The following is a 144,179-nucleotide window of genomic DNA, read 5'->3' on the forward strand; positions in this document are numbered from 1 at the left end:
TATCATTAAAAAACCCCTCAAAACAAACAACAAAAAAGTCTTAGCCTTCCTTTTTTTTTTTTTTTTTTGCCAGTCCTGGGGCTTGAACTCAGGGCCTGGGCACTGTCCCTGAGCTTCTTTTGTTCAAGGCTAGCACTCTACTACTTGAGCCACAGCACTACTCTGGCTTTATCTGTATATGTGATACTGAGGAATTGAACCCAGGGCTTCATGCATGTTAGGCAAGCACTCTAACAGTAAGCCACATTCCCAGCCCTTAGCCTTATTCTTAAAACCCTCCTCCAGGGCTGCATGTGAGCAACACACCAGTAATTCCTCAGGAGGCTGGAGGGCTGGCCCCAGGCAAAAGCCTAAGACCCTATCTGATAAAGTAAAAAGAGCTGCCGGGGATGTGGGTCAAGTAGTGGAACTCTTGGCTAGCAACTGAGCCCCTGAATTCAAGCCTGAGTACAGAAAAAACATCTTCCTCCTACCCTCTTTGTCTTCCTATCTAAAGTGTCTCCACTAGAGTACAAAGGTGCTGTGTAGAGTCTGAATGTAGGTGCCCTGTGAGAAAGCTGGGAAGTCTTAGTCTAGGAAATATTTGCATTTGTGTCTGTCTGTGTATTTTCTTCACACTGTCCAGGTCAGAGGGTGTTCCTTACTGAGTACAGATTTTAACTTTCTGGAAAAGCAGCTCACACATTGGCTAGCCATGGTTTGGTTCATTTCATCCCACAAATGGCAGAGCAGAGCTCATCCTTTTTGACCAGCTCTCATTTGCAAGTTGCTGACACATTAGACTAGAACAACGGGGCGAGGAGACAGATGCAGTACATTACACAGCAAGCTAGACTTTCTCTCCTGCTTGCTGTTGGAAACTCTCCTGACTAGAGTTGTCTATACAATCCAGATCTTCCAAGTTAAAAAGCCTTGAGGCCCCTCAGGTGAGGTGTGCATAGTGGGAGGAGCAGGAAGTTGGCACAGCACACTTGGAGTCTGAATGTGTGTCACCTAAGCTGAGCAGGATGACCTGAAGACACCATCCAGAGCCCTATGGTCCTCCTCTCTTGAATGGAGATGACATGTTTTCTGTCCTTTGAAGTGCTTCCATTCATACTTCTCTTGTCCTCCAACACCAAGACAGTGATCTCTTTTAGCCAGAGCACTATAGAATTTTCCAGATGGATTATGCAGTCAGTCTAAAGCCCATCCATACCATGGTAGATATATGACTTCCTCAAATGTAGTCCTATGTCATTTTTTACACATCTAAGTTTTGTTTCCCCAGAGGGAGTTGAGGGGCTGACAGGTTAGACCCTGGGGACCTTGGAAATATTACTATACTCAGATGACCCCCTAACTCGAAAAGCAAAAGGAACATGCTTACTTACATGCTCAGGCCCCCGAGAGAGTATCCATCAGTTTCCATCATAGGTAGATTCTGAAGGGCCAGAGTGTTCCTGTGTCTTCATAGGGATATTTGTTTTGGAGGATATAAACTTATTCATAACTACTCTCATATTAGCTATGAAGAACTTGATACTCTCACTGAAGCCTTATAACTGCCCGGCAAGAAATCAGTAATCATGGAATTACTGATTAATAAATCAGTTCCAAGCTAGTCATAAAATGACAGGCAACTCCTCAATTCATTTTTCTTAGGAGAAAGTTGATGGGTTTTTTTTAACAGTATATTTGCAAAATAAATTTTGCCAATCTATTCAATTTTGAGATTACAGCATCTGTAATTTACCCAAAGCTATGCCTGATGAACAAGCTTAATAAGAGATATAAATGCATTGATACATTGAAATATTTCTAATGAACAATAATATTACTAGATACACAGCTCTAAGCCAAAGGATTTTGCACATAGAAAATGATCTTTGCATAACTGCTAGATTATGAAAAATGAACCTTGAGCTAAAAGCAGGGTAATAAAATAGTAATACTAGTAATAATGTCAGTTATACACATGTGTGCTTAGATAAGTTTCCCTAAACTCTCCTTGAGGAACACAGTGTGCAAAATGCCTCGAGTACTCTGTTAATAATCAGGGAATTAGAGTCATGCCCAGGATCATACAAGCTTAGTCCCTTTATTCTCTTTGTCTTTTCATTTAGAGAATATCATGCAAGAAGTACATGTGTGTTCTCTGTGTGGGCAAGAGTCTGTAGGGCCCAAGCTCCTTGAATGTCAGGTAGAAATCTAAAAACAAGTCTAGCCAGATGTGGTAGATTGTGTGTGTGTGTGTGTGTGTGTGTGTGTATACCATTTCTGAGGCTTGAACTCAGGGCCTGGGCATTTTTGCTCATTGCTAGTGCTCTACCATGTGAGCCATAGCTCCAATTCCAGCTTCTTTTGTGATTAATTGGAGATAAAAGTCTCACAGACTTGCCTGCCTGGACTCACTTTGAACCAGATCTCAGCCTCCTATGTAGTTAAGATTATGGACGTGAACTGCCAGCAAATACTCTATTTTAAACAAACAACTGTCCTGAACAACTAATTCTAAGCCAGGAGGGAATAAGGAGTAATCTGTCTGTGTGCTCTTGTGCGTATGTGCTAACTGACCCTCATTTTCTTCCTGGATCAGAGCACAGTTCACAATGAAGTTTTCAAAGGATCATGGTTCCAAAAAAGGAGCTGTTAAAGTGCTTCCAATAGTCATGAGGTTGGATATCAGGTGAATGTTTTCACTCAACACACCCTCCAGAGAATGATACCTTTGTTGAGGTTGGGTGTCTGTTACCATGGTAACAGTCCCTTCGAGCACACTTCTGAAAGAAGTTGGGCAATAGGCTGGAGCCAAAGGCCTCAGCTAGAGGACTGGCCATGTTTCCCAACCCAAGAAGGGGAAATCTTCCTCAGTCTGCAAAGATGGCTCACGGTTCATATCTGAGGCCTACACAGGTCAATGGTAAGTAGGCACAGGCTTCTTCTCATGGTTCCACATAGCACAGACCTTCAAGCAATGCTGTTATCCCCAATTATTTTGCAGGTAAAGAAATAGACACGGAGAGGTTAAATTCTGTGTCCAACGTAAGGAAGCCATTCTCCCCAGAGCCTGGCCCCAGGGGATTCTGGCCATCACCTGCCCAACTGTTTTCCCAGTTCGATGGCTGAGCTTCCTGTGGAGAGCCGCCCACTGGCCTGCCTGTGGGCTTGCACATAGTTCTCTGTCCCGCTGCACTGGCCCGGCCAGCCTCCATGGGAGACACAGTGGCTTTGTGTCCCCCTCCTTGGCACAAGATGAAATCAGGTGGTCCTTGTTCTTCCTATTCCATGGTGCCAAGTCCATCTGAACACATTTCCTGTGTACACAGCCAGCTCACCAATTATCTGCTCCAATTAAGGAGAGCGAGATGCAGTTGATTCTGTCCCTCTGGCAGGCTGACCAAGGCGAAAGGCAAGGTTGGCACTGCTGGCTGAAGGTCCTCTGATGGCCCTGGACAGGCTGTTTCCCTTGGCACAATTTCCCTGACCCCAGATGGCCAGTGCAGCTTCTCCTCTGCCCTTTTCCCACCTCTCCTTCCCTTTCAGAAATCCCATAGCCACAAAGTTCTAGCCCGCCTGTGTCCTGGATTGGAGCTGTGCTAGGCAGGATATGTTCATGGTCCATTGTGGGTTAGAACTTAACTCTCTCAGGATCAGCTCTCAAATGCTATTGTAGATGAGGCATCTTCTGTGTGTAGGACCAAATGTAGGTTTGCTGCATATCAGTGTAAAAAACACCCACTTGGTGGTGGGGGGGGGAGAGGTGTGGGGGAGCAGGGATGGGAAGGGGAAACAAAGGAGGAGGCAAATGATGCTTGATAAGAAATGTACTCATTATCTTGCCCATGTAATTGTAACCCCTCTGTATGGTATTTTCACAATAAAAAAATGGAAAACAAAACACCCACTTCACTTTAAAGTCAGTTCTGTCAGTCCTTTCTGCCTCCCAGCATGAAGACCATAAAACAGACAAAGGGCTGAGCATGCATCCATCTGTATGAGAACCATCAACACTATTGAGACCAATGCCCTCTCCCCCTAAATTTATGGAGGAACTATGACCCAGAGATGACATTTACATACTTACATACCTTCTTGAAACAGAATCACCAATGTGTCTTTCCTGGAAAGATACAAGGGAGAAATAAGTTAAGATGCATTTCACTATAGAAACGCCTGGGCCCAACTACCCTAGGAGACACCAGGAACAAGTCAAATTCTATACAAATCATACACTCACCATGAACAAGACAGAGATACACATGGGCTGATGCATTGTGTTACCTTGCATACAACTAGTATTGCCACGTGAATGGTGAACAAATCCTAATATAGTTCCAGAAGTACAGGATTTTCAGATTCTCATAAAAGTCAAATTCCTAGAGAATTAGGTATATTGGATACCAGGCCAAAAAAATGTTGTGTTTATACATAATAATTACGTTTAAGGAACAGTTTGCTTTACTGTCATTGTCCCAAATCTACAGGAACATCTGGGACAGGATATCTTAGGCTCTTGTCTATTAATACAATACATGTAGTACTATCATTCATTCCATGTGGCATCAACAATAAGCAAACCTTCCCTGGCCTCCAATACTCAGAGTGCTATGCCTTTCATCCCATTAAACAAAACAAAACATTCCAATTACTTTGGGCCACTACTGAGTCCTCAAGCAACCATAACTTAACCGAGATAGGCATTTTTTTTCTCACAAACAATACAAATTTGAGATTGGCAGTCTCTGGGGGGTTTGCCCAAGTATCCTATCTTTTCTATTCTGTCATTCCTAGCATTGATTTCTATACTCCAAGTTCATGACTATAAGACATGCTCTAGATAGGAAAAAGAAAAATGGAAGGAGGAAGAAGAACAAATCTATCTGGTAGATAAATCTATCTTTAGATGAATAAACTTCCTTTAGAAATAAACACTCTTAAAAGTCCTACTCAGAACTCTCTCTTTATCCCTATCTTCAAATTGGCCTGGAAGTGTTTTAGTGAGATGCACTGCTGTCTTCAGTGACATAGGGTTCTGTGGTGAAGAAGCAAGGGTAAAGAGATACTGGGTCAGTGCCGACCTCTGCCACAGGGCTTCAACCACTCACAATGTTTGGGACCTACTGAAGCCCAAATGCAGATTCCACATACAGGTCCAGATGGAGGTAGAGACAATCTTTGGGGTGCTTGGCCCAGGGTCTATGGGCTTTGATCTTGGCTGTTATTCCATGCAAGGGCGCAGAGGGAAACCAACTCCTGATGGTCTATTCTGACTAAATCCTGGGACTGAAGAAAGCTGGAGACAGATGGATAAGGATATGGGGCACAAAACCCCCAAAATATATTGTCTGAGTCTCCAGTGCAAGAAACCAAGATGGTGGTGCTTTGCTTTCTCATGTTAGCTTCTCATTAGTCCTTCCAATGTATAATTCCGAAGTTGGTGCCAACCCTTCTGGAGTTCTGCTAGGGATGATCCATTTCAAAACATGTATTTCACCTACAGTGTTTCTTGTGCTGAGTGCTAGGGATGTGAGATGAAGCCTACAAGGTCCCTGCTTGACCATCTGGGCATGGTGGTAGAGGTGGGTCACCACACCCTACAGTGGTCAGTGCAGTGCCAAGGAATGTGCTGTGTACTGCATTCCACCAGCCTGCACTGCATTCCACATACCCAGCAGATGCTCATGACCCACATAGATTCTGACTGGTAATTCTCTATGATGCCAAAGAAGAACCTGTTCTGTTCTGGGCAGAGCTCTTCTGGGCTGAAGAATTACTCACTGCTGCTTCTAGACTAAACGCTCTGTATCCCTTCCATTTCTTCCAGTCAACTGTGCCCTAGAATAAGTTCCTGAAACATGAAATATGTTTTTATTTTCAACATTGCAGAAATTCTCCTTGAACTAAAGCCAAGTGAAACTCTTGGAACTGGGAAAAATCCAGAGATATTCAAAAGATAATAAAAAAAAGTAACTCTATGCTTGGAATGTTTTCTTTTTACTCTCCAAATCCCACCAGAGGGCAATTTGGCAACTTCCAAGGTTTAATGAAATATTCAGACTCTGACCTAGCAATTGCTCTAGCAATAGTTTATATTAAGAAAAATAATTGAGAGTATGTAATGCACAAAAATGTAAAACTATGAATGCTTGAATGTTTGTTAGAGCTGGTTTATAATAACAAAAGGCTGGTTCGAACTTCTTTCACTTACGTATGGTTGTTGTCAATGTATTCTAACCCATAACAACAGATCAATTAATAAATGTGGTACATTCTACAGCACAACAGACTACACTACTGAAAAGGATTCATTAATAATTATTTGTTCTGTGCCAGCCTCGTTTTATACAGAAGGAAATATTAACAAAACAATAAGGAGGCCAGGTACTGGTGGCTCAAACCTGAAATCCTACCTACTCAGGAAGCTGAGAACTGAGAATCACAGTTTGAAGCTAGCCTGGGCAGACAAATCTGTCAGATTATTATTTCCGATTAATTAGCAAACAGTCTCAGCCAGACTCTTTTTGCTATTTTTAAGAAAAATTGGTCAAAGAACAAGAAAAGTTTGCTGATATTATTTTCCATTACTGTTGTTACATCTTTGGTACGTACATCTAGGGATCTCATTTCTCATAATACTAACAATCAACCATTCCCATCCAACTCTTAAACTTATTAGTTGTAGAAATTTCCAAATGAAGTACAATGATCCTATTTTGTTTTTTGTCTAGTAATTGATATAAGATAGCCTTTAAAAATCTGTGAAATAAGCCAAATTTATGAATCATTCCTTAATAACACTGAATTGCTCAGGGTTTTGTGGTGAGAAACAGAATACATTCTAATGGGCTTATCACAGAATACTTAATGCCTTAAAAATTACTGAGGAAAATGAAGAAACACAAAAAAATATCAGGAAGAATTCTGAGGATCATGGGTCAGAAATGAAGCACTGAAGTCTGGGCTCAGTGGTACAAGTGTGTAATTAGATGACAGTCCAAAGCCAGCAAGAACCTGTCTGAAAAATAACTAAAACCAAAAAAGTCTTCAAGAGTGGCTCAGCTGGTGGAGTACCTGCCTATCAATCTGGAAGCTCTGAACAATATAAAATAAAATTTAAAAAATGAATAGCTATTTTTTCTTGGGTTTCTAAAAAGGACTCAAGAATAGGAAAAGAAAGTGAATGCTATTATTGGTGTGATACATTGAAATGAATAAAATCTAAAATTATATACATTAAAGGGTAAGAACAGGAGATAGAGGAAAACTTTAATAGCCATATTTATTGAGCTAGATACTCATTTACTTATTTTTCTATCTTCCTGCCTATTCACCTGCCTTCATACGTATTTATAAAAGTGATCATCTTAGGTTTACCTCATACTCAGGATAATAATACAAATTCATATAAAGTACCTTCTTGGTTAATCTCATATCCTAAATATAACCTCCCAACAATTCCCCTTCCCCCCCCTCCCCGTGGTAAGGCTTGAATTCTGGACTTGAGTGTTGTCTTGAGCTCTTCAGCTTAAGACTATCACTCTACCACTTGAGCCACAGTGTCACTTCCCCAACAATTCTTATTATTCTGTAAATACTCACACATAAGCATGTTTGCTAAAATGATACTACACAAATACATAAGTGCTGCAGTTCTGTTCTATAATCTTTTGTTTTAATAGACTGTGAGTTTTGAAAATGTCAGTATTGTTCTACATCTTAATACTTTAATATAAATCTGTTAGGAATTTCATGATATTTCATTGTAATCAACATAATTTATCTTAATATTCACAACTAATGAATACTAAAGTTATTTCCAAATGTTCTCTTCTTTTACTCATATCCTATTATTTTGGGGGGAGAGAGATTCCTTAAAATAGAATTTCTCTGTTAAATGTGAACATTGAACGGACAGACATCCTCCCAGAACACTGGACCAACGTGTGCACCTGCCACCACCCAGCCAGTGGCAACCTGGCAAATGTTTGTCACTTGTTTTTTGTTTTATGAAAAAGGATTGTTCTGGAAGTTTTTAGAATTTTTTTCCTAAGTTGCTAGCAGGGCTTTTATAGCCTCTCTTCCTCAATAAACTCTCCTCCCCTTTCTCCCTCTCTTTAGAAAAAAGTTGAAACATGAAAGAAACTCTTTGTCCCTGGAACTGGACGAATTGAGACTGCTGTTCTGGGAAAGGAGATAAGCAGGGTTGTGATTATGGGCTATTTGTATTTGCACTTTTTCTATTACATTGCTCATTTCGTCTCAATGTTCAGATTTATAGCATCAAATGATCTATGTTCTTATAAGAAAACGTGTTATGCCAGACATTACACCTTTCTACCTTCTGGCTTTTCTCTTGTTTTAGAATGACACTTGTGACACAATTCTTCACTGTGCTTTACTAGCAACTTATGGTGCTCTTTATTAAGCCTATTAAGAAAAGGAAATTAGATTTTTCCTTTATCCTTTTGTTCTCTCTTTCATTCTATTTTGTTGTTACCTTCTTTCATTTATTGATCTTTCCATGGTTAGTGATAAAACTATTAAACTTGGTGAATTTTCCTGTCTTCATTCATGTCTAAATTGTCTATAGTTTGAGTTTTAATTTCCTCTTTGGTTAATTTGTTTGAAAATTTCAAAGTACTTTAATGCCTGCCATTTTTTTGTTGTTATGGCTGATGTTTTGTTTTTGTGGAGATTGGGATTTAACCCAGCTCTCAGCAAGCCCTCTACCAATGAGCTACATATTCCTAGTGACTGCTGCGTTCTCTTAATTTCTTGTGTTATTTTACTGTGATCAGAAAATGTGACAGTTTAATTTCTACCCTTTTCAAATGTCACTTAACAAGGATATATCTTTTCATTTACTTTTTACTTTTTTATTTTTTGTTCTAGTATTGGGCTTAAACTACAGGCCTCAAAACATTTGCTTGGCTTTTTCTGCTCATAGCTAGTGACATACCACTTGAACTACACATCCACTTCCAGCTTTTTGCTGGTTAATTGGAGATAAGAGTCTCTGGATTTGTCTGACTGAGCTGGCTTCAAATAAAGATCCTCAGATCTCAGCCTCTTGAGTAGCTAGTATTACAGGTGTAAGCCACCACTGCCCAACACAATATATCTTTGTTTAGATACACAATCTTATTTCTGAAGTAGATCTGAACTAGTTCCATTTTTCAGACTAATTAAAATTAAATGATACTAGATAAGGCATAGTGCACAGATCACGGAAATGACCTTCAATCTCTAGCTGATTACAATCTAAATTAGTCTCCACATTGCCTGATTTATTGGGAAACCAGGTTACCCATTTCACTAGATGAGTAAGTTGGTTAGTTCTTTGCATTTAGCCTCTTTGACTGCAGAATGAGCATTGCACTGTAAGGTTTCCGACAACTGTAGCATGTTGTGTAATTTGCCTCTTGGATCTCCTTCAAGGGAACACCATCTATTAATTAGCAAATTGAATAATTGATTCATGCAAGAGATGTGTGTGCTCCTTTTATGCCAGGCACACATGGTGACCACTGTCCTCTAGGAATTCACCGTACAGCGCTGCTAATTGGTTTACGAACTGGATAAAAACTAGTCAAGGTTTCTCTTGAGAAAAGTCATTACAGTGGGTAACTTATTAAGGGACAGAAAACTATTAGATCTTTTGAATTAACAACAACAACAAAAACAATGCTTAGTTCCATGAGAGAAAGGCTAAAAAATATTCCCTTCCCTCCCCCCGCTAGAAATACTATCCCAAACCCTTTAGATGAGGGGATTCTGAATTCTAATGGAAACACCAGTCTTCATCTGGGTCTGTACAACCCTGTGGTAAATCCCACAGTAATCTTGCAGAAAATTGCTACTGAGTACCAAACAAAGAACCATACCAGGTATGATGGCCCACGTCTATGATCCTAGCTACTCAGGCTGAGAAGAAGAGGATTTCAGTTTGTGGCTAGCCCAAGTAATAAGTTTAGGAGAACCCATTCTCAATCAATTAATTAACCTGTCATCCCAGCTACCCAAGAAGCATAAACAGAAGTCTCATTGTCCAGGCTGGCCCATGGGGGATAAAGTAAAATGTCATTTAGAAATAATGGGGGGGGGGGGTAAGCATGAATCAAGTGGTAGAGCACTGGGTAAGCAAGCCAAGTAAGTTCAAGGCTCTAAGTTCAAATCTCAGTTCTAAAGGACTTATTTACATGGCTCTCAATCCCCTTCCCATGAGCTTATGCAGCACCTTTGCACAAAGGAGTAAGTACCTGTTCTGGGCAGACAAATTATAAATGATTGTCCCAGCAGGGCAATGAGTTAAAGACACCTTCTCTAGACTGCTCACCCAGAAAGAGCCTGGTGAGTTCAGAAACGTCAGTCCATTCTGCTCCCTGGCCTTGTGCACAATGCACATCCATGAGATGGCTTAGTTGACTGAGAGTATAATTGAGTAACAATTCGAAAATACTGAGATCCTCATGTCAAACTGTGCCTTTGTGGAAAAGTGGTGGTAAAACTTTCTAATTTCACCAAGCTTTCCTAAGTGAGTAGTGGTTTCAGTTCTAGAAGGAAGCTCATTATTCCTATGAGGCCTTTGTCCAGAGATTACCACCTATTCAGCAACAAGAAGCCCGATATCACAGTGTGTGGGTGAAATGTTTTAAAATTCTCTTCTACCGGAGCCTGAACCTTGTTGCCTAGTGACTACTGCATTGCTTGCTGCTGTCACCATCTCCAGAGTTATCCTCTTCTCTCATAAGGAAGGTTATGATTGGACAAAGGTGACATCATAGCACATGAAGGAATGGCACCTCTGTCAAGACAGCACCAATAAGATGACTCAAGAATTGGGAGCAACGTGTGTTTTGAGTCCTTTGTGCTGCTTCTTAACAAATTGTAATGAACATTCTCCGGATTTCTTGTAAAGCTAATATTGCAGGTGTTAGTAGTAGATTTCTGCCCATAAAAATATTCCTTGACAGCATATGGATTATCCTCAGATTCATTTAATCAGTGCTAGCTCAGCCAAAGCTTTTCCCCCTACCAGGACCTTGGTCAGCACTTGACAGGCTGAACAGAACAGATCACAGGCAGAAAATGACTGCCTCGCAGCTCATTATCTCACTGTTGCTGGCTGAGTGGAATTTCACTTACAAGGCAGGTTCTTCTTGCTGCTTATCTGAAAAGTACCTAAAGTGGTTCCAAAGCATCAATTTCAAGGACAGCCTTATAATAAGACTCTGGGCACCTACAGGAGGCATCAAAAGAAGAGAAAAAATAATGATTAAAGTTGAAAGCATATCTACTTTCAAAAATCAAGTAGTTGGAGAAATCTCACACATTTTTGAAAATAAACAGAAGCTCTTTGATTACTTTTGAAATTGATATCACACACATGTATTGCTTTGAAAAACCGAGCCCGGTTGACTTTTTGATTTGATTTTTTTTTTAACTTACACTGTGGACTCTGAAATATTTCAGCCATTGAAGACATCCACAACACAATTGCAGTGTAGCTTGCACTCATTGTGGCCGAATGCTTGATTAAATCATCTGTTAAACGCTTTCTTTTCTTGGTAAATATTCAGTATACAGCACAGTCACAGCTGGTATAATTGGATAATTGCTTCCAATTAATACTCTGTTTCAAAAGCTCCAATTCCACACAAAGCTTATAGTAGAGCTGTAACAAAGGCAAACCCCCATGGGAAACATGAGAGCAAATTTCTTTCTGCAGTTCTACTAGAAAGCAATTACAGAGAGAACTAGTAAATTATATATGACTCTGCTTTTCCTTCTACCCATAAGAACCTGCAGGGTATCAGCTGAAAGATAGTGCCTGTCCCCAAAAGCTAGCTGCAAGTAGTTGAACTTGTCACTTCTTTGAGTAATCAGCCTTGTTCTTAAAGCGAATCAACACTGACCATACGCTTCTTGGGGAAGAGTGTTTATACAGAATCAAATTAGTCAGAATTATCACACGCTTTCATTCAAGGAAAAGCAAATTATATATAATAAAAATTATGCAAGTGAGTGGGATTTCTTTAAAATTACTTTTCCCCTGGTTGGGGGAACTCAGGACCTCATGCATAGGTAGGCAAGCCTTCTACCACTAAACTAAATCCCCAACCTTAAATGAAGTTTGACATGAGCCAAGGCAAAGTTTTATAAGATTATAAAATACTGTAATTTGATCAAGATTCAATTTCTTAGTTACTTTACCTATTAAAAAGTTGATACTTGAATATGATCATGAGAATGATTACTGAATGAAGTTGATCAGATAGGCAAACAAAAATTATTCTTCTAAAAGTATTCTTCTAATCCTTTAAAATTCTAAAAAACTTGGATAGCTAGTTTCAATTATGTCTAAAAAGTAACTTTTCAGTAACACAGGCTTTTAAACAAATGAGAATAGTTAAGCATTCACTCTTAAAACAACTCATTTAATAAAAATGTAATATATGCTCAGGACATATTTTCTTCTTTAACTTCCTGGGTTATACATTTTTTTTCATTTAGGAATTATTTTGAAGGGTAACCTTGACAGGTGTCTAGCCTATATTATTCTGTCAAAACTATTGGATTAATAATCTGTATTTACAAATGCAGTAGTAGTACTCACCTGACACTATATTGAAAATGAACTGTACAACTTGTGGGTGTGGATGGGAGCAAAAACCAGAGTGAGTAAACAGGTGACATTGTCCAAAAACAAATGTACTCTTTATCTGACTCATGAAACTGTAACCTCTGTGTACATCACCTTTATAATCATTTAAAAAAAATCTGCATTTAACATTTGATCCAAAGGCTTATATGGGGGGAGTTTTTCCTCCCCTTTTGGCAGCAGTGTGTTTTTGAACTTAGGGCCTTATAATTGCTCAGCTGGTAGTCCACTTTGCTGGTGCGCATTTCCAGCTCTGCCTTTTGCCAGTTGAGTTGGTGATGGGGTCTTGCAGTCTTTTCTTCTCATGCTGCCTCTGAACCTTGACTCTCCAGATCTCAGCCTCTTGAGTAGATTATAGGCATGAATTCTCATTACCTAGCAGAAAAGGAGAATTTCTTGAGTCTTGAAGTTTGAGGCCATTATGGGCAACGTATTATTGCCTCATCTGAAAAAATGTCTGATTATATTAAATATTTATTGAAATGAACTCCAGAAAATGGAGGGTTTTTCTTTGTTGTAAAAAAAAGGGGGGGGGGCTGGGTGGAGGGACACACACACATTGCTGTTAGCAATCTCAAATCTCAGCAACAGTGATCCTTTGAAATTTAATTTGGTTCCATTCCCATCCAATCCTAGTTTCCAAAATCTTCCCATGGTGCCTAAGTCTTTTGCATGGCACAACATGGTTCTTGAACCTACATGCTCCAGGTTTCTTCTTGTCAAGGCTTTCCTTAACACAACCTGGGAAGTGGTGCTGTGGCTCAAGTGGTAGAGTGCTCGCCTTGAGCTGAAGAGTGCAGGGACAGTGAAGTAAGCCAGGCCCAAAGAAACATAGGCCCCATGGTTTCCCTTATTTGCAATATCTAGTATATATATGAGTCAAGCAGAAAAGGTCAGATAATGTGATGTTAGGAAAATAAACCCTTAGATATGTATTTAAATGTTTTTTTTTCTTTCATGCATTTGTTTCTAACGCATTTATAAGATTATTTCTTGGTTGCTTTGTATGTCCTTCCTCCACAGTATAACCCCTGCTTTCACTATATTTGATGTCAGTATAACTTGTGGAGGAGATGGGGAAAAACAAGTCGTTTAAGGATACAGGTGGACCTGTTGCAACAATAAGAAGTACAAGTTGTCATGTCCAAAACGAGCTTTACAACGTCGGTGCGGGGGGGGGGGAAGGGGGGGGGAGGATTGGGATGGGGGGGCGGGGGGGGGGGGAAGGATTGGGATGTGGGGGGAGGCTGGGAAGGGATGTGAAGGGTAAACAAAGGAGGAGGCTGCAATGCTTGGTAAGAAATGTATGCATTATCCTGCCCATGTAATTGTAACCCCTCTGTACAGTATGTTCACAAATAAAATAAAATAAAATTAAAAAAAAAAAAAAACACAACCTGTCCTGCTGACCAGCGGTCTGTATTAGCCACTGTTCCTGCTTCTTGTGTCTTCCCTGGTCCCCATCTGGAAGAGTTGCACTCTGGGTACTTTCCCATTTCCAGCTTTCTAAAGTAACAACTATTGTCTCATTTCCACTTTCTCTTTCAAACCTTACTTCTCCCCACAGCATGTCACTTCTAATATATTGTTTCTGGTTCTTACTGTCAGTCATTTATTAGAAAGTAAGTGCCACAAGGACCAAGACTTTTGTCTGTTTTGTTCACTGACAAATGGCCAGGACCTAACACCATGGTGGACATCTAGTAAGTGCTTCATGAAGATGTGTTGAACAAATAACCAAGCATGTTCTTGTGCCCGATTTTTTTTGTACCTAGAGGCAGTAAACTGCTCATTAAGACACAGATTCAGGACTCAGACTTAATGACAGTCACCTTCCAGTGCTGAGAGGGAACTCAAGATCTTGCAAAGCTAGACACTTTACTGGCTACATCTCTCGGCCCTCAGATTTGATTTTGTTTAATGATTTTCTAGCTGTTGTTACGAAGGGCCATTTCTTTACATATAATTGATAGCATATACTTTAACTTCACAGAATTGCTGTGAGAATCAAATGCAATTAACATAAATGCATATTGCTTGCTATGCCCAGCAAGGGGAAAACAGTAAGGAATTCAATTTTCCAGATAAAACCATCATACATCATTTACTTACATTCACATAGTCCTTGTGTGTGTGTGTGTGTATGTGTGTATGTGTGTAAGCCATAGGATTCCCGGTCCGTCTCACCACCAAACTATCCTCAAAAGCATTTTAGTATTTCTTCTAATTCATTTCAGTCTACCAGGGAGCCAGTCACATGACTTGGAGGCTTTCTACTCAGTGATCAGCTCTGAAATAGAAACTGTTTAGTTTCAATTTCCTATAATGTTTTTCTTATTGCCCTTAATCTGTAAGTAGGAAAAATGTTTTAGAATGCTAGGAAGCTTTCCTCCCTTCTCTGTGTGTTTTTTTGCTCTCCCGGTCCATCCTCAAGCCCTGGCCCTAAGTAGTTACCCATCTACTTTCTCTAATAGAAGACTCAATTTGCCTCTTAGAAAATTCCATGCAAATAGAATCACAGACATTTAAAATTGGTTTCAGGTATGCTACATTCTTGTTTGGTTGTTTTGAGACAGTCTCACTACACAGCCCAGTCTAGCCTTTAATAATCTTCATACCTCAGCCTCCACGTACATTTTTATATCTTCATGTAATTATACATGAAGATGCACTAAAATGTCCTACTCACTTGCTAAAGAGATTTAGGATGTTTCCAGTATGGGAAACTAATCTTTTTAAGTCTACTAATTTAACTAAGAACAGTCTGCTTCAGTATTTACAAAGCTTTCAGGTCTCTTGGGTAAATACTGAAGTTGTTAGATGTTACGGTTGAATGTTTTGTTCCATCCCAAGGCCTTTGGGTTAAAATGAGGTCCTTAGGATAGGCCGAATATCATAGCTGTTATTAAAAAGAGATCTGAACATAAGAGACCTAGACATGCATACATGGAAGAATGGCCCAATGAAGCCTTATTTGTCAATCCTTTTAATTTTAGACATTCTATAATTGGGTATAGTGGTATTTCATTGTGGTTATTATTTGCATTTTCCTAATTTAGTGCTGATTTTTGTGTCTACTAATGTATTTTCAGTTAATGGTCTATCCAAATATTTTACCTGTTTTTTTTTTCCTAAACTAGGTTTAGGTCTCCTTAATATTGAATTATAGGAATTATATTATAAACAAAATCCTTTCTCAGGTATAAGGAATACTGTGACTATTATCTTCCAGTAACACCATTAAGAAAATACAATTTAAAAAACTTGGAAAAAATTATATTAAGTAAAGTAAGCCAGGCCCAAAGAAACATAGGTCCCATGGTTTCCCTTATTTGCAATAACTAGTATATGTCTGAGTCAAGCAGAAAAGGTCAGATAAGCTGATGTTAGGAAAATGAACCCTAAGATATGTATTCAAATGTTTTTTTTTTTCTTTCATGCTGTTTCTAACACATTTATAAGATTATTTCTTTGTTGCTTTGTATGTCCCTCCCCCACGGTATAACCCTTGCTTTCACTGTATTTGATGTTGTTATAATTTGTGGAGGGGAAGGGAAAAACCAAATTGCTTAAATAGGGATACAGGTGGACCCATTGCAACAATGAGACATACAAGTCATTATGTCGAAAACGAACTTTACAACTTTGGTGGGGGCGGGGAGGAGGGTTGGATGGGGGGACGGGGGAGGATGGGGTAGGAAGGGGAAACAAAGGAGGAGGCTACAATGCTTGATAAGAAATGTACTCATTATCTTGCCCATGTAATTGTAACCCCTCTGTACAGTATTTTCACAATAAAAAAATACAATTTAAACAATCAGTTCAGAAGTTCAAGGTTGAAAATTAGGATCAAAATATTGGTTATAGATTATTGCATCTCATAATAGATGTCTCACTTTTCAAACAGATGGTATCATGGGTATTTCTGAAGTTAACACTATTGTATTTACAAATAATCTTAATTTCATATTCTATCCCATTTTTCCTGTATTTCAAAATATATATCTTATGTATGTGGAAATAGAAAAAAAGCTCAGCTTTAGCAGGATAATTATTTAACAGCTTTACCTTTCAACAATTGAGATGATAAAGCAAGATCAGTTCAAAGATAGCTGGAACTATACAAGAACCTATTTCCAAAAAACCTAAATGCATACATACATACATACAACAGAGTAAAAAAAAAAGTTTTCATTTCTCTGACTCCAACTTTGTAATACAGGTATACCATCCCCACACAAAAGAACAGAGAAACACAGAAATGTTATAAAACAATGTTTATTCTGTAATACTTTATCATAATGAATTGCATTTCTTTGGTAAAAATAAACTTTATAAACATTTTAATAATCAGAGGTTAGATACAAAAACAACATTTGTAAGTTGTTTTAAATATGAGCAAAGACTGGCAAGTGAGAAATGGCTCACATGTGACTGGTCATCTACTGGCAGTTCAACTCAGGACAATTTATGCTACATCAGAAGAGAGAAAACAGTTTAATAACAAATTTCTTGAATCAGGAGCACTCATACTTTCATTTAAAAATAAATAAGTTACAATGAAATGGCAATTATACATTTTATACACTATATGATGGCAACATAATACTTTAAAATTAAGCATTTAGTTTAATAAAAATGTACAACAATTTTAAAAACAAGTTTGTTTTGACAATGGCACTGGCAGTTAGATGCAAAGAATGTACTTTAGGGAAAAGATGGCAGGTATAACATTAATACAACATTAAAATACTCTATCTTGCCTTTCAATAAATATTTTGACTACATCATTAACATTGAAGTAAACTCTGCTTAAATCAAAGTTTACACATTTCAAACTAACAAAAAACTATACAGTACATGTAAACCAGAAAGCCTCAGAGTTGTTTTTTTTTTTAATTAAATGCTATAATCTCCACAAAAGGATGTTAAGTTATTGTATTTAAGACAATAGTCTTTACAGCTTAGTGAAGTATTCACATCTGTTGCTTAAACTGTTGGGGAAGGCCTCCTGGTCTACCAAGACACACACGTTCCCTCCAGAACACTTTCTCAAGCTTTGAATCTATGCTAACATAAGTTTAACTGACCACCTAGTATGACCCTTTTCATAATGCTTCAGAAAGGAGCCAAAGAAAAATAGTATATATACATTACATCGTACAATATACAAAGGATTCTAAGGTAGAAGTCATGCTGGTTTTGAGGACAGAAAGACTCCAGAGTAGAAAAAGGTGATTCACTAACAGCTTTCTAGTAATATAGGCAATGTTTCTTTCCCTCAATTTAAAAAGTAAAATATTAACTAATTTGGTGATATTGCACAAATAAATGTCAAAAGTGTGTAGTCAAGAAACACTGATTCTACTGGGGATGCAAAAGATGAAGATTAATCGTGTTGAGATAAAACTTTTACTAGAGATGTATTACAAATGAACTGGCTGCAACAAAATTTATATTATTTTGATGTAAGGCAAATTATGTTAGCTTAAATCACAGTTTTAAAATATGTTGAAAAACATGTCATCTCTCTGGAGTTTCCAAGTTGTTTTCATTCCAGCAATATTTGTTAATTATTACTGGGAACACAAAATCCAGGCCGCAGTACTTAAGAGTGACTTTCTGTAATTGGATGGTTTCTATCTCAACATACCTGAGCAATGAGGTTAATATCCATGGAAGCCATAGTAAGGGAACCATAATTAAAAAAGTTCTTCCCCTTAAAGATAACTGCCGTAGTATATTAACAGATGGAAAGTGATATACTGAATTTTATGCAAGAATGCAAAATTTTGTAAATCCTGTGTATCTTCTCATCAGCTTTCTGTGCACATGTATTCACTGTTGTCTGGATGATGACTGTAGCTAAGTTTTTGAGAGGTGAACATTGAAGACTCAGAGGAAAAAGTGATAAATTTAATGTTATTGCTATATATAATAAGACAAGGATCTCTGAAGATCCCTATTAGGGTTGAGAATAACTTTTCCTCTTCCTTATCTTAGATCATTTTCATTTACTTACAAAGAGTAATTACCTAATGGACAGGAACCAGGAAGAATATCTGTGATAGAGAATTTCAGCTGAACAAAGTAAAGTGGAATAAATCACTGCAACACTGTTAACTGGGCAATGGTGAGGCTCAGGGACAGAGCACTTACCCAGCATGGATAGAGCCCCAAGCTCCATCCCCAGCATGGCAAGGAGAAACCAATTACCCAAACAAAAACACTGACTAAGACATATCCACAGGGTCATAATGAATAGCTTAAAAATAGTTATTAAATTGATTTCTGTAATATCTTTTATACTGTGGTAAAAACATTTTTTCTTTGTGTTTATTCATTGTCCACAGAAAAGGCTACTTTCATTTAGCCACTTTCTAGAGATATAGTATTTATGAGGAAGAAATTCCAAATACTTCACTATACATTACCTACCAAATTAAAATTTTATTATGCTTCAGAGCACCAATTCTATTAATATAGCTATCTAGACTCAATTATATTAATATGGAAAAAGGACAAAGAATGTTAATGCCGTTATCCTTGGCCTAAAGATTTATCAACTGAAAAAGATGCTCTTCTTATTATTCTCATTTGAGTTTTACCCAAATAAAAATTTAAGTTAAAATATAAACATTCATCTTTTAAAAAATCCATGAAATGCCTTTTAATCACAAAAATGACTGAAAGAAATTGACAATATGAATCCTTGACTGCATGTGTATATGTATCAATATAAATGCATATAAATTATATGAAAAACAAAAACAAGATCATTGTCTATAACAGAGGATGTATCATGAGATAAATTAAATAAGTTGCTCTCGCTGTTTTAAGAAACAATGAACTAATGGTATTAGCATCCATCGTTCTTTCTAAATAATATAGTCAAACTATGTAAGTGATATGAAAACTGTCTCATACAAGCAGATTTGTTCAATACTTAAATCACCTTGGTCAATGCACTTTTGGAATAGTAATAAAAAATCTTTTAGCATGGATTAATGGCACATATAGGTATTACACTGCCCCTTCAAAGAGTTTGGTGTAAGACCTAATTTTATATGAGTTTTTAAATCCCTGAAGGTATTTTATCTCTAGTTTTACTAAATCTTTTAAAAAGTAATTCAATATACAATTTTAATTCATACAAGGCTTGGAAAGAAGTTTCTACTCAATGACCTTACTTATGATGACATAAGTAGTAAGTATGTAAAATTATATTCCATTACTGTTAAAATGCTCTCAGAAAACAGTGTATTTAGGAAGGAAATTAGGACTGGGAGCATGGCTCAAGTGGTACAGTGCTTGTCTAGCAAGCATGAAAGGGCCCTGAGTTCAATCCCCAGTACTGGAAAAAAAGAGAGAGAGAAGAAAAAGAGGGAAAAAAAGCAAATGAAAGATTCTCTTATTGCAAAAGTATGTCAAAATTATGTTATCCCATTACATTCTCTATGGCTGTATTCACTCATTGAATAGTTTCTACTCAATAAAGACAGCTAGTGACTAAAATTTCAACAATTGATGCAAAGCACTTTGGGAAAGAATAAAAGGCCTGAATGAATGCTATGCATTATTTGTGAAGTAAAAACATTTCAAAAATACTACTATAATAGGAATTGGTCTTCTTAGATGAAATCACATCTCCAAATTACCTTTTCTATTACTTCTGTATCTAGAAGAATTTTGCAGATATTTAGGATCTTTTCAACAATGCATACTGGACTTCGTTCATGCCACAACAATAAAATAATTTAAGACAAAATAAAAATCATAGTCTTATCTATTATATTGGAGTCAGAAAAGGATTATATGAAGAAGATATCAGCAATTGATAGCAACTATAGCTAATTACAGATGGGAGAGAAAAACTAAAAAGTTATAGACTTGCCAAATCTTACATAGTGACACATTAAATAGAAGAGCTTTTCCTATAAGTTTAAGACAGTGGCTAGGGATTTTCTTATATTAAAATTTCTAAATCTTGAAAGCACTTATCACAGAAATTATGTTTTTAAGCATTTAGATCACATATTTATGGTTGGGCATGATCCTAACAGCAACTGTTTAATTTTTAAAAAAAAGAAAAAGCAACCAAAAATATTGTCAAAGAAACAATTGGCACCCCTCTCCCACCCTAAACCTAAAGAAGTCCATTATGGCTTTGATATCCCTTGTAAAGAATTAAGTAGAAGAGTATTGCCACACTATAAAATAATTTCACCTACTAAGTACTTCTATTTTTTCCATTGCTTTTGACTTTGTGTCTTTGCAGTACTTATTAGGGAACCTAGACATGTACGAATTCCAGCAAGGTGGAGCAGAGATCCAGCTGCTTCTTTGAGCTCCTCATCAATTTCTTGACATGACTGTTTTCGCATCTTTTTGCCTGGCTGCCCTTTTTGAGAGTTATCCGTACAAGCCTGTGGCGCATAGCCACTGTCTGCAAGGGGATCATCTTCATAATCAACATCTGTGTCTTCTTCACTATGAAATCCTTCACTGCCACCACTTCCCACATGGCTGCTCTTTGGGATAAATTCATATACCTCATCCACAGAAGACAGGGACGACACACTAGACCTGGATGCACAGCGCTGTGCTGCCATGCTACTTGCACTGTAATTGTGATCTTCTTTTGGATCAATGCTGGTGGCTAAAGAATCACTATCTTGTAATCGCACAGCACTGGGATGATTAAATGCATTGCTATAATTCCTCTTTTTTTGCAATGATGTTTTAAGAGGAAGAGGCTTCTCACCTGTAGAAAACATAACTATCAATAGGTCAAATGAATCTGATCACAAACACAGACCACTGAAAATTGTAACTCTGGAGCAGTAAGTGCTTCGTATTAATAATGTTTTTACAGGCTTCCCCCGCCTTTTACTCAAATCATATTCTGTAGGAATTAATCTGAAACATTTAAAAATCATTTAAAAATACATCTTTATCTTTCCACAAAACATAATTACTCTGAACTATTTGTCCAGATGTCTTGGCATGGATCTGCTGTTTAGCAAAACATTTGTTGCTACAATGTATATTCTTCTGGATGACTTTTTTTTCCTATACACACATATGCAATCATTTTCTAGGAAGGATACCAAGAAATAGAACAACTAAATAAAAGGAAATACAAATTGTCCTCTAAACGCTGAACCACTTAATGTCCAACAGTGTATGACAAAAACTATTCCCATATTTTCAATTATTTTAACTTTCTATAATATTCTAAGCAAAAAAAAAGACTATCTCAAAATTGTTTTCTTGTGTCTTTCCAATTTTTAGAGAAGTTACGTATCTTTCCACATGTGTGGCCATATGTATTTCTTCTGATCATACCTATTCATATATTTCGTTGATTTTCCTGTTGAACTCTTTATTTCTTACTTGTAGGATCCTTATAGGGAGATTCAATATTCACCCTTTACTTATGATATATAGCTAAAATAATTCTCCTAGCATTTTTTGTTCTTGCTACTTTTCCCTGATCCCTACTGCCCTCCCCGGCTTTTGTTGTGCAAGCACTGGGACTTAAACTCAGAGCCTTGCACTTTCACCTGACTTTTTGACCCATGGCTGATGCTCTACTCCTTGAGCCACCTCCAGTTCCTCTCCTCTGTTTCTGTCTCTCACTCTCTCTGTCTCTTGGAAGTGCAAATAATCAAATCCAGGGCCTCACGCTGAGCCTTGCCTAGTGCTTGCTACACTAGTAGAGTACTACTATTAAAACATACTCTCAGCTTCTCTACTTATTCAAAGTATCTGCTTCTTGTCAGACTCTAAAGTTTTGATGTTTTATTAAATTTACCCATTTTTTTCCTTTATGGATTTTGCATTTGTATCTTATGGAAACTTTTTTATTTTCCTATAAATTATAAATATGCTTTCCTATATTTTCTTATTGCTTTCTTTTTTTTTTTTTTTTTTTGGTCAATCACGGGGCTTGAACTCTGGGCCTGGGTGCTGTCCCTCAGCTCTTCAGCTCAAGATGAGTGCTCTACCACTTGAGCCACAGTGCCACTTCTAGTTTTCTAATTGTTAATTAGAGATAAGAGTCTCATGGACTTTTTCTTGCCTGGGCTGGCTTTGAACCGCAATCCTCAGATCTCAGCCCCCTGATTAGCTAGGATTACAGGTGTGAGCCACTGGCACCTGGCTTCAAGCTTATTTTTTAAATGTGCTGGGTTTTTTTTTCTCCATTTATATATATTATATTCTTTCACAGCATTAACTTTTCAACTGCCCAAATAAATTGGTGCAAATATAATGAAATATAAACTGAGTTATTGAGAGGAAAACACAATTTAGTGACAAAGAAATAATGGCACTTAAACATTTCATTCACAAAAACATAATTTAAAAAGAAAAGCATGATTGCTTACATTCTAAAATCCCTTGTTCTATGGAAGTATTTAAAAGTATCATTGCAGTGGCAGCATCAATATCAGATTCTGAAAAGGGAAAAAGTGGTAACATTAAAGTTTTTTGTAAGAGAAGCTTCTATAAATATTTGCACATGCTCGAATATGATCAGCATTGATGATGTGGTATATATTTTCCTACAATAGGCTCAGAAAGCCTCTGCTTCTTTCTAATTACCTGGTCCTCTGGTATCCAACTAAGCTTCTGTTACACATCAGAATGCCAAAGAGATTCCCAGCAAATGCCAGTCACCTTTTTATGGTTCTGCTTCCATCAACCCTACATTCTTGAAGGCCCAGTTCAAGCATCTCATTTCTATTATCTGCTTCTCAGCTGAACTGGCTTCTTACTGCTTTCCCCCTAGTGTACACTGCATAACTCTAGCCAACCTTCTTTGGTTAAGCTGTTGCCCTGGGACTTGAACTATGGGTCTGGGTGCTATCCCTGAGCTTTTGTGCTCAAGGCTAGTGCCACTACCACTTGAACCTTTTTTGGTGGTTAATTGTAGGTAAGAGTGTCATAGACTTTCCTGTCCAGGCTGGCTTTGAACTGTAATCCTTAGATCTCAGCCTCATAAGTAGCTAGGATTACATCATGAGCCACTGGCACCAGCTAAGGTGTACGTTTTTTAGAGCAGGGCCTATATAGTTCTCTAACTTCTTCATATCCCAAAGCAACTACTACAATGCCTGGCAAGATGTAGTAGACATAATAGATATTGGAATTTAGCCATACCTAACTGTAAAGAGACACATATTAACCACATAGTTAAGAGAAAAATGTAAAAGCAGAACATTATCTGAATCAATTTCCTATTCACTTAGCTACTTACTTGGTTCTCTAACGCTTTTTTGTTTGTTGGTCATGGGCCTGAGCACTGTCCTTCAGCTCTTCAGCTCAAGGCTAGTGCTCTACCACTTGAGCCACAGTGCCACTTCTGGCTTTTTTCTGCTTATGTTGTGCTGAGGGTGCCTCATGCATGCAAGGCAAGCACTCTACCACTGAGCCACCTTTCCAGCCCCTAAAGCTTTTTTTATATTTTTTCTCCTTTACTTATACAGACATCAACTTCTGAGAATCAGCACTGGTTCAGAACCAAAATGTTTCTGACAAAGACTTTAGTATAAGATTGTATAGTTTTTTTAAAGTCATGGAAACTCATCAAAGCAGCAATACTTGAAAAATCTACTTTAAATACTACTAATCTATTAACTATAAGCAGGAAAATTTTCACTAGTAATTTTTATTTGCTTAAAAATATAGAAAATCTAAAAAGGCTGATTTATTAGATTCTTAAATTAAAATCCCTTACATCTAACCTATAAAAGAACCATTTCAAAATATTTTGATGTAAGGAGTGGTAAACTTTGTTTCAGTGACGAGTTTGAAAGCATTTTATGCTTTGCAGGCCAGGAAGAAAAACCAAAGATATAAATGTAAGTATCTGTTGTAACTAATTAAATTCTACTATTGAAGCAAAGTTTTATGTCTCAAAATATAATTGTTGCTTTGTTTTTTCCCAGGAGTTTGTAAATATAAAGTGGTGTTTAGATCATGGGACCTATAAAATAAGGCAAAGATTATATTCAGATCACTCCCAAGAAATTAAGTGCTATTATCAAGGAAAAATATACATAACAAGTAATGAAGAGGAAGCATAAAACTGTATTGATGTATAAATCTATTTGTTAAAAAACATGTACATGTATTATGCATATATCTATACATGTATGTAAACATATCTACTTATACATGAAGCACAGTAAGTCATCAAAAATATTCTACAATATTAAAATAGAGTTATAGGGATTATGAGTACTATTTCTTTTATGAATGATTTTGTTTTCCAAGTCTATTACAGTTAACACATAATTTATAATAAAAAACAATTATTTTTAATCTTTATTTTTATCTGTCTTTTCCTGATTTAAAAGATCAGTATTCATACATACCTTTGAGGGTTCGCACTTGGTTCTGCTTGAGAACAGAGCTTAAGTACTGAGGTGATAAAGAACTACTGAAAAATAGAAAGATAAATGTGCTTATAAAAAAATCTTTATTTCACAAATGGGAGCTAACACATACAGCTTACACCAAAAAACGTGAACTAATTTTTATCTTGCTTTCTTTGTTAATAATACTCAGTTTAGGAGTATTTCTACCAAAGCAGAAAGTGCTCAAGGACCAAGATTAAATCATATATTTTTGGTCATTCTAGGCAAAAAATTAATCTATTCATTTCTTCATCTATAAAATAGAGCTAACTATATCTCTCATATGGGGTTGCTGGGCTAATTAAACAATAATAATGTTTCAAATGCCTGTAACAATAAGCAATATATAATAGTTGTTATTTGGCTTTGATAGATATTTGGATTTTTAGATATTTAAGTCTGATGTGATATTAAGAAAGTTATTACTATAGAAATCAAAGAATTTATCAAAACAAGTATTTAAAGAAGACTATATAGTAATAGTGGCAATAAACTTTAGTTCCTGATTTTGGTGTGTTTTGCCTTTTCAAGTAAGAAATTAAAACATTTAAGAAAAATTACTTTCATTCTTTGGAATCTGTGACATGGTAAAAGGAAATCTGTTTTGTTAATGCAATTAAAATTTTATTTCTGCCAAGTGCTGGTGGCTCACGCCTGTAATCCTAGCTACTAAGGAGGCTGAGATCTGAGGAGCACGATTCAAAGCCAGCCCAGGCAGGAAAGTCCTGAGCCTTTTATCTCTAACCACCAGAACTTGAGCTGAAGAACTCAGGGACAGCGCCCAGGCCCAGAGTTCAAGCCCCATGACCAACCAAAAAAAAATTATTTCCTAGAGCAGGTGTGACAGCATGCAGGTGGTGGAGGCAGACGGCTCACAGACTAATGCCGGCCATGTCAAAAGCATGGAACCACATTTGGAAAAAAAACAAAAACAAAAAAACTAAACTGCAAAAGAGACTGAGGTGTATGGCTCAAGTGATAAGATGCTTGCTTAACTAAAACAAAAGTTTAGTCCTCAAGTGCTACCAAAAAAGAAAAAGCGTCTTAAGAATGCTTTAAAATTCAAATAAACCACAGTATGAAATATTGTTATCAATGTAGCTTACATATCACTATGACATTCTCCTGCATGAGTCTGAAATTTTTTTTGGGGGGGGAGGGGGGTCCGGTCATGGGGCCTGAACTCTGGGCTTGGGCGCTGTCCCTCAGCTCTTCAGCTCAAAGCTAGCACTTTACCACTTGAGACACAGCGCCACTTCCAGCTTTTTTCTTTTTGCTTATGTGGTGCTGAGGAATCGAACCCAGGGCCTCAGGCATGCAAGGCAAGCGCTCTACCACTGAGCCACCTTCCCAGCCCCTAAAGAGTACATTTTTTTTTTTTGGTAGTGGTGGGTCATGGGGCTTGAACTTGGAGCCTGAGTGCTGTCCCTGAGCTCTTTTGTTCAAGGCTAGTGCTCTACCACTTTGAGCCACAGCTCCACTTCTGAGTCTGAAATGTTTCATTCATTGTAAGACCCGCTTTTTGCTTCCTTGTCCCCCTTGGGCAGCCTCCTCTTCTGCCCTGTGTTCTCACCACTGTGATGTTCTAAATGTCTTTTTATATGTTATTTTTTAAACTCTTTTATATGTTATTCAAAAAGACCCTTTAGATTATTAAAACAAACTAGGTGCCACTGATAACCTTTACAAGTATCTTAATAAAACGTGACATTTTCGACTCAAATGAAGGTACATTATAGAATTTTTTTAAAGACACTTAAGACTTCTTTAGGAAAAGAAAAGAAAACCAGACTTAAGTTCATATTGTTTTCCAAATGTAACTTAAAATGAGGAAGATAAAAATATCAAACAAAAGTCAAGGAAGTTGTAAAGAAACATTATAACATTTATAAGAAAAAATATGTTCACAACATTAATTTACTTGCCAAACATTTAAAATTTTACACCTGAACTTCATTTTTATTTTTTTTTAATTTATTTTTTTTTTATTATTTTTTTTTTTTGTCGGTCATGGGGCTTGAACTCTGGGCCTGGGCGCTGTCCCTCAGCTCTTCAGCTCAAGGCGAGCGCTCTACCACTTGAGCTACAGTACCACTTCCGGTTTTCTAGTGGTTTATTGGAGATAGGAGTCTCACGGTCTTTCCTGCCCGGGCTGGCTTTGAACCGCGATTCTCAGATCTCAGCCTCCTGAGTAGCTAGGATTACAGGCGTGAGCCACCGGCGCCCAGCTCTGAACTTCATTTTTCAATATTAAAAGTGCTATTAAGCTGGGTGATATGGGAGATGTAGCTCAGTGAGAGGCCCTGAGTTCAATACCAGCACTGAAAAGAGCCATGTTATGACAAAGAAAACACTTAATTGAAATGGATAAAACATTACAATGACAAACTTAATCATTACATTTAAAAAAAAAAATTGGGGGGAGGGGGTCCAATTGTGGGCCTGAACTCTGGGCCTGGGCACTGTCCCTCAGCTCTTCAGCTCAAGGCTAGCGCTCTACCACTTGAGCCACAGCGCTTCTTCCGGCTTTTTTTTTTTTTCTGCTTATGTGGCACTGAGGAATCGAACCCAGGGCCTCATGCATGCAAGGCAAGCGCTCTACCACTGAGCCACCTTCCTGGCCCTACATTTTAAAATTTTTAACATACTTTTAATTTCCCATTTCGTGGTCCATTTTAGTATTGTAAACAATTAAAATTCAAGTCAATTCAATTACATTCTTGTTTGGCTCTACCATTTGAGCCACTCGGGAAATAAGACTTTGCTGCATAGGCTGGCTTTCAATGTCTATCTTTTTTTTTTTTTTTGGGTCCGGTTATGGGCCTGAACTCTGAGCCTGGGTGCTGTCCCTCAGCACTTCAGCAAGGCTAACGCTACTACCAGTTAAGACACAGCACCACTTCCGGCTTTTTTTCTTTTTGCTTATGTGGTGCTGGGGAATCAAACCCAGGGACTCATGCATGCAAGGCAAACGCTTTACCACTGAGCCACCTTCCCAGCCCCACCAATGGATATCTTATAGGTCTCAACCTCCTGAGTAGCTGAATTACAGACAGGCATGAACCACTAGCATCCAGCTTATATGACAACCTTTTGATAACTGAAATTATACATTTTGTTTATAGCTCAGTTACATTATAGTGACTTCATTTCTGAGAATTCTCAACTACTCATTTTCTCAACTACGTATTTTCCAGAAACACAAGTTAAAGCATGAACAAGACTGTCTTTGGTTAATGTTATCCATAAATCTCTATACAAAAAAAAAAATTCATACTTGTCTAGTTTCTCCATTTCACACAGTAAATCTTCTAAATCTTCACTAACAGTTACATGGCAGACTCTTACCTTTGTAAAGAGGAGGGTTGCTTCTTCAGTGCCTGCATAAGATTGGGTTTGTATTCTGGATCAACACACCATAAGGAACCTTTTCCATTTACCTAGAATAAAATGCACAATAATTTATTATTATCTGTCAAAGTAACTTTGATACGTATATAATTAGTGTCATACTTTCAATAAATGTGTAAGAAATCACGTATCTTCTAGGATAATGCAAAAGTTGAAATGGGCTTGCAATGCAGCATGTGATTTATGAAACTTCCTTATAAGATTACAGAGGTTCAAATTAATAATATCTAGGGTTTTGTGTATGTGTGTGTGTGTGTTGGTGCTGGAGCTTGAACTTAGGGACTAGGCATTGTCCTGGAGCTTTTTTGCTCAATCTACCATTTAAACTACAGCTCTAGTTCCAGCTATTATTTTTTTTTTTGTAGTTAAGAGACAAGTCTCACAGACTTTCCAGCTCTGGGCTGGCTTCAAACCTCAATCCTCAGACTTCAGCCTCCTGAGTAGCTAGGATTACAGGCATGACTCACCAGTGCTCTACCTAACATCTAGTTTTATATTATACTTTTGTACTACAAAAATCTTTTCTTAAAAATTCAAATTACTGGGCTGGGAAGGTGGCTCAGTGGTAGAGCACTTGCCTTGCATGCCTGAGGCCCTGGGTTCCATTCCTCAGCACCACATAAGCAAAAAGAAAAAAGCCGGAAGTGGTGCTGTGGCTCAAGTGGTAGAGTGCTAGCCTTGAGCTGAAGAGCTGAGGAACAGTACCCAGGCCCAGAGTTCAGGCACCACGACCGGACCCCCCCCCCAAAAAAAAAAAAAAATTCAAATTACACATTACAACTGCAACGACAATTCTTTGAAAACAAGAAAACATACTTGTTCCTCTATGCATTTTTTGCTTGTATAAATGTAAGATATATTAATATGATATCTTCAGACTACTCCCTTGCTTAAACTATTTTTCAAGGTACTATTAGTCTATTATTGACACTCTTACCCTTGAGATAGTGTTATATAATTTTTATAGAAGAATGGCTCAATGGAAAAAAAAGTGGTTCTACAAATTTAAAACTGAGATCCTAATCACTGCTTACTGATTTGCTATTTAATTTCTGAGAGTCAACCTCTCATTCATGTTTGATCTACAAAATAAAATACCAACTCAGGCCACTTCACTGACTTGTAATGAGATTCAAATAAAGTAATTTATATTCAAGTGACACAGTTGCAAAATAAATGGAGGCTAAGCAGCTATTCTAAAATCAGCATACAGTGCTGTTTAGTGAATGTTGGCTGAATAACAGCATAGCTTTATTCCTTTACTCCCAAGATATGAGGGGGTGAATGAAACCAACAATAGGAACAAAAAATAATTTTGAATAAAACATAGATGTTAGATGGTAAAGAAAAATAATGCAATAAATTCAGAAAGGAGAAACTCCCTAATCTGGAATGGTAGAGGCAAGGAAGGCATTTTTGGTCATCCTACTACTAGTGTCCTATCACACTGTCATATGAAAAAAGTGCAAGGTTATCAGGTGAACCTTCTGTCATTCAGTGACAAGATATCACATAAACTATTCCACAAAAGCATTTGACACTACAAATTTTTTCTAAGAAAAAGTAAAATACACATTTTTGGACGAAGAGATGAAACTTCTAGTCTTTTGGCCCAAATGATAAAATATGTTTTAGTGATAAACAAAACTTTAGACTGTTAGACATCAACAACTTCCTTTGCCTCAAAGTCAACTTAATCTTATACAAAATAGATATGCATGAATTATTTTTCATATACTGACCAAATAATTGTTTTAATTATTCTGTCCATGTTCTACATCGCTATTACAGAGATTACACTTGTATAAGCTGTTTAGTTTGAGTCTATGTTTCAGATTTTATTGTGAAGTAAATACAAATTGTTTTGATCACAGATTTGCTAGTTCAAGGAAATCAGCAAATTGCAAGAAACGGTATTGAAAACTTGCCGTTTCAGCACAGTAAGTATCCTGAGAATGGTCTAAGTAACAGTCTGGTTTATGTTATCATGGCACTCCTTTCTTTCACTGGGTCTGTTCATGATCTATCAGTAAAAAAGAGATAAAAACCATGTGTTTTTACTAAGCTATGTTTGAGTACATGCAAACAAGAACTTATTTTTAACTTTAAATCTTTGTGTCTCTATTGCTGTGTTTAAATGGTGGAACACAAATAAGAGTTTTAGAACTATGTTTTTAAACTAAATTTGTCTTGTAAGAAATAAATCTTGTAGTTCAACATAAACAGGAAACATGCATTCCCTAATTTGCTATTCTGCATGCTAGGTAGACTTACATGGAAGAAAATCATTGAAATGGCTTTAAGGAAATAAGGAGTAAAGGGGGGGTTAGAGGAATGGAGGGGAATGATGAAAGAGTGACACTGTTCAAGATTTATTGTACTCCTACACTACTTTGTGGAATGGCAACTCCTTTGTACAAGTGCTTAAAGATAAAACTAAAACTTAAGGGGTTGGGAAGGTGGCTCAGTGGTAGAGTGCTTGCCTTGCATGCCTGAGGCCCTAGGTTCAATTCCTCAGCACCACATAAGCAGAAAAAGCCGGAAGTGGCGCTGTAGCCCCACGACCGACCAAAAAAATAAATAAAAAATAAAATAAAATTTAAAAACAAACTTTTTTTTTCTTTTTGGTTAGTTGTAAAGTTTGAACTCTAGGCCTGGTTGCTGTCCCTCAACTCTTCAGCTCAAGGCTAGCACTCTACCACTTGAGCCACAGTGTCCCTTCCTGTTTTCTGGTGGTTAAATGGAGATAAGAGTCTCAAGGACTTTCCTGCCTGGGCTGGCTTTGAACCACAATCCTCAGATCTCAGTCTCTTGAGTAGCTAGGATTACAAGCGTGAACCACAGGCACCCGGCTACAAACATTTCTTTTGATAAAAACGAATGAGCAATATTATGAAGGCTAAACTTTAATGATTTATCTTAATGGAATTTTAGAGATGACACAATGTTTACCAGTCTTGAAATACTAGTTCTTGTCTTATACATTTAAAAAATTATTATTATTATTAAAATGTTAGAGGAGTTTGCCATTTTGTAAGTCTTGTAATGAGTACAATTTGGCGGGGGGGGGGGGGGGGGGGGGAGGGGGGGGGGAAGGGGAGGGAGGGAGGAGGGCTGGGGGTGTTGGTCATGGGGCCTGCAACTCTGGGCCTGGGTGCTGTCCCTGAACCCAGGGCCTCATGCATATGAGGCAAGCACTGTACCACTGAGCCTCCTTCCCAGCCCCATAAGTACAATTTTTTTGGACAATGTCATCTCTTCCTTTGCTTTTGCCTTGTACATTTTAAGAGGTGTCTGCCTTGTCTTTCTTTAGTGGCTTTTATAATCACCAATAACTGATTAAAATTGCACTAATTGGTTCCATATTTTCAGACTCAAATCTCAGTCAAAATGTTTTTGTTGCATTTAGTCAACAAAACTGGAAGAACCAGATATAAGATTTGAATGTTGGACAGATGTAGTTCAGTGTTAACGTGTTTGCCTAGAATGTGCTAGGACATAGTGTTAATCACCTGTTTAAAAAAATAAAAGATGTTGATTTTTTTTTTGAAACAGGATATGTGGCCTGACCTTGCCATGTACTCCAGGCAGGCCTTATACTCATTATCTTCCTGCCTCAACCAACCAAGTGCTGGTCTTATATGTGTGTACTTCCATGTCCAGCAGAAGGTCAATGTCTGAACTACAAAACTAAAACTAAACCAAAATAGTACCATGTCTACTTTTCATAATTTTTAAGTCCTAAGACAGACAAATAATAATGAAGACTTTCACATGTCTTTTAAGAAGAAATTGGTACAAATGAGAAAGAGAAAACCCCAATGAATCAGCAGCATTATCAATTAGTTGGTAGGATTACTACTTTAGTTTGATCTAGACCTTGCCATCTTACGCTCTTTTGTGAATTATCATCTCTGTAACAACTAATTATGAAAAAAGTCCTGTCAAGTTTATAAAATTCAACTCCAATATTTAATCAAAGTAAATATTATAAAAGTATTTACCTCCTACAGATTAAAAAAAGTATTTACCTCCTACAGATTAAAAAAAAAATAGTGGGGCTGGGAAGGTGGCTCAGTGGTAGAGTGCTTGCCTTGCATGCATGAGGCCCTGGGTTCGATTCCTCAGCACCACATAAGCAAAAAGAAAAAAGCCGGAAGTGGCGCTGTGGCTCAAGTGGTAGAGCGCTAACCTTGAGCTGAAGAGCTAAGGGACAGCGCCCAGGCCCAGAGTTCAGGCCTCATGACCGGACCCAAAAAAAAAAGAAAAATAGTGTCATTCTGAAGTACTGACTCAAAGTTTCATAAATAAAAAGATACACACTGTATTTTTTATTGTATTTCAATGTTTTTGTCTAACTCTCGACATTTAGGTAAATTGCTATATTATTATTATTTATTTATTTTTTTTGTCAGTCATGGGGCTTGAACTCTGGACTTGGACGCGGTCCCTGCGCTCTTCAGCTCAAGGCGAGCACTCCACAGCTTGAGCCACAGCACCACTTCCGGTTTTCTAGTGGTTTATTGGAGATGAGTGTCTCTCGGACTTTCCTGCCCAGGCTGGCTTTGAATCACGATCCTCAGATCTCAGCCTCCTGAGTAGCTAGGATTACAGGAGTGAGCCACCAGCACCTGGCCCGCTATATTAATTTTTATGAACATCACCATCTATACGTTATTTCCCTCCTACTCTGACTTGTGGTCCTTGAGGTAATTTCTTTTTGTTGTTGTTCTTATAAACTTCACACTGAAAATCCTACATGAATTCTCACTTGCTTGTTTGACTTTTTTCCTGAGCCTATAATTTCTAGTCATATTATTGCAGTGGTAAATATCCATATTAAAATACTTGCTACATGCTCTCGTTTGTCTTTCAAAATTATGATAGATATAGTCTGCCCACTAGCAGTATTTTTCCCACTAGCAGTATTTTTCCCTATTAATTTTCCAGACTTTGATGAGTACTGAGCAATATCTTTAGTTTTCAATCTGATGCAAAGCAGTGTTTCACTGAACTTATGTTTTTTGTTTCTTTTGTTGGTAATGGGGCTTAAACTCTGGGCCTAGGCGCTGTCCCTCAGCTATTCAGCTCAAGGCAAGCGTTCTAACCACTTGAGCCACAGTGTCACTTCTGGTTTTCTGATGGTTAATTAGAGATAAAGAGTCTCACACTCTTCTTGCCAGGTCTGGCTCTGAACCGTGATCCTCGGCTCTCAGCCTCCTGAGTAGCTAGGATTACAGGCATGAGTCACCGGCACACGGCTTCTACATTTCTTTATTATGAATTAAAGATCTTATCTATTGGTCTCTAATTCTTTTTTGTCATATAAATTAAGAGATATTGGGGCTGGGAAGGTGGCTCAGTGGTAGAGTGCTTGCCTTGCATGCATGAGGCCCTAGGTTCGATTCCTTAGTACCATATAAGCAGCAAAAGCCAGATGTGATGCTGTGGCTCAAGTGGTAGAGTGTTAGCCTTGAGCTGAAGAGCTGAGGGACAGTGCCCATGCCCAGAGTTCAGGCCCCACAACTGGCAAAAAAAAAAAGAGAGAGATTTATCTAGCTATATTTTTAAGATAAGTAAATTTGCTACAAAATAATAAGTTTTATTTTGGAGTATAAACATTCCAGAGATTCATGTACTTTACTATTTTGCTATAAAGTCCTAACTAAACTTCTATTGGAAGTATTATACTAGTTGCAATTGAGTAGTTAACATTATCAGCAATAATGATATTACTGCTAATACTTTGTAGTTTATGTGTTATATACTAGAAATATTCTACCTATCCTATTTCATTAATTCACTGACTATATATAATAACTCTATGAGATAAGTATGGTTATAATCATGCTTCTTTTATAAAGTCATTTAGATAGAGAGAATTATGTTTTGCCCAAGTTCATGCATCTAGCAAGTACAAGAGTTGGAATTTGCCCTTAGTCTTTTACTAGAATTTGTACTCTTGACCATTACACTATACAAACATAAAAGATCAAGAGAGAAAAAGTTGTTTTTATAAAAGTCTAATAAGACTGACAAGCCTGCTAAAATTACCAAGGAATAAAAGCAAAAGGCATAGATAGATATTATTAGGAATGCAAAGTGGATGACAAATTTACATGGTACAAAGAAAATATTACGAAGAACCTTATGAGACTATTTGAAAACTAGTTTTAGTGGTAAGGGAATTGAACTCAGAAATTTGTAATTTTTGGACAAGTACTATTGAGCTGTGACCCAGGTTGGATGTGTGAAAACTACTAAAGTTAACAGTGTCTAGGAAAATATTACTTTGTAAACCTAAAGGAAAAATACAAAATTTTAAAGAATCCTATAATAACTGAAGAACTGAATCAAACCAGCCTTACTGTCTCCCTCCAAGAGAGCATCAAAGCTAGATAATTTCATAATCAAGTTTTTCCCAGCAATCCCACTTTTCAAATAATTTAATGAATTAAACTAATTTTCAAGTACTATTTATTATTTTTAAGTAGCTGTACAAAAGACTTACCATTCAACAAAACAGTTTATAAACACAAGCATCTTGATCAATGTCACCCCAAAATTAACCTAATTTTGTTTATCAAAATTCAACATAAGCTAAGCACCAATGGTTCACACCTGTAATCCTAGCTATGTGGGAGGCTGAGATCTGAGGATTGCAGTTCAAAGCCAGCTCAGGCAGGAAAGTCCATGAGACTATCTCTAATAAACTACTCAGAAAAAGCCCAAAGTGGCACTGTGGCTCAGAGTACAAAGAGGCTCACAGCTACAGGACCAGGAAAAAAAAAATTCAACAGAGATCAAGCCAGAGTCGATCACAATCACAAGCTAGTCATACTCATGTGTATAAACGCAAAATCCCAAGCAAGATATTAGGAAACAGAATCTAGAAATGCATCTGCCAGGTATCAGTTTGAGACTGAATTATCCAGGGAATGTGAGATTGGCTTAATAATAATTAAAAAATTAAGTGTAATCTGCCATTCAGATTAAGAGAAAAATCAGCTAGGCGCCGATGGCTCATGCCTGTATAATCCTAGCTACTCAGGAGGCTGAGATTTGAGGATCACAGTTCAAAGCCAGCCCAGGCAGGAAAGTCCATGAGACTCTTATCTCCAATAAACCACTAGAAAAGCAGAAGTGGTGCTGTGGCTCAAGTGGAAGAGTGCTCGCCTTGAGCTGAAGAGTGCAGGGACAGCACCCAGGCCCAGAGTTCAAGCCCCACGACTGACCAAAAAAAAAAGAGAGAGAAAAAAATTATAGGACATCATTATGGATGTAGAATAAGCATCCATTCATAATAAACTGTAGCCTAAGGACAGAAGAAAACCTTGATCTGGTAAAGGGGCTCTCCAAAAACTCTACATTGGGGGGAGTGTAGTTGAGGAGGTAGGAGGGAAGGGATGGTAGGGGAAAAACAAAGGAGGTGCCAACAATGCTGGATAAGAAAACTACTCATTACCTTGCTCATGTAACTGTAACCCCTATGTACAGTATTTCCACAATAAACAACTTATTTTAGGACTAGGAAGGTGGCTCAGTGGTAGAGTGCTTGCCTTGCATGCCTGAGGCCCTGGGTTCGATTCCTCAGTACCACGTAAGCAAAATGAAAAAAACCGGAAATGGCGTTGTGGCTCAAGTGTAGAGTGCTAGCCTTGAGCTGAAGAGCTGAGGGACAGCGCCCAGGCCCAGAGTTCTGGCCCCACGACCGGACCCAAAAAAAACAAAACAAAACAAAACTTATTTGAAAAAAAAACAAAACTCCACAGCATACATCCATTATAACTCTTACATTATGCCCACTGTCACTACGACAGTTCATCATTTTATTGGAAGTCATAAACAGTAGAGTAAGGAATGAATTGAGCTTGGTACTGGTGGCTTATATCTATAAACCTGGCTTCTCAGAAGCTGAGATCTTAAGTTTCTATTCCAAAAACAGCCTGACCAAGCAAAGTGTAAGACTCTTCCTATTAGCCAGCAAGAAAAAAAAAAAAGAAGTGGAGCTGTGGCTCAAGTGGTAGTGTGCTAGGCTTGAGGGGGAAAAAGCGTAGGGATGCCACCAAGGCCCTGTGTTCAAGACTCAGAGCTGGTACACACAAGGAAAGGGGAAAACAAAACAATGTTAAGATTGTATATGTAATTCTAATAAAATTATTAGAATTAATACCTTAATAGGGTTTCCTCAATATAAAATCATTATCCAAAATCTCAATTGTACTAAATTTTCAAGATCTTATTTTGGGGGGTCGGTCGTGGGGCTTGAACTCTGGGCCTGGGAGCTGTCCCTCAGCTCTTCAGCTCAAGGTTAGCGTTCTACCACTTGAGCCACAGTGCCACTTCTGGTTTTCTGGTGGTTAATGGAGATAAGAGTGTCATGGACTTTCCTTCCTGGGCTGACTTTGAACAGTGATCCTCAGATCCCGGCCTGCTGAGTAGCTAGGATTACAGGCATGAGCCACTAGCTCATAACATTAACTGTGAGTACAAAAATATGCATTAGGCTTCTGTAGTGACATACAGAAAATAAATATATGAAGAGAAATACCAGAGAAAAAGATGTCAGTTCTCCCCTATTCATTTGTAGATAAACTACAGTACCAATCAGCTCAATTAGGCATTTGGTGTACAGATGTGGAAAAGTGGGAAACTATTACATTAATGATGATTCTAGAGTTTATATGGAATTGCAAATAATTACTAAAACACTTGTGAAGACGAACAGGGTGGGATGACTAGCCTTACAGTTAACAGCAACGTTTTTGAAATTCTTCACCTTCCTTGAAAGTGCAAGGTATAACTGTAGTTTTTCCTCTGACAAGGAATTCAGATGGTATTTAAGACAGTATTACCCTATTTTTCAAGCTAATAAAGGAAAACCTCACTCATATTGTTTTAAAACATTCACTAATTTTGACCTCAAAACTGAAGTTGAAACAATTTAGCACATTATTTATTGCTCTTCATATTTACCCTTAACCTATAGAAACCTGTAGTCTAGTTTGTTAAAAAGGAAAAGCAAAAGTAAAGACACATATAATCTCAATCATATCTCTTAAAATATTAATGTAAATGGTCCATACTTAAATTATACAGATTGTCAACCTGAATAAATATATTTTAAAACTTAGAAAAAAACACACAGAAACTTAAGACAGAACATAGGACATTAAGAATAATAATCCAGGTATCTATAACTAAATATCTATATTAGATAAAACATAATTCTGCTAGATTTTTGTCAATACTTAACAATTCTTTTTTTTTTTTTTTTTTTTTTTGATTGGTCATGGGGCTTGAACTCTGGGCCTGGGTCTTGTCCTCAGCTCTTCAGCTCAAGGCAAGCACTCTATCACTTGAGCCACAGCGCCACTTCCAGTTTTCTGAGTGGTTTATTGGAGATAAGAGTCTCATGGACTTTCATGCCAGGCTGGCTTTGAACCGTTATCCTCAGATATCAGCCTCCTGAGTAGCTAGGATTACAGGCATGAGCCACCAATGCCTGGCTACTTAACAAAATTTTTAAACATCTCAAATGAAAGCAAGTGATAATCTAATATTATTAGTCTCAAACTGAAGTTTTTGTCTCCCTTGATTGCCCCCCCACACCCCTTTTTCTTTGTTGTTTGTGGGGCCTAAACTCTGGGCCTGGGCACCGTCCCTCAGCTCTTCAGCTCAAGGCTAGCACTCTACCACTTTGAGCCACATAGCCACTTGCAGCTTTTTCTGCTTATGTGGGGCTCAGGAATCAAACTCAGGGCCTCATGCATGCAAGGCAAGCACTCTACCCCTGAGCCACCTTCCCAGTCCGATTTCCCAAATTTTAATGGTTCCATGTTAGTTACCCAATCAAACGTAGCAATGTTTATAAACACTGACCTTGCTGTGGCTTCTTTCCACTTTTTGAAAACATTTGTTTAAGGACAGATTATGTCGAACAGAATTCTTCCAGCCTGTTGGTGCAGTAGCAAAGTATGGGAAGCGATCCAGAATCCAGCTATAAATTTCTTTGACAGGCAAACATTTATTTGGAGAGTGTTCAATAGCCATATAAATGAGAAGACTAAAGGAGTATGGGGGCTTTGAAGTTGCTGATTTTTTTTCTGGGTTCTGGTAGCAAGATGGCCCAAAAGCTGGCACATCATCTCCCTCTATATCATACAATGGACTAACCATTGGAAGACCTTCACTTCCGAGGCTGAAGTTTGTTAGAAGATTAGTACTTTCATGAAGCCAGTTCAAATTTGTGAGTTCATCATCTGCTGACTCACTGCCTACCAGAGTGGCCTTTGGCCCAGCAGCATCAACAGCTTCGGGCAAGCTTCCCATTTGGTAAATTTGGCTTAGTCCTGCAATCTTTTCAGCTCCTGGAGTTTCAGCTCTCTTATCCGGAGTCATTCCAATTACTGGACCCATTTACTTGAATAGGTCTGCAAGGAAGGAAGGAATTATCAATCAATCAATCAATGTAATATTTACAATTCTGAAGAAAGGAAATACATACTTAAATATCCCCAAACCAAAGAAACTTTGCAATCAATTATACAATAGCTAAGCACAGTATTTGTTTTGTTGTTGTTGTTGTTTTTGGTCCGGTCGTGGGGCCTGAACTCTGGGCCTGGGCACTGTCCCTCAGCTCTTCAGCTCAAGGCTAGTGCTCTACCACTTGAGCCACAGCGTCACTTCCGGCTTTTTTCATTTTGCTTATGTGGTGCTGAGGAATTGAACCCAGGGCCTCAGGCATGCAAGGCAAGCTCTCTACCACTGAGCCATCTTCCCAGCCCCTAAGCACAGTATTTGTATAATGAAGATACTAACAGTTTATAAAGAACCAAATTTAGTTCATATAATTTTAAACAACTATAAAATAAATGCAATTCTATAGCATTATAGGCATGCAGACACTAACAAAATTAAATACCTAATAAAATACCTAGCAGTAGCTATCTTGTAAGTAGTGGCTATTATTATTTTTAAAAAATAGGTAATAGCTGGGCAGCAGTATAGCTCATGACTATCATCCTAGTTTTCTCAGGAGGCTGAGATCTGAGGATCAAGTTGGAAGCCAGCCCAGGCAGACAGATCTTCAAGAATTTTTTCTCCAATCAATCAGCAAAAAGCTGGAATTAGGGGCTGGGAAGGTGACTTATTGGTAGAGTGCTTGCCTTGCATGCATGAGGCCCTGGGTTCAATTCCTCAGCACCACATAAGCAGAAAAAGCCAGAAGTGGCCCTATGGCTCAAGTGGTAGAGCACTAGCCTTGAGCTGAAGAGCTGAGGGATAGTACCCAGGCCCAGAGTTCAGGCCCATGACTGACCAAAAAAAAAAAAAAAAAAAAGCTGGAATTAGAGGTGTGGCACAAGTAGTAGGTAAAGCAGAAGAGCCTCAGCTGTGAGTGAAAAAGCTAAATGAGAACTAAAAGATCTTGAGTTCAAGCCCTACTACCGATACCACAAACAAACAAACAAAAAAAGTAGTCTATGTCAATACTTTATATATCTTAAGAAACCATATTTTACTATAGTAGTTATATACAGGACTCAATCTTGAAAATAATCAAGCCAGTTCCCGGTGGCTCACGCCTGCAATCATAGCCTGTAATCTCAGGAGGCTGAGCTCTGAGGATTGTGGTTCAAAGCCAGCCTGGGCAAGAAAGTCCATGAGACTCTTATCTCCAATAAACCACTAGAAAACCTGAAGTGGCGCTGTGGCTCAAGTGGTAGAGCATTCGCCTTGAGCTGAAGAACTGAGGGACCCAGGCCCAGAGTTCAAGCCCCACGACCAACCAAAAAAAAAAAAAGTAAAAGAGAAAGAAAATAATCAAAATTGTAACATAGTTTAACCAATTAACAATTAAATTAGGTAAATCCTTTCCTCAAATAATATGTACTATAAAGATAAACCACTTAAAATATTTTGTACTGTTATCACACTAAAGAGATAATATTTCTTTTCAAATTATTTATATGTAATTGACAAAGAGTAATTGCATTTATGAGATTCAGTGTAATAAGGTACATGTACACTTTTGGGGATGATCAAATCAAGCTAATAAACATATTTCTTTTTGTGTTGAAAGCACTTAAAAGGTACTGTAGCAATTTTGAATGACATTATTACTAACTATAGCAGACTGCTGTGAAATAGATGACTAGCACTTAGTGTTAGCTGAAACTTTGTATTTTTTTTGGGGGGGGGAGGTCCGGTTGTGGGACCTGAACTCTAGGCCTGGGTGCTGTCCCTCAGCTCTTCAGCTCAAGGCTAGCGCTCTATCACTTGAGCCACAGTGCCACTACCAGCTTTTTTCTTTTTGCTTATGTGGTGCTGAGGAATCAAACCCAGGGCCTCAGGCATGCAAAGCAAGCACTCTACCACTGAGCCACCTTCCCAACCTGGAACTTTGTACTTTTTAACTAATACCTCCCTTTTCCCTATCCATTCTCTTTCAAATTATGCACACAGTACCTGCTAGCCCCATATTGCTTCCCACTTCTTAGAATACAAAAAGATAACACTTCTTATTCAAGAAATTTGTCATCAGCTAAATACTTAATATTTTTCTCATAAATTCTAATAGTTTGAACTGTACATTTTTTCATCTCATTGTGTGCTTATATTTCAAGGTTGAAATTCTCTTAGGAGGCTTAAACTATCACTATATGAATAAAAGAGTAAAATGGTGCTTCTAATACTATCCCCTTTAACTTTTTTCTTAAATGATTTTTGTTTTGCTCTTAAAACATACCTAAAACTTACTATGGGAAAATAAATGACCAGAGAGGAAACTGACAGAACTTTAAAAACACAGACATATGGGACTGGGAAGGTGGCTCAGTGGTAGAGTGCTTGCCTCACATGCATGAGGCCCTGGGTTCGATTCCTCAGCACCACATAAGCAGAAAAGGCCAGAAGTGGTACAGTGGTTCAAGTGGTAGAATGCTAGCCTTGAGCTGAAGAGTTGATGGACAGTGCCCAAGCTGCCCGGAGTTCAAGCTCCACGACCAACAAAAAAGAAAACACAGACATAAAAATCCAAATATATTTAACATATTCTCCTATGTAATTGACCAAATTATTTATCTGACTACCAAAGTCTTCTGGTAGAAGTCCACAGATAAGGAATACAGTCTGAGCCTGACACCAGGTATAAAAGGGGTTAATTTCAGGACCGTGAGCTTGTCAGGCAGGTGTTCTACCACTTGAGACACACTCTCAAACCCCTTTTCACTTCAGCAATTTTTCAGATAGGGTCTCATATTTTTGCCAGCAATAAACTGGGCATAATGATACATGTCTGTGGACCAGAGATGAACTGTCAGGCAGAGCCTGAGAGTAATGTACCTTGCCCCTGGAAATTATATGTCATGTATTTGCTGACAAAGAGACTTCAATGAGTTTACCTTCATCTAGCAGTGCTGAGACTTAGGCCCAACACCCTGAGAAATGGGTAAATGTGTGGCTATAGAGCTATATCCCCCAGTCCAGAGGTAAGAAACAGCATTTCAACCTAGTCAATGTAATGCCTTGCCTCAACAGTGAGGCTGCCTCAACTGAAAGAATACAGATGATTAAAACTTCTAACATCCTCAGCACCATATAAACAGAAAAAGCCGGAAGTGGCATTGTGGCTCAAGTGGTAGAGTGCTAGCCTTGAGCTGAAGAGCTGAGGGACAGCACCCAGGTCCAGAGTTCAGGCCCCATGACCAGACCCCCCCCCCCCAAAAAAAAAATTAAGAAAATTAAAAAAAAAAAAAAAAAAAGGAAAATCCAAATAGAATACAGAAGAAATTTGAAAAGACCAAAGCTAGGAATCATGGGTACAAAAGAGAAGGAAACTAAAGGCACAGAAAACATAATTTAAAAAAAAAAAAAGGCAAAAAAACTCTGTATCTTAAGTCATTCAAGCATAGACTAAAGGCACAGAAAACATAATTAAAAAAAAAAAAAAAGGCAAAAAAAATCTCTATATCTTAAGTCATCCAAGCATAGGAGCCTTGCAGAAGCCAAAATAGGTAAGATCAGAAAAGAAACACTTTAGCTGGGCGCCAGTGGCTCATGCCTATAATTCTAACTACTCCAGAGGCTGAGATCTGAGGATCACAGTTCAAAGCCAGCCCCGGCAGGAAAGTCCATCGCTCTTATCTCTAACCAACCGAAAACAAGAAGTGGCGAAATTGAGAAGTGGCGCGCTGTGCCTCAAGTGATAGAGTGCTAGCCTTGAGCTGAAGAACTGAGGGACAGTGCCCAGGCCCAGAGTTCAAGCCCCACGACCAACAAAAAGAAAAGAAAAGAAACACTTTAGACATACTATAATACACAACACTAATTATACTCCCCCACCTGAAAAATGGAAAGAATACTGAAAGCTCTGGGAAGCAAGTCTCATATAATGTCAAATCCACGAGAATAAAAACATATTTCTCAATAGGAATTCTAAAAGCCAGGAGAAGGCAAGGACCTATGTCTCCTACCTATAATCCTAGCTACTCAGGAGGCTGAATCTGAAGATTGTGGTTCAAAGCCAGCCCAGGAAGAAAAAGTCCATGAGACTCTTATATCCTATTAACCACCAAAAAGCCAGAAGTAGAGCTGTGGCTCAAGAGGTAGAGTGCCAGCCTTGAGTGAGAAAGCCCATTCCCAGAGTTCAAATCTTAGTACCAGCATCAAAAAATAAATAAAAACAAGGAAAACATAGATAAGTTCTGAAAGAAAATAAATACTTGTGAATCTAGATTAATGTGTCCATCAAAGTCATCTTTCATAATTGAAGAAATAGAAACATTCCACGACAAACAAAAACTAAAGGAATTTATGACCGCTAAACCAGGACTATAGAAGACACTTGAAGATTAAATGTACAAAATAAATCCCACTAGATAAGTAAATTAAGAAAAGAGGATTAGAAAAGCACACATCATAAAAAATCAAAATGATAGAAAAATACAAAATGTACTAAATGTTTCATTGAAGACTATTAAAGTTCTTAAAGTCTGATTAAAAATGGGAAAAGAGGATGTCTAGATATACCTAGTTACAGATTCTAGACAGCTGTTTTAACTTCATCATTTCATGGTAATCTACTTCAACAGTTGCTAATGAGATTCCACTAAAGATAATGTTTTCCCTAAATTTTTTTTTTTATTAATCTCTCATTTCCGTTTTCTTGTCCATTGCATTCTGGCTTTCTTCAGATTTTCCTCTTATTACATCAGTTTTTCTTCAATCATTCTATTTGTTTTTTAAATCTTTCCATTAAAACTTAAATTCCATGAGTTTTTATTTCTAAAACTTTTGATCCTTTTGCAAAGTATTTGTTCTTTTTCTCATATTTATACCTTTCTATTTCACATTTGGGCATACCAAAATGTGAAGTCCATAAGTCTGATTCAACTTATCTTACATTAAGCCTTGTTAAGTTTGGATAGCTAGTAATTTTTACTACAATCTATTTATTTCCATTACAACCTTACTGGTGAAAATTCTTGGATAATAATGATTACATCTGATTTGCCACGCCATAGAGAATAAAAATAGTTCAGCATCATTTAAAATTCTTAGCTTGAGGTTTAGGTTTGGATTTCTGTGTGTTAAGGGTTGTCTGGGCATCAAATTTTCAGTGAGATTTTATTTTTCCCATTTGCAACAATATTCTGGAAAGACAATTTTGGGAGGACATGAAAGAAAAGAAGTACTAGATAATAAAACACTTAGAAGGCTGAGGCCTATGGTATTTAAATTAATGGAGAAGACTATTTTGGCCCGGTACTCTGTCTTGAATGGATCTGATCTTCACCCTGAATCCCCATAAAGCCAAGAAAATAGCTCACCTAATTTAGCAACTACCCTCAAGGCCATAGCCAACTCAGCTTACCTCAATGTGTTTCCAATTAGTGTAGTCTTAACTTTTGTGCAAGAGCAGTGATGCATTCAAGATTGTTTGGCATTAAGAAATAGGATGTTTTCAGCATAAAGTTGGTCTGAGTACTTACTATGCTGCTGGAACCATGTTTACATTATAGTAAGCCCACCTGATTTCAGATTTATTATACTGTTTTGATCAGCCAAAGAAATCCCCATGTGCACATACACAGCTCACATGATACAGAGAAGCTCTTAGTCAGTCTCATGTTTAACTCATGTAATCTGGTATTTCCATGCCTTAACTTTGTAAAATATGTCTCCCATAAAGCAAACAGTGGCCAAAAGCACAATCAAAGTTTTGGTAATCCTCCCAAGCCATGTAGTTAAGGTACTTAATTTAAGTGATGCTATGAAAATTTTAGATTTTTTTTTCTTGATAGGCAGCACATATGGCTCAAGAGAACTTGCCAAGCAAGCACAGGCCACAGGGGTTTAATCCCAGTAACTCTTAAGAAAAAGATTTAGGGCTGGGAAGGTGTCTCAGTGGTAGAGCACTTGCCTTGCATGCATGAGGCCCTGGGTTCGATTCCTCAGCACCACATAAGCAAAAAGAAAAAAGCCGGAAGTGGCGCTGTGGTTCAAGTGGTAGAGCGCTAGCCTTGAGCTGAAGAGCTGAGGGACAGAGTTCAGGCCCCACGACCGGACCCAAAAAGAAAAAAAAAGAAAAAGATTTATACATTGTTCAAAGTTAAGAAACACTATTCCAAGGGGCTGGGAAGGTGGCTCAGTGGTAGAGCGCTTGCCTTGCATGCATGAGGCCCTGGGTTCCATTCCTCAGCACCATATAAGGAGGAAAAAAAAAAAAAGCCAGAAGTGGTAGCGGGCTAGCCTTGAGCTGAAGAGCTTAAGAGCTGAGGGACAGGGCCCAGGCCCAGAGTTCAGGCCCCACAACCGGACCCAAAACAAACAAACAAAAACAAACAAAAGAACCAAAAACAAAACAAAACAAAGAAACACTACTCCAAGCCCAGCGCTGGTGGCTCAGGTCTATAATCCTAGCTACTCAGGAGGCTGAGATCTGAGGATCATGGTTCAAAGCCAGCCCAGGCAGGAAAGACCGTGAGACTCTTGTCTCCAATAAACCACCAGAAAACTGGAAGTGGCGCTATGGCTCAAGCGGTAGAGCACTTGGCTTGAGCTGAAGAGCTGAGGAACAGCGCCCAAGCCCAGCCCCGTGACCGACAGAAAAAAAAGAAAGAAAGAAACACTACTCCAAACTAAAACATATCACCCTGCTGTGTCTTTAGTTAGTAGATAGTGTAATCTTTTTTTTTTTTTTTTTTTGGGTCCGGTCGTGGGGCTTGAACTCTGGGCCTGGGCGCTGTCCCTCAGCTCTTCAGCTCAAGGCTAGCGCTCTACCACTTGAGCCACAGTGCCACTTCCGGCTTTTTTCTTTTTGCTTATGTGGTGCTAAGGAATCGAACCCAGGGCCTCAGGCTTGCAAGGCAAGTGCTCTACCACTGAGCCACCTTCCCAGCCCCAATAGTGTAATCTTATACTTAATGTATCATATACTTAATATACACTGTAGTCACTGTAGCTGATTATGAGTTTATAATTCCTTATCTAAAACTCCTAGTGCCAGATGTATTTCAAAATTAAGAATATTTTGGACTTTAGGAAAAGTAATATAATATATATGATATGTTACATCCCAGTCAGGTCTGAAACAATCCCTTATAATAAATGTTAATATTTCTGTAGAAAAATGTATTGTCACATTAGGAGGAAATGCAAAGTAACACTGACAATCTTCTATTGGCTCAAATCACATTTGCTATCTCTCTTTTTTTTTTTTTGGTCGGTCATGGGGCTTGAACTCTGGGCTTGGGCGCTATTCCTGCACTCTTCAGCTCAAGCCAAGCACTCTACCGCTTGAGCCCAGCACCACTTCTGCTTTTCTAGTGGTTTTTTGGAGATAAAAGAGTCTCAGGGACTTTTCTGCCCAGGCTGGCTTTGAACCGTGATCCTCAGATCTCAGCCTCCTGAGTAGCTAGTATTACAGGCATGAGCCACTGGCACCCAGCTTTAACATTTGCTATTTCTTAACCATTAACCATTTCTTAACAACTTTTGGTTCTGAGTCAATATTTAAACTATAGAAATATCTTAATGTAGTTATTACCTTCTATACACTAGAAAGCTAGTAAGTTTCAATAGAATTTTATTTACCACAGATTTGACTCTGATCTGAGTAAAGATAAAAAGCTCATAAACATTACTATTTTTTTCTCCATGTATTTAGGAATATCTATTTGTCTATTTGTAATTGAGGATACAGAATCAGTAATCTTATATGAAGATGCACTACAGGAATTTTAAATACATTTTAAGGCTGCACTATAGGAATTTTAAATCAATTTTGAAGCTAAAGTATTAGCCGCATTGGACTGAATTCAGTTACTCTACACATATGTAGATTTTTAAAAAGGAGAGAGAAACCCAAGAGATACAGGTATATTAGAAGTACCTATCCTGATTCTTTCAAAAAGAAATCCCTCACTTCTTTATTCATAACTCTATTGTCATAGTTACTAGATTCTACAGAAAACAGTGGCTAACTATAAAATGGAAATCTTTTTCTTTGAAAAATGAATTAACATTCATTCATAAGGGTAGGAGACATTGAGCATACTTGAGGAAGCTTTTTATTTGAGGTGAAAAGTGAAGAATAAATAATTTCATTAATGAAAACATTGTGAAAGTAAAATCTGAATAATTAATATTGGTATTAATTACATCTGGAGACAGGAAGCAAAGGGTTAAGAACATCAACTATTTGGTTGTATGGCTCAAGTATTTGAGCACCTGCCTAGCAAGCATAAAGCCCTGTGTGTTCAAACTCCAGTACCAAAAAAAGAAGTCATGATCTGTAACAAGATAGAATGTGAGTTTAAATCCCTGTTCTGTCATAAGGCTTCCAATTTAGAATTACAATAGCTATCTCTTATTTTCATTGATTTTAGTACAAAATCAATGAAAATAAAAACAAAGCACTGCTGGGTGTCAGTGGTTCATGTTTGTAATCCTAGCTACTCAAAAGGTTGAGATCTGAGAATCATAGTTTGAAGCCAGCCCAGGCAAGAAAGTGCTCAGGCCCTGAGTTCAAGCCACAGGACCAGCACATACATACATACATACATACATACAGCACTATCAACACAATGAATACTTGTTACAAAGATGGTAGTGGATGCAGAATGTATTTAAAATTCTTATACTTCTTATAATAATTCTTTTTTTTTTTGGGGGGGGGGGGGGTCAGTTGTGGGGCTTGAACTCTGGGCCTGGGCGCTGTCTCTGTGCTCTTCAGCTCAAGGCAAGCACTCTACCGGTTGAGCCACAGAGGCACTTGCAGTTTTCTAGTGGTTTATTGGAGGTCAGAGTCTCACAGGGGGGCTGAGAAGGTGGCTCAGTGGTAGAGCGCTTGCCTTGCATGCCTGAGGCCCTGGGTTCGATTCCTTAGCACCACATAAGCAAAAAGAAAAAAGCCGGAAGTGGCGCTGTGGCTCAAGTGTAGAGCGCTAGCTGAAGAGCTGAGGGACAGTACCCAGGCCCAGAGTTCAGGCCCCACGACCAGACCCCCGCCCAAAAAAGAGTCTCACGGACTTTCCTGCCTGGGCTGGCTTTGAACCGTGATCCTGAGTAGCTAGAATTACAGGTGTGAGCCACTGGTGCTTAAAATAATTCTTATACTGTATTTGGGTACTTCTGACATTTTCATAATTTATGACGTATCTCCACATCAGGTTACTGATGTGTTAATTTTTAAACAATTTTCTTCATATGCGAATGTATACATGTTATATTCTTCAAGTACAAAAATAATAGTGTACAAAATCAGTATTAATACTGATTTTTTTTAAGTTCTTAAATTTTCTTTAAAAATATTAACTACTAAGGATGAATCTCCCCTAGTTGCCAATGAAACATCAGAAAAGACAGCTAACTGAAAACTAGGACTTCTCAGGAAAGTGTTACAATAGACATTTCATCATTTTCTATGATGAAATTTTTACTTCCTTATTTTGTGTCTGTGTATCTCATGTCTGTATTTTGCCAAGCATGCTACATGACTGAACTTCTCATTAAATCTCTGCGAGTCATTTAATCTAAAAGGACTTAAGACTCCAAATTCCTTTACTAACAGCTGTGCCTGATGCCACCATTATCAAAACCTACCTATAGGGAAAAAAAGTTGAAATTTCACTTATTAGTTCCACCCTCAGTAACAAAAAGACACAATAAAATAAAAATAATGGCATAACCAAAACAGGAACATAATATCTATATATTGTTACATTTATCCATATATCCAAATAATATCTACTGCCCTGTTTCAGAACTCAATTACCAAGTTAAAATATTCAAAATTATAACTTCCTGACTACTATTATAATATGACATATCATTAATTTCAGCATAACATCTATATGGTACATTTATTTTTTTGAATAAAGGGAATGGCACAAGCTAAGCGCATGCTCTATCACTGATCTACATTCCAAGACTCAGATAATACTTTTCAAATTCATGATACTGTAACCTGCCCTCTCAAGTGCTGGGATCACAGACCTGGACCACCACACTCAGATTATCTTAAATTTTATTATTGAATACCTTCCCATTGTATTTCCAGTTATAATTAAATGTCCATCCTAATCCCATATTATAGTTCTCAAAGCCCAAAATCTATGTTATTATTTCTAAGTAATTTCTGTTAAAATTTTATAATCTATTTTACTAAGTAGTCTTTTGAGGAAGTAATGTCTTTTTTTTCATTGAAAATAGATTAGGATCTAAATAAAACACGTCAATTTTTGATACATAAAGCAAATTTATTGCAAGTCAATTTTCGATACATAAAGCAAATTTATTACAATTTATCTTCCATTGCACTCTGTGCCAGTCACTATTATTTTCCATCTTCTTTCCTCCAATCTCCCAAGCAATTAATCATATTTATTAATTACATAAGATGCTTTCTCTTAAGACTGTGTATTTTCTAGTCTAAATAATATTAAACCTTATTGTAAAAACATTTGATAAAATATTTCGCTGTTTATAGAGAATAATTATTTTCTAAGTCCAAAGGTCATTATAAAAATGGAAAACAGGGGCTGGGAAGGTGGCTCAGTGGTAGAGTATATGCATGCCTTGCATGCATGAGGCCCTGAGTTCGATTCCTCAGCACCACATAAGCAAAAAGAAAAAAGCCAGAAGTAGTGCTGTGGCTCAAGTGGTAGAGCGCTAGCCTTGAGCTGAAGAGCTGAGGGACAGCGCCCAGGCCCAGAGTTCAGGTCCCATGACCGGACCCCCCCCCCCCCAAAAAAAGGAAAACAGCTAGGCACTGGTGGTTCATATCTGTAATCCTAGCTACTCAGGAGGCTGAAATCTGAGGACTGAGGTTTCAAGCCAGCCCAAGTAGAAAAGCCTGTGAAATGCTTTATCTCCATATGACCAGCAAAAAGTCAGAAGTAGAAGAGTGGCTCAAGTGGTAGAGCACCAGTCTTGAGCAAAAAAGCTAAGGGGGAGCACTCTGGTCCTGAGTTCAAGTTTCAGTATTGGCACACACACACACATACATACATACATATGTATACATACAACATACACACACATACACAGAGAAAACAAGGGAGGCTCAGTGGTAAATCAGGTGCCTAGCAGGCTCCAGATCCTGAGTTCAAATCCTCAAATACTTCCCAAAGACAAGAAATGAAAAAGACAATTTTATTCATGTTAATTTATAAAGTTGGTAGCAAAATGAAGCCTCACATTTACTAGCAGAGATTTTTTTCTTAAAGGATGAACGCAAACCTAACAAATACTAATACTTTTTAAAAGACACTTTAGCCGGGCGCTGGTGGCTTACCACTGGGATCCTAACTACTCAGGAGGCTGAGATCTGAAGCTCTCAATTCAAAGCCAGCCAGGGTAGGAAAGTCCATGAGACCCTTATCCCCATTTAATCACCAGAAATGGAGTTGTGGCTCAAGTGGTAGCATCTTGAGCAAAATGAAACTCAGGGACAGTTCCTAGGCTCTAAATTCAAGCCCTAGGAATGACACATACATACATACATACATACATACATACATACATACATACAAAATACATAAAACAAAACTTTAGTTCAATCCCTGGTAACCCCTATACAACACCAGATACGTGAATAGTTTAAAATCTCAAATATCTGAAAAACTTGGTTACCCTTAGGTAAAGGGGGTAGTAGAGTATAAAAACTTAGCACAGCACAGTGGTGGTCATAATCTCAACATTTGGGAGCCTGAGGCAGGAAGCTTCAATGTTTAAGGTTAGAGTGAAACAAAGTGTAGCTTGTATCCAAAAAGAAAAGAGGAACTCCTTTTTTCCTATAATCATTATATGATGATGATTCTCCATTATAATTAGTACTCACTTAGTAAAACCCAACACTGACAGTAGGGCATATCCAAATCCCAAATGTATTGCAAAAAGATGTATATTTGATTATAATGCTACATGATGTCATGTATCCAGGACAACTGAAGCATTATGGTCTCTTAGGGATAACACTGTCTCTTGGTCATAGATTTAGGTGACACAGCATGTGATCCATTGTCTCGAAACAAAAAAAAAAATGTGTGCAGCTGCATTTTCTAGGGTGGGGGAGAAGGAAGCAGAAAACAAAGGGTACAAAGATTTATCTCATGGAAAAACTGCTTCTGAAATGAGGGCTAAAAAGGAAATAAAACTGAGTGGGGGGGGCGGGGAACCTTTCACCAACCCATGCTAAAAGCAGCTATCACTAAAACTGGAGGAAAAAAAACAAACTGGAGAGAGAAAAGTAAATCATATGTGGTAGTCACTGAACCCGCTTTTCTCCTACCTAATTTGCCCAGATACTCTTGCAAATCCAAAGTTTTGTAATTTTGTACCTTTTCTACACAGAAAAAGAGTTCCCCTATCCACTGTTACAAAATTTGTCTTCAAAACAATGTGGCAGCTGTTCACCAGAATCTTGGTAAAGTTAAAAAGTAATAACTTGATAAGCCAGAAAAGAAACATCACTGCTTCTTACCAATAAACAGAAAAAAAGATACTTTCTGTATAAAAACAAAAAGGCTTTATTACAATGAATAGCATACAATTCTACTTTACACAGAATACAGATGTCAAAAAGCAATATTACAAAAGATCTAAATTGAATAAAAATTGCTTTCTCCAATAAGAAAAGTGGTTGTTTCTAGGCAATGTTTTTTAAAAGTTGTTAACAAATAATATAATATAATTTGTAAACCTTTACTATTCCCTAAGATAGCAATTTTCCCTATGTTATTAAATAATAGAAAGAAAAGCCAGGAATAGCGGTGTCTGTAATCTTACGCACTCAGAAGGTTAAGGCAGAAGAATTGCAAGTTTGAGGTCAGTCTAGGAAAGAAGAAAGGGACAAAAGGAAGAGAGGGTGGCAGTAATGGCTCTCAGAATAAATCTAGTTTAGAAAATCTACTTTCTCAATTTGGGATTGCAATCAATTCCATACCTGAATAAGAATATGTAAAAGACAGGAAAAGAAAAGAAAAAGGGAGGGAAAACCCACCTGGATAACACAGAAATTAAAAAAGAATGAAAAATAACTAGTAGGAAGTATAACATACCATGCAAATCATATGGTACCCAGTTAGCCAATCAGCACTGTAACTTTTTGACAGCTTACAATACTTAAAAAGTAACACTTGAAAGGAAGAAAATTAACCTGGTGTGGTGGTGTCTGCAATCTTGTGGGAAGCTGAGGAAGGAGAACCGCAAACTTCACTCCAGCCTGGGATACATACCCAGACCCTGTCTCACAAAAAACTGAGGAAGAAAGAAAAAAGGAACAAAAAAGAAAGAAAAATTAAGGAAATCTTAAAAAATAAAAAATAAACATCTAATATCCTGCAGTTCAAGGGTAAATCTGGTTGGCATTTGAACAAGTGGTATTCTTTGTCTTCAGAATTTATGCATATGATTTTAATACATTGAATATCATGCAATAAATCTCCTGCAGCCAATTAAACTTCTCCTCTGAAAATAGCATCTAAAGCACAAACATTGTAAGAAATAAATCTAATAAAGGTGAACAATAAAATCTTACTAAGAGTGATCAAACTTGACCCAAAGCTTAAAACTAAGAAACATATACTGATTGGTTCAATATACTAATTTTATGTAATTCTAAAATCAAAAGCATGATTAACACAGAATTATACTGAGTTTAGCTAATCTATACATACTTTAACAAAAACACACTTATGACAAAATTATTAAATATATTTATCCTACTAAACAGAATAACCCCAAACATTATAAAGTAAACCACAATGAACATTTAAGTTTCAAAATAAACTTACATGGAATATAACTTAAATTCTAAGAAGCTATATCTACTTCAGCTCCATATAATAAGCAATCTAATAAAAATCTGATAATTCTCTTTGATAATATAAGGAATATTGGAAAGGAAAATAGATGGGGTTTTTGTTTTGGAGTGAGGTGAGTGCTCACAGTATCATTTTGTTTTCTTTTACCTGTTGGTTCAATTTCATATGCTTTGGAGATATCTAAGGAGAATAAGCATTTGTGATTTCCATGGTCTATCAGGAAACTGGAGTAGAATAAGTATAGTCGGTCATGGGGCTTGAACTCTGGGCCTGGGCACTGTCCCTCAGCTCTTCAGCTCAAGGCTAGCACTCTACCACTTGAGCCACAGCGCCACTTCTGGCTTTTTCTGTTTAAGAGGTGCTGAGAAATCAAACCCAGGGCCTCATGCAAGCACTCTACCACTCACTCAGCCACCTTTCCAGCCTGAAGATAAATTTCAGAATGGTTAAATCCCCCAGATCTCAAATCTGTATCTTACTGTTATAACCACACAGTCCAAGTAATCATGACTTTTAATTTAGACAGCTAAATAGGTAGTATACATAAATGGAAACTCTAATATACAGTAAACTCTGACAGTATCTTCTCTAACTTTACTCCCCTTACATCCAAGTTGCTCATAATATGTCTAAAGCAATCATTTTGAAGATAAATCTGGTAATGGCCATTTCCTGCTTAACTCATCAAAGTGCCCTAAGGTCAAAATCTTCAACATGGTGTACAAGACCCTGCAAGATTTAGCCACTGTCCAACTTCTCTGACCATGTTTGTTTGTTTGTTTAACCACTTTTTCCTTTATTTTCTACCCTTTACAAGTCTGTGTAAGGCATGTTTTTTCCTCTGTCAGGGCCTTTACAACCAACCTTTTATACCACCTAATTTTGGCTAAGTGCTCTTTATCATTCATATCTCAGCTTTAGAATCTTAAATTTCTAGTCTTCCTCAGGTAATTTGATTTTTTTTTTTTGGGGGGGGGGGGTCGGGTCGTGGGCCTTGAACTCTGGGCCTGGGCGCTGTCCTTCAGCTCTTCAGCTCAAGGGTAGCGCTCTACCACTTGAGCCACAGTGCCACTTCTGGCTTTTTTTTTTCTTTTTGCTTATGTGGTGCTGAGGAATCGAACTCAGGGCCTCAGGCATGCAAGGCAAGCGCTCTACCACTGAGCCACCTTCCCAGCCCCAAGATAATTGTGTATTTTGGGGGTTTTTTTGTTTGTTTTTTTTTTTTGGGGGGGGGGTCCAGTCATGGGGCCTGAACTCTGGGCCTGGACGCTATCCCTCCGGGCTAGTGCTCTACCACTTGAGCCACAGCGCCACTTCCAGCTTTTTTCTTTTTGCTTTTGTGGTGCTAAGGAATCGAACCCAGGGCCTCATGCATGCAAGGCAAGCGCTCTACCACTGAGCCACCTTCCCAGCTTTTTGAATCTTAAATTTCTAGTATCTCAGGTTAGCAAAGGTTCCCAGTTCAATTCTCTTGCAGCATCTTATATTTCTGTAGCATTTACCACACCCAGAATGGTTTAATATACACCTTTCCTGACAGGCTGAAATTTCAAAAGGGCAGGGCCAGCTTATTTAGTTTACTGCTCAAATATTTGTTGTCTGACAGATCTTGGTTCTAGCTCTGCTATTTTAACTTTGATGTCTATAAAACCAGAAGACTAAGTATCTAAATCCTAACCAAAATGAAATTTGGGTGGTTCATGCCTATAATTCTAGCACTTGAAAAGCTGAGGCAAAAGGACCACTCTTCTCTCATTTTTTGGTTTATCTGATATGTTTACTTTTTCCTGCAATTCTTTAACAATAGCTTAATTTCTGGATTTTTTGTTGTTATGATAGGGGTTTGCTTTGTACCCTAAGCTGGCCTTGAACCTGTGATCCTTTTTGCATACAATTCTTGATAAAATGTATAAACTGGCTTAACAACAAAGGGTCTGATCTGTACATTCCAGGAAACATTCTCTAGATAATCTCAGAAGTAAGTAACAACAGTCTTCCCAATTCAAAGGAAAAATAGGCAACTTTTTCTCTTAATCTGTTAATAATAGCCAGCAGATGATAATGTTACAAAAGTTAGAAGTAGCATTTTATAGTCAACTCCAAACAACTATTTCTGCCTTAGCTATAAATGGCTTTCCAGTATTTTTTTAAACTTTATTATTTTTTTGTTTTGTTTTGTTTTTTGGGGTCCGGTCGTGAGGCCTGAACTCTGGGCCTGGGCGCTGTCCCTCAATACTTCAGCTCAAGGCTAGCACTCTACACTTGAGCCACAGCACCACTTTCGGCTTTTTTCTTTTTGCTTATGTGGTGCTGAGGAATCGAACCCAGGGCCTCAGGCATGCAAGGCAAGCGCTCTACCACTGAACCACCTTCCCAACCCCTTAAACTTTATTTTAGATGTGATTTTTGTTTGTTTGTTTGTCAGTCGTAGGGCCTGAACTCTGGGCCTGGGTGCTGTCCCTCAGTGTTTCAGCTCAAGGCTAGCACTCTACCACTTGAGCCACAGCGCCACTTATGGCTTTTTCTGCTTATGTGGTGCGGAGGAATCGAACTCTGGGCCTCATGCATACAAGGCAAGCACTCTATCACTGAGTCACCTTCCCAGCCCCTAGATGTGATTTTTATAAATAGTTGTGATAATAGTCATTCTATAAAATGCTTTTTGCATTTCATTAAAGCATATGTGCTTACAATGGTCAAATTTCATATCCCTAAAAGTGTTCCCAAATTGTGGAATGGAACCAAATACATACATACATGTGTGTATAGATACATACATTCTCCAAACATATATATATATATATATCCTATATTATGTATAACACATACACATACTTTTTAGCAAAACATCATGAGACCTCAAAGGAAAAAAAGCATCAGCCTAGTAAAATCTAGTTATCTTTGGTATGTTGGCATATAAACTTCCAAATATACACATATAGAAATATTCACCTCTGTTTTCTACTCCAGAAACTTTCAAAATAGACTAAGCTCTTTCATTCTTTGTTTTTCTAGAGGTATTTAAGCTCAGTCCTTTACGCTTCAAAGTCATTTCTCCAGTACCTTCTTAAATTACTTTTTTTTTTGTATAGCACCCTATACAGAAACTCTGATTCATGATTATTTGGTTACCATCCCCATCTGTCACTAAACCAGTAGTTCTCAAACTTTTGGTACTATTCCATAATAATTGATCTTTTAGAGATCCATGCCACTTATACATACAAAGCTAAGACTAAAACTTCAAAACTTAATTACAGCTTACTACATACAATGCATGAAATTTCCTACTGTATTTTTCCCTTTTACTTCCAGGGCAGATCAAAATAAAAATACAAACATCTTATTCTGGCAAATACCCATTTTCTCAAGGCTTCAGATTATATGGTACAAGGAGTTTGTGCTTTTTTATTGTGATATTCAAATACCCAGTACCACATTTACATAATATTGTCCAATCAGCATAAAAGGAAATAGCACTGAAACCAAAAATAATTGGGGGGCGGGGGGGCGGGAGGGAAGAGTGTCAGTACCAAGGCTTGTAGGGGCTTTTTACTCTCAGCATTCTTGCTCATGGCTAGTACTCTACCACCTAAGCCATATCTCTGAGTCTGTCTTTGTTGGTTAATTGAAGATGAACTTTTGCACTTTTTTGCAAATATCCATCCTCCAAGTCTCAGCCTCGAGCAGCTAGGATTACAAGGATGAACCACCAATACCAGGAAAAAGGTACAGCAAATAATTTATAAGAAATCTATTTCCCTCTTTAAAAAAAAAATCAGTCATGGGGCTTAAACTCTGGGCTTAGGCGCTATCCCTCAGCTCTGCTGCTCAAGGCTTGTGCTTTACCACTTGAGCCACAGCACCACTTCCCGTTTTCAGATAGTTAATTGGAGATAAGAGTCTTATGGACTTTCTTGCCTGGGCTGGCTTTGAACCGTGATCCTCAGATCTCAGCCTCCTGAGTAGCTAGGGTTACAGGTATGAGCTACCAGTGCCCAGCCAAAAAAATCCTTTTTAAGATAAAGAAACAAACCACACAGATACAAGTTTATTAAGTTCAATTCCTTTCCTTTAAGTTTATGTATAAAACTCAAAATAACTAATCCTACATCACTGTGAAATTTGATATAAAATTCTGCTCAGTGGACTGTAAAACTTAAAAGCGTATAAACACATTTTAGAAAGAATTTCAAAGATGGTCATAATGGAACATGTCTATAATCCAGAAGTACTGGGAATGTGAAGCTAACCTGAGTACACAGCTAAGAACTGATGGAATTTCAGTAAGAATATCTTGTGGTTAACCCAGTATTCCATAAAACAATTGAAATCCTAATTCAACAAGTTTTATTTACTTACTTCCAATAAAATTGGCAATTAATAAAATTCACAATGTTAGAACAGCATCACTCTTCTATTAAAGTGACTTCTCTCCAAAATAAGCTTTATCATCACTTTTAAGACTTTGACTAGTGCTCTACATAGCTTCAACTTCTTTTTTGCCCCATATCATTGCTCTTATAAAGAATAAGAGCCCAGGCCGGGTGCCAGTGGCTCACGCCTGTAATACTAGCTACTCAGGAGGCTGAGATCTGAGAATCACAGTTCAAAGCAGCCCAGGCAGAAAAGTGTGAGGCTCTTATCTCCAGCTAACCACCAGAAAATCCTTGAGCTGAAGGGCTCAGGGACAGCACCCAGGTCCAGAGTTCAAGCCCCATGATGTAAGAAAGAGAGAGAGAGAGAGAGAGAGCAAGCAAGACAGACAGCCCAGGGTGTCTTGTTTTTTTTCCTCACAATATATTTTCCCTAACACACTTAGGGAAAAATCACTTCTCCAGAATAAAAAAGGAATCTGAGTAGCAGAAGTACCAACTATGTATGAAAATACTATCAGAGAAAGAATTTTCCTTTAAAAAATGTACAGATAATTAATGATTAAACTATCCTAGTAACCGTAATATATCTAGTTGGGAAGAATTTAAATACTTTTTCATGATATGTGTTGGTAGCAAAAAGATGGCTATTTTTACTGTACATGCATTAAACCTTATGATAGTAACATATCTACTAAATAGTTAATTAAGAGCTTTATTTACCCTTTTAGGGTTCAGTAACTTTCTATACGTGAAAGTCAATTAAAGTAAGACTTATAGTGAGGAAGTAAATCCTATTTAATGATTACTTGAGACAGACTCAAAGTGTAGAATTTTTTCTAGTGCTCATCATTCGAATTAGTAGATGCTCAAAAAATGTCAAAATTTAAATGTTTTCTTTTTTACAGAAAGAATAATGAGTTTGAGGAAAATAAAAAATACACAAATCAAAATTAGGCCAACGGCTTTCAGCTCAAGCTGTACTTAGTGACTTGCTTCCAAAGAATATAGTGTGGAAGGAAAGGGCAGAAGGGGCTGTCAATAAAACCCAGCAAACAGCCAAGCCTGGTAAGTCATAACTATAGTAACAGCTACTCAGAAGGCAGAGATGGAAGAATATTGGCAAATATTAGCTCAAACATTTGCAACACCCATATCTCAACCAATGAACTAAGCATGATAACACATGCTTGTCATCCCAGCTACATAGGAGGTATAAATGGGAGGATCATAGTTCAGGCAAGGCCAAGCAGCAACACCCATATCTCAACCAATGAACTAAGCATGATAACACATGCTTGTCTTCCCAGCTACATAGGAGATATAAATGGAAGGATCACAGTTCAGGCAAGGCCAAGTAGTATTTGAAAACTTTAGCTGAACACCAGTAGCTATAATCCTAGCTACTTAGAAGGCCTCTGAGATATGAAGGATCTCAGTTCAAAGCCAGCCTAATCAGAAAAGTCCACAAGACTCCATCTCCAATTAACCAGCAAAAAACCAGGTTGACCATGAGCAAATAATATGAACAAATACAAGACCCTGATACCCCTATTCCAAAAAGGAATAGAGGTATGGCTTAGGGGTAAAGTGCCTGCCTAGAGACCCTGAGTTCAAAGCCGAATACTCCCAAAACTAACAAGCAAGGAAGCAAAAAAAAAAAAAAAACAAACTAGAAAATAAAAATATTGCTCATACCATCAAGGTTAACATCACTTTTTATCACACTGCTGGTCTGTACTCTTGATAAAGTGGCCTGGGAAGGGTACTGTACTGTATTTGTTACCCTCCTCCCTAAAGCCCATTAACCCAGTCTCATGGTGGGCTGGAGGCATGGTTCAAGTGGCAGAGTTATTAACTAGCAAGTGGGAAGACCTGACTCAAAATCTCAGTACCATGAAAAAAGGAAAAAATAGAAGGGAGAGAAAGAAGGGAAGGAAGGGGGAAGGGAGAAACGGAAAGGGAAAAAGGGAAGCAGGCATCAGACAAATCAATTAAGGGTCTTTTTTTCTTTTTTTGGTCAGTTGTGGGGCTTGAACTCTGGGCCTGGGCGCTGTTCCTCAGCTCTTCAGCTCAAGGCTAGCACTCTACCACTTGAGCCACAGTGCCACTTCCGGCTTTTTTCTGCTTCTGTGGTGCTGAGGAATGGAACCCAGGGTGAGGGAGGCATGCGAGGCAAGCGCTGAGCCAACCTCACAGCCCCTGAGGGTCATTCTATAAAGCACTTTTAACTAGGACTTCTTAAAAGAGTCAACCTGCAAAGTATGAAAACCTGGAATTCTGGAACAGAAAAAAGGACACTAGGAGAAACTTTGGTTACATCTGAATAAAACATGTAATTTAATTAACAGTAATGTAGCAAGTTTGCTTCCTTAGTTATGACAAATTACCATATTAATGTAAAAAGTTAACAATAGGAGAAACTGTGAGGTATTATTCTGTGTACACCATGCAACTTTTCTGTAAATATGATTTATTTAAATAAAAATTTTGGGATGAAGGAAATAATATAAGAAGCCAAAATTTCTTTGAAAGTGAAACAAATTCTTTTACAGTGGCAGCTTTCTCATACAATGGGTGTTAAGTCTATAGTGTTTATTATGAAGTTATAGTGTTTATTATGAAGTTATATGCAACCAAAGCAAATGATCTGTAAGTTCCAGTTTTTCTGAAACTGATTTCTCCAACTTGTTTCACAGCTTCCCCACTGCATTCAAATAAGAACTTTATATTATTCGCCAGCTCATGACTTTTGGGGGGGAGGGGCTATTAAACCATATTTAAATTCAAAAGATGTCTGCAAGGCCATCCATCCATAGTTGGTTATTCTTTTTTCAACCCTACACTTGTAAAGACAAACTTTTTCAACTCTAAAAAAAAAAAGAATACAAGTCCTACTTTTCCTTTACTCAGAAAATAATCAAATTCTTATTAAACATATATATGTCAGAAAATAAGACTCCTCTAAGTGGTCAAAGACCTTATCTGGTGAGATGATAAACCCTAAAGAGAAGTGATATAGGTGAGGTTGTAATATATTGTATGCACAAACAATGTGTGGTAATAAAACCTTTTTTAAAAGCCTAAAGAGATAATAATAAATGGAAATTCTTTTTAATAGTTCCTATAACAGGGCCTGGAACATTAAATGTTAGAAGCTGGCTGCCGGTGGTTCACATCTGTACATCTAGCTATTCAGGAAGCTGAGATCTGAAAATTGCGGTTCAAAGCCAGCCAGGGCAGGAAAGTCCCTGACACTCTTATCTCCAATTAACCGCCAGAAAACCGGAAATGGCGCTGTAGCTCAAGTGGTAGAGAGCTAGCATTGAGCTGAAGAGCTGCGGGGCAGTGCCCCACCGATAAAAAAAAAAAAAGAAAGAGGGCTGGCAAGGTGGCTCAGTGGTAGAGCGCTTGCCTTGCATGCGTGAGGCCCTGGATTCGATTCCTCAGCACCACGTAAGCAAAAAGAAAAAAGCACACACACACACATAGACACACACACACACCCCATACAAAAAGCAACACTTGCTCTGAGAATAAGATTATGCCCTGTGTCTGTGGAATAATGTTGCAAGTGTCTTTCAGAGTGTTTTCAGTGCTTCCTGCTTCAGACAAGTATTTCGTCACCTCATTTACTTTTCCTTCTCAACTAAGCTTTGCATTCAGTGATCAGAAAACACTCATTTTGCAACTGTATCCTTTTTTCTGCACGGGACACCTACATACCTCTTCACTGAGCCTAACTGTTAAAGAATCAAATCTCGCCAGGCATCGGTGGCTCACGCCTGTAACCCCAGCTACTCAGGAGGCTGAGATCTGAGGATCACCGTTCAAAGCCAGCCCGGGCAGGAAAGTCCGTGAGACGCTTATCTCCAAAAAACCGGAAGTGGCTGTGGCTCAAGTGGTAGAGTGCTAGCCTTGAGCTGAAGAGCTGAGGGACAGTGCCCAGGCCCAGAGTTCAAACCCCACGATGGACACAAAAAGGAAAAAAAAAAAAGACTGGAAACTCCAATTTCATTATCTCTTCATTGATGGTTTTGAAACCCAAATTATTTTTTCAGAGTTTAGTAATTCCGTAATGTGCTATTATATGATCCTCATCACTCCTGGAATCTAACACTGCCAAGCCTTTAAAAGTGAATCATCAAAACAGTCGAAGGCAGCGAAAATGTCAAGACAACACTCTCGCCAGAACTCCCAAATCAGAGGAGGATCTGGATGCAACAGAGAGAGACAAAAACTGTTCCGCTGTTTGCGATGCCTGGTGTCAGAAGGCATCATCTGTACAGCCCAGGTCACAGAACCCCAGGGTACCAGGGAGGCCTGGGGCCCCAGCGCCGCGCCGCGCGAGCACGCGGGGCGCTCAGCCGGCCACGTGGCTGTCACGACCAGAAGAAAGACGCGAGACACAGCACCAACTCAGAGAGACACTCTCCTCCCCCGGGGACCGAGCTGGGAAAAGTCCGTCCCGTTTCTTTGCACACCAAGACATGGTGTGTAACCCCGTCAGGCGAAAGAGAAATTTAAAAACAAAGCAAACCCTGCAGACCTAAACTGTGCCCAAAGACCCCGCACGTCGTTTTCCAATCAATCGGCCACCCCAGCTCGTGCAGGCTGCGGAGGCGATTGCGGGGGGTGGCGGGGCGGGGGGAAGGGGTGGAGTTGAGAGCGAGAAGCGGACTCAGCGCCACGCACACGGGGTACGGGGCCCTCCGGGGTTCCAGATGGGCCGCGGCGGCGGGGCCGACTCCGACGGCTTGTCCCCCTGTCCCCCCTCCACCGCAGGCCTCTCCCTCCACCGAGGACCCGAGGACCGAGGCCCCCGCCGGCCCCCAAGGGGCGACGGCCGACAGGAAGTGTCCATATTGCAATGCTGAACACATTCGACTCCCAACCCGCCAAGACGGCTGCTCTCCAGGGCCCCCGCCCCCGGACGCGGCGAGACGGCCCAGGGCCCGGCCGCCCACCCTTCACATCCGGGAAATGAGCCGTCCGAAGTTCACTCGAGCCGCGCCCGGCGCCTCCCGGGACCCTGACTCCGCCGGGCCCGGCCAGTCTCGCCCGGGCCGGACGAGGACTCCACGCCCGGCACGTCCCGCTCCACGGGGCGGGGCGGGGGGAGGGCGGCGGAGAGGCAGCGTTGCAGAGACTCCCGCGGTGCGGAGGGGGCACTTTCCCGGTCCCAGATCCCCCAGCCCGCCCCGGAGCGAGCCCGGGACGCCCTCGAGGCCGCGACGCCCAGCCCGCCCCGGGAACACCGCACTCCCCGCCACCGCGGCTTCCGCCGCGACCTGGGGAACAACTCCTAAGTCCTCCCGGGGCCACACTCGCCCTCATTTCCACACGTCCCCCCCCTCCCGCGGGGATCCCACATGCCACGCCGGCCGCGAGCTGGGGACACCCGCGCCGGCGCCAGTCCTCCGCGGGACAGCCGCGCCCCGCGCCGGCCGCACGCGCTGCCTCCGCGCCCGGGAGCCCCGCCGCTCGGCCCGGGACTCACCGTCAGCTGCGGCCGCCGCAGCGGGGAGGCGAGGAGCGGACCGGGGAAGACACAATATGGCAGAGCACCGCAGCTGCTGCCTGCGGCTCGCAGCAGCCGCCTCCGGGAAGACACGGCAATGAGCAGGCAGCGGCAGCTGCGGTGGCGGCCGCGGCAGCACCACATTTCCCCCCCACCCCCCTCCCGCTCGCTTCCTCCCCCTCCTTCCCAGCCCCGCTGCCATGGCAACGCGGCGCCACGGAGATTAGCCCCGCCCCCTCCTTCCCGTTCCCGCCTCCCGCGACCCCTCCGGACCGAGCCTCGGCCCGCCCCGCCCCTCCGCGTCTCCTCCTCCCTCCTACCCATTTACTGGCGGCCCCTTGCGGGCGGCCCAACACCGCGAGTCCCGTGGGGGTGAAATGCGCCGCCCGGAAGGGCGGGGCTCACACGGAAGGCAGGGTGGAGCCGCCGAAGGCCAGTGCGGGTTTCGGGCCGGGCTGGGGGGGGGGGGGGGCAAGGGAAGGCGGGAAAATGGAAAGGCCTCGCCTGTCCGGAAAAGGGACCTATCAGAGTGCTGTAGAGGCGCGGCGCGGCTGATGATTGGACGCGTTGATGAGGGGCGTGGTTAGAGGGGCGGCCGGAGCGGGTCGGCCTGGGTTGTGGTTGTTGGACTTGCTTTGCCTGGGTAGAACGTACCGGAGTCTGTTCCCCGAGGACTTCCATCCATTGGAAGCCTTGAAGGCGCAGGCAGGGACGGTAAAGTATTACTAGAAACTTAAAATAGCATTGCCCTTGACTGAAATTTTGTGAAAACTAAACTCAACTTATTTTTGTTGAGGGAAAAATTGGGACTTTTAGAACCAGATCCAAAATGTAGTAAAAACAGCATTTAACTGACCACTTGCTAAGTGTTAGACTTTACATAACTCATCATTGCCTTTTGGGAACAGCGCTGCCACATAAAGGAGTACGCAGTTAAATCTGAATTTCTGACAACTTTTAATATTTGAGATATACTTCCTGGTTGCTTAACCCTTTACTAACTCATGAATTCCCACTTTAACACATAAGGAAGCTTAAGATTAGGGGGAAAAAATGGACAAAAACTGCAGTTGGCTGCTGTCATTAGAATCCTGATCATTAAGTCTGTTTATTTCTATGTTCATATATTTAAAATTAGCCTAGCCATACCTGTTTTCACAAAAGTGTTGAGTAGATTAGAAGATAAGGTAGAGCCAGGAGTTGGTGGCTCATGGCCTGTAATCCTATCTGTTCAGGAGTCTGAGGATCACGGCTCAAAGTAAAGTTCACCCAGCAGTTAAGTTTGAGTCCCTTAAGGTACAATTAACCAACGAAAAGCCAGAAGTGGAGGTGAGGCTCAAGCAGTAGAATCCCAGCCTTGAGTGAAAACACTAAGGGCCCTGAGTTCAAGTTCCCATACTGGCACCAAAATTAAAAGGGAGAAATCCATTGCTGTATATAAAGTAAGATGCCTGATGACAGTAAAACAGGTGAAACTGTGAGGATGACAGACATACAAAAGAATTATAGGTGAAATGTATGAAATAAAAATGGGAGGATGTGATCCTCTCTCTAATCCCACAGATGATAGCATTCATCCAAGGTCTTATACTACTTCCATTTGTTTTTCTTTACCCTCTCCTGCAGGGCCACACAGCTGCATCCAGAGTAAGAGAACCAGAGACAAATGTGCAATATGTTCCAATGGGAGCAAGAATTTCTGCAAATTCTACCTCTAAAAATATTGTGAACAAATTGAAAGACACTTCTAGGAGAAGAATGTAGAAAAGGGAGCAGAAGAAAAGAAGGAAGGTTAAGAAAAGGTGGTTGCTAAGGAGCTACAGCCACCCCATATATTAGTGTTATTTCCTCTCTGCTGATCATTGGCACGAGTGGCCATAACATCATATAGGTCGTGATCTCCTTGATATGTATTAATATCATACTTGAGATATTACACTTTAATTCTTTTTCTTCATTATTATATCTATTTTAAACAAGTGACTAGCCTTCCTTGACTCTAGATGATTCACAGAATTTGAGAGCCGAAAGGTATCACCTGCATGATAAATCTATCATGAATAAGAAAATCCAGAGAATTTATATAATATCCAAATTATATGAGTCTACTATTCCCTCATTCACTAAATTCTGTCTGCTGGTCCTCTTTATTAGTGAAGCTAGGCACATTTAAATGATCTTAGAAAATCTCTTGCTCTTTGTTTTTTTGTTTTTTGTTTTTGTCTGTCATGGGTCTTAAACTCTGGGCCTGGGCACTGTCCCTTTGCTCTTCAGCTCAAGGCTAGCACTCTACCATGTGAGCCATCGTGCCACTTCTGGTTTTCTGGTGGTTTATTGGGGATAAGAGTCTCACGATCTTTTCTGCCCTGGCTGGCTTTGAACCTCGATCCTCAGATCTCAGCCTCCTGAGTAGCTAGGATTACAGGCGTGAGAAACCAGCACTGGCCTTGCTCTTAATTTAAAAATGATACTTGTCTGCCTAAACGCTGATTTAGAGAACTTTGAATATCTACTAAGGAAAAGCTCTGATTTAAAATAATGATGATTCAGAGTCAGTAGCTTTTCCCAGGAGTTTATAAGAATACAAAGGCTAAAGGACCAGAATTTAATTCTTTAGGGAAAAAGATTCTTGGGGCTGGAGGATAGTTGCCTAGCATAGGGCCTGATTCAACTCCCAAGGCTGCAAATAAAATAATAGTAATAATAATAACAATAATAGAAAAAGAGGATCCTGACATTCAAGATCTCTTGTGGAGCTTTATTCTTCTTTCTCCAAAATACTTCACAGAAACATACCCAAAGATGAACTTTACTGTAAAACAAACATATTAGGCTGGACACTGGTAGCTCATGCCTGTAGTACTAGCTACTCAGGAGGCTGAGAACTAAGGATTACAGTTTGAAACCAGAAGAAGCTGTGGCTCAAGTGGTAGAATGCTAGCCTTGAGCAAAAAATGCTTAGAGATAGTGCCCAATGCCCTGAATGAGTTCTAGCCCCCAAACTGGTATACACACACACACACACACACACATTCACACACGTAAATATATTGTTTAAAATGCATTCATATTTAAGCTAAAATATAGTAGGAGCTCAACTACATGTGTTTGTCTTAAGTGCTTTTTATATAATGGTATAATAATATTATGTAATGCTACAGTAATATTTAACAAAAGACTTTTATCAAAAGTCTTTGTAACCACAATAAAGAACCTAGACTTCATACCCCATAAGGATAAAACCATGTCTTTTTCATCTTTATCATCTAGTTTCTTAAAACTCCTTCAGGTATGGAGGTGATGTGCAATGTTTGTTAGTAGGAAAAGTAATTCCCTCAAATTATGGGATAAAGCCTGGGATATAACATTCCTAAGTATTGGCCTGATGCTTGAATTAAAATGTTAGAAGTATGAAAAGGGAGTCTCATTTTTGTCCTGCTCTGAATTTTTTTTTCAATGCACTTCTCAAAAGCAGCACATCTAATAATATCTATACTTCCATGTGTCCTGGTATTGACAGTGATTTGGAGCAATGCTATTGCAGTGAAGCAGAGAACTGGAAAAGTGCAACAAAAATATTAAAAAATATAAATTTAAAGCATGGGAGAGCTAACAACTTAATGAAAATTACCAGCACCGATGGAGGCCTAAGGAAGTCCATCTGCCATTTCATAGAGAGTTGCTGAGAGAGCAAGCAGGGATGGGAGACAGAAATTAGTGTTCAGGGCATGATAAAAGGGTAGCGAACAGGGGTGGGGGTGGGGTGAGAGAAGAATTCTGTTGAAAGCCCCTTGCTTCATTCTTCCCATTGATTGGATTCTTTAATTTTTCTATAAGTAGTTCCAAGACTTTCTGTCCTTATAGCCTTTCCAGTTAGTCTCTCCAGAGCAGGTAGGCAGATTTCTTACAACCTCAGGGATCTCAAGATTAGACTTGAAACTAGCATATTGTCACTTCCCCCAGTTCTATCTATGAGTTAGCTGAGTCAAGGGGAATGAACTACATAACAGTTTAAATACTAAGAAGTGAAATGAATCTAGGACTACTGTTTGCTGTAACCAACTACTATAAATTATCAAAGTGAAGACAAAATAAAAAACTAGCAACATACTGTTGATAGCATACATACCTAGAACATAAAAATGCACGAAGTTTGAAAGTGAAATGATAGAAGAAAAAACTGTAAAATCTTTGTTATTATCAGATTATGTAATCTCCAAGACAATAGAGATAAAGGAGACTCCTCATAAAAGACAAAGATTTAAAATATATATAAAGCAAAAAATATATAAATATATAAAGAAAAAATTAAGGAACTACAAGGAAGAATAGAAAAAATTATAATTTTGATAGGAGACATTAACATATCAGTTACTGGTAAAAACTGAGTCCCTGTGACTCATGCCTGTAATCCTAGCTACTCAAGAGGCAAAGATCTGGGGATCACAGTTTGAAGCCAACACGGGAAAGTCTTTAAGAATCTTATCTCCAACTAACCACCAAAAAATCTGGAAGTGGAGCTGTGGTACAATGGTACAGTATCGGGGCTGGGAAGGTGGCTCAGTGGTAGAGCACTTGCTTTGCATGCCTGAGGCCTTGGGTTCGATACCTCAGCTCCACATAAGCAAAAAGAAAACAGCCAGAAGTGGTGCTGTGGCTCAAGTGGTAGAGCACTAGCCTTGAGCTGAAGAGCTGAGGGACAGCGCCCAGGCCCAGAGTTCAGGCCCCACAACCTGACCCCCCCCCCCAAAAAAAAAGAAATGGTACAGTATCAAAAAGCTGAGGAAAGGTGACTTGGCCCTAAATTCAAGCCCCTATACAGGTACAAAAAAGAAGTTTAACTACTACAATAAATACTTAAACTTTTTTTTTAAGAAAAGTTTATTTCAGCACTCTGTTCTGAAGGTACAAGGTCAAGATAGTGAATCTGTTAGTGACCTTGTTGGCAGAGTCTTTATATACTTTCCTGCCTAGGCTGGCTTTGAACCTCAATCCTCAGATCTCAGCTTCCTGAGTAGCTAGGATTTAAAGGTATGAGCTTGTAATTTTGATTAATATAGGGAAACAAGTTCTAACTCAGCTGTAGAAAGGTTGAAATAAAAGAACATGTAGTAGTAGAGAAGAAGCCAAGGTCAGGGATGAAACCATACCTACCAAAGCCCGAGGTGTAGAGTGTTAACCTCGTGGCTGTGGACGTCAGAGAACTGCCAATCATTTGGGAAGTCTGGATATAAATGGTTGCTGATTTTAGGGTTATCTGCTGACAAGAAATAGAAATGCAAGCCAATTGGCTAAAGTACGGAGACCTGAATATAAAAATAGGCAGGGATTATGTGAAACCCAACAGTGGGAAGTCGAGCTGGTCACCAGTCTTGGCTTTTTCTTGTATGATGGGGATGCTCACTTATCTGCTTAGATGTGGCCTAGTATAGCTGTCCTATTTAGTAGTGCTGGGTCTCCATTTTTGTCTCACTCTCACCCCAAACCCGTCACTCCCCTAAAAACTTGCCATCATTACCTGATTCAGTTTCAAAACCCCAACTCCAAATTCCCAGGAGTTGTGATCAGACTGATTCAACAACCATGTACCCAGAGATTAGGGAGTCAGCAGACTGAGGCCTGGAGGGGCCAAATCTGGCCTGCCTTCCCCTTTGGTAAATATAACTTGAATGAAACATAGATACATGTATTTATGTTTTGTCTATGGCTGATACCTCATTATAAGAATAGAGTAATTTCAACGAAGAATCTTACGGATAAAAAAGCTAAAAATATTTTCATACCTAGACATTACACAAGAAATTTGGAGAGTCTATATATGTAAATGTCAGCCTATAAGAGACTTCGTAGGATGTTAGCTTGGAAAACCATAACTCTGAGGGTAATGGCCCTTTCTCCCCTTGGATGAAAAAGAATCATGTGGGAGAAAGGTGCTGAGCAAGTATTTTGAGAAAAGAACTGCTTGAAAGTTCTAACAGAAGAAAGAAAATAATCGATCTTAAGTATGTACTCAATGTTTTACCGAGTGTGGAAGGGTACAATAAGATAGTGACTCCTTAATCTGGAGACATTCATGATGCTGCTAAATTTAGGGAAGAATGTCACTCTACCCACCTTTAAATAACTCACTTGTGGCAAATTTCCCAGACCCTCTATAGTTGGCTCTTGCCAAGAAGATCTGGCTAGGCACACTGTTGTACATATGAAGAGTTTCTCTGCCTAGTAGTTTAAATATTATTTGAGAAAGACAAACAGATTGGCAAGACAGAGTAAGGACAGAATGAGACAAATAGATGGAAAGGCAGGCTAGGGGAAACAATTAAGTCCAGAATTTACCATTTTGGTAGACTTAGGATCATTGTGGGTCAGTTCTTTCACAAACCTGTTTTGGGTGAATAGAAAAGATATTAAAGTATATCATTCATTTTTCTAGATCATTCAAGTCCCATACTAATTCAAGATTGGCTGAGGGCATGCGTGCAGCACCATTGGCCTCACCGGACCGTTTATTGGAAATGTAAAATCTCACACCCACTCCAGACTCACAGAATAAAAATCTGCATTAAAAAAAATCACACAGCTATATTGTTAAAGAAAAAGACAAAACAAAACAAAAAGATATTTGTTAAAGCATAGTAAGACAGATCATCGGATTAGGTACCAGAAACTACTGCAAAGGTTTCTGCAGCAAGAGGAGAAATTGGGCTGAACTCCAAATCCAGCCTGGGTCACTGGGAATGTGTAGGCAAGGAGCAGGGCAGAGGTCAAAGGATGGAAGAGTACTAGGAAGATTACAGGAGTAAGGGAGGATTCTGGCTATACTGCTCCAACAGCATTCTTGCAGTAGATAGAGGAAAGCTTCAGAGATCACCTGGCATGGGGGTGGGGTGGGAGTGGGGGATGGATGAGGAAGCCAGATACTGAGGTCAGATATTGAAGGTAGGGATTCTTGCCAAACAGACTAAGTAGAGTACTGAGCTAAAACTGTATTTTACAAGAGAGTACACAGATGAATGCTCCTAGGAGAAAAGTTAAGATCACAACAGCTTGTCAAGCAGATTCTTTGTGAATTCATATGAACTCTAAAGTATGAGCAGTACTGGACTAAACAGTAGTTTTCAGACTGTAAGTGGAACAGTTGTTTCATTTTCTTGGATTAAAATCTTAACATCAGGCCCAACTTTGCAAGACAGATGGAAGTAGATCTGCTGTGATTGAATGAAGATCGGAGGTTTTCTGAAAGGCAAAAGCCCAAGCATTTCCTCCAGGAACACAATCTGAGCAAAAGTAACATCAGAATCATCCCACCTTAGGATACTGAAGACTGCAATACTTGGATCAGGTCCTTTGACTTACTCTCTCAGAGAGAGGAATAGACAGAAAAGATTTATTGAAGAATAAGATAAGCAGAGCTCCAGCTAGATAGGAGGGGTCACAAGAAAAAGCATCACCTAGATGCCTTGTGCAGGGGCTAATAAAGTGTTTCTGTAAGAGCTATGTGATTCACAAGACCACTGGATAGTCTGACAGACATTTCAGTTCCTATATCCAATCAGAGGCTCCATGTAGCTTGCTAGAACTCTGCATGAGTCATTCAGCTGCTGTGACTGAATGCTCATTCTGATACACACCTCTGGGGGCTGGTCAGCCTGTTGTTCACATGCACATCCTCCAGATGCAGTGGGCCATGAAGTGATGCCCAGGGGCTCAAGGCCATAGCTAGAGATGAGAACCGCTATGAGAGTAGGCCTTTGCTTTGAGTGTCTAGCCAGGCTTTTTCTGCTCTCATCAAGACGTGGGATAGAGCACTAGTTTAGCATGCTCCAGGCCCTGGATTCAATCCCCAGCAGAACTTTCATTACAATAAATCCTTGATAATGGGGATGGGGGTGGGGTGAGGGCATGGCTTGAGTTCTATCCCCAAACCTTTTGCTCAAGGCTAGATCTCTGCCACTTGAGCTACAACTCTACTTCCAGCTTTTTGAAGGTTAATTGGAGATAAGATTCTCACTTTCCTGCTTAGACTAACTTTGTACTTTGATCCTGGGTAACTAGGATTACAGGCTTGAGCCACTGGTGCCCAGCTAAGAGTGGGAATTTTTTAAAACTTGAATTCATTATCTCAATTATGCTCCTGACAAATATAATAGGAAAACTAGGGCTCACAATATGACTAATGGAACTTTACTAAAACACAGCCACATTTAGAACTATATTAACCTGGTATGGGGATGCTCACCTGTAATCTTAGCATAAAGGAGGCTGAGATTAGGAGGACCTTGAGTTTGAGGCCATTTTGGCCCTACACAGTCAGATAAAACTCTCTCTCAAAAAATTAAAACACACACAAAAAAAGAGAAGAAATTTAGTTAGATAATCTAGGCAGTGAAGAAGGATGGGGGGGGGGGGAGCCAGGGAAGGAGGGAGAACAAAAAACAATGGTAATTGTTAAAGCACAGCAAGACAGACTTTATAGTGGGAACAACACAACAGCTATAAGGACCCTTTCCCTTCTTTCCTTCCTCTTTTTCTTCCTACCTTCTTTTCTTCATTTCTTTTCTTTTTAAGGAGAGAGGATTGAGACAAGGTTTTGCTATGAAACCTAGGCTAGCCCTTAGCCTTGCAAATCTCCTGTCTCTGCCTCCCTGTGCTGGTGCTGATTACAGCTATGTAGCACCACACCCAGCTCTGGTTTTTCATTGTTAGAAGAGTATAAAACAATTTATGTCTGCAGCAGTCAGCTATGAAATAGCTTTTTCAAAATTAAATTCTGCAGCTGTGAAAATGGTCTTGATAAATGAAGTAAATGTTTAGGGAAAGCAGTGAGCAATAGAGATTTCATGTTCTATTTATATGATTGCCAGTACAACCTTCTTGCTGCACTATCTTGTTGCATTTAGTAAAACATTTCTAGGAACCATGCTCACTTGCCTCCCTCTGTCTCCTTAGCTGTGCATTCTCCAAACCTTGGAGTCACCTTTGGCTTCCCTTTCTCTCACACCTTCAAAAGAGATCTAGAATCTGGCCTGTTTTCTCTACCTGTGCTGTCACCAACAGTCAAAGCTGCAGTCACCTCTCACCCCGGTGACGTGTTAATAACCATCTCATTCCCTGCTTTGAGTCTTACCCTAGGCAAGCAGCCAGAGTGAAACTCCTAAAAGTTGTCACCTTCAATTCCTCATGGGCTCCTCATTCTACTCAGAAAAATGGCATGATTCTTATAGCCCACAAAGTCTAGCATGATATCAGTCTTCCCCCACCATTAGCGTCCTTATTCTTTCTTAACAATGCCAGGCACACCCTATTCAATGATCTTTGCTCTCTTCCTGGAATGTTCTTCCCTCAGAGACAGAGTATACTCTCACCTCCTTTAAGTATTTGATTAAGTCTTTATCAGTGAGACTTGCCTTTTAGCCTCTTTATTTAATAACGCAGTTACCAGCAACCAATTTGAGCTCTGTAGTCCTCATCTGCAATCCCAATATTAGGGAAGTTAAAGCAGGAGGATCAAGAGTTCCAGGCAAACTAGGCTCCAGTGGTTCATTCCTGTAATCCTAGCTACTCCTAACTCTAGTCCCAGAGGATAGAGGTTTGAAACTACCCTGGGAGGGAAACGTCCTGAGACTCTATCTCCAATTAACCAGCAAAAACAAAAAACCAGGGCTAGAGGCATGTCTCAAGGGGTAGAGTGCCAACTGAGTGAGCAAGAAAGCTGAGCAAGTATGTGGTCCTGAGTTTCAACCCCAGTCACACACACACACACACACACACACACACACACACACACACGCAGAAAAAGAGAGAGAGAGAGAGAGAGAGAGAGAGAGAGAGAGAGAGAGAGAGAGAGAGAGAGAGAGAGAGAACGATGACCCTGGGCTTTACAGAAACTAAAATATTAATAAACCTAAATAAACAAAGCTCTAGCCATATCCTAGGAATCCCAATCTTGCTTCCTTGTTTTCCTCTATTTGCCATGGCAGTCATCTTTTTGGATACACTAGATAGCTAGTTTATTCTCCTTTGGTTAAATCTGTCTCTACTGAAATGTTTCCAGGTGCTGCAGTCTTTGTTTTGTTCACTGCCATATTCTAAACATCAGGAACACAAAACACACACTCAACAAATATTTGTTAAATTCACTCATTAGTTTTGTGGTTATTCTTTATGTATGTTTCCTACTCATCTTATTTTGACAAAACTAAACCACATTGACAATCATTTAAAGTAAATGACTACATGAGTTGGGAGCTTTCCATGTCCTTTGTTTCTTGTTCTTTTCAGTTTCCTCTTGGTACTGCCATGAAAACTCCCATGTATCCTGAGCCCAACTGGAGTTTAAGCTGATGGTATGTATGTTTGTTCACCTGAGTCTATCTCTTCACATTTCACACTTTGGCCAATTCCACTCCCTTTCCAGTCCTTGCCAAAACCCAACATGTGCAACAGGACAGAACTTTGAAGTCCCACTATAGACTAATTTCAGGACTGCTCAGCTCTTTTGGCAGAGAGGCTCTCACTCATCCTCAGGCCAGTAACCTAGGTGGAGACTACTCAGTAGAGCAAAGATATGACAGAATAGATTCTCCTTAAAGAGAAGGGCAGGTTTTCCTCTGTGGGAAAATGTCCCAACTCTTCACACACCCGACCCCACCCCACTGCTGGAAGGGAGAAGAAGCACCAAAAGAAGCATTAATAATGTGTAGGGTGTGGTTTATAAAACACTCCCTGGCTCCTGTACAAACTCCAGTAAAATTGACATTGCTTATAAATATTTGAAGGGTGGATTTTCTTTTGAAGAGATTTACCTATGTTTTGAATCTTACATCAAGGTTGGCGTGGGACAAAAAGGGAGGCTTCCCATGACAGGGTTACACAAGAAAGTTTTGGATGTATGATTAATATAATCTACTTAGGGAAATGGGAAGTGTTGGGAGAGGGACCATAAAAGTGGCAAAAATTCACTGGGCTCTTGTGGCTCACAGCTGTAATACTAGCTACTCAGAAGGCTGAGATATGAGGATCACAGTTCAAAGCCAACTTGGGCAGGAAAGTCCATGAGACTCTTATCTCCAATTAACCACCAGAAAACCTGAAGTGGTACTGTGGCTCAAGTGGTAGAGTACTTGCCTTGAGCTCAAGAGCTAAGGGACAGTGCCCAAGCCCAGAGTTCAAGCCCCACCACCAACAAAATAAATAAATAAATAAAAAGGCAAAAATTTAGAGTTCTCTTTGTGTCTGTGGTATATGTGTGTGTGTGTGTGTGTGTGTGTGTGTGTGTGTGTGTGTGTGTGTGTGTGTGTGTGTGTGTATGTGGCAGTCCTGGGACTTGAACTCGGACCCTGGGTGCTGTCCCTGAGCTTTTGTGCTCAAGGGCTAGTGCTCTACCACTTGAACCACAGCTCCACTTCCAGCTTTTTGTTGGTTAATTGGAGATAAGAGTCTCACAGACTTTCCTGCCTGGGGCAGCTTTGAACCACAATCCTCTGATCTGAACTTTCTGAGTAGCTTGGATTACAGGTATGAACAACTGGCACCCCAGCTAGAATTCTCTTTAAGGTTAGGAATCTGACTTTCCAAAGCAACTTTTCTTAATGAGTGACACCTAAAAAAGGAGAAATGATAGCATTTATCCCACCTCTCACTAACATGTTAGTTAAGGTTAGTTTCTTTAGTAAACAATGAGCAAAACCTTGAGCAAAAAGGCAAAGAGATGAGGGGAACAAAGTATTGTAAGAATAGAAGAGGATTTTTCAGAAACACTCAGAGACAAAGTTTACTGACACCAGATTGGATGGGCATCCGTACCATAGCATGTGCTCTGGCACTGGGCAGAGAGTTGGATTGAGTTCTATTCAATTGCATCATGTGTTTGTCTAAGATCATTTCTGGCCTAAAGTTTTTGTTCATGGATATCCTCATTCCCCATTCTTTCTTATGTGCAACGAAGATTTACTCTCATTTAAACAAGCTTTATTTCTGTTTTGATTTTGACAGTACTGGGATTTGAACTAGAGGCCTCATGTTTGTAGGGTAGATACTCTACCATTTGAGCCTAAGAAAAATATTTGTTGTTTTGTTTACAGGGCTGGGGGATTAAACCCAAGACCTTTCACATGCAAGGCAAGTGCTTTACTAATGAGTTAGTTACCTAGCCCTTGGGGTTTTTGGTTGTTTGTTTGTTTGACCTGCTAAGCAGCTCAGGACTAGCTGTAACTCCCTCAAATTCAGAATCTTCCTGCCTTTGCCTCTTGAATGTTGGGGGTATCACCATGCCCAGCTTAAGCAAGTTCTTGATAACAAAAACCATTTATTATTTTGCTTTAGTTAATGATTTATTTATTCAATCATTTATTTGTTTTGGTGCTGGGGATCAAACCCTGGCCTTTGCATACACTCTGCTAATGAGCTGCAGCCTAGTCCAACAAAGATAATATGGAGGCCTTTTTGTTATTTGTTTAAATGTGATTAGGTATATACAACATAAAGCAGAATATTGATGGGAAGGGATGAGAAGAGGAAACAAAGGAGGAGGCTACATGCTTGATAAGAAATGTACTCATTATCTTGCCCATGTAATTGTAACCCCTCTGTACAGTATTTTCACAAAAAAAAAAAATAAAGCAGAATATTAAGTGCTGAGTAAAGAGTTAAATAAACAGGAGCCCAGAAAATACTAGAGGATCTGGATCTGAGGGATTTTCTTTTTTTTTCTGGGTACTATCCCTTAGCTTTTTCTGCTCAAGGCTGGTACTCTACACTTGAGCCACACCTCTGCTTCCTGCTTTTTGAGGGCTAACTGGAGATGTGTCTCATGGACTTTTCTGCTTGGACTGGCTTCAAACCCTAATACTTAGCTCTCAGCCTCCTGAATAGTTAGGATTATAGGAATGAGTCACCCATGTTTGGTTTTGAATATAAAACACATGTATTTTTGAAACAATACATGAATTATAATGAATAAACAATGACAAAAAGAAAGGCTAGCAAACCACAGATAATCTTCCAGCAGCTAGAGAAGGTCTTCGGGAGAGGTGGAACTTGAGTATTGCAGACGGTTATTACCAAATGGCCATTGGCCATGGTGGGGTATACCCTATAATCTCAGCTACTCAGAATATGGAGGTAGATGGATCAAAGTCCAAGGCCAGTCTCAGAAAAAGCAGGAGGCCCTATGGGGAAAACTGGAGCATGGTTCAAGTGGTAGAGCACTAGCCTTTGCAAGCACAAGGCTCTGAATTCAATCCCCAGTAAAGAGAAATAAAAACAAATAGATGAATAGAAATGACCTTGCAAATAGTAGAAGGAATTGACATTCCCACACCCTTGAAGGCCTGAAAGCCCTCAAAATTAGGTACATTTTAGAATTGTTTGTGTTTCATAGGTGATAGCCCCCCAAAAAAATCCTAAAAATTTCAATGTTTCCCCATCTGTATCTTTAGCAAAACTCTACTATGTTTTTGGAAGAATTATTTTTATTATTTTAACTTTTGGCACTGGAGCATGACCTAAAATTGGCCAACAATAGTATGTTCATCCAAAAAGACATTCTGACACAGACAAAAACATGTACCATAAATACACACAAGTATTCGTGATTTCATTTTTGGCATTCTTTGGAAGTAACTATGGTTCCAAAGGCAGGGCTGGGTTTGTGGGTGCAACCAATATATTCCCATGGGGTTGCAAGGTCTCTGTTTTTTGGATTCAATACCTGGCATCTCCTCTTAAGTGACTTAATATCTCTGTCATTACATTGCATTGTAAATGAAGTTTGAGGACAGCAAGGTTATGATGAAAGCTAAGAACCATGGCTCACACATAGTTTCACCTCTGGCCATACCACTACTTCCCAGGATCAGTTTCATAAATACTGGCTCTCTCATTTCTTAGTCCTCCAAAGTCTGCCTAGCCTTCCTCTTCTTGCCCTGCCCAGGATGGCCAGAAAGTCAGGGGGGATTATGTACACTCTGCCTACATTTCTCCCAGCTGAGACATGGGAGGGTCTAGGTAAGGCATAAGTGTCTTTCATTATCTTAGGGCATGGTGAGGGCCATCCCTGCCTTGGACTGACAGTGCCACTGTCTTGGCAGGGATGATCTTCTTACTCATCTACAGTTCTGGGTATCAAATGCCCCCCAGGTGGAAACTGCACTCTTTGCGGACAATGGATTTAGAGGTGGTAGGGTGTGGGATGAAGAGGTTTGACTTCTTGCTCCTGGCATCCATGGGAATGGTGTGTGTGTGTGTGTGTGTGTGTGTGTGTGTGTGTGTGTGTATGTGTGTGTGTGTGTGTGAATATCCAGTTACAGTTAGTCTGAAGTGAGAATCTGGACCCCCCTGTGTCTGCACTCATCTGCAATTGGGGGGTGGGGAGCAGAGAAGAGAGAGCATGACACTACCTTGATAATAAAAACTACAGTGCCCAATTGAGAGAAAGAGATCTGAAGAAAGGTACCTCAGTCATCTTAATCACACTTCCTTCCTCCTGCTTATTTTTTATTCAAAAAAGTACCTCCATTTTCATTTTTTCAGTGAGCTCTGCAAATTATGTAGCCTGTTTTGTCTGTAGGCATGCTACTTCTGCTTCCTTCCTAAGTTAACAATCTATAGCGTAAGTTGTAGTGATATGTCTTCCATTAGTGAAAATAAGCCAATTTTTACAACACATAGTGTTATCAATCTTCAATTACATTTGATGGGTTTAGCAAAGGGAAGCAATTTTTTTCTATACCCATAAGGCTCATTGTATCATTAAATTCATTTTATTGTATGATTTAAAATTAATAAGTAGGGAAGAAAATTTAGTAGTTGTCAGTGAAATTCCATTTCAAGTTACAGTAATTTCTTTTCTTCACGTTCTTGATATCTAGCAATGATGATATAAAATGTTGCTTATGCATAGATATTATATTACATAAGATAATTTATTTCAGCACTGAGGCAGTTGAGTTGTCTAAGAATAAAATAAGCATGAAAAGTAATTGAATCTTTGAAATAGGAATTTCTTGCTGATATGATTGTCATGTCTTATGTTAGTGAAAGTGACATAGCTTGGTAGAAAAAAACCTAAGATTTTGAGTAAGCTTTCAATACTCTGTGAAATGAAGACCTTCCACAAACTAGAAAGTATATAAGATTTATTGTAATCCTGGAGTTTAGTGATAATTGAATGGCTTGCTTTCAACACACACACAATTTATTGAATGAATACTACTACTAAGCTACCTTGAATAACTCTGAATTTTGGCATATGTTTGCATGAAAGGAGTAAAAAGTAAATTGGCTCAAATTATAAAATATTTTCTTTCCTTTTGAGAAATTGTGTCTCATAGAACAGGAGTATATAAAACACAAGTGTGAATAGAAAAAGTAACTATAAAATAACTCTTAATAGGCTAAGAATATAATACCTATATAAGGTGTTATATACCTTATATATACTTTATATACCTTAGGAGACCTTTCCTTGTCTCCCTCTGAAAACATCTCCCTCTCTGTGCTCCAGGAAAAACCATTACATGGTTTCCCCACCCCACCCCCATGCCAGTTATCAATCCTAAATTTATGCCACTTACAACTATGGGCAATATTCTTTACCCTTTTCCCTTTCCTTTCCTCCATTTTCCTTTGAGACTGAGTTTACTATGGTAACCCCAGCTGGACTCGAACTGTCTTAGGGTTGACAGGTATACACTTTCTCCCCATGATAACTTCTTTGCATCTTTATACAGAAAGTGGAGTATGTATTAGACAATGCCAATAGGAAGCCTAGCACTAGAACATTCCATGGGTTCCATTCACAAAGATCACAATGTGCTAGGTTGTCTAGCAGGTTTTTATTCTTTAAGTTGTATTTGGGACATATGTAAATATATATGTAATTATATAAATATATATTTTATTGTATATTATATGCATCGACATGATTCTAGCTCAGCTGGGTCATTGCCTTAATCTTGAGACTGCAAGCTTTATCATCTCCATTTCATAAATGTCAAAGGAGAAAGCCCAATGAGACCTAGTGACTTGTCTGCAGATGAATACCAAGTTTGGGGAAGTGTGGCTGCAAAGGTAGAGGCAGACGCCCAGAAAGAAAGAGGGCAGTCTGTGTAACCCCCATTTTTTAGACTTTTCAAACTTGCCAAATTGTAAAGAAGCAATGAACACAAGGATATAAAAGCTAGTGAGCATGTAAAAAAAAATCTACAAATGCACAAAGCTGCTTTGTGAAAGGGTAAAATCAGGAAATGGTTATCAGTGAAGTTTTTGATAAATGGTCAAGAAAGAGAAAGGAACACTTTTACACAGGAGTTCACTTCCTTTTCATGAAAATGTATCTCCATTTAGCCTCCTACTATTTTCTTTCTTGGCTCTTTCTTTTCTTTTTTTTTTTTAAATAAAAAATTGTATTTACTTAGAAGCATTCAGAATGTCAACAAAACAGCTGCAATTTTTTTTTTTTTTTTGCAATTACAGAGTGGTATTCAGTTAACAGAACAATTATTTCATATAAGCTGCGTCAGACAACTGAAGATGAAAAAACTACCGTCCCCATATAAAACTAATTTGTGCTGTGCACCACAAGAACCTGCTTTAAATTTCCATGCCAATTTACATCCCTCATACTGTACCAGGCAAGGTTAGTGGCTATGGAAAATACCACCAGGACAGGGCTATCTAAAGACACATTCGGTAGTGTGTTAACTATACAAAAAAAGACACTGTACAGTTTAAAAACAAATCTTACACAGCCTTCATTTCAATTGTTTTCTTTAAAAGGAGTGAGTTGTGTACAGGAGGATTAAATGCTTTATAGACAAGAAAAAAACCTGTGCTAGAACCAACTTATTCATCATCATCCTCTTCATCTTCATCCTCATCCTCTTCATCCTCCTCCTCTTCTTCCTCATCTTGCTCTTCTTCCTTCTTCTTGCTCTTTACAGCCTTCACAACTCCTTTTTTTTTTGCTGCATCAGGCTTTCCATTAGCTCGGTAGGCAGCAATATCCTTCTCGTGTTTTTCCTTCAGCTTCGCAGCCTTCTTTTCGTGAGGCTGCTTGGCATCTGCAGCAGCGTTGTTCCACATCTCCCCCAGTTTTTTTTGCAACATCACCAATAGACAGGCCAGGATGTTCCCCTTTGATTTTAGGGCGATACTCAGAACAGAACAAGAAGAAGGCCGAAGGAGGCCTCTTGGGTGCATCGGGATCCTTGAACTTCTTATTTGTTTCCCCTTTAGGAGGGAGGTAGGTTTTCATTTCTCTTTCATAACTGCCTTGGCCATATCTTCAAATTTCCCTTTCTCTTTAGCAGACATAGTCTTCCACCTCTCTGAACACTTCTTAGAAAACTCTGAGAAGTTGACGGAAGCATCCGGGTGCTTCTTCTTGTGCTGCTCCCGGCAAGTTTGCACAAAGAATGCATGTGATGACATTCTGCCTCTCGGCTTCTTAGGATCGCCTTTGCCCATGGTTAGTTTTTCCTCCGCGAGGCACAGAGTTGCTCGGTGCCCGTCTGGCTGTCACTTGCCCCTGTGCTGTCTCTATGGAGCTCAATGTACTGCAATTCTTGGCTCTTTCTTAAATCTCCTTTGACTAGACAAAACAAGACTAACTTCTAAAAACTGAAATCTAAGAAATGTCTAAGAGATTGCTCTCCAAGTTTAAAATGGCTACGTAAGTCTCCTTTTTAAAATCATGTTTCTCCATACTTGTAAATCATTAGGAAGAATTATGGCTCATTTTAGTTCAGTCTCAACTGTTGATTTTTTTGTGGTACTGAGCAGATAATGTACAGATAATATTCACATAATAAACCTTAATTGCTGCTGCTTCTAGGCTTCCCAAACATTTAGAAATAAGTCCTTTTCAAGTGCTATTTAAGCAGAAGAAGGGAAAATTTGACCCTTAGTTTATCACTTAGCTCATTAGCATACTAATATGACTACAATTTACATTTGACTGGGGGTTTAACTAGGGGGTTATCATTTTACTCTGTAATCTTGTTGGCTGAACATCACAGTTTTAGGTTGATTTTTAAAACAAATCTTCTATGGACACTAGGGAAATAAAGTAGTGTTAATACAAAAAGCTTGGAAGTGAATTAATTGCTCCAAAACAATTCCATGATGGTTTAGCCTCTTAGGTGGTGATATTTGCCCAGCTCTTGCAGATGCTAATGATCAATTCACATTGGCATTTAAACAAAATCAACCCTGAGACATTCTCACACTTTCTAATGAAGAATTCTTTTTTTTTTTTCTCTTTGTCTCAAGTTACTGAGGTCTGCTGGTGATCTAAGATAGCTTTACTTTGATCATTTAAAATGTGATTGGGACCTTCTAGAAACTTAGTTCAGTAGCTCTGAAGGCACTAGCTCTTTCTTTCTTAGCAGTTTCACCATTCAAAGAGGTTGCCTGAATGTGTATACTTATATAACAATCTTACTGATGCAGTCTTCCTAGTGTAAAGGTTTTAATATAAAAATGCAAGCTGGGTGCCAGTGGCTCACGCTAACTAGCTACCCAGGAGCCAAGATCTGAGGATTGCAGTTTGAAGCCTGGGCAGAAAAGTGCATGAGACTCTTATCTCCAATTAACCACCAGAAAACTGGAAGTGGTACTGTGGCTCAAGTGGTAGAGCACTTGCCTTGAGCTGAAGAGCTTAGGGATCGTGCCCAGGCCCAGAATTCAAGCCCCATGACTGACAAAAAAAAAAAAAAATACAATGAGATATTTTATGCAATAATCTGTTAACTTTTCCATAATACTGTAAGTAGAAAGCACCTTTATTGTATCTGAGGAGATAGATATGCAAAATTATGCATGAGAAACCTTTCTGTCTTGGGAGTCACCAGATACTCAGTATGTCCCTCAGTCCGGCTGGTTAACATTGTTGTGGGTACAGCAAAGAATGTCTCCACTATGTACTTTGGCAACAGGTTTATATCAGATTTCTCTGTCTTGGAACAAAGTGCCTAATAAACTCCCTAGGACTGGAAAAGGGAACTTACAATAGTTATCAATTAAGAGCCCCAAATAATTAATGGGTAGTGGCAAAACTTCTGGAAGGCAAGCAAGAATAAAGATGATTTGGTTGGCATGACCTGTGGTAGAGTCAAATTCAGAAACTTAAGTGATACCTACTCCATTTCTACTGGAGAGAACATTTAGAGAGAGGAAGGAGAATGAAAGAAGAGTGCTATTAGGGCTGGGAAGGTGGCTCAGTGGTAGAGCACTTGCCTTGCATGCATGAGGCCCTGGGTTCGATTCCTCAGCACCACAGAAGCAAAAAAGAAAAAAGCCGGAAGTGGCGCTGTGATTCAAGTGGTAGAGCGCTAGCCTTGAGCTGAAGAGCTGAGGGACAGCGCCCAGGCCCAGAGTTCAGGCCCCACGACCGGACCCCCCCCCCCCAAAAAAAAGAAGAGTGCTATTAACTGTCAATTGCCCACTACATACAAGAAAATGATAAACCTATTAACCTAAGTTATCCTGTTTAATTCTCTTAGAAGCATAAGAAAGACACTCATTTTTCTACCGGGTGGTTTAATAACTTGCCCAACATACACAGTAAAGTGATGGGGAGACATTCAACCTCAGTGCTATAAGTCATCTATAAGCCTCCTTTGTTGCTTTGTTCATAATGGCACAGTGCTATTAAAAGTTTTTAAGTTCAGTAAAATTTGATAAGAGGGCTGGGAAGGTAGCTCAGTGGTAGAGTGTTTGCCTTGCATGCATGAGGCCCTGAGTTTGATTCCTTAGCACCACATACGCAGAAAAAGCCAGAAGTGGTGCTGTGGCTCAAGTAGTAGAGGGCTAGCCTTGAGCTGAAGAGCTGAGGGACAGTGCCCAGGCCGAGTTCAGGCCCTACCACCAGTAAAAAAAAAAAAAAAAAAAAAAAAAAAAGATAAGAGACTACATCTGAATATTTGATATATTTTTGAGTGAAACACCACAAAGTTTGGGAGAAGACATATCCCAAACAGTATATTGCTCATGAGATGGGAAGAGAAAGCTACACAGATTGAAAACAGGAAAATCCACACCTCTCAAAAACTCCCGATTAAAATATACCTGGGTAACTAAGATTGAAGGCTTTCAGTAATAGATACCTTTTATGTTGAGAAAAAATGAACTGCCTGTATTTTAAGACCTTTATGTGGATATTTTGATGTTTTTCCCCCAATTATTTCTGCTCCTTCCTTCCTTCCTTCTTTCCTTCCTTCCTTCCTTCCTTCCTTCCTTCCTTCCTTCCTTCCTTCCTTCCTTCCTTCCTTCCTTCCTTCCTTCCTTCCTTCCTTCCTTCCTTTTAATTTGTTGCATTGTTGTTTTATATTTTTGAGGCAAGGTCTTGCTATGTGGCCCAGGCTGGCCTCAAACTTGTGATCCTCCTCCCTCAGCTCCCTGTGTGCTAAGATTACAGATATGAGATATGCTCTACCACAACCAGCTTTGTGACTATAGTTTTCTTTTTTTCTTTTTCTCTTGGCCAGTCCCGAGGCTTGAACGCAGGGCCTGGGAACTATCCCTGAGCTTCTTTTGCTTGAGGCTAGCACTCTACCACTTGAGCCACAGCACGACTTCTGGATTTTCTGTTGATGTGGTACTGAGGAATAGAACCAGGACTTCATGCATGCGGGGCAAGCACTGTACCACTGAGCCCATGGCTATAGATTTCAAAGGACAGTTTTGTTCCTTATAATGGATTCAAGATTAGCCCAATTTATGTTGCTGTCCTTGGGAATTCACTGAGAGAAAAGCAGGGGTCTGAATGAAGGAGCTTTTCTAGGGTCTATACAGGAATAAAATTGCTGTAACAATGTGTGCAGATCTTTATCATTACCAAAGTGAAAGAGGAAAGCTGTTCCTAGGAAGTTGGTCTGGTACTAGATTTTGAGAGATGTGGTACTGGATTCTGAGCTGCCAGTCCACCCTCAGATGGCTCCTATCTTTCTTTACTGAGCTAGTTAAACAATATGGAATATGGGCTCCTAAAACACTGAACACAACTGATAGGTATGCAAGGGGAAGCCAAGAAGTCTGGGAAAGGAGAGATGTACAAAAATTGTTGAGAAAGGCCTCTTGAGGAACTTAAGAAAGATCTTGAAGGACAAAATGGTGAAAGGAGGTAGGTCAGGGAAAGGGAGAGGGAAAGAGGCTCAAGCAGGAACATCCAGGCTTGGGTCTTTTTTGTGCTCTAATATGTATATATAATAATATATAATACATATGTGTACCATATATGTGTGGTGGTACATGTACAAATGTGGGCATGAATGTATTTCTTTATATTTGTAGAATACATTACATAAACATTACTGGTAGGAGCGTCAATTAACAGAACAACTTTGAAAAGGACCATTTAGTAAAATTCAGGTAATTTGTATTGTTTGTCTAGACAATTTGATTTCAAATGTATACCCTAGAGAAATTTCCTTTGACATGTACAGATAAGAACAGATGGTCACTGCCTTGTTTTAACCAGTATGCTATCAGAAACAACTTACCACCACATAGGAGAATGAGAAGATGAATTATGGTTTGGCCACCCACTGGAATGTCTGTGACACAACAGTTAAAATCAATGAACTAGAGCTGCACTTATCAATATGAATAAATTTCAAGTAGTGTAGGGGATGCAATCAGATTGTAGAAGAATATCCTCAGAGTTTTATTCAGCTAAAAATTTAAATACACAAACCAGGAGGTAGGATGTAGGTAGTGGTAGATCATGTATACTCTGTATGAATGAGGCCCTAGATTCAATCCCTAAGGACTGAAACACAGAAACAGACAGACTGATAGAAAGATAGACAGATTCACATACACACACCATCCTATATATCACACATATATGGTAAAATATAAAATTTGCAATAATGGTAGCCCATCAGTGAGGTAGTTAAATATACATTGGGCCCGAAGTGTATCATGAGTGTATCATGGGTAATGGACATGTGGATGCTTGTTTTATTGATGCTTGAAAATATTTCTACTAAAATATTCTTCTGAAAACATTAGAAGAGGGGGCTGGGAAGGTGGCTCAGTGGTAGAGCGCTTGCCTTGCATGCCTGAGGCCCTGGGTTCCATTCCTCAGCACCACATAAGCAAAAAGAAAAAAGCTGGAAGTGGCGCTGTGGCTCAAGTGGTAGAGTGCTAGCCTTTAGCTGAATTGCTGAGGGACAGTGCTCAGGCCCAGAGTCAGGCCCCACGACCAGACCCCCCCCCCCAAAAAAAAAAAAAAAAGAAAAAAAGAAATGAAAACTTTAGAAGAGGTTAAAAAAGACAGAAGAAAAAAAGATGAAAAAGATAAACAGTGAAATGTTTAATAATACTTGTTGGGATTATATATGAATTTAAATAGATTCTTTTTTTGCTGATATTTAGATTTTTAATGTGGCTTTCATAAAGATATTGTTTTGAGTGCCTTTAGTAAATATGCCATTAGTAAAGGTATTTTGAAAAAAAGTATTTTATAAGCTTTCCATGGTTATCTAAATTATTTGAAAAACAGAGGGACTTAGCAGAACTATGATGGTTGAGAGGTTTTCATTGATTAAAACAGGAAATATTACTGACATGATATTGATATGGAACCTGAGCTCTGTGAGGAAATAGAGTGCCATCGATTTCCAACTGTTTATTTCATAGACAAGAGCTGACATCACAATCAACTTTATTCTTTGTATTTTTCTATATTTTCTAAAGTAAACATGTCATTTTACTTAAAATTGTATAAATTTTAAAAAATTAAAGAAAATGAGTAACTCACAGGACATGTTTCATACAGCAGAATGACTTACAACAGTAATTGGCATTATTAAAGTCTCAATAAATATTTAGCAAATGGATGGATGGATGGATGACCTTAGTCACACAGGTCAGCAGGGAAGAACAGAAACCTGGGAAGGATAGAAACAAGCTAGCATCTGTGGCAGATGGTCCTGTACAACACAGTGTACCATATCATGTTTCTAAGGAGATCTAACTCAGGTATAATCAAATTCATTCTGGCAAGTGAGGGGTGGGCAGAGACAGAAATACTGATTTAATCATTTTTTTCACCCTTATCCAACCTATTCCTACCTTCCTTCCTTTTCCTCTTTGTCTGTATTTCTCAGATCCATCATTCTAAGCTTGCCTCTGTCTATAAGTGAAAATCTGTCAGAGAAGTCTGTAGATAAATGACATTCATTATCTAAACAGCTAAGCTAAGTAACTTGGATTGTGTCTAGACATGAAGTGGATGAAAGCTACTTAATTCATAGGGGCATCAAATCTGAAACATACCAAACTAGTCATCATTCCAAAAAGCTCAATCTGATACACTATAAACAGATTATAGAGATTCAGTAATACATTCATTTTCTGTGAATTCATGTTTGTATTTTCACGGAAGTTCTTATACTTGCAAACTGAATTACATTATGACTTAGTAGGATTCTTCTTGGTTAAACTGACTAACAAGGTAATTCTTTGGGCTGAGGAGATTTGAGGAAGATACAATAAGAATCTGCCCAGAAAATAGCAGTAGTTTTCTAAATACAGCAAAGTCAATTGTATCTGTTGTACACTAACAGAAAGACTCCTGAATTTTAGTAGATAGTCCACTATATAATCACCCTGGCTCAATAGAGCAGATACTTTGTTTTGAAGGCAGTGGAGAAATCCTGCAGGCTTAATTGCCAATAAATCAGCATGACCTCCAATCCTTGGCAGGCCTTTTCTACAATGATCTTTTCAACCAGAAAATGAAGAGATGGATTTTACAGAGTGTGCATACTGCCTATGGTAAGAAACAGAATTACACTTGCCATTTTCTCCATTACAGGCTAAGCTAGATAATGAAGGACTCCATTAATGGCATGTTCTGTTTGCTTTTAGGTTATTTCATCTTGTATTATAGTAACTTCTTTTTGTTATTAAAGAGTGCTTGCTTGCTTTTCTTCTTGCCTGCCTGCCTGCCTGCCTGCCTGCCTGCCTGCCTGCCTGTCTTCCTTCCTTCCTTCCTTCCTAAGTACCTTCCTAAGAAATCTTATCATTTATAATTTTTTAGTTTAATATTCTACTAGTTTATCCCATAGCCAATACATAAGAATTTGCATTAAAATATTTTGACTCATGCAAAAAGCGGAATTGAATATTGCTTTAATGGATTTTCAGATGTGTTTGAGATCATAGTTACTTTAAGATTTCTAATTCCTAAGTACAATAATGAATATAGAAAGTTTAACCCATATCTATATCCAGATGTAGTATGAATAACATATTTAGCCTCTTGCACTATTTTGTATCTGAATCAGCAGTATTCCTAGGCGCCAATTTACACTTTCAGATGTCTTATTGATCTAATTGAAAAAAAAGCTCTTCAACATAAACAATAGGATCTACATCCTCCTTAATTTCTTCTTCTTTTTTTTGGGGGGGGGGGTGGGTCTGGTTGTGGGGCCTGAACTCTGGGCCTGGGCGCTGTCTCTCAGCTCTTCAGCTCAAGGCTAGCGCTCTACCACTTAAGCCACAGCGCCACTTCTGGCTTTTGTTTTTTCTGCTTACGTGGTGCTGAGGAATCGAACCCAGAGCCTCATGCATGCAAGGCAAGCACTTTACCACTGAACCTTCCCAGCCCATCCTCTTTAATTTCTGAAGGCTCCTGCTACCTATTTTGGACTTAGGATGATGCTCTTCCTGCGTGATCATGAAGAGGAGGAGCTGGACCAGACAATCTCAGGCTTAGTCTAGGCCTCAGTGTGTTATGTCAGGAGGTCACTTTTCTCCAGTTCAGTTCTGTTGTATTTGAAATATATATTTTAAAGTGTATTATTAAGATTGGGAAGATGCTGGGAGATCATGGCAATAGTGATATCATTTTCAATCTCTCCAAATCTACACAGCAAACCAAAAGCATTATCAATAAAAATTAGATGGTAAGATATCACCAGAAAATCTCATACACAAATACATGAGAACAAACTGCTATTATCCACAAGATCTACCATTGGTAAAGCAATTGGGCCTTTTATGACCTGGGGAACGGCATATTGGATGCACAGTACAACCAACCAATTGAAAAACAAAACAGCTGACACGGAGCCAAGAGACCCACAGTGAAGATGGAAGGAACTAGAATAGTCTGGCCTCAACAATCTCATAAGACTGACCAGCCAGAGATACCTTCTAGCATAGAACCTGACTCAGCCTTCTGACACGGAATCTAAATCAATCAGGGTAAAGGCGATAGAGACAGTAAAGACAATCCATAGACAAACAGCTCAAAAAGTAAGCAGGTAATTTTTTAGTATGTCAAGAAAACAAGTGAAGATTAACTCTGTGAAGTTGGCAAAGCTATCCTCACCCATGCATCCTTTAAAAAGTTTAGATAACCTTTTTCTTTTTGCATACACAAATGATCAACAAGCCAGTTCCTATGGGGACAAAAGATAAAACACTAGGAAGATGTCATTTTAGACAATGAAAGTAAATCAGAAATGTGTTCAGAGAACACAGCATGCTGATAACTTTTAATCTCAAAATATGCTGGAAGATAGCAATGAAATAATATAAAACATAGAGAAGGTCTTTTTATTTTGCTTGGTTTTGCTTTGTGTATGTGTGTGTATGTATGTGTATGTGTGAGTGGGCTTGAAGCTTGAATTCAAGGCCTGGGTGATGTTACTGAGCTCAACGCTAGTGCTCTATCGCTTGAACCTCCACTTTTGGCCTTTTGGGTCCTTAATTGGACATAGAGTCTTATGGACTTTCATGCTCAGGAGCCTCAGATCTCAGCCTCCCGAGGAGCTAGGATTACAGGCACAAGCCACCAATGTCCACAAAAGCCATTTTTCATTTTTTAAAATTTGTATTATAAATGTGCTATACAGAGGGGTTATAGTTACATGTCAGGTAATGAGTACATTAAAAGCTACTTTTTAAAAAAAACTTAGGGGGCTGGGAAGGTGGCTCAGTGGTAGAGCTCTTGCCTTGCATGCCTGAGGCCCTGGGTTTGATTCCCCAGCACCACATAAGCAAAAAGAAAAAAAGCCAGAAGTGGTGCTGTGGCTCAAGTGGTAGAGCACTAGCCTTGAGCTGAAGAGCTCAGGGACAGCACCCAGGCCCAGAGTTCAGGCCCACGACCGGACCCCCCCCCCAAAAAACAAAAAAACAAAAAACTTAGAAATGAAATGATATAATTCAGAGAATTAGAAGCCAAAGGAAAATCATTTCTGAAATGAAGTCTTAGCTAGAAAGAATAAGATTTTTCTTTTTTGTGCCTGTCCTGGGGCTTAAACTCAGGGCCTGGATTCTGTTCTTGAGCTTCTTTTTGCTCAAGGCTAGAACTCTACTACTTGAGCCACAGCTCCACTTCTGGCTTTTGCTGGATATATAAGTCCCATAAACTTTCCTGCCATGGCTGGCTTTGAACCACAATCCTCAGATCTCAGTCTCCTCAGTAGCTAGGATCATAGGCATGAGCCACCAGTGCCTAGCCAAGAATTTTAAATGTCAAAAAGGAATTAAGAGCTAGAAATAATTCAGATAAAATAGCAAGTTGAAAGAAGTTTCAACATGAAGACAACAGTAAATTCTCCCAAAGAAATCAAAGTGAATGAACAGAACAAATAATAAATCATAATTTGGTAATCTGTTCTGAAATAAAAATAAACAACAATTTGTTACAAATTGGAAAATCTACCATGTGTCTTCAGAATATTCACCCAGACCAACCAATACTTAATTTAGTATCATGATTGCACTTTAAAGAAAAAGGAAAAAAATCTGTATGCATGTAGATAGATAAACAGACCATGCAATTTTAATCTAGTAAACACAGATTATTACCAGATTTGTCAATATTTCATGCCAACCAAGCATAGAGAAATATAGTTAAGGCATTCAAAGAAAATATGAGCTCATGATTTTCCTTTCTTCCTTCTTTTCTTCCTTTCCTCCTTCCTTCTTTCCTCCTTCCCTACCTCCCTCTTCACTTCCTCCTTTTTCACTCTCATTTCCTCTCCCTTTCCTTCTCTTTTTCTTCTCTCTCTCTCTCTCTCTCTCTCTATATATATATATATATATTAAAGACACTATACAGAGGGGTTACGGTTACATGAGTAAGGTAATGAGTCCATTTCCTATTGAGCATTGTTACCCCTCCTTTGTATTTCCCCTGTTATCCTTTCACTCCCTACCTCCTCCCTTCTCCCTCACACCAAGTTGTAAAGTTCATTTTCAACTCAGTGGCTTATACATATCATTGTTACAATGGGTCTCTCTCTCTCTCTCTTTTGAGACAAGCCTGGAACTCACTAGGTAGCCTAGGTGACTATTATTGAACTTGTGATCTTCTTGACTCTTGTCTCCTGAATGTTGAGATTACAAGCAAGTCAAGAATTTTATATTCAGCCAAACTGACAAATATGAAAAGCACTAACATTTCTCAACATGCACACAGTCAGAGGAATACTGCTCTCATTTTCTGGCCCTGAGAAATCTAGTAGAGAATGAGTTTCAGACACCCAAAATGCCTAGAGACATTCACAAAAAGACAACTCATGAGAAGTTTAGCAAATAATTGTTTGTAGGACTAAGACTCAATAAGGGCTAAAAGGGAGTGTGCAGTACACACTAGCTTTCTCATCATGCCAAGATTTGGGGTGTAGCTCAGTGGCAGAGTAGTTGTCTAGTGTTCATGTGGCTTGGGTTAGATTCCCAGCACCTTAAAGACAAATACATATGCTGGGTGCTGGTGGCTTATTCCTGTAATCATAAGTACTCTGGAGGCTGAGATCTAAGGATCTTGGTTCAAAATCAGTCTGGGCAGACAATCTGAGTCACTCTTTTTTTTTTTTTTTTTTGTCGGTCGTGGGGCTTGAACTCTGGGCCTGGGCGCTGTCCCTCAGCATTTCAGCTCAAGGCTAGCACTCTACCACTTGAGCTACAGTGCCACTTCCGGTTTTCTGATGGTTTATTGGAGATAGGAGTCTCACAGTCTCTCCTGCCCAGGCTGGCTTTGAACCACGATCCTCAGATCTCAGCCTCCTGAGTAGCTAGGATTACAGGCGTGAGCCACCAGTGCCGGGCTCTGAGTCACTCTTATCTCTAATTAGCAAGCAAACAGCTGGTAGTGGAGGTGTGACTGAAGTGGTAGAGTGCCAGCTTTAAGTAAAAAAGCCAAACAAGAGGATGAAGCCCTGAGTTCAAGCCCTATTGCGAGCATAAAACAAAACAAAAAACACAAAAATGGGCTTGGGTGGGTGGGGGTGAGGGTGGAGAACGAGCTATTCTCCATTATCATGCTTCTGGGTTTGTATGCTTTTCCCTGCTATGTATAAGCCCCACTTATGAGCTATTCTAACTCTTTTACCCTCTGCCCTTGAGAATAAAAATTTTCGTTGTGGAATACTAAATGCCAAAGGGATTAAACAACAACAACAAAACTATAGTCTTGAATTTGAACTAGAGATGTCACTGTTTCAAAATAGTTCTTTTTAAAGGAAAGCAGTAAGATTAGATTAGGGCCCATACTAATGACCTCACTTAAACTTGATTATCTTTGTAAAGATCCTAGTTCCAAATTAGGTCAGCTCTTGAGAAGGTTAGAATTTCAACATATGAATTGGAGTTTACAACTCATCTTGTAACAGGTAGTAGATATATCTGATGAACTTCAAGCATCTTATCATACTAAATAGTGAATATGTTGTCACAACTGACCAGGGTCGTGTCTGATGGCCCAAGAGCCAACAAAGCAGTTCCCACTGGTCAAAGAAAGGGCAACTATAATTTTAGCTTCAAAGGTGGAACTAATTGATCAAAACCCATCACTTACATTTAAAAACAGATTATTAAAATATATTTATATATACATTTCTATAAATATGTATTCTATAAATATATGTGAATGTCTTCATATAATCATATATGTATTATATACATTATATGTTTTATGTGAATATGTTTATATATGTATGCATTCATATATATTAAGATAAATTAATATTATATATATGAATGAATTATATATATATATATATATATATATATATATATAAAATGCTTATTTTAAATTGATCTCTTTTGGAAGATGATTGGCTAGGACCTGGACTTGAAAACTAATAATAGGAAAGAATCTAATTACTATCCTACCTTTCTTACGTGAATAGTGAATTGAGTCACTAAATACTAAAAGAAGGGAAGCAACTTCATATAAAGGAATTCAACTTAAAAAAAATTTGGCAGATTTAGAATATCACCACTTTGAATTTTAATCAATATACCCACTGAGCTCCAGCAGCTGCAGACATCACAAAAGGACATGTGGATGTGTGTTTCACATGTGTGATGGATGTGAAAGAAAGCATCATCCTCCATTCTGATCATAGTCTGGGTTTAGCTGCCAAAGTACAGGAAATAGAGAGGCAGGGAAACCTGTTGAACCCCACAGGTGTACTGTCAAGCAGCATAGAGTATAGGAGAGTGGACAGGTCAAAGGGTTTGGGTTCTTCATCAGGTAGTAAGTTAAAATAACTAGAGGAGGAACCTATAACTAAAAGAGGGGCGGGGGGAGCGGGGGATTTAAAAGAAAAAAAATTGTTAGCCGACAATCCTAAACTATAACTGAGGGGTACACACTTGGATATTTTATAACATTTGGGTGATGGTATTGCGAAGAACACGAGGACTGCTTTAATACTCAGAAAGCGATTACATTTGGGAAGAGAGGAGACAAACATAGGTAGAAAATTTTTGGTGAGTGTTGGTCAGCAGAGTTTGATTTCTTGCTCTGGATGGAGGTTAATTGCCTTACAATGACATTTGTTTTGTATATTTTTTCTGTACCTGATGTTTACTTTTTTTGGTTCTGTTTTTTTCTTTTTCTTTTTTTTATTTTAAGGGCAATACAAAACACAAAAAGCTTTAGGAGAGATGAGTGATATATTGCTTACATTTAAGATCATTTGTCCACGTCTTTTACAAGTCCCAGTGTGACCCCATTTCTCCATTAAGTTCAGCAAATCCTGTTCTTGGGATAACATTTGATCTGCAACATGGATTAAGGACCGTATAGCAAGAAAGAAAGCAAGACCCCAACAAAGTAGAAAAGAAAGATATTTTGCTATTTAAGCAAGCTTCTGCAAAAATAAATAAATAAATAAGATAATAAAAACAAACCTCATTATGCAAAACTCCTTTGAGATCGTAGGACCCCTGTGGTATCACAAAATCTGAGCTAGGAATCCTTCACTCTCCTTAAATCTATAACCTCATTCCATTCAGATTAAAACTAAATAGCTTACTGAACTTTACATAATTCTAAGTCTTTCTGTTTCCTTAAAAATGGGGCAATATCATTCTTCTTATGGATGCATAGAATTCCACTGGTTTCCTTCATTGGTGGTAATTAGAATATGCCTAATGTGGATGGTAAAAAACAAAAAATTTACACATGGACATGATAAACATTCACACAGTGAAACCAAAGGATATTCTTAAAAGAATATCTTAAAAGGCTCAATAGCTATGTGTATAAGATCATATAAAATGATGTGTATCAAAAGGAACTCCAAGAAATGGAAATAGGTTTTTTTGTTATTTTACTTCCTGCCCTTCTTTCCCACTTGTTGCTTGCTGTTTTTGGTTTCTGTACTTTTTGTCTTGTATGTAAGTTTATTTGTTTTGCGGAGGGTAAGGGGGAGTACAGAAATGGTGGGACAAAAGGTAAACAAATTCAGTAGTGATACTCACTAGACATTATGTTGAAAATGAACTATACAACTTGTGGAAGAGGGGGGGTAGGGAGGGAAAAAACTGGGAGAAAACGAGAGAAGCGGTGTCACTGTTCAAAAAGAAATGTACTAATTACCTGACTTAATGTAACCGTAACCCCTCTGTACACCACCTTTACAATAAAAATAAATAAATTAAATAAAAACATATAAACAGTCTTGCAAACCCAATCAGTTTTAATCATTCAGAAAAGTTCTTAAACATTTAGTAAAGCTAACTTTATTTTTATTTTTATTTTTTTGTTGGTCATGGGGCCTGAACTCTGGGCCTGGGCACTGTCCCTGAGCTCTTCAGCTCAAGGCTAGCACTCTACCACTTGAGCCACAGCACCACTTCCGGCTTTTTCTGTTTATGTAGTGCTGAGGAATTGAACCCAGGACCTCATGCATGTGAAGCAAGCACTCTACCACTGAGCCACCTTCCCAGCACAAAGCTAACTCTCTTGAAGTACTCAATATAGCAAAGAATTAAAGTTCATGTATACCACAATATCTTATCTGTGATAAGCAGAGTGTTAGGGGAACTGTATCAATCAGAAAACATACAAGTATTTTATGAACACAGATTTTTCTGGAGTCTTAATTTTGAATACAATGGCCTACTGAAGACTGGAGTTGGAGTTTCAAATATGTGGTCACTGTACCTGTATTATAAAATCATCCTTTGTCTCTCTTCTAGTTCTAATAACACAATTGCTTTTACAGGTAGTTCTGACAGATGAGTCCAACACATTGCATTATAGGAACCAGCTCCAGAAAATCTGATGATGTGCCTCATGACCCCCAGGGTGCCACTTGGAGGAGCAGGATTAGTAAGAAGGCAGGTTATTTAGAACCTTATTAATTCTTTAAGGCTCAGCTCAGCATTGTTTCTATCTCAAGGACCTAAGAACATTATAAGGAACTGTTCACAATTCATTATTACCACTACTGTGATTGCATATGGTTTCCCAATTATTCTATGATGGCTAACTTTGTTTCCCTATCTGCTTACAAAATTTCCTGTAGGCAGCAATCACATCACATACTTCCCTAGACTCCCCACTGCATACAGAAAACCCTCAATCATCATTGGCACAATCAGGTGATTCTTCAATTCATTTGAGTTATAGCTGTGAACAAGTCTGCTCTCATGAAACCTCTCCTTTAGTGGTTAGAATAAGGAAAATCACATTATGATTCTAAAATCACTAACTTTCTAGCTAAACTTCCCTTTATTGTTCTGCTGCTTACTGGAATACAATAAAGAAAGAGGAAAAGGAAGTGGGAGAGGGAGAGGGAGAGATGGGAGAAGAGGAAGGGAGGGAGAGGAACAGGAGGATGGGAGAGGACAAGAGGGAAAGAAAGGAGGAGAGGGAGAGGGGAGGAGAGGAGAGGAGAAGAATGAGGAAGAGAAAGAGGAGAGAAGAGGAGGCTCATAGATGTGGATTCTTCCTGGTGACTTTCCCCTTCTGTGAGGTGTTATTCCAAAGATCCATGAAGAATCTTTCAAAGTCCTGAGTGGAAGGAGTTCCACACACACAGATTATCTTTAGTTCTTCCCCCAACTTCTTTCACTTATATATATATACACTATTTTATCTAATATCAACATATGCATGTGTAAATGTATTTGCATATATGTAATGAATGTGTGTATGTGCAAGGGCATGCATGCACACACTTATTATGGCCTGTTTATCTTTCCTGCATTGGTAGTAGTTCTAGAGAAACTGTTACTTAAAGCCACAGTCACCTTAGTGCCCTTTGTCCTCCAGGGAGAATTCTCAAAGGCAGGGCAGAGCCAAAGTTGTAAACCTTTGTCCTTGTAATTCTCTCTTTTGATGTTGGCACTTCCTTACCACCTGCTCTTTTGATCTAAGCAACAATAAAGTCTAGGGATCTGGCTCTTTCTCAATCAGTGCCATCTCTTTCATCAATAGTATTGAACTGCTGGGTGCCAGTGGCTCATGCCTATAATACTAGCTACTAAGGAGGCTGAGATCTGAGGATCAAGGCGTAAAGCCAGTCTGGACAGACAAATCTTCCAAACTTTCATCTCCAAATAATCATCAAAAAGCCAGAACTAAGACCAGCACAGGTGGCTCATGTCTGTAATCCTAGCTACTTAGGAGGCTGAGATCTGAGGGTTGTGGTTCAAAACCAGCCCTGGCATGAAAGTCTGTGAGACTTTTATCTCCAATAAATTATCAAAAGAGCTGGAAATGGCGCTGTGGTTTAAAAGGTAGAGGACTAGCTTTGAGCGAAAGAAGCTCAGAGACAGCACCCAGTCTCTGAGTTCAAACCTCAGAACTGGCAAAAAAAAAAGCCAGAAGTAGTGCAGGCATGGCCATAGCTAAGGGATAGGAAGCCAGCCCTGTGCCAAGTGAAAGCTTGAGCTCTGGGTTCAAGCCATAGTATCAGAAAAAAAGAAAACCACACAGACACACAGATACAGACACACAGATACAGACACACAGATACACAGACACACACACAGACACACACACATACACAAACACACACACACATGTGGTTGAAATGAAATTTTTTTTTTTTGGTCCGGTCGTGGGGCCTGAACTCTGGGCCTGGGTGCTGTCCCTCAGCTCTTCAGCTCAAGGCTAGCGCTCTACCACTTGAGCCACAGAGCCACTTCCGGCTTTTGTTTTTTCTGCTTATGTGGTGCTGAGGAATTGAACCCAGGGTCTCATGCATGCAAGGCAAGTGCTCTACCACTGAGCCACCTTCCCAGCCCCTGAAATGAAATTATTTTTAGTACTGTGAAAAGAGTAATATTTATTCTCAAAGTATACATTTTCCTGATTTTATTTATTTTGAGAAAATAATCTTTGCCCGGGAAGGAGTACAAATAAGGTAAATATAAGCCAGCATAATGGTGTGTGTCCGTAGTCCCAGTTACTTGGGAAACTGAGGCAAGAGGATCATTTGAGCCCAGGTGTTGAAGGCCATCCCTGTCTCAGAGAGAAAGAGAGTGAGAGAGAGAGGAATGTATTTGTCCTAGACTAACTGCTCAAACTTTACAATGTACATAGTACAGGAGATATAAAACTCGTATTTTAAAAAGTTAAATTATACTGCTATATATATAATGTTAGAAATATATATGTAGATATACATATGTTAGAAATATATATGTATATGTATATATATATATAATGGTAGCATATATATATGTGTGTGTGTGTGTGTATAAAATGGTAGAAAGCAATCACCCAATAGGTCCATACCTTCTGAATAAGGAAGATAGTGGAAATAAAACCCATAAGGTTGTTTTAAATAAGTATAAAATTGATTCTGTATCTCACTGTTGGTATACAACAACTAAGTAGATATGGTAATACTTGCTGAATGAATGGATTTAGTGAGCTTCTTTTATTCACCATTCTCAAATCCCTAATACTTAGATAATAGATTATCTGTAAAGTCAGGGAAACATGCTATGACTATAAATAATAGGATCATAGTTAATAATAGAGCATTTTAATGGCCAAAATTTCATGCTTTAAGCCAAGGTTCATGTAAGGGTTCACCCACTTTTTGTGCATTATGTGTATAACCCAATTATAGACAGATGGAAAGATGAGTTTCCAAAAAAAGGAAATCGGGTATTTCTTTGTGCTCAAAATGCACAAACATTTTCAGTATTTGTAAGGGATGCTCGTGGTGATCTATTTTTGATACTCAAAAACAAGGGTTACTGCTCTGGCATGGGGCTAGATATCTTGGGAGGCTCGTGAATTAATGAGTGTCCTGTGGGGTGATTGTTTTATTTGTTCAGAGAGGATCCATGGGCAGCAGATGGCTGTCATTCTGCACAGAGTGGCTCCAGATGACAGTGCTGTTCCCAAGTCAAGCTCTGCAGAAGCTTAAACCTTCTTGGCTGGGGACAGCAATAGATAGGGAACTGCCTGCCAAGTCTTTACCACATAGACTCTGAACTGAACCTTATGCTGCGCTGTCTCCTCATATGGAGAGATTTCTTTATTGAGAAAGAGACTTTTGAAATGATTGAGTCCTAAAAGTAGATTCAAAAGGATTCTAGCCAATCAGGTAGAGTTCCAGTCAGAATAAATGTTGAATTTGCTTAGGTGTCTGCTTTGTTCATACAAATGGAACGACAGATAGGCAAACAATCATGGGCTGAGTGAAACAGTTGGTCATTTTAAATTTAGATCTATTATAACTGAAGATATATATATATATATATATATATATATATATATATATATATATATATATATGTCATTCAAGGAGGTTTTCTAAAAGTAGATAATATTTCCATGCTCCTCAAAGTTAGAAAACTAGCTAGACAACAAGTGAGTGGAGTTCATAGTTGTGAGACAAGAACTTGAAACATACCTCTCCAAGTAGAAAGTCATGTATTTGACTACTAAATTATACAGGAAATGATTTCTTTAAAAAGTACAAATCAAGTTGGGCACTGGTGGCTCATACCTGTAATCCTAGCTACTTAGGAGGCTGAGATCTGAGTATCATGGTTTGAAGCCAGCCCAGGAAGGAAAATCCATGAGTCTCTTATCTCCAATAAACTACTCAGAAAAACCTTGGAAGTGGCACTGTAGTTCAAGTGGTAGAGTGCTAGCCTTCAGCAGAAAGAAGCTCAGGGATAGTGCCTAGGCCCTGAGTTCAAGTCCCAGGAGTAGCAAAAATAAATAGTATAAATCATAGCTGTAGGGCTGGGAAGGTGGCTCAGTGGTAGAGCGCTTGCCTTGCATTCCTGAGGCCCTGGGTTCGATTCCTCAGCACCACATAAGAAAAAAGCCGAAGTGGCGCTGTGGCTCAAGTGGTAGAGTGCTAGCCTTGAGCTGAAGAGCTGAGAGACAGTGCCCAGGCCCAGAGTTCAGGCCCCACGACCGGACCCAAAAAAAAAAATCATAGCTGTATAATTTAAAATAAATGTGTGTATACTTAAACGATAGCTTGTTCTAATTTTACTTCTACTTCTTGAGCTATATTGTGCTCATTTATACATTCATATATTAACAAGTATTTCTGAAGCACCTACTATGTGCCAGGCTCTGCTCTAAAACTAAGAATGTAATAATGATTGAGGAAAAAAAGATTGTGTTTTTAATCTAATGTTCCTAAGAATAATATTTCAGAGCTGGGCGTGGATGGTTCACAACTGTATTTTTAGCTACTCAGGAGACTGAGGTCTGAGGATTGTGATTCCAAGCTGAGGCAGGAAAATTGATAAGACTTTTATCTCCAGTAAACTACCTTTCCCCTCCCTCCAATAAAAAAAGCCTGAAGTGGAGCTGTGGCTCAAGTGGTAGCACAAAAGAAGCTCAGGGACAGCACCTAGACCCTGAGTTCAAGTCCTAGGACTGACCCATGTTCATGGCACACACACACACACACACACACACACACACACACACACACACACACACACACACACACACACACACACACACACACACACCAACACTTCAATGCATGAACTACATTTACCACATTAGTCCCAAGATTGTTCCACATGACCCATTTTACTTTGTCCCTAATCACTGTAGACTCTTAGTTGCTCTTTGGTTTCTCTTCTGTCTAGTTGCTTTAGCAACTAGATTAGATTCCTCACTATGACCTTTGTGTTGCCAACCCTCTTTCCTTTCTGGTGAGATTCCCTGGAGAATGAATGACCCAAGAATAAACCTCATGACTTGGACCTCAAAGTCTACCACATTCCTGAACAGCATGTATCACAGGTGGCCTGGATCGTGACCAGATAGATGACTAGACTTGTGCATTGTTCTAAGGTGCAGAGTGGGTAGTTCTACACAATAGGAATGCTTTTGATACACAGCTTCTGTCTGGCCCAGTGGAAACTACAAATAAACAAGGTAATCTCAGTACACTCAAAGAAGCAGATACAGATGACTTCCTATTTCTCTCTTCATTTAGCAACTTGGGACCAAGACAAAAGAAAATTCCTCCTCTGATTTGCTCTTCTTGTTCCCAATGGAAGGAAGACTGACTCAGCTGATAGCAGCTTGCTCCTTTTGAGCTTCTTGGTGTAGGGAAAGTGCTTGAGGTTTCCTTCCTTGTACCCTCACTCTATTCCTTCAGACACCCAGGTGCCAGGTAAACAACTATGCATAGGCCTAGCTTCCATATAATAGTGGTAATACACATTGCTTGAGTGCTTACTATGTATAGACTCAACTAGTATCCTGTTCAGTCCTTCCAAACCTAATGAGGTAGGTACTATTTATTTTTATTTTTATTTATTTATTTACTTTTTAACAAAGAGTAAGCTCTGAGTGGAATTTTCTTTTACTTCTGGTCAGGAGTAAATGGATTTGGAGTTTGGCTCTGGTTGCTGAGGGTCAATAGAGAGAAAGAATTTTGTATGAGTTGTGTATTGCTGTGTATTTTCCTCTCCCCGAAGTTACAATAAGCATTGATTGTCTCACAGTTTCTGAAGGCCTAGGAATCCAGGAGCAGATTCTCTAGATGTTTCAGGCTTGAAATTATGGTTGATGTGTTAGCCTGGGCTGCAGTAATTAGAAGGTGTGACAGGGCTGGAAGAAAGAAGGCTAGAAGGCTAGTTCGCATGGTTGTGGTCAACAGCTTCAGTTCTTTGTTGGCAGAAGACCTCAGCTTCCTGCCTCATAGGTCTTTTTTTCAAATCATGGCAGCAGGCATTCTTCAGACAGAGTAGCCCAAATGAAAGCAAGGAGAAGCCACATGTATTATATAATAGTCTCAGAAGTGATAGTTCATCATTTTCCCCACCTCCTACCCATTCTTTTTTTTTTTTTAATTGTGAAAATACCATACAGAGGGACCTCCTACCCATTCTATAGAGCAATTCTTATGTAAGTGGGGAAAAATACCTGGTGACCTTGACATTGGTTTCCACTTTTTAAAAAAAGAATTTATTTGTCCTATGTCTTTCAAAGCCATATTAAAAAAAAGTCTTCAAGTGCCCCTTACTGGCTGCTCACATCTGCTGTTGTTTGGTAGATGTTATACAAGTGCTGACCTGGCTGGAAGCGGTGTTTGCACACTCAGGATTAGGGCTGTCAGTTGTTTTTGCTGTGTAAGTGAAGTGCCCAATCAGGAGTCATTGCAGCGGTTGTTATTTTAGCAGAGGTCCACTTTGTATGCCCTTAGCCTGGTGGTGACAAGGATTTATAATCCTCATTTGATAGACTTTAGGAATTTAGGCATTTGCTTAAGGTAACTCTACTATTAAATGGAACAAGCAAGGGCTCTAATCCAGTCACTCAGACCATATAAGCCACCGTCATAATCACAACTCTACGTAGCTCAAGAACACAAATTACAGTTTCTAATGGGAAGTATTGGCAATTTGTACCTGGTTCACACAATCACATTCAGGAATAAATGCAAGGAAAGCATGGATTCTGAAGTGGAATCTAGCAGACTCTAAACCTTTCATTTCATATTTCTCTTAGGATTGGATCTGCTGTACCTTCTTCCAAAAACTATAGAATTTGAAAAATGATGCCCCACGTATCTTATGGAGGCTGATGCAGATTCCGTGGGGGAGGTATGGGCACTGTGCACGTGTCCTATTGGAGATAATGCCCAATAAAGAAGCTCATAAGTACCTTTCTTGATTCTGTCATAGTGGCCCAAGTGTTCCTTCTTACTATTTTGCTCAAATGGGAATTTGGATTAAGGGTACAAAGAAGAAAGTGAATTCAAACAGTGTAATTGCTTAGGAAAAACCAACTCACAGTCCAACAAAATGAATACCAGGAAGCTGGCACTTGAAAGGAGAGAAGGTCAGGGAGGGCTATCGAAAAATGAGGGAGGAAGGGAAGGGGTAGTCAGGCGTAATATCCAATGTACATTCTATGGAATTAAGAAATTGAGAGGAGGAGTTGGGCTGGGGGTAATGAGAGTGAATAATGAAATGGGTTACCTTGATCAAGATACATTGTACCTATAAACTGATTTGTCAAATGGTAACTCATTTGTACACCTACTTAAAGATAATTACAAATATGATTTTTTTTAAAAGTTAATTTTAAAACATGAACTTGGGGGCAAGAAAGGCTGTACTACTTTCATGCTTTGTAGAGAATTTTAACTTGTTTTCCCAGTTAAACTCCTGAATGCTTGGCTCTCATTTTCTTTTTTTTTCCCATGATTTCTTATGCCTAACTATTATTGAAGATGCAGACTGTAAACTTTCCTACTCACAAACCCACAAACACGGTTTCTTCTAAGAGAGGATATGGAGTGGTATATCCCCATCTTATCTATCAAAATAAGCACACAGCACCTCTCAGGTTTTAAGGGCTTTCTTTAGAGTTCATTAACCATGAGGAGACAGAACAGCAGGGAACAACCAACATAACAACCTGGGGGAAGTTAAAGAGTTTCTAACAGGCTCACATGCTGTCCTTATCTGGTACCCAGGGATGAGGAGGGCTCCTCTTCTGCTCCAAAGGGTGGGACTCTCATCAGGGCTGCTCCTCTCTGGCCCTCTTCCTTCATTATCTAGTCCACACAGGCCTTTCTCTCCTTCTCCAAGGGCTTCTCAATATGAGTAAGAGCAGTTTGGGTGTGGATACATAGATATCCTGTGCTCTCAGACTGAATCATTTTACTGTCAGAATAATTCTAAGACTGTTCTCAACATGCTCCCAAAGAAGTTTTTCGCTAGAGCTAAAAACTTAACTGCAGCTGAGGAGAAGGGACACAGGGAGAGGCAAAGACTGAGGCTATAAACAGGAACCAAAGACAAAACAAATGGACTTTGGTGTCTTCCTGAGGCCGTTGGTGGTTGGTCTGGGGGCCCGTGGACATCATTTCCAGGTGAAGTATATAATAAGTGGTTCTAGGTTAGTATCCCTTATAAAGACGAGTCTGGATCTGGCAAAAGCAAAAGGCAGTGAAACACAGGAATCAGTCAGGAAGCCAGTGCTTTATGGGACAGACAGGTGATCACCACAACTAGATCAGACCATAGGCCAAATCTTGACCACTTTGGCTTGCTAAATGGGAACCAGTAACACTAGTTGTTTTGTTTGTTTGTTTTTGTTTTTTGTTGGTCATGGGGCTTGAACTCTGGGCCTGGACGCTGTCCCTCAGCTCTTCAGCTCAAGGTGAGCACTCTACCACTTGAACCACAGTGCCACTTCTAGTTTTCTGAGTAGCTTATTGGAGAAAAGAGTCTCACAGACTTTCCTGCCCAGGCTGGCTTTGAACCATGATCCTCAGATCTCAGCCTCCTTAGTAGCTAGGATTACAGGTGTGAGGCACCAAAGCCTGGCTAAATAGTTGCTGCCTTTTTTTTTTTTTTGCCACTCCAGCAGCTTGAACTCAGAGCCTGGGCACTGTCCCTGAGTTTCTTTTGCTAAAGGCTAGCGCTCTACCACTAGAGCCACAGCACCACTTCCAGCCTTTTTCTGTTTATGTGGTACTGAGGAATTGAACCCAGGGTTTCATACATGCAAGGCAAGCACCCTAGCACTGAGCCACATTCTCAGCCTACCAGTTGGTTTTTGTTGTTGTTGTTTTTTTGCTTATTTTTTTTTTGGGGGGGGTGTCCGATCATGGGGCCTGAACTCTGGGCCTGGGTTCTGTCCCTCAGCTCTTCAGCTCAAGGCTAGCACTCTGCCACTTGAGCCACAGCGCCACTTCCGGCTTTTTTCTTTTTGCTTATGTGGTGCTGAGGAATTGAACCCAGGGCCTCATGCATGCAAGGCAAGCACTCTACCACTGAGCCACCTTCCCAGCCCCCCCCACCAGGTGTTTTTATAGTAGAAGAGAGCTGACATCCAAAGTCAGCTTTTAAGACTGACAATAACTATTGGTAGCCTTAATACGTTCATCAAGAAGAGGTAAGCACAAGTTAAAGAAAATGTCTGATATCACTAAGTTGTTTGGAGAAGTGCTTAAAAATCCCACTGAAGGATTCTGAGAAATTCCAGATAAACTCCAACATGAGAAGAGAGGAGGAGGCTGTAGTATGATTAGAACTGAGTTTCTAGAATGTTCAAAAGGAGTTTGAAAGGCTCAGAGAAGCTACACCTACTGGAAGAAGGAAAGAACTCTTGAAGCCAGAGGTTGAAAAACTATTGTAAAGCATGGAAGAGCCCAAGGGTAACCTGAGGGCAGTGGGTTTGTTGTCCTAAGACATTTGGACCTTCTCCTCCTACCATATGAAACTGTCTTTGATCCCTTGAATATACCAAGTTGTAGCATCAGCCTCTACCTCACTTAATACTCTCTTTCCATGATGGTTGTTGTGGATTGTAATTAGATATTTATTTGTCTAGTAATTTGATTATCTGATTTTATTGTTCTATAAACTTGAAGAATTAGGGACTTTGATTTCTTGATTTGTTTTTCTTTGTTGCTGTTGTCCCTGAGCTCTTGATTTGTTTTTCTTTGTTGCTGTCATCTCTGAGCTCTTCAGCTCAAGGTTAGCACTCTATCACTTGAGCCACAGCACCACTTCCAGCTTTTTCTGCTTATGTGGTGCTGAGGAATTGAACCCAGGGCCTCATGCATATAAGGCAAGCACTCTACCACTGAACCACCTTCCCAGTCCCCTCAGCTATTTCTTCTAATAGATAGCTGACAGTAGCTTTCAGCTTATTAATGGCAGTTGTGTGAGGGTGTCAGACCAAGCCATTTTCTACCACTTCTCCATCTGGTGGAGAGAGTCCTGGACAGGATTGAACACCTGGTTTGAGAGAGATCCTGCTCTGTCCTTTCAGTAGTTTGGTTAGGTAAATCAGTCTATTACCTTTCACCAAAGCTAGTCCAAGTTTTAAGACATAGCAACCAAGGCAGAACCTTGCTTGTCTATGATATTTATCTTGAACAAACGATAAAGAATAGCCACTTGGAAGATTTCCAGTTATAAGAAGACAAAGTAAAGATGTCCTCATTTCCTTAAAAAAAAAAAAAAAGTGCTGTCGAACAACACAGAGAGAAAAATTAAGAAATGTGGAGTCCGGCTGGGAAGGTGTCTCAGTGGTAGAGCGCTTCCCTTGCATGCATGAGGCCCTGGGTTCGGTTCCTCAACACCACATAAGCAGAAAAAAAAAAGCCGGAAGTGGCGCGGTGGCTCAAGTGGTAGAGTGCTAGCCTTGCGCTGAAGAGCTGAGGGACAGTGCCCAGGCCCAGAGTTCAGGCCCCACAACCGGACCAAAAAAAAAAAGAAAAAAGAATTGTGGAGTCAATTGTTAGTAAAACTAGGGGACAATTGTAACCCTAAATCAAACTTGCTTAGGGCCATGTTAATCTGAAACTGTTGATTGACTCTACTAAATTGTAGAACAGCTGAAGAAATTGGTGGAGAGGAGGAGTGGTATCTGGAAATCAGAGGCCAGTCAAGGGAGGAGAACGGGATTTCAGAGTATGTAAGAAGTTAGATTTTGAGGTACCCACTCACTAAGAGATGAGACTCTCTGGAAAAACTCTTGGGAAATCAGTACAGAAGAGTGTAGTGCTATCGTCTGAAGAGGGATGTGGGTCCCTAAGTGCCTTTTGCTGCCAAGTTCAATGGCACGCTTCTCTCTATCCTCCTCCCACATTAGATGGGGTGAAACCTGTATGGAGAAACTGAACACCAGGAAAGAGAAGTTCTCTGAATACTAGACAACAGAGCAAGATACATTAAAATGTAAGGTTAGTAAATGGAGGAGTAATCTGGCCACCTGCTAATGGTACAGTGAAAGCCACTAGAAGACAAGACCATCCACACATAAATAGCTTTTAAATATCTCATTTTAAGTTATAAGTGTATGGACAAATATCATTGAGGATGAGATGAAATCCTCCAATAAGTTGTTAGAAGTCATGTCAACAACTCAGAGGGAAAAAATGTTCAAGAAAAGATAAAAATAGCTTTAAAGAATTGGGGGAAATGGGCTGGGAAGGTGGCTCAGTGGTAGAGTGCTTGCCTTGCATGCATGAGGCCCTGGGTTCGATTCCTCAGCACCACATAAGCAGAAAAAGAAAAAAGCCAGATGTGCTGCTGTGGCTCAAGTGGTAGAGTGCTAGCCTTGAGCTGAAGAGCTGAGGGACAGCGCCCAGGCCCAGAGTTCAGGCCCCACGACCGGACCAAAAAAAAAAAAAAAAAAGAATTGGGGGAAATAACAATACTGGACTTCTCAGTAATATTGTGAACTAGAAGCTAATGGATTAATGTCATTGAAAGTCTGAGTATGAGGGGCTGGGTAGGTGGCTCAGTGGTAGAGCGCTTGCCTTGCATGCATGAGGCCCTCGGTTCAATTCCTCAGCACCACATAAGCAAAAAAAAAAAAAAAAGCCAGAAGTGGTGCTGTGGCTCAAGTGGTAGAATGCTAGCCTTGAGTTGAAGAGCTGAGGGACAGCACCCAGGCCCAGAGTTTAGGCCCTATGACCGAACCACCCCCCCCCCACCAAAAAAAAAAAGAAAAGAAAAGAAAAAAAGAAAGTCTGAGTATGTAATAAGGAGCCTCAATGAAAACTATTGATCAGTAGCTCCTGCCTATAATCCTAGCTGTTCAGGAGGCTGAGGTCTAAGGATTGAGATTTGAAGCCAGCCTGGCCAGAGTCTTATCTTCAATCTACTAGCCAAAAATAAAAAAGCTGAAAGTAGAGATGTAGATCAAGTAGCACTTGCCTTGAGCAAAAAAGCCAAGGGAAAGTGTGAGGCCCTGAGTTCAAGCCCTACTACTGGCACAAAAAACAAATCAAAGCCCCCACCAAAAAAAAAACAAAACCCAAGAAAGTCATTGATCAATAGAGGACTGAGGTGGGGAGCAGGAAAAGAGAGAGCAAGAGAGTGTGTTATTCTGAGTAAAACGATGTATGTATATCCAAAATACCATAGTAAAACTCCTGGGTGAAATTAACACACACTAAAAAATGAATGACAGGAAAATACAACAGGCCTGTACAGTGCGGAACCAGCAGAAGGGGAATAATGAATGAGAACGAATACTGTCTCTATAGTTTTTTTGCATTTATAATAATGAAACTTGTATTGTTTATGAAAGGAGAGGAGGATGGGGAAAGAAGGACAGAGTGGGGACTTTGATCTTCATACTTTTTTACATGTATGAAAGTATCCCAATCCCCCCACCCTCATCTTGTACAACTAATAAAAAGTAGTCTGAGTAAAAATAAATTTCAACCTATTTGAATGATATTACTCACTAAACAATTATTTATGTGGGAAGACACAATATACATTTTATACATGCAAAATCATAAAAAGATGCTGTGTTCACATATCCTTTCTTAGGAAACTACTGACTGATACATTCGACTAAATGGAGAAATAAATCCTGAGAGACCATAGTGAACCTAGGGAATAAGGTCTTCCTTCAATCCAGGAGTGGGTCGAAAGGCCTCTCCAGGATGATGACAAATGAGAGTATCAGAACATTAAGATTCAGACCAGGTTATGTGGCAGGCCTAGAAAATAACCTGTGTGAACTAAAACGATCCCAGGAAGATTATTGTGAGAGAAAACAAAATGGAACCACTGTATTGTCTAAGTTGTTTGCTCACATGAACATTTTCATTGAGAAGTGTTTACAGAGCTATTGGTGGCTATGGGAACACTTTACAACTGGTTTAATGAGATCTAATTAAATGAAAAATGGAGGCCATTATTGACTTCAAGAGAAACTAAAAGATACAGAAGAAAAAAAATATAGACATAATATGCTCTTGATTCATTAGCAAATAGTTTAGTATTGTTTAATATATATAACACCATGTGTGTTTAATGCAATTTAATACTACTACTTAATTTAATACAGCCTTATGTATATATATATATATATATGACTGTAATAAATGGTTTTATTAATTAGCATTGATTTTTTTGATGTATCAAAAAATGTACAACTATGTTGGAAGAATATGGCAATAGTAAGAATGCTGATCACTTCAACCACAATAAGAGCAACTCATTTGATAACATTTAACTTGACAAATGGAGAGAGACTCACAGGCCCAGAAATGTGGAAGCTAATAGAAATAGCTTAAGAAGCTGGAAGTAATTGTCTCTGAATAATAATAGCATGGTAAGGGTTGGGCAGAGAGGCATGAAAACATTGTTGGTTTTCGTTCTAAGTCTTTTGGCATTAATTGACCTTTTAAACTATGTACATATACTGCTTTGATAAGAAAAAATAGTTAAAAGCTACAATCATATTAAAAGGGCATCAAATTATTAGCCTGCTCAGTTGTCTGTGTGCTTCATTACGGATCGGCTCTTATGCTTGGGGGATTCAAGATGTTGTCAGGGAAGGGGTCAGAGGACAGATTTTGGAGCATTTTGTGTGGTGAACCAAAGAGCATAGCTTTTATTATAAAGGGCATGGGGAGCCCTCAGGGATCTTAAAACAGTGGAATAATAGGATCAGACATGCTCCCTGAGCATTAGTTTCCTCATCTGTAAAATGACCCAGTTGACCTAGAATGAACCATTCGGCCACTGTCCCAAACATTTTGTGAAAACTCTAAAATGTTTTACTAATCACTAGATTTTTTACTAGTATTCATTATATATTATAATCATAAATTATTTAAATACATTATGACTACTTTATAGAAAAATGAAAGAATTATACACTAACATGTAACTGCCTTGATTCTGCAATTAACATTTTGTCTATTTACTTTCTCACAGAATGATTCATTATCCCTGTCTTCTATTAATTCTATTAATTCAGGCAATATTTTTTTATAATATTACAGATGTCAATTTACTTCATCTCTAAAGATTCCAGCATGCATATATTTATTAAGGTTGGAAGGGTTTTTGTTTTTTTTTTATAATTTATTTGGGTAAAATTAGAATACACTGGCATTCACAAATTTTCAGTGTATTATTTAACTCAGTGAAACATGAATTTGTCAATTCACGATTTGATAAATGCATTAAAAGTGTTGTTTCAGTTGTGAAGTCCCAACTCAAGGGAGTCTGAATGTCGACCTTGGCATCACCAGGTGAATAAAGGGAGATGTGAGAGGTGTAGGGGTGAGGCTGGCGACAAGAACACCTTCCTTGGTGGGTTATCAGAGAGGCTGACAGCATAGAAAGTGGTTAAAGATACCAGGTAAAGCTGGGAGGTAGTGGTCCATGCCTGTAATCCTAACTACTTAGGAGACTAAGATCTGAGGATAGAGGTTTGAAGCCAGCTGGGGTAGAAAAGTTTGTGAGGCTCTGATCTTCAATTATCCAGCCAAAGGCCAGAAGTGGAGGTGTAGCTCAAGTGGTAGAGCACTACCCTTGAATGACAAAGGCAACTAAATAAAGCTTTATAACCTCCTGGTTGGCAAAGCCTTAACTAGATGATCTCTAAGATCACTGGCAGTTCTGATGCTGTGTTTCTAGGGATTGGAAAGCAGACTTTGTTTTTAGTGAATTCACAAGCACATACTAGATGTATAATGAACAGATCCTGAAAGGCTTACAGTGTATAAACTACTACTAATGCCATTGCCACTGAACCTTTCTGTAATGTACCAAAACCTAACTTGGTGCACAAATGAATTAAAAGCCTAATTTAGGAGTATTCTATAATAAGACCTGGGCTCATCAATCTTAGCAGTCAAATGTTTAAATGTTAGATATGTTCAGGTAAGGCAAAGGAGGAGGAGTTGCAATAGGTTATCTTTATACCTCATTTGCATATTTTTGTCCATCAGTGTTTTCTAACCATAGAATAGACCTGAATTTCTCTGAACTTGGTTCTAAAGGATGCCTACTTCTTTTTTTTTTTTTGGGGGGTCCGGTCATGGGGCCTGAACTCTGGGCCTGGGCGCTGTCCCTCAGCTCTTCAGCTCAAGGCTAGTGCTCTACCACTTGAGCCACAGCACCACTTCCAGCTTTTTTTTCTTTTTGCTTATATGGTGCTGAGGAATCGAACCCAGGGCCTCAGGCATGCAAGGCAAGCGCTCTACCACTGAGCCACCTTCCCAGCCTGATGCCTACTTCTTTTTTTTTTTTCGGTCGTGGGGCTTGAACTCTGGGCCTGGGCGCTGTCCCTCAGCTCTTCAGCTCAAAGCGAGCACTCTACCACTTGAGCTACAGCGCCACTTCCGGTTTTGTGGTGGTTTATTGGAGATAGGAGTCTCACGGTCTCTCCTGCTGGGGCTGGCTTTGAACTGCGATCCTCAGATCTCAGCCTCCTGAATAGCTAGGATTACAGGCGTGAGCCACCAGCGCCCGGCTATGATGCCTACTTCTTGAGTCATTTGGTTTTTGTTTAACCCCTGCTAAATTTGTCTAAGCTTTCTCTTCCAACAGAGAACAGTGTTAGTCTGTTTGTACACTGGTTCAGGACTTTGGTTCTGTCATCTGCTGATAACATCTCCTACCCACTTTCTATACAAATTACACAGTGAATAACTACCCAATCATGATTGGGATGAGCAGGTGTGAAGCACACATGTACACATGCCTATACCTATATTGGGGCTTAAACTTAGGGCCTTGCTGCTCAAGGCTGAGGCTGGACCACTTGAGCCCTACCTCTACTTCAAGCTTTCTACTGGTTAACTGGATATAAGAGGTTCACAGAGTTTTCTATTCAGGCTAGCTTCCAATTTGTATCCTCAGATCTGTAGACTCCTAGGTAGCTATGATTACAGTCATGAGCCTCCAGCCTCTCTCTTTCTTTCTTTCTTTCTTTTCTTCCTTCCTTCCTTCCTTCTTTCCTTCCTTTCTTTCTTCCTTTCTTTTTTTTGAGATAGGGTCTCACTATGTGGTCCAGTTGGCCTCAAACTATTGTCTAAGCATCCTGAGTGTGCACCACTACTTGGCTTCATGTCTGTCTTAACTAGAGAAGACATTAATAAACACTCAGTAAAAACAAAACAAAACAAAACTGTTGTCTGGTAGGATTGAATCAGAACTCTCTGTGACACTTCTACAACTCTACAGATCACTTGGTTTCAGAGTAATGATTCATAAATGCTTTCCCAAACACAGAAGACCCAGGCAGGCAGGCAGCAGTTTTGAGCTGATAACTACTTTCCCTGGCTCTAGGCTAGGAACTGTAGGAACTTTGAAATAACTAGGAGACTTCTTGCTGTTCTCAAAGAGTAGGCCGAGCTCATGCAAACCAGGTACACACTCAAATGCTCAGGCCTCTCCCCTGGCCTAGGGCAAGGTCCTGATTAGAGACTCTGCTGTTTCCATCCCTGGGTTCATGAGTACTGCATTTAATTCTGGATCTCGATCTTACTATATGGACACTTCATCACATGGATGATACCAGACAGCTCAATTCTCCTTACAGAAATTAAATTTCTTATGATAGCTGGGTCCTAGTGGCTCTGGCCTGTAATCCTAGCTACTCAGGCAGCTAAGATCTGAGGATTATGATTTGAAGCCAGCCTGTGGAAAAGACTGAGAGACTCTTTATCTCCAGTTAACCACCAAAAAGCTGAAAATGGAGCTGGAAATGGAGCTGTGGCTCAAGTGCTAGAGTGCTCACTTTGAGCAAAAAGCTCAGCAACAGCACCCAGGCCCTGAGTTCAAGCTGCAGGATTAGCACAGACAGACAGACAGACACACACACACACAGCATACATTCTCCTTTTTTGGCCTAACTGAAAACTAGCTGTCCTCTGCAGGCCTGACTTCCGTTTCAATCCTGTCCAGGGGAGGCTGCTTTTTCTATCATGGCTCATGCATCCCTATGGTGCCTGTGGCAGGATGAGTAACTCTACAGGCTCCTCATTGCTGCTTTAAGACCACTGTCTCCTCACAGTTCCTCTCTCTCTACTCCAGTAAAGTTTGAATCTCTTTACATTAGACTAAACAACTGTCAACCTTCTTTTTACAGCCACCTGCAGGTCCCAGCTTACCCTTCATTATTCTTGAAGAGGTTAATCGAAAGATAATCCTGTCTTGATTGTGGGCAAATCCTGTGACTTTCAAATGAATCTTCCTATACAGTGGCCTCTCCAGTCTTTGGCTTCTCCTCTCCTCTAACAACCTTGTCTTCCAACCCTCCTCAGCCACACTCATGCCTGGTCATGCCTGATGGCCACGCCTTTCTCTCAGCTCCATGTTGAGTGGCCCACTCTCTGACCTGGTTTTCTAACTTTCACAGGCTTCTCTATAGATCCTGCCAGGACCCTACCATTTACCATCCCTCCCCTCTCAAAGCATCACTCACTTGCTTTCCTGCCTGCATTTGCATCATGGCTTCTTGCAATTACCCTTTACCTAGCCACCTAGTTTCTTGTCCCTCTCCCCTTCCACTGTAATTGCCTGAAAACCTCACATTTTAGAATATCAGCTTTCTACCTCCCTTGAACTAACATCTACACAGCTGACCACAACTGAAAAACATGTCCTACTGGCCTCACTTCCTTTTTTTTTTCTTTTGTGCCAGTATGAGGGCTTGAACTTTTGGCCTCACACTCTCATTTGGCTTTTTTGCTCCAGGATGGCACTCTCTACTTGATTCATGCCTCCACTTCTGTCTTTTTTGCTGATTAATTGGAAAATGAGTTTTCCAGACTTTTCTTTGCCAGGCTGGATTTGAGCCTCAATCCTCAGATCTCAGCCTCCTGAGTAGATAGATGACAGGTGGGAACTAATGGTGCCTGGCTGCTCTCTCTCTCTCTCTCTCTCTCTCTCTCTCTCTCTGTGTCAGTTGTGGGGCTTAAATTCAAGGCCTGGGCACTGTCCCTGAGCTTTTTCACTCCAGGCTAGTGCTCTACCACTTTGAGCCACAGCACCACTTCTGGTTTTTTGGTGCTTAATTGGAGATAAGAGACACCCAAACTTTTCGTCCTAGGCTGGCTTAGAACCATGATACTCAGATCTCAGTTTCCTGAGTAGTTAGGATTACAGGGATGAGCCACAGTGCCCAGCTAGTCTCACTTAATTCTTCACTTTCAATCTCTACTAGACCTTTAGTGTTCCTGGGTAATCTTCCATCTTCTGTTGCAAGGTACATTTCCTTGTCGCTTAGATGAATATCTCACTTTCACAGAAAGCAGAAAAAGCCATGAGAAGAGAAATTCCATGACTACTGCTACATCTCTCCACCCACTTGTAATATCTATAATATAGATACAGAGCTCTGGGATGTGAAACTAGAGTTTGGGCATATGCTTAGATCATTTCCTCCCTATTGCAGACAACCCGCAAATAAAAAATGCACGCACATATGCAGGTTAATGTAAGGGAAGTTATATTGATTTCACAATTAATTCTTCCACAAGCAAGTCAGCAAATCTCACTTCTTTTCAGATGTAAAATGAGGCTATGCACAAAAAAAAATCTTTCTTGTTATTTAATTCCTAAACTCATGATTCTCCTGATCAGCCTCCCTAATGCTGAGATTACAGGCATGCACCACCTTGTCTAACTTGGAAAAAAAGCTTTTAAGAACTTACTAGCTGTAAATTATCTTAATTTCAAATCTTTGGATGATCCCAAACTACTTCCATTTAGCTTTAGAAATGCTATAGTTAGATGGATGGATAGATAGATAGATAGATAGATCTAGATCTTGGGTATATTTAACCTCATAGATTTGGTGTAGTCTAATGTTTAAATAAGTTAGTATTTTCTAATGTAACCTTGGTACAACAGACCACTTGGAGTTATGCTGGCAGAATTTGAGAAAAACAGTATTTTGCCAAGCACATAACTCCCATATGGTAAAGAACTAGAAGACTGATTAGTCTTTAATAGTCCTGAGAGTCAAACCAATTGAGTCTTCCTTTGCTCTAATGGTGACCTCATTAATGTAGAGTAAATCTCTGAAACTCAGACTGAGATGTTCACTGATATTTGCTATCTGCCAGAGAATGGTAAATGTGTCTATCTTCATTTAGTTCTCAGCCAATTGCCTTGCTATCAATACTTCTTCTTAAAGCACCTTCAAAAATGCCACTGGATTAAGTGTAAATATAAAGAGCTGCCTCTAAAACAAACATTATGTCAAGTGTGTGCTCAGTGTTACTTAAAGGCTATAATCTCCAAGTTTCCCTCCCTTTTCCTCACCCTTATCAAACTCCCACTGCAAACAATGAAAAAACAAACAGAAAAACACTCAGAACTGCTATCCACACTAATGTAGTGATGGACTGAAAGGCAAGGACCCTTGGTAGAGATCAGGAGCTGTCCTAATGGCTCACCCCATGGGCCTGTTTGAGAATCACTGCAGGACACTGAGCCAAGCAGAAGGAATTCTGGAATCCCCCACTTGTCCTCAACATACTGCTAATTTATATCATTAGGTTGTGCTTAGAAGAGAGTAAGCTACCATCCTGTCAAGTCTGGCCAATTGTGTCCAGTTTTGTCAATTAAAAAATACAAAACTTCCTTTGTTGAGTATAATTCTTAATACTTATTCATTCTATGTTCTAGATAATTCTTTCTCCTCCTCCTCCTCCTCCTTCTCCTCCTCCTCCTCCTCCTCCTCCTCCTGCTGCTGCTGCTGCTGCTGCTGGCCAGCGGCTTGAACTCAGGGCCTGGGCACTGTCCCTGAGCTTCTTTCACCTAAGACTAATCTCTACTACTTGAGCCAAAGCACCACTTCTGGCTTTTTCTGAGTAGCTTCTTGGGATAAGAGTCTTACAGACTTTTCTGCCTGGGCTAGCTTTGAACCATGATCCTCAGATCTCAGCCTCCTTAGTAGCTTGGATTTTCAGGCATGAGCCACTGGCATCCAGCCTAGATGAACTTTAACATGCTCACCCTGATTCAATGTGTACTTGTTGATGTCCCACTAGTTGACCCAGAGCGAAAGAATCTCACAGATTATTCTGAAGCCCTTCAATACTACAGTGCTCAGACAACATACAAATAAAGTAATTCTAGTGATTTTAAAAATAACACCTGCAGGGAGAAAGCCTACCACTTTTTTTTATTATTATTACTATAATGCAGTTACAGGAAACACTATTTTAAGCAGAGGGACACTTGAAAAAAAAAAAAAAACAACCCACAAAACTGAGGTGCTCCAAGAGTCTAGCCTGGTTCTTTTTTTTTTGGGGGGGGGTCCGGTCATGAGGCCTGAACTCTGGGCCTGGGCGCTGTCCCTCAGCTCTTCAGCTCAAGGCTAGCGCTCTACCACTTGAGCTACAGCACCACTTCCCGCTTTGTTTCTTTTTTGCTTATGTGGTGCTGAGGAATCGAACCCAGGACCTTACACATGCAAGGCAAGCGCTCTACCACTGAGCCACCTTCCCAGCCCCTTGCCTGGTTCTTTATGACTATGAGACTATCATGCAAATCTGTTCTACCAAGGGAGGACAGATATCAGAGAGGCGGGAATCAGAAGTCCTCTCCAGAATCAGTCATCGAGCTTAAGAGGACATCAGTGATGCTGATATCAAAAGATCTGGAAGCTGCCACTACACTGCTACCTGACACCAGTAAAGCTAATCTCTGAATATGTGGATGCAAGGGCAGAAAACCCCAGGACTCCATGATCACAACAGTCAGTAGCAATAGCCTAAAGAATGTGGTGCCTGCCCTCCTGGTTTTCCTAATCTTGCATAATGCATCTAATTGGTACAATATTTCTCATATCTACAAACAATTGCAAGGGAGAATGGCAATTTACTCACACTCAGTACCTGATGCTTTCAATCATTAGCTGGTGCTCTATCAACTGAGTCACACTTCCAACTCCATGATTAATTTTTTTTGAGAGTTTCCTTACATTGCCCAAAGTGGCCTCAGACTCCCAATCCTTCTGCCTCAGTCTCCTAAGTACTAGTATTAAAAGTATATACCACCACATCTGGCCAAATATTAATATTAAATATCACAAGGCAAAACACAGAATATGACAATATATAACAGAGTGATCTAGCTTAGCTTGCAGGAACTAGAGACATTTTTCTTCACTTTTTAATTGTGTTAAATATTCACAAATATAGCCATTCTTAAGAATACAGGCAAGTCAATATCCTATAATGAGATACAGGAAGCTATCAAAAGTCTTCCAACAAAAAAAAGCCCAGGACCAGATGGATTCACAGCAGAATTTTATAAGACCTTTAAAGAAGAACTAATACCCATACTCCTCAAGCTCTTCAGAGAAACAGAGAAGGAGGGAGCTATCCCAAACTCATTCTACGAAGCCAATATCACACTCATCCCCAAACCAGGCAAAGACCCAACCAAAAAGGAGAATTACAGGCCAATCTCCTTGATGAACACAGATGCAAAGATCCTTAACAAGATTCTAGCTAACAGAATCCAGAAACACATTAAAAAAATAATACACTATGATCAGGTAGGCTTCATCCCAGAGACACAGGGATGGTTTAACATACGTAAGTCAATAAATGTAATCCAGCATATCAACAGAGCCAAGGTCAAGAATCACATGATTATCACCACAGATGCAGAAAAGGCCTTTGATAAAATTCAACATTCATTCATGCTAAAAGCTCTGGAGAAAATAGGAATAGAAGGAACATTTCTACAAACAATAAAAGCCATTTATGACAGACCAATAGCCAATATCATACTTAATGGGGAAAAGCTACAACCAATCCTCCTAAAAACAGGAACAAGGCAAGGATGTCCACTGTCTCCACTCCTCTTCAACATAGTCCTAGAACCCTTAGCCAGGGCAATAAGGCAAGAAAAAGACATTAAAGGGATCCGCATAGGGAAAGAAGAAGTGAAACCATCCCTTTTTGCAGACGACATGATACTATACCTCCACGATCCCAAAAACTCCATCCCCAAACTTTTAGAAATCATAAGTCACTTCGGCAAAATAGCAGGATACAAAATAAACCCACAAAAATCAGTTGCCTTCCTATACACTGATAATGCACAGGAAGAGAGGGAAATAAAGGGAGCAACCCCATTCACAATAACCTCCCAAAAAATGAAATATTTAGGAATTAACCTAACCAAAGATGTAAAAGAACTATTTAATGAGAACTATAAAAAGTTAAAGAAAGAAATTGCAGAAGACACTAGGAAATGGAAAGACCTCCCATGCTCCTGGATAGGCCGACTTAATATAGTAAAGATGGTGATACTTCCAAAACTAATATACAAATTCAATGCAATTCCTATTAAAATCCCAATGACGTACATCACTGAAATACAGAAAACAGTCCAAAAATTTATATGGAACAACAAAAGACCTAGAATAGCCAAAACAATTCTAGGGGATAAAGACAATATGGGAGGGCTATCCATGCCGAACTTCAAACTCTACTACAGAGCTATAATCACAAAGACAGCATGGTACTGGCACAAAAACAGACCCGAAGACCAATGGAACAGAATAGAAGATCCAGATATAAATCCACAGGCCTACAGCCAGCTGATATTCGACAAAGGAGCCAAAGACATACAATGGAAGAAACACAGCCTCTTCAACCGCTGGTGCTGGGAAAACTGGGCAGCCACATGCAGAAAACTAAAAGTGGACCCCAGCCTATCACCATGCACCAACATCAACTCAAAATGGATTAAAGACCTTAACATTAAACCTGAATCTCTGAAACTACTACAGGACAGAGTAGGAGAGACACTTGAACTAATAGGCACAGGAAGGAACTTCCTGAACAGAGTCCCAGGGTCACAACAAGTTGGAGAGAGACTCGACAAATGGGACTACCTTAAAATAAAAAGCTTCTGCACAGCTAAATCTATCGCAACTAAGCTAGAAAGACAACCAACTAATTGGGAAAAAATATTTACCAGCAATATATCAGACAAGGGGTTAACATCCTGTATATACAGGGAACTCAAGAAACTAATCCCTCCCAAACCTAACAAACCAATTACTAAATGGGCAAGGGAACTAAAGAGGGACTTCTCAAATGAAGAAATAAAAATGGCAAAGAAACACATGAGGAAATGTTCATCATCCCTGGTGGTGAAGGAAATGCAAATAAAGACAACCCTGAGATACCACCTTACCCCAGTCAGAATGTCCCACATCCACAAATCAGCCAACGACAAATGCTGGAGGGGATGTGGAGAAAGAGGAACCCTGTTACACTGCTGGTGGGAATGTACACTTATACAACCACTTTGGAAAGCAGTCTGGAGGGTCCTTAGAAAGCTAAAGATTGACCTCCCTTACGACCCAGTCATACCACTTCTAGGCATCTACCCTGAACAACAGGAACCAATATACAAGGACACGTGCACCTCCATGTTTATTGCAGCACTGTTCGCAATAGCCAGGATATGGAAACAACCTAGATGCCCCACCACAGATGAATGGATCCAAAAATTGTGGTATCTATACACAATGGAATATTATGCAGCCATTAGAAATGACAAAATAATGGCATTTGCAGGGAAATGGATGGAGCTAGAAGGAATCATGTTGAGCGAGGTAAGCCAAGAACGAAGAGACAAACGGTACATGGTCTCCCTGATAAGTGGATGCTAAATCCAAAAGGTTAGGTGATACGATAAAACTAACAGGACTTAAGAAACAAAGAACTCCCGCTCATCTGGTTGAACCACTACTAAATATCCCCATGCTGCTGATCACAAATATGGTATATAACATGTGAACACTGTTATATATTACAGACTGTGGTAGACAATTTGCTCCAGGGAAGTTAGAATGAACTTGTGACTTTGAAATTATGTAATCATTTAATCACAATCAAAAAAAAAAAAAAAAAAAGAACCTCGGGGAAGGGAGGGAGGGAGGGGATGGTAGGGGGAAAACAATGGAGGGGGTAACAATGTTCAAGAGGAAGTGTACTCATAACCTCACTCATGTAACTGTTATCCTCTGTATAGTAGCTTTACAATTAAAAAAAAAAAAAAAAAAAAAAAAGAATACAGGCAAGTGAGCTGGTACCAATGGCTCATGCCTGTAATCCTCACTACTCAGGGTACTGAGATCTGAGGATTGTGGTTCAAAGCCAGCCCAGAAAATCTATAGGATTCTTTTTTTAAAATTTATTTATTTTATTGATATATTTTAATTCTATAGGATTCTTATCTCCAATAAACTACCAAAAAAGCTGGAAGTGGAGATGTGATTCAAATGGTACAGCACTAGCCTTAAGCAAAAGAATCTCAAGAACAGAGCCCAGGGCCTGAGTTCAAGTCCCAGGGCCATCACAAATGCATACACACACACACATACACACACACAACCACCACCACCACTACCAACAACAATAACAACAACAAGAAATACAGGTAAGTGGTAATAAACAGATTCATAATGTTATGCAACCATTATCACTAATCATCTACATAATTCTTTTGTTGTTGGTCATGGGACTTGAACTCAGGACCTGGGCACTCTCTCTGAGCTTTTGCACTCAAGGCTAGTGCTCTACCACTTTGAGACACAGAGCCACTTCTGGTTTTCTGATGCTTAATTGGAGATAGGAATTTCATGGACTTTCCTGCCTGGGCTGGCTTAGAACTGCCATCCTCAGGTCTTAGTCTTGAGTAGCTACAATTACAGGCATGAGCCACTATCGTCCAGTATACAGAATTCTTTTCATCTTGGAAAACTGTGTGGCCATTGAACAATAAATTCCTTCTCTCTGCACCTCGACTTAGAAACAAGCGATTTGTCCATCTTGTGATTTGACTATTCTAAGTACCTCATATAGTAGAATCATATTGCATTTGTCCTTTTATGATGGACTTATTTCACTTAGCATAATGACCTCAAAGTTCATTCAGGTTGTAGCAGACTGCAGAATTTTCACACCTACACCTGCATGCACACACACACACACACACACACACCAGTACTAGAACTTGAACTCATAGCTTCATGTTCTTTATTCTTCCAGCTGGCACTCTAATACTTGAGCTATACCCTTAGTACAGCTTTTTTGCTTATTTGTTGGAAAACAGCCATGCAAACTTTTCTGTCCAGGCTGTCTTTGGACTGAGATTCTCAGATCTCAGCCTGCTCAGTAGCTAGGCTTATCGATATGAACCACAGGTTTTCAGTTTGCTTTTTTACAAAACTGCTCTTGGGTACAGGTGGCTCATGCCTGTAATCCTAGCTACTCAGGAGGTTGAGATCTGAGAATTGAAGCCAGCCCTGGCGGGAAAGCCTAACTCATCTTCAACTAACCACCAAAAAGCTGGAAGTGGGGCTGTGCTCAATTGGTAGAGTGTAGCCTGGAACACAACAGCTCAGGAAAAGTGTCCAGGCCCTGAATTCAAGCCCCAGGACTAGCACCAAAAAAAAAAAAAAAAAAAAAAAAAAAAGGCTGAGTAGTATTTCTTTGCAAGAATATTCTACATTTTCACAATCCAGTAAATCTTCAATATACATTGTTTCTATGCTTTTCCTATCACAAATAAGCTGATTCAAACATAAAATCTCTGAAAATATGCTTTTCTTCATTTTAAGCATATACTCCAGAGTAGATCCAGCAGGGTCCAGCAGGATCATGATCATACAGTAAGTTTTTTGTTAATTTGGGGGGAACCTCTTATTCTGTCTCTACAGCCGTGATATGATTTTACATTCCCACTAAAGGTAAACACACTTCCAATTTCTCTACATCCCTGACAATACTTGATATTTTTTTGTTTTTGAATTTCTTGTATATTAGTCATCTTAATGGGTGTGAGGTGAGCGTTTAGTTTTTATTTCCATTTCCCAATGCTGTTAAGCATTGTCCCATGTACTTACGATCATTTGTGTGTCCTTTTTAGAGAAATGTCCATTTTAGTCCTTTGCCTATTTTTAAATTGGGTTGTTTTCTAGTTTTAGGGTTTCTAACTCTTTTTTGTAACTTTTATTTGAAGCAGATTTGGAAACATTCTTTCTCTGTCTCTCCCTCCCTCTCTCTCCCTCCCTCCCTCCCTCCCTGTTCCCCCTTACTTCCCCTCTGTCTGTCTTTATTTTTCAGTTCTGAGGTTTGAATTCAGAGCCTTGCATTTAAGAAACCGTCATCAAATCCATAGTGTGGTGTATTGCCCTTTTAGGTATTAGATTTATGCCTACGTCCATTTTGAATTGTTCTTGTTGTTATATAAGGATTGTACTCCATGCATTTGCATGGGGTAGCGGTTACCTAGCATTGGTAGTTGGACAGACTGTCCTTTCTCAGTGAATGCTCTTTGTACCCTTATCAAAATCGTTTCACTGTGTGTTCACCGTTTTGATTTGCATAGGTTTGTAGTAAATTTTGAAATTAGAGAGTGAGCATTTCAGCATTTTTTTCAAGATTACCTTAAGACTTCATTTTCCTCTATTTTTATTTTATACTAAATAAGACATTTTCTCTATGCTGTCCCTTCTGATTTCAATAGAATATCTTAGATATTGGGCTGGGTGTACAGTGCAGTGGTAGATCACTTGCCCCTAACACTGCAAACAAAACAAAAATAATTCACTTTTTTTTTTCTTGTGTGGGAACTAGGGCTTGAACTCAAGGCCTAGGCATTCACTGTCTCTTAGATTTGTGCTCAAAATTGGCATTTTACTGCTTGAGCCACAGGTCCATTTCATTTTTTTTCTGGTTAATTAGAAATAAGAGTCTCAGGGACTTTCCTGCTTGGGCTGAGTACAAGCTATGATCGTTAAATCTCAGCTTCCTGAGTAGCAGGATTACAGGAATAAGTACTAGCACTCTGTACAACCTGAGATCTTGAGTGACAGAAACATATAATGAACTTTTACATTTTTTTTCTTTTTTTGCCAAGTCCTGGGGCTTGAACTCTAGGCCTTGGCACGGTCCCTGTGATCAATTTTTGGATAGATAGTATATGAACAGGGTAAAAATAAACAAAGGAACAAAAAAGCAGAGAGTATAAAGAAGCAAACTCCCATTTATAGTCAATCTGGAGATAATCTCTCTTCTCTCTCTGTCTCTTATCTGTCTCTGTCTCTCTCTCTATACATACATGCAAATATATACATACAATCACCACACAACATGTGAGTACATGTAACTACAGAAGAATTTCTTTCCTTTGTGCAGCTTAATTTTTTCCTGCACTATGGTCTATGGGGGTTAAGAGAGTCTTATCAAGACACAAAGAGAACCTAGACTTTGATGAGTCATTCTGTTACAAACATTTATTTGTCAATGCTCAACATCTCATGCTTGTTGTCCATGCATGGACTTTTCACTGAATATGAGTTACTCTTCAGGCAAGGGAAGCTATGGATGTGTGCTGCCCACAGTCCTTGGCCTCAGCCCTTCCTTTCTTCTTCCCTCCCTCCCTCCCTCCCTTCTTTCCTTCCTCCTTCCCTTCTTCCCTTCCCTTCCCTCCCTCCTTCCCCCCTCTCTTTCTTTCTTTCTTTCCTTCCTTCCTTCCTTCCTTCTTCCTTCCTTCCTTCCTTCCTTCCTTTCTTCCTTTTCTTTCTTTCTGTCGTAAGGTTTGAACTCAGGTCCTGTGTGCGGTCCCTGAGTATTTGTGCTCAAGGCTAGCACTCTACCACTTTGAGCCAGAGCTCCACTTCCAGTTTTCTAGAGGTTCATTAGAGATAAGTCTCATGGACTTTGAACCATAGCCTTGGATCTCAACCTCCTGAGGAGCTAGGATTACTGATGTGAACCACTGGTACCCAGTTGCATGTTACATATTCTTCACAGCAGTTGAACCCAAATAGCTGAGTTGCTAGTACAAAGAAAGAAAGTTATAAAAACCAGTTGTGGACTCATGATCAGTTGTAGAAACAAGGATTATAGCAACTGCCCATATCTCTTTCTTATGCATACATGGTTATACATAACTAATATCCTCTCTTTCCCTACTATTTCATATAAGCTGTGCTGGTGGTGATTGATTTTATAGTTTCTTGTTATGTTACATAATATTTAGGAGAGATTATTTCTAAACTAAACAATGAATATACCCAAAGAAGGGTCTAAGGAAGGGAACTTTTTGATTTCCCCTTTTGGAGGGATACTCAGCCTGTTCTCATTTGTACAAAGGATCTTTGCATTTTCTTAGGTGAGCAAGTATGGGAAAATTACTATTATTTAGAAATTAAAGTATGGATGAATGGGCACATATTAATGTTAAGTGGCTAGTGAGGTAAACTGTGATAGTTTTAAATAATATATTCCAAACTCCTTATGGATGGCCTATCTATGATAATGACATTAAAAACCACATTTCTGGTTTCTCAGTTAAGATAGCAGATTAAAGCTAGGCACCGGTGGCTCATGCCTGTAATAATAGCCACTCAAGAGACTGTGATATAAAGATTGGGGTTTGAAGCTGGCCCAGACAGGAAACTAAGTGAGACTTGTATCTTGAATTAACTACCTAAAACCTGGAAGTGGAGCTGTGGCTCAAAGTGGTAGAGCACTAGCCTTGAGCACAAAAGTTCAGGGATAGTGCCCAGGCCCTAAGTTCAAGACCCATAACTGGAAAAAAAAAAAAAAAGCAGATTAAATACACACATCTAACTTTGCTTTCTTCTGAAATCCTACAAAGGATACCCTTAATATCTTAATATCTTATTTATATGTTTGTTTAAAGACTTAAACCCTCTAGGGCTGAAAACAAGAGAATAGACAATAACAAAGTTTTTAAAGCTGGATAGTGGTAGCAAGGCAGTTCTGGAGCCTTTAGGAAATGGGGCCCACGTAGGGGACGTAGGTCACTGAAGGGCATGTTCCTATAGGCTGTATCTTGATCTGGGTCCCTTTCCCTCTCTGTCTGCTTCCTGTCCCCATGCTTCTGCAACCATATTTTGGCCAAGAGCATAGGGCTAAGCAACTGTGGATGGCAATCTGTAAAACCTTGAACCACAATAAACTTCTTCTAAGTTTTCTCTGAGGTTAGAGAAACACAAAGTCTGGCTAATTAATGTAATACCCAAACCCAAGGATACTCCCAGTTCTTAGTTTCAGAGCCTGCCAATCTGGAGTTTATCTTCTGTTTTGTTTTGTGACAGCCCTGGGGCAACTTGAACTCAGAGCCTGGGGGCTGTTCCTGGAGCTTTTTTGTCAGATTTTTTTTTTTTTTTTGGTAGGTCGTGGGGCCTGAACTCTGGGCCTGGGCTCTGTCCCTCACTCAGCTCTTCAGCTGAAGGCTAGCACTCTACTACTTGAGAGTCAGCCCCACTTCTGGCTTTTTCTGCTTATGTGGTGCTGAGGAATCGAACCCAGGGCCTCATGCATGCAAGGCAAGGCAAGCACTCTACCACTGAGCCACCTTCCCAGCCCCTGGAGCTTTTTTGGTCAAGGCTAGCACTCTACTACTAGAGCCACAGCTCCACTTCAGGCTTTTTTGAGTAGTTTATTAAAGATAAGAGTCTCACGGACTTTTCAGCCCAGGCTGGCTGCAAACCACAATTCTCATATCTCAGCCTGTAGAGTAGCTAGGATTACAGTTATGATGAGCCAGCAGCACCCTGCAGGAGTTTATCTTTTGACTGCCTTTGCACTGTGATGAGAATAAAATATATTAAATAATTGAATAAGAGTGTTCAGAAATAATGGACCACTTCAGCGAATGAACTCTTCACAAAAACAAGGTATACACAGATTGAAATGGATGATGCCAACTTGTTAATTATAGCAGGTCTAGAAGGCCTGTCCCTGAAACATTTTATTAGCTTCAAATATCACGGCTCTAGATGCTCACAATTAATTATGTGACACTCTCATAGCTGAGTTTATAGATCAAACCTGCAGTTGGCCTCCTATATGCAGCTAAAAATAAAGCTTCTTATGGTGGCTGCTTTCTTGAGGCCATGGACATGAATACAGGCCAAAGAAAATCTTGCATCCTTGCTAAGAAAAACAGATACAAGGTTTCTCAAAGAAGCTGGTAGTAGCAGTAAAAAGCTTTCAATAGGAAAGAAGTAAATGACTTAAGTCAATTATTTGGATAGTCTGTCAAATAACAAACCAGAGGAAATTGTGGTGTGGGTCAGGAAAAAGGGTAACTGAAAAGACCTTCACAGTAGATGTAAACAGCATGATTGGAGTGAGTGTAATTGTGGGTCTGGGTTTTCAAGAGCTGAATGTCTAAGGAGTATGAGAAAATGCACACTGTGAAAGTTTTAAAGACTGGGAAACCCATGCTTTCAAAAGCCTGTGGTCACTTTATAACCTTTAAGTCTGACAGAGAAGGTTGACCCCAGAGAAATGCAGATAGAAGGGAGACACATAACAGCCTAGTGACATAATGGGGTGATTTGGGCCAGTGAGTACTTTATACTCTGTGTGTGTGTGTGTGTGTGTGTGTGTGTGTGTGTGTGTGTGTGTGTGTGTGTGTGTGTGTGTGTGTGTGTGTGTGTGTGTGTGTGTGTGTGTGTGTGTGTGTGTGTGTGTGTGTGTGTGTGTGTGTGTGTGTGTGTGTGTGTGTGTGTGTGTGTGTGTGTGTGTGTCCTGGGGCTTGAATTCAGGGGTCTAGGAGCTTTCCCTGAGCTTTTATGCTAGAGGTAAGCACCCTTATCACTTGACCCACAGCTCTATTTATGGCTTTTTGGTGGTTAATTGGGAGTAAGAGTCCCATGAACTTTTCCACTCAGGCTGGTTTTGAACCCCTGTCCTCACATGTCAGCCTCCTGCATAGCTGGGATTAGAGGTGTGAGCCATTGGCTTCCAGCTGTAATTTTTTAAAATGTATCTTGTTTTGCATGCTTGCACTCAAAATTACATAAACATAGAGATATTTTGCATCATGTTCTTTTATTGCTATAGCATAATACTATAAGATGAGTAGTTCATGTAGGATAGGTTTTTGGGTTCAGGATTCTAGAGGCTGAGAACTCTGAGAAAGTGTCACTTTTGGAAGAGGGCTCATATGCTGTGTATAACATGGCAGAAGGGCAAGTAAGCACAGGGAAGGCAGAGGAAATAGGGCCAAACTCATGGAGAACCCTCTCCATAGTATTAATTTATCCAAAAATCTCTTAGAAGTCTCCCCCCCTCCTTTTTTGAGGGGTACTGGAGTTTGAATTCAGGGCCTTGTGCTTTCTAGGAAGATTCTCTACTACTGAGTCATGCCTCCAGAACTAAAAATCCCGAGACCTAAAGTCTCTTGATACCAATTAAATTTCCACATGCATTTTCATGGGATATGCAAACTATAGTAAGCACCAAACTATGCCGAGGAGATCAGGGTACCTGGTGATTAAAATATTTACTCAAGGACTAGGAGTGTAGCTCAGAGCACTTGTCTAGCCTGTAGCAAACTCTAGATTCCATTCCCAGTATTACAAAAAAAAAAAAAACCTCAAACACAAAAAACAAACAGAAAACACAAAAAACCCACCATTTTTTAAAGAACAAGTGGGCACTGGTGGCTCACGCCTGCAATCCTAGTTACTCAGGAGGCTGAGATCTCAGGATCTCAGTTCAAAGCCACATCAGGCAGGAAGGTCTGTGAGACTCTGATTTCCAATAAACCACCAGAAAACCAGAGGTAGTACTGAGGCTCAAAGTGGTAAAGTACAATCCTTGAGCAGGAGAGCTCAGGGACAACACCTAGGCCCCGAGTTCAAGCAAGCAGTCTCTCTGTTTTATTTACTTTTCACATTCACATTCATTTATTTCTATTATAGAAACAACTACTGATAATATTGGAAATTGGTTATGCTGAGAGTCTTTAAAAATTGTGAATTTCCATTTAGATGCTCTATTTTGTCTCTGCAGTGTTATACCAGCCTGCCTGTTCAGTTGTTCACAAATGTCCTTCTCCTTACTAGACTGGAAGCTTCTTGGGGTGAATTTGTATTCTTAATTCTCAAGGTGCTTTGTTGCATCTTTTTCCTGTAAAGACACCACGTGCATCTCTGAACAGTGCTTTGATGCTGCTGATTCCTAGCTAGAGGCATAATATTGGAATTAGCAATTGATGGAAATTAGCCAGGACCCAAATAGCAAAAACAAGCTGGCATTTGAAATCATCACTTGCACATTATCTTCGTTATACATTAGAATTCCTGAGCCATTTGCAGAGAATGATGAGAAGAAAGTGCACAGGTAACTAAGTATTCAAGTGAACATGCCAAGGTGCAATAAAAGGCCTTCTTTGTTTATGACTACAACGCTTGCTCATGACATCTGCTAAAAAAGAAGCCACCAACCTGGCAATGGTCACCCCAGGGGCACGTGTGTTTTGGAGAGCGCTCTATTAATATCACTGTCTCTGGAACACTGAGGAAATAAATGCATTTTAAAAACAACCCAGTAATAAACACAATCATGTACTCTTTGGACTGCTTGAATCATTTTCAATTCAAAAACAGTCAATGGATGCCAATAGGGAAAATTGCACCGCGTTCTGCAATGGCATAAATCAGAGCAGGCACAAATCTGAAAGGTTTGAGTGGCTTTCAAGACCTCCAGCTGATGATCCTGGAGGAAGCCAGGGCCATCTGGCTTCCAAAGACAAATCCTATCAGGTAAATAGAACAGGGTGAGTTAATTAGAACAGCAAATAGAGCTCAGAGCACCTGACTTGACTTGCAAGGGTTATGTTGAATGGTCCCCCCCCTTTCCTCTCTCCTCTCTCCTCTCTCCTCTCTCCTCTCTCCCCTCTCCCCTCTCCCCTCTCCCCTCTCCCCTCTCCCCTCTCCCTCTCCCTCTCCCTCTCCCTCTCCCTCTCCCTCTCCCTCTCCCTCTCCCTCCCTCTCCCTCTCCCTCTCCCTCCCTCTCCCTCTCCCTCTCCCTCTCCCTCTCCCTCTCCCTCTCCCTCTCCCTCTCCCTCTCCCTCTCCCTCTCCCTCTCCCTCTCCCTCTCCCTCTCCCTCTCCCTCTCCCTCTCCCTCTCCCTCTCCCTCTCTCCTCTCTCCCTGGCTGTGATGTTTTAACTGCAGAATCTGGAGGAAGGCTGGTGAAATGAACAAGCCCTTTCAATATTTCCTATTTAATTTCCCTTTGCTAGAAGCTCCTCGATCTTCAACACCACCACCTAATTACCTCCTCAGGAGCTTGACAATTGTTTCAAGTCTGGCTCCCTTTGGTCCTTGCTTTACTGGAATGCACTCAAAGGTCTGGGAGCATTATTCTCATGTTTCTCCCTCCAACAGGCAACTCTAGTGTAGTGGTTTTCAAGGTAGAGTTTGCTGTTGATGCTGGCCATCACCTGGAAACTTCTTAGAAATGCAAATCCACTGTCTTCATTTCAGAGCCATTCAATCAGAAACTCTGAAGATGAAATCCAGTGATTGTGGTTTAAGTCTTCAGGTGATCTGATCACGCTGAGTTTAGAACTCCTGATCCAACAGACCAAGATAGATTTCATTTTTCATCACTTAGGTTCTTGTTACTTCTGGTCTAGCAATTCAGTTCTGCTCTTACTGCTTGGTAAGCATGTCTTCTATGTTGGGGATTTACATGTGCTCTCTGGGTGGCTTGAACCCTAACATTAATTTTAGTACTGCCTAGTAATTCATTTGTTTATTGATGACATTGAGGAATAAGTTATTCAATATGAATGAACGTCTCATGTGACCAAGAAATCCTTTTATATGCTCAAATACTAAAAACTGGCAACAATTTTTGCATGAAGAATTCTTGTATTAATTTTTTCTTTGCTGAGTAGCAAATTTATTCGCTAACTTAGCAGCTTAAAGCAATATTACCTTAAGTTCCTGGTCAGGATTCCAGGTGCAGCTTAGCTCAAGGTCTCTGTCTCAAGGTCTCTTGAAAAGTTTTCATCAAGTTGTCCCAAGCCCTAGGATGGGTGGCTGGCAGAATCCAGTTCCTTGTGGCTTGTTCATCTGAGGGCCTCAGTTCCTCAGCATATGTTGGCCAGAGTTCTGTCCCAGTTCCTTGGCATGTGGCTTCTCAGTAGGCAGCTCACACACAGCAGCAGGCTTCTCTCAGAGAGCAAGAGAGGACAAGCAGCCAGAAAAGCCTTTGTAACCTAATCTTGGACATGATATCCATCACCTTTGCTGTTTCCTTTTTTAGAAGTGAGTCAGTAGGGCTCACTTTGCTGGTTATTAAGATATTTGAACCTGTCCTTAAACACCTATACCAAATACCCTATACCTTTGGCTTTTCCCAGAAAATATGATTTTGAATTTCCCACTGTCCCCTTTGTTTTTGAAAACTCCCAAAGGGGAAACATTCTTTTTAGAGTTGTGGTTCTTGAAACTTCAGTGCCAGTAAGAATGAGATGGCGAGCTGGAAGCTGATGGCTTACACCTATATTCCTAGCTACTAAGGAGGTCGAGGTCTAAGGATCACTCAAAGTAAAGGTCAAAGGCTCGTTCAAAATCAGATAAATTGGAGAGAATCTTTTTTTTTGGGGGGGGGGTCCGGTCATGGGGCCTGAACTCTGGGCCTGGACGCTGTCCCTCAGATCTTCAGCTCAAGGCTAGCGCTCTACCACTTGAGCCACAGCGCCACTTCCGGCTTTTTCCTTTTTTCTTATGTGGTGCTGAGGAATCGAACTCAGGGTGGAGAGACTCTTATATCCAATTAACCAGCAAAAAGTCAGAAGTAGAGATGTGGTTCAAGTGGTGGGTATCAGCCTTGAACAAAAAAAAGACAGGCAAGAGCACAAGACCCTGAGTTCAAGCCCCAGAACTAAAAAGAAATAAAAAGAAAAAGAATGATGTGGGAGCCTGTTAATAGTGTCAACTCCTGACCTGTAGCCCAAGAAAATTGGGTTCAGAATTCCTGATAGTGAGTCAGCAGTGTCTCAGGACCACTTCACATTCCCATCTGCCCGCTGGCCTCTGCTCCCATAGCTTCCGTAGCTTCATGCAGGGTGACCTAGCCTGGATATCTGAACCTTGTTCTCTGCTCCAGAGAGCACCAAGGTGAGATTATGCCTGCAGGAATCCTTGGCATTCGCCTACATACTTGTATACCCATTATAACTTCTTTTAAATTTGGCTAGTGACTTTGGGTAAACATTTGAATGAGACTTTACTCAAATATTTTGTTTGCTAGAATTCAGAAGGTATGTTATTCCCCCTCCCCAGTAATTTTAGGGCTTTCTGTCTATCACCAGTCTTGGGTTTTATTTTCTTGCTCTTCTCTTCAGTATAACCCCTTAGCTATGTATTTCATCCTTTGGTTTTGTTTGCTTATGAGTCTGTTTAAATCTATGTGGAAGGGATACACTAGAATATCATTTAGGAGAAATCAGATGCTTGTTCAAACCAAGTCCTGGTTTGGACAAGTCCTGGTTATATTACAGATGGAGGGCTGGAGACATGGCTCAGCTGGTTGAGCACCTGCCTAACAAGCACATGGCACTGAGTTGAAACCCTAGTACTGCAAATTAATAGTAATAATAATAACAACAAGTGAAGTTTAAACAGATTCATGGGAGGTAGTGCTTGGAGAAGGTAATTAGAAATCATCAGTAAACAGGAGGATTCATATCAAAATTTTCTAGTGATGATTTTCCTTGCTGTTTGTTTCACAAATGTTCAGAATCCTATTTCTAAGTGAAGTCCGGTCCATCCTGTGGTAGATACTGCTGCTTCTGTAACCAGAGTTTACCCTCATCCTCCTGTTCACACCATCTTGAGCTTGTAGAGGAAGGCAGGTACCAGCTGAAAAGTATCAAGCTGGTCTAGCTCTCACTATTGAATTGTAAGTGGAAATTACTGAGAGAGGCCTCAGTGAAAACTCTTTAAAGGAAGGCAAATAAAGTTGGCAGCTCAGTTTTGTCCTTTATCCTTTGCCTTCTTTCTGCCTGAAATGGTGCAGTGTCGTACAGGAGTTCCCCCTTGCTCTTCACGGCCTCGCAGCAAGCTAAAGGAAGAGAATCCATGGGAAAGATGGAGGTGAGCAACTTGCCCTGCACACATGATGGTGCCAGATGAACCCTGGAGCAACTGGATTTGGACTTCCTGATTCATAAGAAAAGTAAGTCCTTTGTCCTGCAAGTCACTATTATTAGATATGTTTTTGATTGCATATGCCAATCTAAATAACAGAGAGAGGGAGGGAGAGGAAGAGGGAGGGAGGGAAAGAGAGGGAGGGAGAGAGAGATCTAAAAATGATATTTATTGGGGAGGACTCAGGAGCATGGCAATGCAAAACAAGCCTACCATGGAAACCATGGAAATGTTCCAAGGGGGCTGAAGAAAGGGACACTTTCCAAAGCGAAATGAGGGAGGATTACATAAGTTATTTTGCAATAATGATCCTTACACACAAGTATTAATAACAAAGGGAGTGCTGGTCCCAGATTGAGCAGTTATTAGACAGATGTCCTCATGGAATTATTCTTTGTATGAAGTTATGGGTCTGGCAGTCTGCAGTGACGGTTCTTGTATCTGTATAAGCACATGAGTTCCCTCCTTCATGAGCTCCCGGTTTCATTTTTTTTAATTGTTATTTGTTCATTAGAGCTTGGCATAAGCCATTCTCTTTTGATTCTGACAACTTCCTCAGGTGTAGTCAAATATATTTCCTGATACAACCCTTCAATTTTTTTTTTTGCTTAGGCTAGTCTAAGGATTCTCTTTTAGGTTCCTGTCATTATAGTACTTTTTACCTGTAGGCGTGCCTTGTATGGATGAATTTTGTTTTGTTTTGGGGTATACTGAGATTTGAACCCAGGGCTTTGTTCTTAGCTAGGAAGATTCTCTACCACTGGAGCCACAAACAACCCTGTGTTTTGTTTATTCGCAATGTTAGGGATCAAACTCAGGGCCTTGTTAGACAAGCACTTTACAATTGCCTTATATCCCCAGTCCTTGTACACTTTTTATTGGATTAACTTGATTAAAAAGATAATTTATTGTACAAGCGATCTGATATTGTTTTGTGACTGAAGCAAATCTTAGAGATTACCTACTTGCCAAAAACCTTATCACCACCTAAAAAATTTAGATAATCTCTAAGTTTGTTTATTACCAGTGTCTCTTATTGAACAGACTCTAGAAGGAGAGGGCTGTTGTAATGTTCTTTAGCATATTGTCATAATACCTGCCCTCTATAGAAGTCATAGGCAGAGTATTGAATCAATGAATGGATGTAGTTATCTAAGCTCATCTGGTGAATGAGGACACCAAATCTCTGAGAGGTTTTGTTTGACCATTTGTGACCTATAAAAATGATTGCTTCATGGGTTTTAACCCAAATGTGGTAGAATGGAGATAAGAGCCAAGGTTTCCTGATCTTGTCATTGATTATATTGACTCACTGGTTTTGATTCAATTGAAAAATGATTCTGCACTGGAGAAATATATACCATATATTACAACTTACACTTCTATTTCAAATAAAGTTCAATGGATAAAACTCTCTTTTATGATTCAGTGTTCCAAGAAGAAGGAAAGGAGTTTAAAAGTTCTTAAGGAGGAGATAGGCACTGAATCTGGCTCATTACAACTAGTGCTTCCAATGTTTCCATCCCATGGATGACAAAACTGCATGCCAGAGAGCTAAGTGGGTTTATCTGAGGCTATCTAGCTGCTTAGTCATGACACTGGATGGATCTCTTTCTAAAGCCCATACCCTGCTTCCTGAGCCAAATACTACTTGACTCATTAGCTGCAAGGCACTTGATAAATACAGATCATTAGATTACATTTAACTAACTCCATAAACCTCAGATGCAAAGCAATATTTATGTCTAATAAAGAACATTTCTACTACCTTTAAAATGGATTCATCTATAGATAGATAGATAGATAGATTAGTACTGGGACTTGAACTGAGGTCTAGATGCAGTCTCTGAGCTTTTTCACTCAAGGCTGGTGTTCTACTACTTGATACACAGCTCCACTTCTGGATTTTTTGGTAGTTTATTGGAGATAAGAGTCTCACAGACTTTCTTGCCCTGACTGGCTTTGAACCTTGCTAGATGACAGTAATCAGCCATGGCATCAGGCAGATTCATAATTTTTAACCAGCTGCTTTCAGTTAGACAATGTTCAAAAGTTAGCATATGAAAATGATCATGGAAAACATTTGAAATTTTCCTAGTTCTTGTTTGTACATCAGATCTACAATTTCTTGATCTTTGTAAGTTTTGTACAGTCTGTACTCTGGGGTTGGTTAGCTAGTGGTTTAAAAGAAAAAGAGAAGTGTGAATTCAGAAAAGCAGCTGTTCCTAAATGGAATGACATCACCCAGTCCCAGAATAAGTTCAGTAGGAGATTGCTTATTCTCCTGTGACTTGGCCGGTACTTCTGAAAACTTCCTCACTTTACAACAATTATATTAAATCACCTCTCTATTTTTGTATACTTAGGTTATCAGTGGATGGAAACCTATTTGTGGAAGTCCTGCCTCTTTTGCAGAGGAAGTCTTATGTGGAACATTAATATGTAAACTAGATAAGAGAGAAACACCAGGCTGGAGCTGCAATGGGAGCCAGGAGGCCCTGACAGCTTCACTCCAGCTTGAGCCTGGAAAGAAGGCTGCCAAGGCTTCTCTGCAGAATTTGTGTAAGACAATCCCTAAGGTCTCTGGCAAGTCTAAAATTCTATGATCCAATGGCTCTGCGGGGGTACGTGTGGGTTATCTTATTGCCATGAAAACCAGTCATATTCAACCAGGGAACAATAACAATAACTGTCTTTCTCTGGGAACATCTGGTCTGGAAATGAGAACATTTTGGTTCTAGTCCCTGCTTGGCTACTATTTAAGTCAATTACCTTAGATGCTGTTTGTCCATGTGTGAAATGCAGATAAAACATTCCCTACCTACTTTATTTTTTAAGCATATTTGCTAGTAAAGTTTGAGGTTCCCTCTGACAAAAATAAAATCAGAATATAACCTGAAAGTATTAATTTCAGGAAGATGTATGACAAGAGGTATGGAGACAGACTTTTTTAAATTCCAAAGTTGCTACTATCTCTTCAAAATTATGGTAGAACCATCTGGGGGCTGGTAGTTGGTGAGTTAATCCTAGCAACTTAGAAGGCTAAAATTGGGAGGAGTATGTTTAAGACTACCCAGGAGTACATGTGAGACCCCTTCTCAATCAATAGCTGGGTATAGTGTCATCCCAGCTCTGTGGGAGTCAAGATTAAGACAAGAGTTGTTCCAGGCCCTTGGGGAAGAAACAGTCCATAAGACTTAATTTTAGTTATGATGGGAGTGTAACATAAGTGGATCACAGCCTAGGTGTTCACAGTGTAAAATGTGAGACTCTCATCATGAAAATAACCAGTGAAAAACAGAGCTGGAGTGAAGTCATGTCTCAAGCGTAGAGTAGCTTCCTAGAGAAAGCAAGGTCCTAAGTTCAAACCCTATTAACACACATATGTGCATGCACACATGCATACACACACACACACACACACACACACAAACGGTGAGTGTGGTTCAAATGGTAGAATGCTGCCTAGCATGTGTGAGGCCCTGAGTTTACTCCTTAGTATCATAAAATTAAAAAAAAAACTTTAAAAACTTTAATAAAATCAAAGCTTAGAACATAAATCCTATTAGTTCTTAGGTATGGGAAGGTATTAATTTTCATTGTGGATAGTTAGAAAACTTTTTCCAGAAGAAAGCAAGTTGGGGATTTAAAACAAATGTGCTTTAAAAAAATAGACTTGATATACTGTTTTCAAAATTATACATGATCCTTATTAAAATATAGATAAAAGAAAAGAAATTATACTAAAATCTCATCAAATGACAATTGTTGAAGACTTTTTAGAACATTCTTAGCGCACCTAAGATACAGACAGAAAAATATTAAGTAGATAGGTAAATATGAGTGGAGAGAGACAGATTAATAGACAAAAATAAGACATTCTATATTTTATTTTAAAATAAAAAATAACTTTATGCTTTCTCTTAATAAGGAAATTGAAGTGAAATTATAGGAAACTGTAAAAAAATTCTTCCTGATGATGAAAGTTATTAATTCTCAGTTAAAAGAAAAAAGAAGGTGGGAATGTGGTTTGTGGTAGAGTACTTGCCTAGCAGGCATGAAGCCCTGGGTTCGATTCCTCAGTGCCACATAAACAGAAACAACAACAAAAAAGCCAGAAGTGGTACTGGGGCTCAAGTGGTAGAGGGTTAGCCTTGAGCAAAAGAAGCTTAGGGGCAGTGTCCAGGCCTTGAGTTCAAGACTGAGAACTGGCAAAAAGAAGGAAGGAAGGAAGGAAGGAAGGAAGGAAGGAAGGAAGGAAGGAAGGAAGGAAGGAAGGAAGGAAGGGAGGAAGGGAGGAAGGGAGGGAGGGAGGGAGGGAGGGAGGGAGGGAAGGAGAGACGGAAGAAGGAGGGAGGGAGGAAGGAGGGAGGGAGGGAGGGAAGGAGGAAGGAAGGAAGGAGAAAAAAAGCTAAGAATCATGAACATGTCAAAACTTTAAAAAATTCCATTCTTGACTCTATCTGTGACCCAGTATGATTCTATGAGAAAACCAGCGTGTATACCTTCCATATTGAGTTATATTGTCATGTATAGTCTGTCCATAATTACAGTTTTCACAGTTACTGGTTCTTCATTTTAAATGTAAGTAAACTAGGTTTTCTTCGTTAATCTTTTTAATGCTTCTGCATTCCCTATACCTATATTATTTGGATTTCACTTTCGTTGGCTTAGTATCATGATCTAATTTTCCTGGAAATTACAGCTGCATCATAATCCTTTAGAGTAAAGAGTGGCTGAGCATAAAGCACTTTCTTCCTCCAACACATGTACCAGTAAGAGATTTTAAGAAGTTGAAAATGTATTTTTCTCACGTAATGGAAGTCCAGATCTGGCCTGCTGCCTCCTTGAGTTCATCAGGGGCCTGCTGCCTTTTCATTTTACCGCTCTACCATTTCTTAGAGAATGGACTTTGTCCTCATAACCCATTCAGGCAGCAGGATGAAGACAAGGGTCAAGAAGGATAGGTGCTCACCTTAAGGGGATGTGGTGTCTCTGTCTATGAGTAATGTAACATTTCAGCTTATGTCATTGGGGAGTTTGTGATATTTTAACTGATGGCAATTGTTTAGTTCAGAATCTGAGTTCTTTGTGTTAAGAAGATAGAAAAGATGTGGAGAAATAGCCAGAAGCCATTGCCTGCTATACTTGGCTATGGAGAGTCGGGGTTATGCTTTCATGTATTCTATAGTTTATTTCTCCATGTTTCCAGTCATGGGCATTTGATTATTCTAGAGTATTGCTATTATGAGCAACATGGCAATGAACATCTTCTCACAGGCATTTTGTTACATGGGTCCAAGAATTTCCTAATTTTTTTTTTTTGCTTGAAATGGAGTTGTTGAGTTGTAGAGTCTATACAAAACAGAATTCATGTTTCCCTTAAAACTGTTTCCTTTCTCTTTCTCTATGTTTTTTTTTTTTTATAACATTCCATCCTTTTTGTTCCCTAATCCCTTTTGCTCCCTAATCCAACTCATTGATAAACCTGTAAAGTTCTTTCATTTCCATGATATTACCCTTTCTTTCTTTTTCAAGTTTTATTAATTCCCCCTATACTCCTACCCTCCTAACCACCACAGATACTAAGTGCCAATCACACAATAACCTTGTCCCACATTCCTCTGTGGCTCCCTGTTAACTATGCAATTGAGTGAACTCCATAACCCAGCACCCTGAGCTTCCATAAAAAGGTCCCAGTCTACATTTCCAGCCCTAATGGCTCTCTCTTTGGCTAACAGAAAATGTTAGAATTTGAAGGCACCATAAATATCTGGTCAGATCCACTTACCTATAAATTAGGAAACTCAAGGTCATAAAATCAGGATAATGTCCAGCATCCTACAGATGCTGCAAGAGGAAGGCAGAGGCTCCCAGTTGTAGACAGGAGGAGCATAAGCCAATCACACTGGGAAAGACATTGAGACTGTGGGCTATGCAAAGCCCCTGAAGATGGGTTCTTTTGTGACTGTGTGGAACGTACCAATTAATACACTGTGTTATGATATCGTTGTTTAGAACTGAAGTTTGTGCCTGATGAGAGGAGCCTTTGTGCCTGAGAGGCATGTCTGTCAAAGAAGAAACCAAAGAGAGGAGAGGGAGGACCCTAGCTAGGCAATATGGTAGTGATATTTCAATTGATATCTCCTGGTCTGCCCTTGTCTCTGAGTAGCTCTCCATCTCCCCTACCTCCATCTTGCATCAGGGTCTCTGGTGAAATGATAATGGGTGGCATTTATAGAGGGACACTCTGGGGTGGGAAAAGAAAATAGAGGACCTATAGCTAACAAGTACGTAGCAGGCTGTCCAATGTCACCTCTTTACTTTGAGACAATTCAGGAAATAGGAAAGAAAAGGCCAACTGTTCGTGCCTACACTTTTGTTGTCTTTATTAGGAAACGTATGGGGAACCTTGGAGATGCCTTGTGGAATGAGAGAGTCTGAAAACCTCAGAATTGAGCTCATGTCAAAGGAGTCAAAGTTTATAATGGAGATGTCTGCTTTTAAAATTTTTCATACTGTTTGTTTTGCTTTTGACTTCCTGGGGTGATTGGATAAGCCTGTCCATTCTTCATGAAAGTGATCCAAGTACAGCTCTTGTGTTTGCCTGAAGCCAGAATGCCCAAAGAGGCCACTGGCAGGTTTCTCAGAGGAGAGCAGCAACCTCCTGGCAGGTGTAAGGTAGAGGCTAAGCAATCAGCCATCCACCATAGATCAAGAGCATCCTTATGTCCCCTGGAGAGTCCTCTCCAGTGCTCAAACCTGGAATTCCACACAACTTCCAATCAGAAACAAAAACAGTGGCATTCTGACACAGAAGTGATTCATGATCAAAAGCAAGTAGGGAAAGCCAGGAGAAAAATGTCAAAGCAAAGAGTTTTCATCTCCTTTCAGTCAAATGAAATTAGTAAATATTGTGAGTCTGAAGTGTGTTAATACAATGGTAAATGTAATTGGGAAAGTCAAAGTCAAACATCAAATATGAAATGTAAATATGCACATGAGTGGAATAGAAAGCAAGTTGAAAACAAAGCTTGTCCTAAGACAACAGGCCCACCAAGGGAATACATTTAAAAAAAAAAGAGTTTGCAGGTGTAACAGGAATGGAGAGATCATTGCTTTAAGGTCTTTCATTATAAAGGAGGTGGGACTGAGCTAGGTTATTTTAAAAATTTATAAGTGTTGGGTAAATGAAAGGGAAGGAGGAATGACAGGTAAATAGGAATGTGTGAGATCTTTTGTAGAAGCAATGAACAACTCTGGTTTTAGGGGAGCAGTAGATAATTAGAGCTGGGGTAGGCTGTAGCTCAGTGGTTGAACACTTGCCTCACATGCACAAGGCCCTAGCTTTGATCCTCAGCAATATACACACAGACACACACACAATCTACACAACAGTGCAGAGGGTTTTAAATGGCAGAGGAACTTGACTTTTCCCTATCAGATATAAGACAATTCTTTCAGTTTTTTAAGGCAGGTATTAGGATTGTGAACATTACTTTTTCTTTTTTTTTTTTTTTTTTTTATGTGGTCAGTACTGGGGCTTGAACTTAGGGCTCTTGTCCCTTAGCTTTTCCCCTCAAGGCTAGCACTTCTACTTCTGGCTTTTTGCTGGCTAATTGAAAGTAAGAGTCTCACAGACTTTTTTTTTCAGGGGGGGGGGGGGTTTGGTTGTGTGGCCTGAACTCTGAGCCTGGGCGCTGTCCCTCAGCTCTTCAGCTCAAGGCTAGAGCTCTACCACTTGAGCCACAGTGCCATTTCCGGCTTTTTTCTGCTTATGTGGTGCTGAGGAATCGAACCCAGGGCCTCATGCATGCAAGGCAAGCACTCTACCACTGAGCCAACTTCCTTCCCAGCCCCTCTCACAGACTTTTTTGCCTGAGCTAGCTTCCAATCATGATTCATGCTGCTGAATAGTTAGGATGACAGGCATGAGCCACTGGTGTCTGGCTTTGAAAGTTCCTCTTTTGTTGTTGGGGTGTGTGTGTGTGTGTGTGTGTGTGTGTGTGTGTGTGTGTGTGTGTGTGTGTGTGTGTGTGTGTGTACGCACATGCACACTAGTCTTAGGGCTTGAACTCAGAGCCTAGGCACTGTCACTGAGTGTTTGGGCTCAAGGCTAACATTCTACTACTTGAGACACAGCTTCACTTGTGGCTTTTGTGGTATTTGTGGTAGTTCTTGAGACCAGAATCTCAAGAATTTTCCTATCTGGGCAGGCTTGGAACCACCTCAGATTTCTATTGAGTAGCTACAGTTACAGGCACCTGGCTAAAAGTTGCATTTTGGGCTGGGAAGATGGCTCAGTGGTAGAGTGCTTGCCTTGCATACATGAGGCCCTGGGTTCAATTCCTCAGCACCACATAAGCAAAAAGAAAAAATCCAGAAGTGGCGCTGTGCCTCAAGTGGTAGAGCACTAGCCTTGAGCTGAAGAGCTGAGGGACAGCTCCCAGGCCCAGAGTTCAGGCCCCACAATGGGACCTCTCCCACAAAAAAAAGTTGCTTTTTAAGATGAGTTAAGATATTTTGGGAGGAAAACCTCAGTGTATCAAAAATGACAATTTTCTCTATATAATTAATATACACCAATTAAAAAAACAATTCACCACAGGAAAAAAAGCAATATTGTTAAAAAAAAATAAAATACATGAGTCTTGAGATTTTCAGATGTGTCGAGTGTTTAGGAAATTCTGACTTCTTCTTTTCCTAGAATAAGAACTATGAATTCTTTTGTTTCCCACTTCCTCCTAAGTTAGAAATTTGCTAACTTGAATTAGGGAGAAAGAAGGAAAAAGACTTGGCAGAATTTATCTGAAACAGAAGACAGTGACTGCTAACATTCACTCACATGACTGACATTGTGGGGAGAGCCTTAGCAGGGGTCGATTCCCCCCAAAAAGTGGAAGACTGCTTTCACTGCAAAGGTTGCGTGTGGGAAGACAGGGGATCTTTAAAATTAGGAAGAAATTAAGTCCCCAAATACCATTGTGATGTTTGTTCCTCTTTTAAAATAAGTTTCTGGTTTGTCATAAAGAACAGGTTCAGAATACCATGTTTTACTAATAGGAGCAGGGTGATTCATAGCTAGAGAATTGCTTCCCTCTTCTTAGTTAGAAGTTTCTATAGGCCTAACATGTGCCAAGATTCCCTTTGGAATTTAAACACCACAGAGACAGGAGCCTTGCCTTATGCTAAGGACACTGCTCCATTCACTCTCCAGGGTAGAAGCATTGCCAAGATTTCCAATAGAGAGAACTCCACAACAATGGTGGGAATACTCTGTTCCCAAGTCAATCTAAAGGAGCCAAGTATCTGCTGTAGGCCACCAGGGATAGGTGGAGAATACACGTAGGACAAGTTTCTGGAAGTCAGCATGGTGGAGCATGCCTGAAATCCCAGTATTTAGGAGGATAAGGCAGGATTATAGAGAGTTTGAGGCCACCCTGGGTCACAGAGTGAGTTCCAGTCCAACTAGAACTACATAGTGAAATCCTGTCTCAAAAAGATAGACAGGAAGGAAAAAAGAAAAAAAAAGGAAGGATTGAGGAAGGGAGATAGGGAGGGTAAACTAGTTCCTGGAATCAGAAATGCTATACAAGAAATCAAGAATGTTCCACTGGGTGAGGCTTGGAATTGTGTTGGAAATGCCTGAAAGAGGGGGCCTAGGAGGACGTGAGGACCAGTAGTCCATTCTCCCCACCTAGTCTAGAGCTCTCTCCACCACACAAAGCTGTGCATATACCTAATAAAGTGTTTATAACCTCCTGCCACTCTCTTGCCCGCTCCTTGGCCATCTGTAATCACTTACCTGAGAGATTTTGTGAGTATGTGTGCATGTGCATGTGCCGATGCCAAACTTTGAACCTAGGACCTTACACTTGCTTGGCTTGCCTGTGTGGGTAGTACTCTACCACTTGAGCCACACCTCCAGCCCGGCTTTTAATGGGATCTCCTTGGCTTTTCTGCCCTGCTGGCTTCAAATTGCAATCTTCCAGATCTTAACCCCCTGAATATGTAGGATTATAGGCATTAGCTACGAGAGTCCAGTTCTGAGAGAAGTTTTGAACATACTCTGATACCAGCCCCTTCCTGGCAAAGAGGTTTGGGGAAGACCCCTCCTTCTCATCAGATTTAGATATCCCAGGATTCTTATAGCTGTTACCCATTAGTCTCCCTGCACTCCTCCTTTCCTGATTCCAGGGCTGGACTAGAATAAGCCTAACATCATCTAAACACTTGTGCCATTGGTGCTGGCCACTGAACTAAATCTATAGTGATGGTTATTTACTTCTCACGTGCTCTCAGCTCAGCCAGGTTCACAGGCCAAGACTCCAGACAGAAGCTGCCACTAAGACTGGAATCACAGCACAACTTGTGTTGATGGCTTGTTCTGTCTGGCAGAACATTGTCCACTGGGAGTAGGACTCTAGGAACCACAACCGGACAATGAATTAAGGCCCTGGATGGTAGGGGAAGCTGCAGATTCCAGCAGCAGTAAGTCCAATTCTGCCACACTGTCCCAAGGGTATGGCCACAGGGCCCTGCAGGAGCAGGAGGTACCACATATCTGGGAGGAACAGGAGTCTTCAGGAATGCAGGGGGCAGACAGTTCCCAGGAATCAGAGATTAGCTAGCCTGGGCCCAGCTCCATCATTTAGTTCAATGGTGGGTATTGGTGATGGTGGTAGTAATTGGAAGGAGAGTACAGAGCCACAGTTCTGGAAGAGTCCAGGGTCTCAACTAACTCTCTACTTTTCCCAATCACAGACTCAGTGGCCAGCTCCCTATAAAATGCTCCTTCAGTCCTGATTTCTCAGGGAATGGCCCTAATCCTTCCTTCCCTGTATCTTCCCCTCCAGCATCTTTCTACCTGGCTGTCAACACACACCTTAGGACTCTGAGTGTCACAGTTAGCTTTTTCTTTTACTTCATTTTTGGAAGGAAGGGGGCAGTACTGGCCCTTGAACTCAAGGCCTGGATGGACATTGTCCCTTAGCATTTGTGTCCAAGGCTGATACTCTACTACTTGAGCCACAGCTCCATTTCTGGATTTTTGGTAGTTAACAGGAGATAAGTGTAAGAGTTGGTGAAAGGAGACAGCCACACACTTCACACAAAAGAGTGTTTATGAGGAGAACCAAACCACCGGCCTGCAACAGATGGAGGCATGTAGGGAGAGAACTAATGGTAGAGAGAGATTGTAAGTTCTGCCCACGGAATGCAGTGCAGACTCCTATACAGGGAAAAGAGAAGAGGAGGGGGAGGGGGAGGTACAACAGATACGGAAGTGACCTCAGAGGAAGAGAACGTGACCTAAGAGCCTGGGGTCTTTTTTTGCTGACTCACCGGCAATCCACAGGCAGGGATAGATGGTTCTAGGTGATCACAGGTTTCAGTCAGGTGATTTCTGGTGAGGCTCTGTGGGGAAGGGGACTGTGCTCCTGGGCAGACTTAACAATAAGACTCTCACAGACTTTCTTGACCCAGCTGGTTCCAAAATAGGATCCTCAGATCTTAGCCTCCTGAGTAGCTAGGATTACAGGCATGAGTCACGGGTCCCCAGCTCAATTTATTCTGCTGATCTGACCATTGAGTTTCCTCAGTCTTTCTGGAACTTCTATCTCATTGGTGTGGAAGAAAGATGGGTCCAATCTGATTCTGAATACCTTGGCCCTGGGATTTCTGCATGCGTGGAGAATGAGTTTGAATGTGATCAACATGCAAGCTAGTAACTGAGAAAAGGTGACGTAACAGGACTGAATGAGTGACTAGAATGAAGGTATGGGAAGAGTAGCCTCAGTGGGAGAAACAGAGCAAAATTTTACCCATTGTAACTGGAGCAGTAAATCTTCAAAGGCTTCTCAACTTCTTCCTTCCTAGCTCACGGATCCTGCCTCAGTAGTTCTAGCGTAAGGACTGCAGGGTAGGGGTTCTGAACTGTTTCTGTGTATCTTCTCAGAAATAATCAGGTACGTAAGTACAAACTACATACACACTTCCTTCTTTCCGATCACTTATTCCATTTGTCATTTGTCCTTCTGTTTCCCTTTTGATGGCTTTTTTCAAGGTAGCTTTAATTGTAAAAGTTTCTCTTGAATGTATTAATATTTTATTTAATGACTTCTGGGTTTTGTGTTATACTGGATTTTATGTCTTCTTCATGCTGAGCTTGTGAAACATTACCCAGTAGATTCTTCTAGTACATTCAGAGATTATTTTTAAAATTTAAACTTGGATTTATTTATTTATTTATTTTTTTGTTTGTTTTTTGGGTCCGGTTGTGGGCCTGAACTCTGGGCCTGGGCGCTGTCCCTCAGCTCTTCAGCTCAAGGCTAGCGCTCTACCACTTGAGCCACAGTGCCACTTCTGGCTTTTTTCTTTTTGCTTATGTGGTGCTGAGGAATCGAACCCAGGGCCTCATGTATGCAAGGCAAGCACTCTACCACTGAGCCACCTTCCCAGCCCTAAACTTGGATTTATATAGAAATTATTCTCATGTAAGATATAGAGCTTTCTGGTCATGGATGGCTCATGGACATAATCCTCACTGCTTAGACAGCTGAGATCTAAAGATCCCAGTTTTGAAGCCAACCTAGGCAGGAAAATCCACACTACTCCCCATCCAAAAAGAAAAAAATCAGAAGTTAAGCTCAAGAGGCAGAGGGTCAGCCTTAAGCAAAACCACTAAAAGACAGACAGACCCTGAGTACTGCACAGAAACAAAAAACATAAGGAAATTTGATTCCAACTTTTTCCCCTGGGAGAATATTTGTCATAGTACCTGACATATTGAAAAGTATTAAAATAATAAGCATCATTTCCCAATATTATATTTGTTTGCTGGTATTGAGGCTTGAACTCTGGGCTTCATGTTTGTGCTTAGCTTTTTCTGTTCAAGGCTAGCATTCTACCACTTGATTCATACCTCTACTTCTGTTTTTGCTGGTTAATTGGATATAAGAGTCTCAGATTTGTCTACCTAGGCTAACTTCCGACTGAGATCCTTAGATCTCAGCCTCCTGAGTAACCTATAAGTGTGAGTCATTGATGACTGCCTGTGGGCGTGGGGGAGGGATAGTCTTGCTAAAAAGTGCTTTTCCACTTGAGCCACGACCCCAGTATTTTTGCTTTTAGGTGGAGTCTCTAGCTAACTTTGACTGAGCTGACACTGGTATTACAGGCATGAGCAACCATGCTAGCTTAAGAGTGCTGTACTGTTTAACATCCAATATTTTGTCAATTAGTTTCTACTTTCTATAGCAAACATTAAAGAACATAGTTCTGACAGCCAGTGGTAACCGTCCCCATAGCTGATCCTGAAAGCAGGCCTATAGATGGATCTGCAGAGGCAGAGATGTCCTGGCAGCCAAGCAGTTTGTCTTATCCCTGGATACCTTGTCAGCCTCCAGCCAGGACCCAGGTCCTGTCCTTTAGATCACTGTCACCCTTGGTGCATCCCCTGTGCAACCCACTGACACATCATCTGCTCTGCCTGCTCCAGGGGCAGATAGACAGGGAAACAGAAAGGAAGCCAAAAGTCCCACATGGGCCAGGTGCTGGTGGCTTACGTCTGCAATCTTAGTTACTCAGAAGCCTGAGATCTGAGGATCCCAGTTCAAAGCCAGCCTAGTCAGAGAAGTCCTTGAGACTCTTACCTCCAATTAACTACCCAATTGACTACCGAAAAGCCAAAAGTAGAACTGTGGCTCAAGTGGTAGAGCACTAGCCTTGAGCTAAAAAAAAAAAAAAAAAGCTCAGAGGGACAGTACCAAGGGACAAGGCTCTGAGTTCAAGCCCCAGGAGTGGCGCGCACGCACGCACGCACACACACACACACACACACTCATACACACACACACTCATACACACACACACACACACACACAAAAGCTCCACATGGACTGTTCCTCTCTGCTTGAGTCACTATAAGGATATTATAAACATTTTTTCAGGATTATCTGGAGAGCCTTCACAAGAAAACATACTATACATTTCATTATCAAT

General features: G+C 39.8%; 1 protein-coding gene and 1 pseudogene across 4 annotated transcripts; both read right to left on the bottom strand.

Moving 5' to 3' along the window:
- Nucleotides 1-16,905: 16,905 nt before the first annotated feature.
- On the bottom strand, nt 16,906-63,087 carry Foxn2 (forkhead box N2). 4 transcript variants are annotated; one of them, XM_042675473.1, is made up of 7 exons: nt 62,685-62,846; nt 52,142-52,242; nt 38,362-38,912; nt 28,417-28,508; nt 25,027-25,091; nt 23,035-23,103; nt 16,906-21,407 (listed from the first exon to the last, which is right to left on the bottom strand). In XM_042675473.1, exons 3-7 carry the CDS (start codon nt 38,896-38,898, stop codon nt 20,884-20,886), a joined length of 1,287 nt encoding a protein of 428 aa, XP_042531407.1. In that variant the 5' UTR covers nt 38,899-38,912; nt 52,142-52,242; nt 62,685-62,846; the 3' UTR covers nt 16,906-20,883. The 4 variants fall into 4 exon arrangements, with proteins under 4 accessions (XP_042531407.1, XP_042531410.1, XP_042531409.1 ...); XM_042675476.1 differs by lacking the exons at nt 52,142-52,242; nt 62,685-62,846 and adding an exon at nt 63,026-63,087; XM_042675475.1 differs by lacking the exon at nt 52,142-52,242.
- A 16,271-nt stretch (nt 63,088-79,358) lies between these two features.
- On the bottom strand, nt 79,359-80,174 carry LOC122104550 (annotated as a pseudogene).
- Nucleotides 80,175-144,179: the final 64,005 nt, after the last annotated feature.

This window comes from Dipodomys spectabilis, unplaced genomic scaffold (assembly GCF_019054845.1).
Source record: "Dipodomys spectabilis isolate Male_0828 unplaced genomic scaffold, ASM1905484v1 ptg000026l, whole genome shotgun sequence".
NCBI classification, from domain to species: Eukaryota; Metazoa; Chordata; class Mammalia; order Rodentia; family Heteromyidae; genus Dipodomys; species Dipodomys spectabilis.

Bases quoted from the DNA above. Each gene is read 5' to 3' on its own strand.
- Foxn2 (XM_042675476.1), bottom strand. From the start codon at position 38,898: ATGGGTCCAGTAATTGGAATGACTCCGGATAAGAGAGCTGAAACTCCA. The intron at 28,509-38,361 runs GTCAGTGTTTAT...ATTTTATTCTAG, and splicing joins TGGAAAGAAGCCACAGCAAG to GTAAATGGAAAAGGTTCCTT. The intron at 21,408-23,034 runs GTAAGCAATCAT...TGTTTTCTACAG, and splicing joins AGAACAAGGGATTTTAGAAT to GTGAGAAGCCTCTTCCTCTT.